Source organism: Procambarus clarkii, unplaced genomic scaffold (assembly GCF_040958095.1).
Source record: "Procambarus clarkii isolate CNS0578487 unplaced genomic scaffold, FALCON_Pclarkii_2.0 HiC_scaffold_219, whole genome shotgun sequence".
In the NCBI taxonomy this organism is placed as follows: domain Eukaryota; kingdom Metazoa; phylum Arthropoda; class Malacostraca; order Decapoda; family Cambaridae; genus Procambarus; species Procambarus clarkii.
The window spans coordinates 171,381-315,559 of NW_027189252.1; the positions used below are offsets into that span (position 1 = coordinate 171,381).

The 144,179-nt window shown below is 42.2% G+C and overlaps 1 pseudogene; it reads left to right on the top strand.

Annotated features, from left to right (window-relative positions):
• Nucleotides 1–29,454: 29,454 nt before the first annotated feature.
• LOC138361173 (voltage-dependent T-type calcium channel subunit alpha-1G-like) lies at nucleotides 29,455–91,760 on the top strand (annotated as a pseudogene).
• Nucleotides 91,761–144,179: the final 52,419 nt, after the last annotated feature.

Sequence of the window (144,179 nt, forward strand, 5' to 3'; positions counted from 1 at the left end):
TACCTCATCACTGTTAGTAACAGTGGCAGAACCGTTATTAGCACTGCACTCCATGACACGAGCATCACGTGCAGCATCTTCCATTCGACGAGCCATATCCAGTATCTTGGTAAGAGAACGGTTTGGTGCCTTCCTTTTGATAATTACTTACTTACTTGGTAAGAGAACTGTCATCATCAACAAGTTCTAGAGCTCTTCGACGAAGACGTGTAGATGTGCATGATTCAATTATTTGCTGTTTGATTTCTTTGTCAACATCAGCAAACTCACAATGGGCTGCTAAACCCTGCAGACGTGTGTGGTATTGATCCACAGTTTCATTAGAGAGTTGTTTTGCTCTCCTGAAATGCATAATTTCCATAGCAGTATTTTGCCTTGGTTTGAAATGCTCTGTTAGTTTGGCTTTGGCAGTGTCATAATCTTTGGCACCACCAGTGTCTTTCAGTGTGTCAAAGATGTCACAAACTCTATCACCTGCATAATGAAGTAGAAAGGCACGCTTTCTTTCAGCACTTTTGATGTCAGAAACTATCAACAAATTTTCAAACCTTTTAAGCCATTTGACCCACCTCTGTGACAGGTTTGTCTGGTCACAGTCAGAATCAAATGCAGGAAACTGAGGTATATTTGCCATTTTTACTGAATAAATGTAAACTTATCACTTAAAATGTTAATCAGAATATTAAACACTTACTGCACTGTATATGTTAGTTAGTTAGAAAGCCAAGCTTTCATGAATTAATTATTTTTCGACTACCTAACCTAACTTTCTCGGCTACCTAACCTAACCTAACCGATAATGATAGGTTAGGTTCGGTCATATATCTACGTTAATTTTGACTCCAATAACAAAAAATTGACCTCAAACATAATGAAATGGGTAGCTTTATCATTTCATAAGAAAAAAATTAAAGAAAATATATTAATTCAGGAAAACTTGGCTTATTAGGCAAATCGGGCCTTGCATAGTAGGCTGAGAAGTGCGTTCTGGCTATTAGGTACGACATATATATATATAATAATATATATATATATATAATATATATATATATATATATATATATATATATATATATATATATATATATATATATATATATATATAATGTCGTACCTAGTAGCCAGAACTCCCTTCTCAGCCTACTATGCAAGGCCTGATTTGCCTAATAAGCCAAGTTTTCATGAATTAATGTTTTTTCGTCTACCTAACCTACCTAACCTAACCTAACCTAGCTTTTTTTGGCTACCTAACCTGACCTTACCTATAAATATAGTTTAGGTTAGGTTAGGTAGGGTTGGTTAGGTTCGGTCATATATCTACGTTAATTTTAACTCCAATAAAAAAAATTGACCTCATACATAGAGAAAAGGGTTGCTTTATCATTTCATAAGAAACAAATTATAGTAAATATATTAATTCAGGAAAACTTGGCTTATTAGGCAAATCGGGCCTTGAATAGTAGGCTGAGAAGTGAGTTCTGGCTACTAGGTACGACATATATATATATATATATATATATATATATATATATATATATATATATATATATATATATAATATATATATTATATATATATAATATATATAATATATATATATATATATATTTATATATATATATATATATTGAGTATATGTACATGGGAGAGTGTGTCTTACAGGCACACTCTCCCATGTTACATCACCACAGTGTGTCTTACAGGCACACTCTCCCATGGTACATCACCACCATGTGTCTTACAGGCACACTCTCCCATGGTACATCACCACCATGTGTCTTACAGGCACACTTTCCATGGTACATCACCACAATGTGTCTTACAGGTACACTCTCCCATGGTACATCACCACAGTGTTTTACAGGGATACTCTCCCATTGTACATCACCACCATGTGTCTTACAGGCACATTCTCCCATGGTACTTCACCCCCATGTGTCTTACAGGCACACTCACCCATGGTAAATCACCACCAAGTGTCTTACAGGCACACTCTCCCATGGTACAACCCTCCATGTGTCTTACAGGCACACTCTCCCATGTTACATCACCACAGTGTGTCTTACAGGCACACTCTCCCATGTTACATCACCACAGTGTGTCTTACAGGCACACTCTCCCATGGTACATCACCACAGTGTGTCTTACAGGCACACTCTCCCATGGTACATCACCACCATGTGTCTTACAGGCACACTCTCCCATGGTAAATCACCACCAAGTGTCTTACAGGCACACTCTCCCATGGTATAACCCTCCATGTGTCTTACAGGCACACTCTCCCATGGTGCATACCACCATGTATCTTACAAGTACACTCTCCCATGGTACATCACCACCTTGTGCCTTACAGGCACACTCTCCCATGGTACATCATCACAATGTGTCTTACAGGCACACTCTCCCATGTTACATCACCACAGTGTGTCTTACAGCACACTCTCCCATGGTACATCACCACCATGTTGTCTTACAGGCACACTCTCCCATGGTACATCACCACCATGTGTCTTACAGGCACACTCTCCCATGGTACATCACCACAGTGTGTCTTACAGGCACACTCTCCCATGGTACATAGCCTCCATATATCTTGCAGGTATACCCCCTCCGTGGTGCCTCCTTGCCGTGGTGAGGGGCTCACGTATACCTCCCTGGGACCGGTGTGGGTAGCCTGTGCCCCCTCTCCTGCCCCCTCTTTGGGTGGTGGACGTGCTGAAGGGCACCATGTAGGGACCTTGTGAGCCATCGGACCACCCGCTGAAGGGGTCGCCTGTGAGATGCCGCCCTGAGTGGATGTTGGGTGTCCAGGCTGGGGCGATAGGGAGACTGGGGTCTTAGCACTAGTGTGGGAGAATGAACGAAGTAGTAGGACTCCCCTGTTGAAAAGGGGGGAGCACCCCTGGGGACGACACACCCTTCCTGCACTGGCCCGAGCTCGGCCTCCCTGGCTGCCCTGGTAGGTGGTATCCTTTCGTTCCAGGTCCCATCTCTTATGTTTGGTTTGCTGCATGGATGATAACTTGACTTCTCTTACCCAGGGCTCATGGGGTGGGTGACCAGGCCCCTGAATTGGACCGTCCTGGAAGACCAGGATCTGTAGCCCCCCGCTACAGGACCTGGTTTAGGCCCAGACCGGACTCTTCCTCCCTGCTCCCCTCCCTCCTCTGTGGTTGGGTCGAGCCCCAAGCCTGCTGTTGTGACTGCCTCGTCCTCTTGCATGGCTCCATCTCTTACTGTAACTACTGTGCCTTTTGACCCGTCTCTCTCTCGTATGCTCCCTTCCCATACTAATTTGTACTATGCTTTGTTTGGTCCTGCTACGTGGACTAAGTACTTTGACCTCCATTCTTTAGATTCCACTCCTGACAATTTTTCCCTTCATAGCCATCTTGTAGATTCCGTAGATGCCTCTCTTACCTTCAACCCCACCTGTCTTGGTACCTGTGTTGTTGCTGCTCCTCAGGATGCAGCCACCCGCTTGGCCACCTTATCCTGCCTTGGCGAGCGAGACCCCTGTTTGGGTCTCAAAGAACGCTCGGTTAAATGCCAGTGTTGGCATTGTTCTCCCGCACCATGTTGCGGCTGGTGTTAGGAATCTTAAAGACTGCCACGAGGATATCAAGCATATTTTCGAGGCCCAGGGTCAATCTGTCCTCCAGGTAGATACGTTTGCTCGTCCTCCTCGTGGTCATCGCCGTCTGCCCCTTCGGGTTGTGAAGATTACCTTTGATGGTAGGACCCTTCCGCCGTCTGTCATTCTTGCTGGTGCCGGATGCTCCGTTCAGGAGTATATTCCATCTCCTTGGCTCTGCAACAAGTGCTGGAGGTTTGGGCATGGTACCCTCAAATGCTCTAGTCCTGTCTCTCTGTTCCATGTGTGGAGGCGAGGGTCATTCTAAGTTGGAGTGCACTTCTCACCAGGTTCGCTGCCTCAATTGCGGTGAGGCCAACCCTACCTTCTCCTGCACGTGTATACATTACAAACTTGAGGGGGCCGTCCTCAACTTGAAGCACAGGGACCGTTTGTCTTTTCCTGAGGCTCGGCGCCAAGTTCATTGTCTTCCCTCTTTCGCTGGCATCTCCTATGCTCGCGTGGTGCGCTCTTCCTCTCCTCATCCTTCCCACCTTCCTCAGTCTCACAACCGTTTCCAAGCCTTAGACCCGGACACGCCCACCACCGTAATCCCCTGTTACCCTCCGTTCTGTCCCAGACAGTCTCCCTCCTGGTTCTCTGTCTAGGGTATCCCTTCTTTCTACCCAGTCTGGCATGTCTCCTGTGTCTTCTTTCTCCTCTCCCTCTGGTCCTCCTTCTCGTCATTCTCTTCCGTCTCTTGGCTCACCAACGCCGCCTGACTGTACAGGCCGATGTCCATCGCTCTCCTGGTGGTCATGTTGTTCGCTTGCACTCTTCTTCTTCTATCGAGATGCTGAAGTCTGTTGCCCTGTACATTGCTGCTGGGACACCTGTCTCTTTGAGTCAGAAGCGGAAACCTGGCTCCTCTCCTTCCTCCTCTCCGGTAGGTAAGAATTAAGGCTTCGCTTTCTTCTTCACCCCCCTATCTTTGATTTTACCCTTCCCCTCCCGCTTCGGTGGTGGAGCTCCCTGTTCCTACTGTGGTGGTTTCTTTAGCCCTGGTTCCATCTCGGTTACTGCCCTTGCTGAGGTGCGTTCTCCTCTTTCTGCCCCTCCTCCTCCTCTTCCTTCTCCTCCTCCAGACCCTGTTCGTCCACCTCTGGTCTGTCCTCCCACTTCTTTCCCTCCTTCTTTACTCCGTTTACCCATGCACCCTAACCCTGACTTTGCTGATCCTGACCCCGTGCTTTTTTCACGTGCTGTATTCCCTTTTCAACTTTGTTTCCTCTTTGATCTCTTTTGCTATCCTTTCTCTTTTTGCCCATGTCTATTCTTCAGTGGAACAGCCATGGATATTACGCCAATTTCCTTGACCTTCAACTTCTAATTTCACAGTTTTCGCCCCTTTGTGTCTGTCTCCAGGAGCAGATGCTTGGTGTTCATCCTGGTCGCTTCTGTGGCTATTCTTTTCTCTCACCCCCCCCCCCCCCCCCCAGCAACAGCTGGGGCCCATAACTCTTCTGCTCTCTTGATTTGCTCAGATGTTCCCTTAGTCCCCTTACTTTTTTCCTCGCCTCTCCACTGTTCTGCTCCCCGTGTCTTTGTGGGTAAATGGTACACGGTTTGTTCCATTTATCTCCCCCCCCCCCGACTGTCCCACTTTCTCTTCCCGATCTTAAACACCTCCTACACTCCTCGCCGGAGCCTGTGCTCCTCCTGGGTGATTTCAATTGTCGCCATGCCCTTTGGGGTGATGTGCTGACAAACACCAGGGGTCGCCTCCTTGAACCTTTCATCCTCTCTTCTTCCCTGCCCTTCTTAATTCTGGTGAGCCCACTCATTTGGACTGTCGGACTTGCTCCTTTTCCTGTCTCGATCTTTCTCTGTGCTTGTCATCCCTTTCCTTAGATTTCGGGTGGTGGGTCCTTGATGACTTCCATGGCAGTGACCATTTTCCTATCCTTATTACTTTTTTCTCTTTTCACCCTCTCTTTCCCTAGGAGGGCGGTTTGCTGAGGCTGACTGGCGCCTCAGTACTTGCTACTATTTCCGACCTCTCCATTCTGCCTCTCCCTCGTGCCCTCCTTCTTTTGTCTTTTGTCTCCTTCTTTTGACACTGTCTTTGTTGCTGCCCTCCACTCTATTCCTTGCTCTTCCTCTCGGGGGACCACAGAAGTGCGTTTTCTGGTGGAATGTGGACTGTGCTCGGACTGTCTGCTGTAAGCGTGCAGCCTGGAAGAGACATCGCCGCCGGCTGAAGGTTCAGTCTTTTCTTTTGTTTCGGAAGGCGAGTGCGGTGGCCCGTAGGACCATCCGTGCGGCTAAACGTGCTTGCTGGATGTCTTATGTCTCCACTGTTACGTCCAAAACTCCTCTACCACTGATCTGGAAGCGTATCCGCAAGATTGCGGGTAAGTTCATTCCCAATGTCTCGCCGGTCCTTCACCTCCGTGGTGTTCTTGTGGTGGACCCGTTGCAGGTCGCGACCGAACTGGGTTCCCACTTTTCATCTGTTAGTTCTGGTTCTCATCTTCCCTAATCCTTCCTTCTTCGTAAGCCTATTCTTGAATCTCGTCCTTTAAATTTCTGTACTCATCTTCGCCTTCCCTATAATGATCCCTTCTCTCTCTCTCTCTCTCTGAGCTTCAGTCTGCCCTAGCCCTCTGTGGTTCTACGGCAGCGGGATCCGATGGCATTCATTATAAAATGCTTCACCATCTCCCTCCGTGCACATCTCAGTATTTATAGAGGCTCTACAATCGGGTCTGGGAGTCGTCGTCAGTCCCTGAAGACTGGCTCGATGCTGTTGTCCTCCCTGTTCGGAAACCAGGGTCTCTGGGGTCATCCTCCAAGGACTTCAGCCCTATTGCCCTCACGAGTTGTATCTGCAAGCTCTTTGACCATATGGTTAACGTTCGTTTGATGTGGTTCTTAGAACACTATCACCACCTCTCCCCTTCTCAATTTGGTTTTCGCATGTACCGCAGCACAACGGATGTCCTGGTGAACTTGGAGGTCTATATTCGTACTGCTTTTGCTGCGAAGACACCCGTTGTTGCCATCCTTTTTGACCTGGAAAAGACTTACGACACTACCTGGCGGTAACATATTCTGTCTCAACTTCATTCTTTTGGCCTTCGTGGTCATCTTCCTCTCTTCCTCCAGAGTTTTCCTCTCTCGTCGTTCCTTTCGTGTGCGGCTTGGTACCACTCTCTCTGCCCCTCTTTGGCAGTATGAGGGTGTACCCCAGGGTAGTGTTCTGAGCACTACTCTTTTTCTAGTTGCCCCTCAACGGTCTTCTTTCCTTTCTTCCTTCTGGCATCTTCTCCGCTCTCTATGTTGGCGATCTTGCCCTCTGTTGTCAGGGTGATGATTCGCCTCAACTTCAACGGCGGCTTCAACTTGTGATTGATGCCGTGTCGTCTTGGGCCACTGACCATGTCTTCACGTTCTCTGCGTCTATGACTTGTGCTATGACTTTTACTCGGAAGCATATCGTTCTTCGTCCCTCTTTGTCGCTTTATGGTCATCACCTTGTGTACTGGGATTCCGCTAAGTTTTTGGGGTTAATCTTTGACACTCGTTTGTCTTGGTCAGCCCATATCTCGTACCTCTGAGTTGAATGCTCTAAGGCCCTTAACCTCCTTAAGGTTTTGTCCCATACTTCTTGGGAAGCAGATAGGCGCACGCCCCTCTATTTGCACTCCTTTCTCATTCTGTCTAATCTCGATTATGGTTGCCCTGCATACTCTTCTGCTTCTCCTTCTACTCTTCGCCGTCTTGATGCTTTGCACCATACTGGGTTGCGTCTCAGCTCTGCTGCCTTTCGTTTGACTCCTGCCCTCAGTTTGTATGTTGACACTGGCTTCCTATCTCTCCAGGACCACCGTGATCGCTACTGTCTTCACTATCTTGCGCGGTCCTTGCAACATCCTTCCTCTCGCCTCTGTCATGCTTTAACTTTTATCCCTTCTGTGGTTCCTGTTCTTCTTCATCGCCTCCCTTTTTCTTTCTGGTTATCTCGCTTACAGGATTCTCTTTCTGTTCATATTTCAAATGTTTCTCCTCGTATTGTTCCTTCCTTGCCTCCGTGGAGAGTTCCTCTTCCAAAGTTTTGTACGTCCTTGACTCGCGTCACTAAAGCTTTTACCCCTCCTACAGTTCTGAAACGCCTTTTCCTTGAGCACTTTTCTTTGCACTCCCGCTCTATTTCCGACTTCACCGACGGGGTAAGTCTGCGGACGGTGTGGACTACTCTATTGTTTTTTCTGACAGCACTTATATGTGTCGCCTCGCTACGAAGGCTAGCGTCTTCACAGCAGAACTTTATGCTATTCTCTATGCTCTCTGTCTTTTACTTTCTCATTGTCATTCCTCCTTTGTGATTGTAGTTGACTCTCGTAGTGCCCTCATGGCTCTAGGGTCCTTTAATCCTGTCCATCCGGTGGTCATTGAGATTTAACATTGGCTGTTTCTTATTTCTAGTAAATTTAAATCAGTAGAGTTTTGCTGGGTTCCCAGCCATATTGGTGTTTCTTTAAATGAGCGTACGGATGCTGTCGCTAGGGAAGCTATCCGTTCTTGTCCCATCTCCCGTAAAGGTATCCCTTATTCAAACTTTTATCCTGTTATTCATTCCTCCATCCTTGCCCGTTGGCAGGGTTGTTGGTCCTCTGTAGTTAGTAACAAGCTGCGTACTCTCAAACGTAGTGTGTCCCCATGGCCTTCCTCCTACCACCGTAATCAGTGGTGGGAAACTGCTGTGGCAAGACTGCAGATTGGCCATACTCGCTTAACTCACGGTCACTTAATGGAGCGCCGCCCTGCTCCTTAATGCCCAAATTGCGTTGTCCCTCTTACAGTTGTGCATATTCTTGATGAGTGTCCTGACTTCCAGGACGAGTGTGTGTCTTGCTTTCCGACCGTCCGTCGCGGTCACTTGTCCCTCGATAGAATTCTTGGTGAATCGCATACTTTTGATATGGTTTCCCTCATGCGTTTCTGTTCTCGTATTGGCATTCTTGGTGATATTTAGCGCCCTCTGATTATTTCACACTCTGATGGTGCTACATAGCCTTCCCGGTTTGGTGCCTTCTTTTGATAATTACCTTACCTTGCCCCTTTTAAGTACTGTGGTATATGTGTTGTTATTTGTAAGTAGGTATTTAGTAAGTAGGCAGGCAGGCAAGTAGGGGCTTGATGGCTGAGTGGACAGTGCTTCGGATTCGTAGTCCTGAGGTTCCGGGTTCGATCACCAGTGGAGACGGAAATAAATGGGCAGAGTTTCTTTCACCCTGGTGCATCTGTTACCTAGCAGTAAATAGGTACCTGGTAGTTAGACAGCTGCTACGGGCTGCCTCCTGAGGATGTGTAACAATAAGGAGACGTGGTCGAGGACCGGGCCGCGGGAACGCTAAGCCCGGAAATCATCTCATGATACGTACTGATATATCAAATCTTTGATCAATAATGGTTTTGCTTAACACTGTATCAAGCAATGGTAAATTATATATGACTAATTGTGCAGCCCATCCTTCTATTTTGGTAGTACTGATAGTAATGAGGAGGACCATAGTATATATACCAACGTACAGCAAAATTAGAAAGTCGAAATTTGAACTATTTAGCTGGACAAACTGGAATTTTTATATTTTTCTTGTGTTGCTTTGACAAACTGAACTAACCCAACCTTCATAGGCGTAATACACAATATCTGAGGCCTAATATAAATAAATAAATAAATGTTTATTCAGGTAAGGTACATACATGCAAGAGATTTTACAAAGAATGATGGATTTATAGATAGAGCTAGTACATACAATGCCTAAAGCCACTATTACGCAAAGCGTTTCGGGCAGGAAAAACATTAATGACTAAAACTTAATACTAATTGAGTATAAAGAATAAAATGTGTTGAGAACAAATAAAAATAAAAAGGGGGAACATGGCTGAAAAAGCAGCACAAATACAATTAGGTCGACAAACAGTGTTGTTTAAAAAAACAGACAAAAGAGGTTGTAAGTTGTTGACAATAGAGGGGCTAGGTAGGTTACAGGGAATATAGTACATGTGCGTGCTGTACTAGACCTAGGAATATGTAAGTTTGTTTTTTGCTTCATTTAAACTTAAAAGAATTCCTTACTAGTCAGTATACTACTATCTAAAAGCCAAGTACGTACGAATTCTGACTATTGACGATTTTCACAATAGTTACTATGTAAACAGGCGGATGGGTCGAGTGTTGACTAGTTATTTAACAAACTTCCTGGAGTAGTACAGTATTCTCAAGAGGCAGAGAAGGAGGGAATTAATAGGGGAAAGTGTCAAGCCATTACGACTATATAGCTCTTGGAAGAGTGGGGTCAGGATAAGGATTAGGGATAGAATGGGGGGGGGGAAGGAATGATGCCCAACCACTGGGGAAGTGGGGTCAGGATAAGGATTAGGGATGGGATGGGGGGAAGGAATGGTGGTCAACCACTGGGAAGTTGGTCAAGATAAGGATTAGTGATGGGACAGGTGAAGGAATGGTGCCCAATCACTGGGAAATGGTCAGGATAAGGATTTAGGGTTCTACAAATCTAAATTTGTGCAGTATGCACCTGGTGAGAGACAATGGATAATGTATCCCAACTTCGGATCAAACACCCTTGAAGTCGGGCAAAAAAATAAGAATGTAAAACCACAAACTAAACATAAAATGCAGTCAGGTCACACAACAAATGGGAAAAGCAATAATTCTGCAATATAAATGATTTGGGAGTAATTATGTTGGAAGGCCTCGCTTTAAAAGAACACAATATAGTGGCTGTTACAAATTGCAAGAAAAAGGAACACCGTATAACAAGAACATTACAAACAAATGCCACACCAATTATGGTACTTTTTAAGACACGTGTGTTAAGAGTGTCTTAATACTGTAGATTGAATATTGTTGCACACTAATGACTACTCTAAGCTGGAGAAGTTGCTGATCAGCTGAGAACTATTTTTGCCCGAATTTATACAATAAAATATCTAAATTATTGGGCCCACATAATATTTCTCAAACTGTGCTCAACAGAGTGTGGGCAAGAGAAAAAATTTTCACTTGGAAAATATTTGAGTGACTGGTTTCAAATCTGTACACGGAAATCATTCTTTACAAGACCAAAGGCTTGTCAGAAAGTGCAAGATATCCCTGTTGAATAATAGAGGAGCAATATGTACACTTAGCGACAAAGCAATCAGATATCATTTAATATAGATATCAAGGTTTGATATCGCTATCAAAGCTATCGGGCCAAAGACTTTTTCAGTGCTATGTGTTATACAGTGGTACCTCGAATAACGAATTTAATCCGTTCCGGCGCCGTGATCGTCATGTGAAATGGACGTCATACAAAACGAATGTCCCCGTTTGTCCCCATTTTTTGCCTTGTTTTCCTACAACCAGCCTTCTTATACAAACAGGTATAGACCCAAGAACTAAACCTCTTATCCACTATCTATGACAATCATCACTTTAATAAAACTCTACAAGGATGGGGATATACCGTCAACTGATTTAGAAATGGCAAATGAATTTAATAGTTTCTTTTCATCGGTTGGTGCTAATCTTGCCAGTAAAATCCCACAGACTCAGACACATATTAACACATATCTCTCAGGCAGCTATCCAAACTCTCTTCTCCTTTCACCAATCAGCCCGGCAGATGTTGTGTCCATCATACACTCTCTAAAAACCAAGGCAGGGAACACCAGTGAAATTCCGTCCATTGTGTACAAGAGAGCCTCCCATGCCCTTGCCCCACCCATAGCACTACTGTTCAACAAATCTATAGAGTGTCACACCTTCCCTGATATCCTCAAAAAAGCAAGAGTAACGCCAGTCCATAAAGGAGGCAATCCGGCGGACATAAACAATTATAGACCAATATCAAATCTACCCATTCTATCAAAAATATTTGAAAAAATTATTTACAAACAGCTCTATTCCTACCTCGTAAAATTCGACATACTCAGCCCCTGCCAGTTTGGCTTCCGGTCCCAAAAGAGTACCAATGATGCAATCATTAGTCTCCTTGACATTATCTACTCAGCCCTTGACAAAAATGAGTTTCCGATTGGACTCTTCATTGACCTAAGAAAAGCCTTTGATACTGTTAATCACAACTACCTCTTATTTAAACTCCAGCATTATGGAATCCGAGGCCTTGCCCTTGACTACATCCGATCCTATCTTAGTGACAGACACCAATATGTAACCATCAATGATACAACTTCTTCCACTCTACCAATTACCGTTGGAGTGCCACAGGGCAGCATCTTATGACCTCTTCTATTTCTTATATATATAAACGATCTGCCTAATGTCTCTAATATTCTCAAACCTATATTGTTTGCTGACGATACTACCCTTATCTACTCAAACCTCAACCCACATACACTAAATAATGTTGTGAATAATGAATTAAAAAAAGTCCACTTATGGATGTCAACGAACAAACTAACATTAAACATCGAAAAGACTTACTACATCTTATTTGGAAGCAAATCATCAAATGCAATTCAGCTACAGATAGACAACATTAACATCAGTAATAAAAATGATGGCAAGTTTCTTGGCCTATTCCTAGACAAGAGACTCAACTTCAGCACCCACATTCAACACATAACTAAGAAAGTCTCTAAGACAGTTGGTATACTCTCCAAAATCAGATATTATGTTCCTAACTCTGCTCTCCTCTCACTATATTATGCACTAATCTACCCCTATCTTAATTATGGTATCTGTGCATGGGGGTCTACCACTGCAAACCACCTTAAGCCCATCATCACACAGCAAAAATCTGCTATCAGAATAATAACTAACTCTGCTTTCAGACAACACTCAGCTCCCTTGTTTAAATCTCTAAACTTGCTAAATATTAACTCCCTCCACACATTCTCTTGTGTCAACTACATTTACAAAACCCTGTTCTTAAATGCAAACCATGCTCTGAAACTCTCCCTGGACAGATGTAATAGGACCCATTATCACCACACCAGAAATAAATATCTCTTTGATATCCCCAGGGTCAAACTTAATCTGTGTAAACACTCTATGCAAATTAAGGGACCTAGTCTATGGAACTCACTCCCTAGTGAATTGAAAAACTGTAAAACTTTTGCCTTATTTAAAAGCAAAACCAAAAAGTACCTAACTTCATCTATTTAGTTTCCTACACTGAGCTTTAAATTTGCTCTGTACCTAGTGGTACCCAATCTCCTAATTTCTATGTAATATCAAACAACCTTATCATTGTGTTCATTGCTGTCTTCTTTTATGTGCTAGCCATATGCTGTATTGTGACTACCAATTTTTGTCAACTACCATTCAAGCTGTCATTGCAATCAATCTTATATTGTTTCTGCTGTATTGTGCCTACCAATTTGTTGTCAACTACCATTTTAAGCTGTCATTGCAATCAATCATAGCTACCTATGTGCTTTAATATACTGTACCTATAATTTTCTCTCATCTTTTTTTTTTTCATTCCATGTAATCTGTTATCATTTTTTTGTCTATAAATTTTGCAAGTATTTACCTCCTTAAAATTTTCTTAGATTAAGGACCTGCCCGAAACGCTGCGCGTGCTAGTGGCTTTACAAGACTGTAATTACCATAATTGTATCCTCACATTCCTTATGTACATTCTTGTATATGCATAAATAAATAAATAAATAAATAAATGATCAAAATTGCAGATATTTTATAGCACATGATGTAAACAATGTATTAACACATAATCACAATATCTCTGTAATTAACTTGAATGTAAGATCTCTAAGCAAACACTTCGATGATGTTAGTGCCTTGATTGAAACTGTTGACAACAAATTCCATTTTATTATACTTACTGAAACGTGGTTAAAAGAAAAAATCTATTCCTATCTAAATTATGGTATCTGTGCATGGGGTTCAATCACTGCAAACCACCTCAGGCCCATCATCACCCAGCAAAAATCTGCTATCAGATTAATAACAAATTCTGCTTTCAGACAACACTCAGCCCCCTTATTTAACTCCCTAAACATGCTGAACATAATCTCACTCTATAATCAGTCCCTGAACCCATTATGTGTCTGTAACCCTTTTCACTACCGCCCACAAGATGGGTATGGGGTGCAAACAAGTAACTGATACAAGAAAAAATAACCCGTGGCTCACAAGTGGCATAATCAAATCAATCAACAAAAAACATGAATATGAAAAGAAATTTAGGATTGGACTAGTTACAAAGGAAGTAGTTAAGAGGTACTCATCAGTGCTTACCAGTATCATAAGAAAAGCTAAACTTTCATATTATGAGACTAGATTCAAAGAAGCAAAAGGCAACATGAAAAGCACTTGGAAAACAATCTCTAGTATCCTAGGAACTAAACAACACTCACATAACCAAATAAAACCCTACAAGGATGGAGATATACCGTCAACTGATTTAGAAATGGCAAATGAATTTAATAGTTTCTTTTCATCGGTTGGTGCTAATCTTGCCAGTAAAATCCCACAGACTCAGACACATATTAACACATATCTCTCTGGCAGCTATCCAAACTATCTTCTCCTTTCACCAATCAGCCCGGCAGATGTTGTGTCCATCATACACTCTCTAAAAACCAAGGCAGGGAACACCAGTGAAATTCCGTCCATTGTGTACAAGAGAGCCTCCCATGCCCTTGCCCCACCCATAGCACTACTGTTCAAGAAATCTATAGAGTGTCACACCTTCCCTCATATCCTCAAAAAAGCAAGAGTAACGCCAGTCCATAAAGGAGGCAATCCGGCGGACATAAACAATTATAGACCAATATCAAATCTACTCATTCTATCAAAAATATTTGAAAAAATTATTTACAAACAGCTCTATTCCTACCTCGTAAAATTCGACATACTCAGCCCCTGCCAGTTTGGCTTCCGGTCCCAAAAGAGCACCAACGATGCAATCATTAGTCTCCTTGAAGTTATCTACTCAGCCCTTGACAAAAATGAGTTTCTGATTGGACTCTTCATTGACCTAAGAAAAGCCTTTGATACTGTTAATCACAACTACCTTGTAGCGAGTAGATTATCCCAATAATATACTCGCTCCAAATGCATTGTTAATATTCCTGTCAACCTTTGGAGATGAATGAGGTGAGGCGTTGCCCGGGCAACACGGTGAGGTGTTGCCCGAGCATATAAGCAGCAGAATAGCAAACATTAACTAGTCTACTTTCAAGTGTGGTCTAGAGCAGACACTTGCGAGATACTGTACCGACTCTCAGTGCGCTCAACTCACACCAAAGTATCACCTGTGTACTTCTGTATATTCGACCAAATATATATATAGTATCTTAGTGTCTGTGTTTATTGTCACCATACTTTACGTAACAATAGAACTGTTACGGCCCTCTCGGGACGCAACGGGGTTCTTACTCTGATGTAGTTAGAGGAAGATATATATCCGGCCCCAAGCCAGTAGAGGCTATCAAGGGATGCGATCCGTGACGCAAGTAACTTAAAGGGAGTAGGGAAAGAAAGGCAAGAACTTAATATAATATAATATAACCATCACCATTTAAATATATAAAAGTAAAACGTACACAAGGGGGAGGGGTATTAACACTTTACAAAGGGGATCAACACTGTAGTCTTCTACTGGAGACTATGGATCCTCGAAGCTAGGTGCTGAGTCCGCGGTGCTTTCTTCGTGGCCTCAAGACGTGTCCTCGGAGAACGTAGAGCCTACCCTGGCCACAGGTCAGCCACAACTCAGGTCCACTGGGGGCACCGTCGTGGAGGCCGTCAACCACACGTCCAGCAGGTCTGCTGGCAGGTACAGAGCCACCAAGGCTGGTACGGCCACTCCACGAACGATATAAGGGGTACGCCCTAGACAGGAGTCTCGTGTGATATCACCAATCACCCTCCTGTCCTCAATACCCCAGTGGATTATCGTCTCCGACCGTCGGTCCCGGGTAAATCCTTCCACTGCCACTCCACTGGCAGGCTTAACACACCACAGTGTTCTTCCGGGGGGACGACGTCACGACAGCTGCAGCAAACTTCACTGTATGGAGACTGGCTGCCTCGGGTAGACTGACTACACCTTCAACACAGTGGTCCCAGGTCGGCTCTGTAAGCAGACACGTCATTAATAACCGGGACACTAATACACCACACTCACAGGCTCAGATACAAACGCCCGACATATCCACTCCATAGATGGCGCTGTCGTCGGAGCACCACCTCACCAGAGGTCAGGAGCGGCGGTGTTGAGCGCTGAACCAGACTGGAAACTGGTCCTCGAGGCCAGTACACGCTGTCCTCACTAGGTGTCGTCGTTCGTTTGGCGGGGGTTTCGGGAGCTGACCCACCGATGGCGTGTTTGTCACTGCTCCAGGCTCGGACGCTGAATCCGGGTCCGTAACAAGAACCTCTTACTTAAACTCCAGCATTATGGAATCCAAGGCCTTGCCCTTGACTACATCCGATCCTATCTTAGTGACAGACACTAATATGTAACCATCAATGATACAACTTCTTCCACTCTACCAATTACCATTGGAGTGCCACAGGGCAGTATCTTAGGACCTCTTCTATTTCTTATATATATAAACGATCTGCCTAATGTCTCTAATATTCTCAAACCTATATTGTTTACTGACGATACTACCCTTATCTATTCAGACCTCAACCCACATACACTAAATAATGTTGTTAATAATGAATTAAAAAAAGTTCACTTATGGATGTCAACTAACATTAAACATCGAAAAGACTTACTACATCTTATTTGGAAGCAAATCATCAAATGCAATTCAGCTACAGATAGACAACATTAACATCAGTAATAAAAATGATGGCAAGTTTCTTGGCCTATTCCTAGACAAGAGACTCAACTTCAGCACCCACATTCAACACATAACTAAGAAAGTCTCTAAGACAGTTGGTATACTCTCCAAAATCAGATATTATGTTCCTAACTCTGCTCTTCTCTCACTATATTATGCACTAATCTACCCCTATCTTAATTATGGTATCTGTGCATGGGGGTCTACCACTGCAAACCACCTTAAGCCCATCATCACACAGCAAAAATCTGCTATCAGAATAATAACTAACTCTGCTTTCAGACAACACTCAGCTCCCTTGTTTAAATCTCTAAACTTGCTAAATATTAACTCCCTCCACACATTCTCTTGTGTCAACTACATTTACAAAACCCTGTTCTTAAATGCAAACCATGCTCTGAAACTCTCCCTGGACAGATGTAATAGGACCCATTATCACCACACCAGAAATAAATATCTCTTTGATATCCCCAGGGTCAAACTTAATCTGTGTAAACACTCTATGCAAATTAAGGGACCTAGTCTATGGAACTCACTCCCTAGTGAATTGAAAAACTGTAAAACTTTTGCCTTATTTAAAAGCAAAACCAAAAAGTACCTAACTTCATCTATTTAGTTTCCTACACTGAGCTTTAAATTTGCTCTGTACCTAGTGGTACCCAATCTCCTAATTTTTATGTAATATCAAACAACCTTATCATTGTGTTCATTGCTGTCTTCTTTTATGTGCTAGCCATATGCTGTATTGTGACTACCAATTTTTTGTCAACTACCATTCAAGCTGTCATTGCAATCAATCTTATATTGTTTCTGCTGTATTGTGCCTACCAATTTGTTGTCAACTACCATTTTAAGCTGTCATTGCAATCAATCATAGCTACCTATGTGCTTTAATATACTGTACCTATAATTTTCTCTCATCTTTTTTTTTTTTTCATTTCATGTAATCTGTTATCATTTTTTTGTCTATAAATTTTGCAAGTATTTACCTCCTTAAAATTTTCTTAGATTAAGGACCTGCCCGAAACGCTGCGCGTGCTAGTGGCTTTACAAGACTGTAATTACCATAATTGTATCCTCACATTCCTTATGTACATTCTTGTATATGCATAAATAAATAAATAAATAAAACTAAGTACATGTCCAAAGAATTCAATTTTATGTTGATTGAACTCACACTTTGCTCGGCTTAACGTCAGATTCTTTTCTCGTAAGCGTTGCAATGTTGCACGAAGAGCTTTGTCGTGTTCAGCTTGGGTACGGCCATAAACAATGATGTCATCAGACATGTTGTCAGCATTAGGTATGTCTTGCAATACCTGGCTGATGATGTGCTGGAATACCTCGGCAACACTGTTGATGCCAAAACTCAGGCGCTTGTACCTATACAGACCTCGATGTGTCGTAAACGTTGTGATGAATCGACTCTCCTCATCAAGTTCAAGCTGATGATAGCCCTTGTTTAAATCTAACTTGCTGAATACAGTTGCACCATTCAAGCGGTAGATCATATCATCTACTGTCGGTGTAGGATGGCGTTCACGTATTATTGCCTTGTTGGGAACACGCATGTCCACACAAATGCGTATCTCATCTGGATTCTTCGGCTTTGGTGGAGTGACAATTGGGCTTATACCCATGGTGTTGGGCCTGTTACTGGTTCAATGATATCTAGTTCCATCAGCCTATCCAGTTCGGCATCGACTTTCTTGCGAGTATGGAATGGTTGTCGGCGATGTGGTTGGGCAACTGGAATTACATCTGGGTTGATATGCAGATGTACTTTGCTATCAGTATAACAACCTATGGATTTAAATCGATCAGAAAATTCAGCAACAATACCATCAACATTGTTTGCAGATTCCACTGCTACAGCATTAGAAAGCTGAAGTAGCCCCAATTTGGTTGAAGTCTTGTAACTGAGTAGAGACTCCTTTGCATTCCTAACAACATGGAATGTAGTAATGAGCATTGCATTCTTTGACTTAATCTCTGCAGTGAAAGTTCCAATCACTGGCAAGGCTACCTTCGAAGCATAGGCAGTGGCTTTACCATTGTATTTTTCTAGCTTTGAGAACTGTTTTCTAAATTTTTCATAGTGGCACTCAGCAATGGTGTCAATGTTTGATCCAGTGTCAATAAGAACTTTGAGACAAATACCAGCTATATATACTATAGTCTCTGGGTTGTTTGGAAGATCATTCCATTCTGTGATTGCTTGTACTCCATAAGTATAATCACATTCACTGTCATCTGAGACTGGTTGTAATGAAATGTTGTCTTGTACATTATTAACATTCTGGATATGAGGTGCAATATTGTGTTTACCACCTCAACCCCTATGACCTGATCCTCGTACAGTGCTTTTATTCATTGACTGTGGTTTCTTTAGTGCGGAACGACACATAGCACCAAAATGACCTAGTTTTCCACACTCATAGCACTTCTTACCTTGAGCAGGACAAACATTATCTTGGTGTGGGTAGTCTCCTCCACAATTGTAACATTTATTGTTGACACTCTCTGATGTGGGTCGTTGTGACTGCTTGAGTCTTGTTCCATGACTCCAGGTGTGATGTGGTTCTCGGCTCAATTTACTGTTAGGTTTGGCATGATATCTTCTTTGATTACGATGTCCTCCCTGAACCTTACGTACCTCATCACTGTTAGTAACAGTGGCAGAACCGTTATTAGCACTGCACTCCATGACACGAGCATCACGTGCAGCATCTTCCATTCGACGAGCCATATCCAGTATCTTGGTAAGAGAACGGTTTGGTGCCTTCTTTTGATAATTACTTACTTACTTGGTAAGAGAACTGTCATCATCAACAAGTTCTAGAGCTCTTCGACGAAGACGTGTAGATGTGCATGATTCAATTATTTGCTGTTTGATTTCTTTGTCAACATCAGCAAACTCACAATGGGCTGCTAAACCCTGCAGACGTGTGTGGTATTGATCCACAGTTTCATTAGAGAGTTGTTTTGCTCTCCTGAAATGCATAATTTCCATAGCAGTATTTTGCCTTGGTTTGAAATGCTCTGTTAGTTTGGCTTTGGCAGTGTCATAATCTTTGGCACCACCAGTGTCTTTCAGTGTGTCAAAGATGTCACAAACTCTATCACCTGCATAATGAAGTAGAAAGGCACGCTTTCTTTCAGCACTTTTGATGTCAGAAACTATCAACAAATTTTCAAACCTTTTAAGCCATTTGACCCACCTCTGTGACAGGTTTGTCTGGTCACAGTCAGAATCAAATGCAGGAAACTGAGGTATATTTGCCATTTTTACTGAATAAATGTAAACTTATCACTTAAAATGTTAATCAGAATATTAAACACTTACTGCACTGTATATGTTAGTTAGTTAGAAAGCCAAGCTTTCATGAATTAATTATTTTTCGACTACCTAACCTAACTTTCTCGGCTACCTAACCTAACCTAACCGATAATGATAGGTTAGGTTCGGTCATATATCTACGTTAATTTTGACTCCAATAACAAAAAATTGACCTCAAACATAATGAAATGGGTAGCTTTATCATTTCATAAGAAAAAAATTAAAGAAAATATATTAATTCAGGAAAACTTGGCTTATTAGGCAAATCGGGCCTTGCATAGTAGGCTGAGAAGTGCGTTCTGGCTATTAGGTACGACATATATATATATATATAATATATATATATATATAATATATATATATATATATATATATATATATATATATATATATATATATATATATATATATATATATATAATGTCGTACCTAGTAGCCAGAACTCCCTTCTCAGCCTACTATGCAAGGCCTGATTTGCCTAATAAGCCAAGTTTTCATGAATTAATGTTTTTTCGTCTACCTAACCTACCTAACCTAACCTAACCTAGCTTTTTTTGGCTACCTAACCTGACCTTACCTATAAATATAGTTTAGGTTAGGTTAGGTAGGGTTGGTTAGGTTCGGTCATATATCTACGTTAATTTTAACTCCAATAAAAAAAATTGACCTCATACATAGAGAAAAGGGTTGCTTTATCATTTCATAAGAAACAAATTATAGTAAATATATTAATTCAGGAAAACTTGGCTTATTAGGCAAATCGGGCCTTGAATAGTAGGCTGAGAAGTGAGTTCTGGCTACTAGGTACGACATATATATATATATATATATATATATATATATATATATATATATATATATATATATATATATATATATATATATATATATTTATATATATATATATATATATATATATATATATATATATATATTTATATATATATATATATATATTGAGTATATGTACATGGGAGAGTGTGTCTTACAGGCACACTCTCCCATGTTACATCACCACAGTGTGTCTTACAGGCACACTCTCCCATGGTACATCACCACCATGTGTCTTACAGGCACACTCTCCCATGGTACATCACCACCATGTGTCTTACAGGCACACTTTCCCATGGTACATCACCACAATGTGTCTTACAGGTACACTCTCCCATGGTACATCACCACAGTGTTTTACATTGATACTCTCCCATTGTACATCACCACCATGTGTCTTACAGGCACATTCTCCCATGGTACTTCACCCCCATGTGTCTTACAGGCACACTCACCCATGGTAAATCACCACCAAGTGTCTTACAGGCACACTCTCCCATGGTACAACCCTCCATGTGTCTTACAGGCACACTCTCCCATGTTACATCACCACAGTGTGTCTTACAGGCACACTCTCCCATGTTACATCACCACAGTGTGTCTTACAGGCACACTCTCCCATGGTACATCACCACAGTGTGTCTTACAGGCACACTCTCCCATGGTACATCACCACCATGTGTCTTACAGGCACACTCTCCCATGGTAAATCACCACCAAGTGTCTTACAGGCACACTCTCCCATGGTATAACCCTCCATGTGTCTTACAGGCACACTCTCCCATGGTGCATAACCACCATGTATCTTACAAGTACACTCTCCCATGGTACATCACCACCTTGTGCCTTACAGGCACACTCTCCCATGGTACATCATCACAATGTGTCTTACAGGCACACTCTCCCATGTTACATCACCACAGTGTGTCTTACAGGCACACTCTCCCATGGTACATCACCACCATGTGTCTTACAGGCACACTCTCCCATGGTACATCACCACCATGTGTCTTACAGGCACACTCTCCCATGGTACATCACCACAGTGTGTCTATCAGGCACACTCTCCCATGGTACATAGCCTCCATATATCTTGCAGGTATACCCCCTCCGTGGTGCCTCCTTGCCGTGGTGAGGGGCTCACGTATACCTCCCTGGGACCGGTGTGGGTAGCCTGTGCCCCCTCTCCTGCCCCCTCTTTGGGTGGTGGACGTGCTGAAGGGCACCATGTAGGGACCTTGTGAGCCATCGGACCACCCGCTGAAGGGGTCGCCTGTGAGATGCCGCCCTGAGTGGATGGTTGGGTGTCCAGGCTGGGGCGATAGGGAGACTGGGGTCTTAGCACTAGTGTGGGAGAATGAACGAAGTAGTAGGACTCCCCTGTTGAAAAGGGGGGAGCACCCCTGGGGACGACACATCCTTCCTGCACTGGCCCGAGCTCGGCCTCCCTGGCTGCCCTGGTAGGTGGTATCCTTTCGTTCCAGGTCCCATCTCTTATGTTTGGTTTGCTGCATGGATGATAACTTGACTTCTCTTACCCAGGCTCATGGGGTGGGTGACCAGGCCCCTGAATTGGACCGTCCTGGAAGACCAGGATCTGTAGCCCCCGCTACAGGACCTGGTTTAGGCCCAGACCGGACTCTTCCTCCCTGCTCCCCTCCCTCCTCTGTGGTTGGGTCGAGCCCCAAGCCTGCTGTTGTGACTGCCTCGTCCTCTTGCATGGCTCCATCTCTTACTGTAACTACTGTGCCTTTTGACCCGTCTCTCTCTCGTATGCTCCCTTCCCATACTAATTTGTACTATGCTTTGTTTGGTCCTGCTACGTGGACTAAGTACTTTGACCTCCATTCTTTAGATTCCACTCCTGACAATTTTTCCCTTCATAGCCATCTTGTAGATTCCGTAGATGCCTCTCTTACCTTCAACCCCACCTGTCTTGGTACCTGTGTTGTTGCTGCTCCTCAGGATGCAGCCACCCGCTTGGCCACCTTATCCTGCCTTGGCGAGCGAGACCCCTGTTTGGGTCTCAAAGAACGCTCGGTTAAATGCCAGTGTTGGCATTGTTCTCCCGCACCATGTTGCGGCTGGTGTTAGGAATCTTAAAGACTGCCACGAGGATATCAAGCATATTTTCGAGGCCCAGGGTCAATCTGTCCTCCAGGTAGATACGTTTGCTCGTCCTCCTCGTGGTCATCGCCGTCTGCCCCTTCGGGTTGTGAAGATTACCTTTGATGGTAGGACCCTTCCGCCCTCTGTCATTCTTGCTGGTGCCGGATGCTCCGTTCAGGAGTATATTCCATCTCCTTGGCTCTGCAACAAGTGCTGGAGGTTTGGGCATGGTACCCTCAAATGCTCTAGTCCTGTCTCTCTGTTCCATGTGTGGAGGCGAGGGTCATTCTAAGTTGGAGTGCACTTCTCACCAGGTTCGCTGCCTCAATTGCGGTGAGGCCAACCCTACCTTCTCCTGCACGTGTATACATTACAAACTTGAGGGGGCCGTCCTCAACTTGAAGCACAGGGACCGTTTGTCTTTTCCTGAGGCTCGGCGCCAAGTTCATTGTCTTCCCTCTTTCGCTGGCATCTCCTATGCTCGCGTGGTGCGCTCTTCCTCTCCTCATCCTTCCCACCTTCCTCAGTCTCACAACCGTTTCCAAGCCTTAGACCCGGACACGCCCACCACCGTAATCCCCTGTTACCCTCCGTTCTGTCCCAGACAGTCTCCCTCCTGGTTCTCTGTCTAGGGTATCCCTTCTTTCTACCCAGTCTGGCATGTCTCCTGTGTCTTCTTTCTCCTCTCCCTCTGGTCCTCCTTCTCGTCATTCTCTTCCGTCTCTTGGCTCACCACGCCGCCTGACTGTACAGGCCGATGTCCATCGCTCTCCTGGTGGTCATGTTGTTCGCTTGCACTCTTCTTCTTCTATCGAGATGCTGAAGTCTGTTGCCCTGTACATTGCTGCTGGGACACCTGTCTCTTTGAGTCAGAAGCGGAAACCTGGCTCCTCTCCTTCCTCCTCTCCGGTAGGTAAGAATTAAGGCTTCGCTTTCTTCTTCACCCCCCTATCTTTGATTTTACCCTTCCCCTCCCGCTTCGGTGGTGGAGCTCCCTGTTCCTACTGTGGTGGTTTCTTTAGCCCCTGGTTCCATCTCGGTTACTGCCCTTGCTGAGGTGCGTTCTCCTCTTTCTGCCCCTCCTCCTCCTCTTCCTTCTCCTCCTCCAGACCCTGTTCGTCCACCTCTGGTCTGTCCTCCCACTTCTTTCCCTCCTTCTTTACTCCGTTTACCCATGCACCCTAACCCTGACTTTGCTGATCCTGACCCCGTGCTTTTTTCACGTGCTGTATTCCCTTTTCAACTTTGTTTCCTCTTTGATCTCTTTTGCTATCCTTTCTCTTTTTGCCCATGTCTATTCTTCAGTGGAACAGCCATGGATATTACGCCAATTTCCTTGACCTTCAACTTCTAATTTCACAGTTTTCGCCCCTTTGTGTCTGTCTCCAGGAGCAGATGCTTGGTGTTCATCCTGGTCGCTTCTGTGGCTATTCTTTTCTCTCACCCCCCCCCCCCCCCCCCCAGCAACAGCTGGGGCCCATAACTCTTCTGCTCTCTTGATTTGCTCAGATGTTCCCTTAGTCCCCTTACTTTTTTCCTCGCCTCTCCACTGTTCTGCTCCCCGTGTCTTTGTGGGTAAATGGTACACGGTTTGTTCCATTTATCTCCCCCCCCCCCGACTGTCCCACTTTCTCTTCCCGATCTTAAACACCTCCTACACTCCTCGCCGGAGCCTGTGCTCCTCCTGGGTGATTTCAATTGTCGCCATGCCCTTTGGGGTGATGTGCTGACAAACACCAGGGGTCGCCTCCTTGAACCTTTCATCCTCTCTTCTTCCCTGCCCTTCTTAATTCTGGTGAGCCCACTCATTTGGACTGTCGGACTTGCTCCTTTTCCTGTCTCGATCTTTCTCTGTGCTTGTCATCCCTTTCCTTAGATTTCGGGTGGTGGGTCCTTGATGACTTCCATGGCAGTGACCATTTTCCTATCCTTATTACTTTTTTCTCTTTTCACCCTCTCTTTCCCTAGGAGGCGGTTTGCTGAGGCTGACTGGCGCCTCAGTACTTGCTACTATTTCCGACCTCTCCATTCTGCCTCTCCCTCGTGCCCTCCTTCTTTTGTCTTTTGTCTCCTTCTTTTGACACTGTCTTTGTTGCTGCCCTCCACTCTATTCCTTGCTCTTCCTCTCGGGGGACCACAGAAGTGCGTTTTCTGGTGGAATGTGGACTGTGCTCGGACTGTCTGCTGTAAGCGTGCAGCCTGGAAGAGACATCGCCGCCGGCTGAAGGTTCAGTCTTTTCTTTTGTTTCGGAAGGCGAGTGCGGTGGCCCGTAGGACCATCCGTGCGGCTAAACGTGCTTGCTGGATGTCTTATGTCTCCACTGTTACGTCCAAAACTCCTCTACCACTGATCTGGAAGCGTATCCGCAAGATTGCGGGTAAGTTCATTCCCAATGTCTCGCCGGTCCTTCACCTCCGTGGTGTTCTTGTGGTGGACCCGTTGCAGGTCGCGACCGAACTGGGTTCCCACTTTTCATCTGTTAGTTCTGGTTCTCATCTTCCCTAATCCTTCCTTCTTCGTAAGCCTATTCTTGAATCTCGTCCTTTAAATTTCTGTACTCATCTTCGCCTTCCCTATAATGATCCCTTCTCTCTCTCTCTCTCTCTGAGCTTCAGTCTGCCCTAGCCCTCTGTGGTTCTACGGCAGCGGGATCCGATGGCATTCATTATAAAATGCTTCACCATCTCCCTCCGTGCACATCTCAGTATTTATAGAGGCTCTACAATCGGGTCTGGGAGTCGTCGTCAGTCCCTGAAGACTGGCTCGATGCTGTTGTCCTCCCTGTTCGGAAACCAGGGTCTCTGGTCTCTGGACATCCTCCAAGGACTTCAGCCCTATTGCCCTCACGAGTTGTATCTGCAAGCTCTTTGACCATATGGTTAACGTTCGTTTGATGTGGTTCTTAGAACACTATCACCACCTCTCCCCTTCTCAATTTGGTTTTCGCATGTACCGCAGCACAACGGATGTCCTGGTGAACTTGGAGGTCTATATTCGTACTGCTTTTGCTGCGAAGACACCCGTTGTTGCCATCCTTTTTGACCTGGAAAAGACTTACGACACTACCTGGCGGTAACATATTCTGTCTCAACTTCATTCTTTTGGCCTTCGTGGTCATCTTCCTCTCTTCCTCCAGAGTTTCCTCTCTCGTCGTTCCTTTCGTGTGCGGCTTGGTACCACTCTCTCTGCCCCTCTTTGGCAGTATGAGGGTGTACCCCAGGGTAGTGTTCTGAGCACTACTCTTTTTCTAGTTGCCCCTCAACGGTCTTCTTTCCTTTCTTCCTTCTGGCATCTTCTCCGCTCTCTATGTTGGCGATCTTGCCCTCTGTTGTCAGGGTGATGATTCGCCTCAACTTCAACGGCGGCTTCAACTTGTGATTGATGCCGTGTCGTCTTGGGCCACTGACCATGTCTTCACGTTCTCTGCGTCTATGACTTGTGCTATGACTTTTACTCGGAAGCATATCGTTCTTCGTCCCTCTTTGTCGCTTTCTGGTCATCACCTTGTGTACTGGGATTCCGCTAAGTTTTTGGGGTTAATCTTTGACACTCGTTTGTCTTGGTCAGCCCATATCTCTTACCTCTGAGTTGAATGCTCTAAGGCCCTTAACCTCCTTAAGGTTTTGTCCCATACTTCTTGGGAAGCAGATAGGCGCACGCCCCTCTATTTGCACTCCTTTCTCATTCTGTCTAATCTCGATTATGGTTGCCCTGCATACTCTTCTGCTTCTCCTTCTACTCTTCGCCGTCTTGATGCTTTGCACCATACTGGGTTGCGTCTCAGCTCTGCTGCCTTTCGTTTGACTCCTGCCCTCAGTTTGTATGTTGACACTGGCTTCCTATCTCTCCAGGACCACCGTGATCGCTACTGTCTTCACTATCTTGCGCGGTCCTTGCAACATCCTTCCTCTCGCCTCTGTCATGCTTTAACTTTTATCCCTTCTGTGGTTCCTGTTCTTCTTCATCGCCTCCCTTTTTCTTTCTGGTTATCTCGCTTACAGGATTCTCTTTCTGTTCATATTTCAAATGTTTCTCCTCGTATTGTTCCTTCCTTGCCTCCGTGGAGAGTTCCTCTTCCAAAGTTTTGTACGTCCTTGACTCGCGTCACTAAAGCTTTTACCCCTCCTACAGTTCTGAAACGCCTTTTCCTTGAGCACTTTTCTTTGCACTCCCGCTCTATTTCCGACTTCACCGACGGGGTAAGTCTGCGGACGGTGTGGACTACTCTATTGTTTTTTCTGACAGCACTTATATGTGTCGCCTCGCTACGAAGGCTAGCGTCTTCACAGCAGAACTTTATGCTATTCTCTATGCTCTCTGTCTTTTACTTTCTCATTGTCATTCCTCCTTTGTGATTGTAGTTGACTCTCGTAGTGCCCTCATGGCTCTAGGGTCCTTTAATCCTGTCCATCCGGTGGTCATTGAGATTTAACATTGGCTGTTTCTTATTTCTAGTAAATTTAAATCAGTAGAGTTTTGCTGGGTTCCCAGCCATATTGGTGTTTCTTTAAATGAGCGTACGGATGCTGTCGCTAGGGAAGCTATCCGTTCTTGTCCCATCTCCCGTAAAGGTATCCCTTATTCAAACTTTTATCCTGTTATTCATTCCTCCATCCTTGCCCGTTGGCAGGGTTGTTGGTCCTCTGTAGTTAGTAACAAGCTGCGTACTCTCAAACGTAGTGTGTCCCCATGGCCTTCCTCCTACCACCGTAATCAGTGGTGGGAAACTGCTGTGGCAAGACTGCAGATTGGCCATACTCGCTTAACTCACGGTCACTTAATGGAGCGCCGCCCTGCTCCTTAATGCCCAAATTGCGTTGTCCCTCTTACAGTTGTGCATATTCTTGATGAGTGTCCTGACTTCCAGGACGAGTGTGTGTCTTGCTTTCCGACCGTCCGTCGCGGTCACTTGTCCCTCGATAGAATTCTTGGTGAATCGCATACTTTTGATATGGTTTCCCTCATGCGTTTCTGTTCTCGTATTGGCATTCTTGGTGATATTTAGCGCCCTCTGATTATTTCACACTCTGATGGTGCTACATAGCCTTCCCGGTTTGGTGCCTTCTTTTGATAATTACCTTACCTTGCCCCTTTTAAGTACTGTGGTATATGTGTTGTTATTTGTAAGTAGGTATTTAGTAAGTAGGCAGGCAGGCAAGTAGGGGCTTGATGGCTGAGTGGACAGTGCTTCGGATTCGTAGTCCTGAGGTTCCGGGTTCGATCACCAGTGGAGACGGAAATAAATGGGCAGAGTTTCTTTCACCCTGGTGCATCTGTTACCTAGCAGTAAATAGGTACCTGGTAGTTAGACAGCTGCTACGGGCTGCCTCCTGAGGATGTGTAACAATAAGGAGACGTGGTCGAGGACCGGGCCGCGGGAACGCTAAGCCCGGAAATCATCTCATGATACGTACTGATATATCAAATCTTTGATCAATAATGGTTTTGCTTAACACTGTATCAAGCAATGGTAAATTATATATGACTAATTGTGCAGCCCATCCTTCTATTTTGGTAGTACTGATAGTAATGAGGAGGACCATAGTATATATACCAACGTACAGCAAAATTAGAAAGTCGAAATTTGAACTATTTAGCTGGACAAACTGGAATTTTTATATTTTTCTTGTGTTGCTTTGACAAACTGAACTAACCCAACCTTCATAGGCGTAATACACAATATCTGAGGCCTAATATAAATAAATAAATAAATGTTTATTCAGGTAAGGTACATACATGCAAGAGATTTTACAAAGAATGATGGATTTATAGATAGAGCTAGTACATACAATGCCTAAAGCCACTATTACGCAAAGCGTTTCGGGCAGGAAAAACATTAATGACTAAAACTTAATACTAATTGAGTATAAAGAATAAAATGTGTTGAGAACAAATAAAAATAAAAAGGGGGAACATGGCTGAAAAAGCAGCACAAATACAATTAGGTCGACAAACAGTGTTGTTTAAAAAAACAGACAAAAGAGGTTGTAAGTTGTTGACAATAGAGGGGCTAGGTAGGTTACAGGGAATATAGTACATGTGCGTGCTGTACTAGACCTAGGAATATGTAAGTTTGTTTTTTGCTTCATTTAAACTTAAAAGAATTCCTTACTAGTCAGTATACTACTATCTAAAAGCCAAGTACGTACGAATTCTGACTATTGACGATTTTCACAATAGTTACTATGTAAACAGGCGGATGGGTCGAGTGTTGACTAGTTATTTAACAAACTTCCTGGAGTAGTACAGTATTCTCAAGAGGCAGAGAAGGAGGGAATTAATAGGGGAAAGTGTCAAGCCATTACGACTATATAGCTCTTGGAAGAGTGGGGTCAGGATAAGGATTAGGGATAGAATGGGGGGGGGGAAGGAATGATGCCCAACCACTGGGGAAGTGGGGTCAGGATAAGGATTAGGGATGGGATGGGGGGAAGGAATGGTGGTCAACCACTGGGAAGTTGGTCAAGATAAGGATTAGTGATGGGACAGGTGAAGGAATGGTGCCCAATCACTGGGAAATGGTCAGGATAAGGATTTAGGGTTCTACAAATCTAAATTTGTGCAGTATGCACCTGGTGAGAGACAATGGATAATGTATCCCAACTTCGGATCAAACACCCTTGAAGTCGGGCAAAAAAATAAGAATGTAAAACCACAAACTAAACATAAAATGCAGTCAGGTCACACAACAAATGGGAAAAGCAATAATTCTGCAATATAAATGATTTGGGAGTAATTATGTTGGAAGGCCTCGCTTTAAAAGAACACAATATAGTGGCTGTTACAAATTGCAAGAAAAAGGAACACCGTATAACAAGAACATTACAAACAAATGCCACACCAATTATGGTACTTTTTAAGACACGTGTGTTAAGAGTGTCTTAATACTGTAGATTGAATATTGTTGCACACTAATGACTACTCTAAGCTGGAGAAGTTGCTGATCAGCTGAGAACTATTTTTGCCCGAATTTATACAATAAAATATCTAAATTATTGGGCCCACATAATATTTCTCAAACTGTGCTCAACAGAGTGTGGGCAAGAGAAAAAAATTTCACTTGGAAAATATTTGAGTGACTGGTTTCAAATCTGTACACGGAAATCATTCTTTACAAGACCAAAGGCTTGTCAGAAAGTGCAAGATATCCCTGTTGAATAATAGAGGAGCAATATGTACACTTAGCGACAAAGCAATCAGATATCATTTAATATAGATATCAAGGTTTGATATCGCTATCAAAGCTATCGGGCCAAAGACTTTTTCAGTGCTATGTGTTATACAGTGGTACCTCGAATAACGAATTTAATCCGTTCCGGCGCCGTGATCGTCATGTGAAATGGACGTCATACAAAACGAATGTCCCCGTTTGTCCCCATTTTTTGCCTTGTTTTCCTACAACCAGCCTTCTTATACAAACAGGTATAGACCCAAGAACTAAACCTCTTATCCACTATCTATGACAATCATCACTTTAATAAAACTCTACAAGGATGGGGATATACCGTCAACTGATTTAGAAATGGCAAATGAATTTAATAGTTTCTTTTCATCGGTTGGTGCTAATCTTGCCAGTAAAATCCCACAGACTCAGACACATATTAACACATATCTCTCAGGCAGCTATCCAAACTCTCTTCCCCTTTCACCAATCAGCCCGGCAGATGTTGTGTCCATCATACACTCTCTAAAAACCAAGGCAGGGAACACCAGTGAAATTCCGTCCATTGTGTACAAGAGAGCCTCCCATGCCCTTGCCCCACCCATAGCACTACTGTTCAACAAATCTATAGAGTGTCACACCTTCCCTGATATCCTCAAAAAAGCAAGAGTAACGCCAGTCCATAAAGGAGGCAATCCGGCGGACATAAACAATTATAGACCAATATCAAATCTACCCATTCTATCAAAAATATTTGAAAAAATTATTTACAAACAGCTCTATTCCTACCTCGTAAAATTCGACATACTCAGCCCCTGCCAGTTTGGCTTCCGGTCCCAAAAGAGTACCAATGATGCAATCATTAGTCTCCTTGACATTATCTACTCAGCCCTTGACAAAAATGAGTTTCCGATTGGACTCTTCATTGACCTAAGAAAAGCCTTTGATACTGTTAATCACAACTACCTCTTATTTAAACTCCAGCATTATGGAATCCGAGGCCTTTCCCTTGACTACATCCGATCCTATCTTAGTGACAGACACCAATATGTAACCATCAATGATACAACTTCTTCCACTCTACCAATTACCGTTGGAGTGCCACAGGGCAGCATCTTATGACCTCTTCTATTTCTTATATATATAAACGATCTGCCTAATGTCTCTAATATTCTCAAACCTATATTGTTTGCTGACGATACTACCCTTATCTACTCAAACCTCAACCCACATACACTAAATAATGTTGTGAATAATGAATTAAAAAAAGTCCACTTATGGATGTCAACGAACAAACTAGCATTAAACATCGAAAAGACTTACTACATGTTATTTGGAAGCAAATCATCAAATGCAATTCAGCTACAGATAGACAACATTAACATCAGTAATAAAAATGATGGCAAGTTTCTTGGCCTATTCCTAGACAAGAGACTCAACTTCAGCACCCACATTCAACACATAACTAAGAAAGTCTCTAAGACAGTTGGTATACTCTCCAAAATCAGATATTATGTTCCTAACTCTGCTCTCCTCTCACTATATTATGCACTAATCTACCCCTATCTTAATTATGGTATCTGTGCATGGGGGTCTACCACTGCAAACCACCTTAAGCCCATCATCACACAGCAAAAATCTGCTATCAAAATAATAACTAACTCTGCTTTCAGACAACACTCAGCTCCCTTGTTTAAATCTCTAAACTTGCTAAATATTAACTCCCTCCACACATTCTCTTGTGTCAACTACATTTACAAAACCCTGTTCTTAAATGCAAACCATGCTCTGAAACTCTCCCTGGACAGATGTAATAGGACCCATTATCACCACACCAGAAATAAATATCTCTTTGATATCCCCAGGGTCAAACTTAATCTGTGTAAACACTCTATGCAAATTAAGGGACCTAGTCTATGGAACTCACTCCCTAGTGAATTGAAAAACTGTAAAACTTTTGCCTTATTTAAAAGCAAAACCAAAAAGTACCTAACTTCATCTATTTAGTTTCCTACACTGAGCTTTAAATTTGCTCTGTACCTAGTGGTACCCAATCTCCTAATTTCTATGTAATATCAAACAACCTTATCATTGTGTTCATTGCTGTCTTCTTTTATGTGCTAGCCATATGCTGTATTGTGACTACCAATTTTTGTCAACTACCATTCAAGCTGTCATTGCAATCAATCTTATATTGTTTCTGCTGTATTGTGCCTACCAATTTGTTGTCAACTACCATTTTAAGCTGTCATTGCAATCAATCATAGCTACCTATGTGCTTTAATATACTGTACCTATAATTTTCTCTCATCTTTTTTTTTTTCATTCCATGTAATCTGTTATCATTTTTTTGTCTATAAATTTTGCAAGTATTTACCTCCTTAAAATTTTCTTAGATTAAGGACCTGCCCGAAACGCTGCGCGTGCTAGTGGCTTTACAAGACTGTAATTACCATAATTGTATCCTCACATTCCTTATGTACATTCTTGTATATGCATAAATAAATAAATAAATAAATAAATGATCAAAATTGCAGATATTTTATAGCACATGATGTAAACAATGTATTAACACATAATCACAATATCTCTGTAATTAACTTGAATGTAAGATCTCTAAGCAAACACTTCGATGATGTTAGTGCCTTGATTGAAACTGTTGACAACAAATTCCATTTTATTATACTTACTGAAACGTGGTTAAAAGAAAAAATCTATTCCTATCTAAATTATGGTATCTGTGCATGGGGTTCAATCATTGCAAACCACCTCAGGCCCATCATCACCCAGCAAAAATCTGCTATCAGATTAATAACAAATTCTGCTTTCAGACAACACTCAGCCCCCTTATTTAACTCCCTAAACATGCTGAACATAATCTCACTCTATAATCAGTCCCTGAACCCATTATGTGTCTCTGTAACCCTTTTCACTACCGCCCACAAGATGGGTATGGGGTGCAAACAAGTAACTGATACAAGAAAAAATAACCCGTGGCTCACAAGTGGCATAATCAAATCAATCAACAAAAAACATGAATATGAAAAGAAATTTAGGATTGGACTAGTTACAAAGGAAGTAGTTAAGAGGTACTCATCAGTGCTTACCAGTATCATAAGAAAAGCTAAACTTTCATATTATGAGACTAGATTCAAAGAAGCAAAAGGCAACATGAAAAGCACTTGGAAAACAATCTCTAGTATCCTAGGAACTAAACAACACTCACATAACCAAATAAAACTCTACAAGGATGGAGATATACCGTCAACTGATTTAGAAATGGCAAATGAATTTAATAGTTTCTTTTCATCGGTTGGTGCTAATCTTGCCAGTAAAATCCCACAGACTCAGACACATATTAACACATATCTCTCTGGCAGCTATCCAAACTATCTTCTCCTTTCACCAATCAGCCCGGCAGATGTTGTGTCCATCATACACTCTCTAAAAACCAAGGCAGGGAACACCAGTGAAATTCCGTCCATTGTGTACAAGAGAGCCTCCCATGCCCTTGCCCCACCCATAGCACTACTGTTCAAGAAATCTATAGAGTGTCACACCTTCCCTCATATCCTCAAAAAAGCAAGAGTAACGCCAGTCCATAAAGGAGGCAATCCGGCGGACATAAACAATTATAGACCAATATCAAATCTACTCATTCTATCAAAAATATTTGAAAAAATTATTTACAAACAGCTCTATTCCTACCTCGTAAAATTCGACATACTCAGCCCCTGCCAGTTTGGCTTCCGGTCCCAAAAGAGCACCAACGATGCAATCATTAGTCTCCTTGAAGTTATCTACTCAGCCCTTGACAAAAATGAGTTTCTGATTGGACTCTTCATTGACCTAAGAAAAGCCTTTGATACTGTTAATCACAACTACCTTGTAGCGAGTAGATTATCCCAATAATATACTCGCTCCAAATGCATTGTTAATATTCCTGTCAACCTTTGGAGATGAATGAGGTGAGGCGTTGCCCGGGCAACACGGTGAGGTGTTGCCCGAGCATATAAGCAGCAGAATAGCAAACATTAACTAGTCTACTTTCAAGTGTGGTCTAGAGCAGACACTTGCGAGATACTGTACCGACTCTCAGTGCGCTCAACTCACACCAAAGTATCACCTGTGTACTTCTGTATATTCGACCAAATATATATATAGTATCTTAGTGTCTGTGTTTATTGTCACCATACTTTACGTAACAATAGAACCTCTTACTTAAACTCCAGCATTATGGAATCCAAGGCCTTGCCCTTGACTACATCCGATCCTATCTTAGTGACAGACACTAATATGTAACCATCAATGATACAACTTCTTCCACTCTACCAATTACCATTGGAGTGCCACAGGGCAGTATCTTAGGACCTCTTCTATTTCTTATATATATAAACGATCTGCCTAATGTCTCTAATATTCTCAAACCTATATTGTTTACTGACGATACTACCCTTATCTATTCAGACCTCAACCCACATACACTAAATAATGTTGTTAATAATGAATTAAAAAAAGTTCACTTATGGATGTCAACTAACATTAAACATCGAAAAGACTTACTACATCTTATTTGGAAGCAAATCATCAAATGCAATTCAGCTACAGATAGACAACATTAACATCAGTAATAAAAATGATGGCAAGTTTCTTGGCCTATTCCTAGACAAGAGACTCAACTTCAGCACCCACATTCAACACATAACTAAGAAAGTCTCTAAGACAGTTGGTATACTCTCCAAAATCAGATATTATGTTCCTAACTCTGCTCTTCTCTCACTATATTATGCACTAATCTACCCCTATCTTAATTATGGTATCTGTGCATGGGGGTCTACCACTGCAAACCACCTTAAGCCCATCATCACACAGCAAAAATCTGCTATCAGAATAATAACTAACTCTGCTTTCAGACAACACTCAGCTCCCTTGTTTAAATCTCTAAACTTGCTAAATATTAACTCCCTCCACACATTCTCTTGTGTCAACTACATTTACAAAACCCTGTTCTTAAATGCAAACCATGCTCTGAAACTCTCCCTGGACAGATGTAATAGGACCCATTATCACCACACCAGAAATAAATATCTCTTTGATATCCCCAGGGTCAAACTTAATCTGTGTAAACACTCTATGCAAATTAAGGGACCTAGTCTATGGAACTCACTCCCTAGTGAATTGAAAAACTGTAAAACTTTTGCCTTATTTAAAAGCAAAACCAAAAAGTACCTAACTTCATCTATTTAGTTTCCTACACTGAGCTTTAAATTTGCTCTGTACCTAGTGGTACCCAATCTCCTAATTTTTATGTAATATCAAACAACCTTATCATTGTGTTCATTGCTGTCTTCTTTTATGTGCTAGCCATATGCTGTATTGTGACTACCAATTTTTTGTCAACTACCATTCAAGCTGTCATTGCAATCAATCTTATATTGTTTCTGCTGTATTGTGCCTACCAATTTGTTGTCAACTACCATTTTAAGCTGTCATTGCAATCAATCATAGCTACCTATGTGCTTTAATATACTGTACCTATAATTTTCTCTCATCTTTTTTTTTTTTTTCATTTCATGTAATCTGTTATCATTTTTTTGTCTATAAATTTTGCAAGTATTTACCTCCTTAAAATTTTCTTAGATTAAGGACCTGCCCGAAACGCTGCGCGTGCTAGTGGCTTTACAAGACTGTAATTACCATAATTGTATCCTCACATTCCTTATGTACATTCTTGTATATGCATAAATAAATAAATAAATAAAACTAAGTACATGTCCAATGAATTCAATTTTATGTTGATTGAACTCACACTTTGCTCGGCTTAACGTCAGATTCTTTTCTCGTAAGCGTTGCAATGTTGCACGAAGAGCTTTGTCGTGTTCAGCTTGGGTACGGCCATAAACAATGATGTCATCAGACATGTTGTCAGCATTAGGTATGTCTTGCAATACCTGGCTGATGATGTGCTGGAATACCTCGGCAACACTGTTGATGCCAAAACTCAGGCGCTTGTACCTATACAGACCTCGATGTGTCGTAAACGTTGTGATGAATCGACTCTCCTCATCAAGTTCAAGCTGATGATAGCCCTTGTTTAAATCTAACTTGCTGAATACAGTTGCACCATTCAAGCGGTAGATCATATCATCTACTGTCGGTGTAGGATGGCGTTCACGTATTATTGCCTTGTTGGGAACACGCATGTCCACACAAATGCGTATCTCATCTGGATTCTTCGGCTTTGGTGGAGTGACAATTGGGCTTATACCCATGGTGTTGGGCCTGTTACTGGTTCAATGATATCTAGTTCCATCAGCCTATCCAGTTCGGCATCGACTTTCTTGCGAGTATGGAATGGTTGTCGGCGATGTGGTTGGGCAACTGGAATTACATCTGGGTTGATATGCAGATGTACTTTGCTATCAGTATAACAACCTATGGATTTAAATCGATCAGAAAATTCAGCAACAATACCATCAACATTGTTTGCAGATTCCACTGCTACAGCATTAGAAAGCTGAAGTAGCCCCAATTTGGTTGAAGTCTTGTAACTGAGTAGAGACTCCTTTGCATTCCTAACAACATGGAATGTAGTAATGAGCATTGCATTCTTTGACTTAATCTCTGCAGTGAAAGTTCCAATCACTGGCAAGGCTACCTTCGAAGCATAGGCAGTGGCTTTTAACCCAGATAATGACCAGTCAGTAGGGACCAGTGGGAATGGGAGTGTAGAGGATAGAACCTCTTCCGACACCACTGGGGACCGCTCAGGTAGCTCAACTGGCACCACAGGTGGGGCCAGTGGGACTGAAGCGACGAGTTCACGGGTTCTGCATGGGACTGGGCAGTCGAGGGTATCTTTCCATCCCTGGAGAGATACTATTATTGACATGAGTGGGGAGTCTTGCGAGGAGTCGTCCCATGAGTGGGGAGAGCCGTCTTGGGTTCCCCCACAAATAACATCGACGCCATGCCAGCAGGGTAGACAGGGGGCCTCAGTTAGTATGGCAGGACGTCCCACTTCGCTCGGTAGAGAACAGCAACCTGTTCAACGGGAACATGAACAACCACACCAACAGCAGGAACTACCCAACATAACACCAATACCACAGCACCCACAACACCTAGGTACACCTCATCCGTCATTACAACCACCCCAACCCCATCCTCAGTTCCCATACCAACCCTTCCCCCAACCTCAGGCCACTCCATACCCATTCCAACCCCAGGCCACCCCATACCCATACCCATTCCAACCCCAGGCCACCCCATACCCATACCCATTCCAACCCCAGGCCACCCCATACCCATTCCAACCCCAGGCCACCCCATACCCATACCCATACCCATTCCAACCCCAGGCCACCCCATACCCATTCCAACCCCAGGCCACCCCATACCCACCCCAACCTCAATCCACACCCCAACCCGAGGCCACCCACACCATACCTCAGCCTCAACCCCAACCTCAATCCACACCCCAACCCGAGGCCACCCACACCATACCTCAGCCTCAACCCCAACCTCAATCCACACCCCAACCCGAGGCCACCCACACCATACCTCAACCCCAACCTCAATCCACACCCCAACCCCAGGCCACCCACACCATACCTCAACCCCAACCCCAGGCCGCCACAGCCTTAGACAGGCAGATGCGCACGGAGACGCCGGGCACTCAGTTGTCGCCATACGTAGAGGCGTTAAGTAAAGGCGAGGGAGCCAAGCCGAGGAACTGTGGCGCGGGTTCATCAGGCGGGAAGCAGCCCTCAGCTGCAAGTTCGAGCCACCCTGCGCGGGGTAACAACAGAGATCCGCGGAGGTGTTACTCCTGCTGGAAGCGCGGGCATATACAGAGGGATTGCGAAGTCACTCCTACGAAAGCATGAAAGCAGGCTCCTAGTGATGGTAGGCCTACTTTTGAGGTGAAAGTGGAAGGTGTGAGATTGACAGCTTTTGTTGATACAGGAAGCCAGGCAACGGTAATTAAAAAGTCAGCCATCAGCAATTTTAAGTATGCACGTCTTCAACGTTGCGCAAAGACATTAACAGCGGTCAATGGGGAGAAGATTGAGATCATAGGTCAAGGTACAGTTAATTTTGAGATTGATGGGGCATTGCAGCCTCACACATGTACGATCGTAGAGAACCTTGATTTTCCTGGTCACATCTTAATGGGAACTGATTTTCTGTCGCGATTTAATTATTCCTTGTCTGCTCAAAAAGGGGCTAGGAACTGCAGGTTGCAGTTGGGACAGACTTCCTACCCAGTGGAGATGATCGACCATCCCCCAGTTGTAGCTTCAATTAAGAGGAAGCTGAAATATAATGCGCACTATCAAAAATTGATTTTTAAGTCTCTTCCAGACACAGTTAAGAGGTCATGCGCATTGCATGCATTGACCAAACAGAGTTGCCCACCACATTCTGTTAAATTTATTAAAGTAGCCGTGGGACGTCACATACAACCAGGTACCACCCTTCAGGTGGCTGGGAGATGTGATAGTTTATTAATTCCTCATCACTTAGTTGTAGTGCTCGATAAAGGTGCACTCATTCCAGTTGTCAATCTTTCACATAAGACTTTTCGCTTCAGGGCAGGTGATAGGGTATCTCAGGGAACCATGGTGGAGGACACAGAAATCTTTCACCATGAGTCAGCTGAGACGCCAGCCGTCACTGCACAATGTAGTGCACTGAATATGTTGAAAACTAAAACACCATCCAAAGTACAATACGAAACGAGAAATGTTGCACAGAATGTAGAGGAAGTAGAAAAATTAATTTCAGCACTTGATTTGCAACATGTTGCACAGGCGGATAGGAAGGCACTGAGAGGAGTTTTACGAAAATTCCCGAAATTGTTTGCGACAGAGGATGACCAGATTGGTCTCCTTGATAAGATCGAGCACACCATCCCAACTGGTGACCATTTGCCTGTGTACACAAGACAGTGGAGGTTGCCGGAACAGGCAAAGAACATTATCAGGGAGGAGTGCCAGAAAATGTTGAGACAGGGCGTGATAGAGCCTAGTACGTCACCATGGCTCTCTCCTGTTGTGCTAGTTCGGAAACCGGACGGTAGTTATCGTTTCTGTGTTGACTACCGGAAGGTGAACGAATTAACTAAGGGTGATGTGTATCCGTTGCCCCGAATACAGGAGATAATAGATCAATTTGGTGCTGCTAAGTATTTCTCAACTCTTGACGCAAAATCGGCGTATTGGGCGATTCCGGTGGCAGAACAAGATAGGGAAAAAACAGCATTCTCGGATGGTAGGCACACTTATCAATTCCGTAGGATGCCGTTTGGTTTGAAGACAGCGCCTTCGTCGTTTCAGAGGGCCATCAACTTTATCCTTAGTCCGGTACTGGGTAGGCATTCTTTAGCGTACCTGGATGATGTTGTGATATATTCCAGGACGTTTGAGGAACACCTACAGGACTTGACTGAGACTTTGAAATTGTTAGATCAGGCAGGTTTCAGGCTGAATGTTCAGAAGTGCACCTTGGCGGCTCAGAAATTCAAATTTCTGGGGTTCCAGGTGTGCCCAGACGGTATCCGACCTGACCCAGATTCTTGCCGCGCCATTGCTGACATGCCTACTCCAAGGACAGCAAAGGACGTGCGTAGGTTTTTGGGGGCGGCCGGATATTTTCGTCGTCACATTGAAGGTTTCGCTGGCATTTCAGCACCCCTGACTGATCTGACAAAGAAAAATGCGAAGTTTGTGTGGAAATCTGAACATGACGAGGCCTATCGCAAACTGAAAGACCAACTAATCACGACACCGGTATTGGCTATTCCTGATTTTGAGAAAGAGTGGGAAGTGCACACTGACGCCAGCGGTATTGCTATTGGCGGGTGCTTAATTCAGCGAGACGCAGATAATTTACCCCATCCAGTAGCCTATTTCAGTAGGAAGGTCAAAGGACCTGAAGTTCGTTATTCAGCTACGGATCGGGAGGCACTGGCAGTAGTAGAATCAGTTAGGTATTTCGAGCCTTACCTATTTCAGCGGCATTTTGTAATCTACACAGACCATCGAGCGTTAACACACATATTTAAGAAGCGAACAAAATGCCCACGAATGTCACGCTGGTCTCACGAACTTTCGGCCCACTCATTCCAGATCTTGTACAAGCCTGGTCCAGCACATGTTGTGCCAGATACGCTAAGTAGAAATATAGCGGCAATGCAGATTAATGAAAATATTGAAACCATTCCATCGGATAAAATGAGAGAATACCAGATGAACGAGCCGAGATGGAAAGAGATTATTGAGTATTTAGAGGGAGGAAAATACCCGAAAAAGAAAAAGAATTTACCTATACATGATTTTGAGATGAAACAGGGCGTCCTGTATTATGTTAATAGCCAGAATGATAGGGCAGTATTTCAGCTAGTTATTCCGGACGCGTTGCGGTCATCAGCGTTAAAGCTTGCGCATGCTTCAAAAATTGCAGGGCATCCGGGGATCTTTAAAACGCACTTAAAAGCAAAGTCTCTATTTTATTTTCCAGGATTACTTTCTGAGGTAATCAATTTCGTGAAGTCGTGCCCTCGTTGCCAGAGGAGGAAAGGTACCCTTAAGGTACAAGCCCCACTTCAGGAATTCCCTGAAATTCGTGAACCGTTAGATCGTGTGGGGGCCGATCTGATTGATTTACACCACAGTCATGCGGGTAACAGATACGTGTTGGTGCTAGTTGACCATCTGTCTAGATACACTACACTAGTTGCATTACCTCAGAAGGATTCTCGTACGGTTGCAGATGCGTTCTTGCGTAGGTTCGTTACTGTATTCGGACCTCCTAAAGTTTTAGTCTCTGACCGGGGTCAAGAATTCAATGGGAATATATTTAGAGAAGTTTGTAAGATTTTGGAGACAACTTCGGCTTTTACAACAGCCTACCACCCACAAGCAAACGGAATGACGGAACGGACTAATCGTTCAGTCAAGGATATGCTTGCAATCCTTGCTGAACATGATGCAAACACCTGGGATGAACACCTACCCTATGTTCAGTTCGCCTTGAATACTGCCATCCACCAATCAATTAACACCCAACCACTTCATTTGTTTACTGGTAATTCATGCAATTTCCCCTCAGGTCTGCTTAACAGACATAATGTTGCATACGGGGAGGACTATCCTTCAGAGGTCCTTGGAAAAATGAGAAATGCATGGAATATTGCAGCTGAAGCGTCCAAGAAGGCACGGACTCGGTATGCTCATTTTTATGACAAGAAAGTGCGCCCTCTTGAGTTGAAGGAAGGAAGCCTCGTATTGAGAGTGAATGAGGCTGCGCCCGCCAATCAGAGCAGGAAACTAGCTCCGAGGTGGCGAGGACCCTATAGAGTAATTAAAAGGGCGGGGCCGGTTAATCTTGTTATAAAAGGAGTGTTCGAGGACCAGGTGGAAAGGACAATTCACGTAAATAAATTGAAACAATATCATGCTAGAGAGGAATTAGAACTGCCTTCAGCGGGTCTAGTTCCTGACTCAGCAGTGCTGACTCATGGCTTCACCGACGAGTCAGAAGATGAGGATGACCCTCTGTCATCGCTCATCAGTAGTCAGGTGCAGTCTCGCCACCCTATGGTGACGAGATCTCGCGCTATACAGTAAAGTAACTTCCTTAGTTAGTATAATTTAGTATTGATTAGATTTTCCTGTAAAGGCAATGAGATGTACTATGTCTATACTTGACTCAGGTAGCAACTTTTACCGTGCTCTGGGGTTCCACCTCCACCAAACCCAGAGTATATCTATGCTTCCGCTGTGTTGTGTCTGTCTGTTCCCAGGTCTGATTGGTACACCGACCCAGTTGTTCCAGCCACACGTGAACCCTTGTCTGTAAAGACCGAGGGGGGAGGCACGTTACACAAGCCCTCCCCCCACTAGACCCAGTAACCCATACATCAGTTACTTTGGGGATGAGTGACTGTCCAAGAGTCACCCGGCCGACGCCTCACGTCACTAACGAGGTTGTCAGGGCCAGCGAGCTGTCCACATTATAGCAGTCACCGGAGGTGCCATACAACGCCGGGGTAGCTGTCTCGAGATCACCAATACCCACCTGCTGCGTCATCAAGACTGCAGTCATTCCAGCAGTGTTGGAGGAGAGGTCAAGAAATGGAAAGCACGTAGCAGTACTCAAGAATTTCGCCGGAAGATTAATGATTACGTCATCTGAAGTAACAAGAAAGCGGAAGTAAGGCGGTCACAGGTGGAAGGCACGGTTTCCCTACAGAGTACCGGGACTCGCCAATAGAAGGTCGCAAAATTGTCTCCTTTGGCCTAAAGTCGGCGGTACGAGGGTATACACAGTTGGTGTTTACGGCCTAGTAACCTGGTGACATCAAGAAACGCCTGAGATGACGTGAGCAATGATGGAAGACGAGATTCACCTGTTCTGCAAACAAGCAACCCGCCTCTACGACCTTCTGACACCACTCCTGCTAAGAGACACCGTTGGTACATCCAGTCCTGCTCTGCTGTGGTCATCTGCGACAAGTTTAACATCAAGACTACCGTGTGAACTGTGATTGATACGAAGGCGTGTGGACTGTCGAGAGCAAGATTAATGGCCGAAGTAACAGTATTCTACAGCTGTCACTTGGCACTCCGCTCTACTACACTCTGTCGTCATTCAGGAGTACCGGATGGGAGTACAAGAGGACCAGGTATTGATGTCTACACATGAGAAGAAGCAAGATCGACACCGTCATCGTCAGCGACTACATTCAGCATCCAGCAGCATCGATTTTTTTTTTTTTTTTTTTCGATTACTCAATATGAACAATTGATACAAAACAACAAAGTTGGCTCTGAACATCTGTGTAAAGAACATCTGGACACTTTTGTTTAAATGTTGAAAAACAGATTTAAAATAATAATTGGTATAATATATGAAAATTTAACTCTATAAATTGGTCGGTAATCAAAATCGAAGCCCCTGTGTAATTGTCTCAGCCCAGAACAAACGGTTATGGAAAATTATGTTGTGCTATTTTTTTTCAGAATGTTTGAACACAGGAGAGGCGGACCAATATAAACATTGACACTTCTAGTGAGTGAGAACACTTGGCTGTGCAGTCAGCTGAAACCTGTGATATAGTATAGGAATTTTTTTTATTTTTAGATACATGTAATAAACGTTAGGTGTGTTCCTTGATGGGGAGTGGTTAGTACACGGATGTGTACCTGATAGTTCCGTAGTACGCTCCCGGATGACTGAAAGTTCAGTCTGATGATATAACTTTAATGTTTGTTTGAGCACGGTGTGGCCGGCTCTAGAGGACACATGGACTTGGCTAGTGAAGAGCCAAGAGAGTTTAATAGCTAGTTTTTGATGGTAGAGTAGGGACATGTTATTTAGCTATGTCAGTAAGGATAGGATGTATGTTTCCGGATATTAGAGGATTGCTGTCAGTTGACAGCTGAGAAATTTATGAAATATGAACATGTTTATTATGATGTTGGACTATTATTTGTCAAATTTTATTAGTTAGGTTAGCTTTTGTTTGTGGCATGAGTTGAATTGTGGGTTTGGATACTAAACCTCGTGAATTTTAACAAATTAACAAGGTTTACTAAGTGCTTGTGCGGGGGGGTTGTAACAAACTAGGCTGTTGTAAGAATTATCCAGAGTGGTTTATCGACAAAAGAGAATGGGAAGCTGAGCCGCATGGTGACCTGACCCCCAGGGGAATTCGCGGTGGAAATAACCAACGCTTTGTTCATAGCTGCGTAAAATGAATCATCCTATAGTATTCAGTAATTTAGAGAAAATTAGCCTTTATTCATTTTGCATTAAAATTGTATTGTATAATAGTACTGGATACAATATCAAGAGTATTCTAATTATTGAGTTTAAGTCACCATCAGTGACGTCACGAATCAGATCTAACTTTTAAAGCGGAGTGACCGGCGGTCATAGGTCATCAGGGGTTGACAGGTCTAATATTTCTCAAAGTTTTAATAACCATTTTTGTGATCGGGAACAGCTTTGCCGTTAGATGTTTGTGTAATCTAATTCAGTAAAATAATTCAACCAGTCTGGATCAATTAAGTACAACAGAGGATAATTGTTATAACTTAACCTTGCTAAAGTAACTGGGTAAGCGATGCGGAAGGATACAATACCCTGTCTGGGGTAGTCCAGACAAGGAAAAAATTAGTGGGGTCACGGAAGCAGCTGGGAGAGGTCAAACATCTTACCTCTCCCCAAGACATCTAGCTGGTCGCCCAAGGTATAGTTGCTATTGTTAATTATAGAGATAGTCTTCTCATTTGCCATTCAGGTCAAGTAGGGAGTGTTAAAGTGATAGGGAGTGAACACATTTAGATTTTGTTTTAGTTTTCTTTTAATAAATTAAATTTGTTATTAATTTGCATTTTATTGTTTCCATTTGGTTATGTGTAAACTTGTCCTGGTCACGTGGTCCACACGAGGCAGAGTTGTATTGGGCGCCGATTCTAACATCGAATCGGAATCATCATTACCGTGTAATTTATTCCACACTCAAGGTCATCGTTTATAGTGGGGATCAAGCCCCTAGGTTGATTATTTAGCGTGATCGATCCAGACCTCGATCATTGCTCTTGTATTACTGGTCTGGTGGTGGCAGCAGAGGTGACTCTAGGGTTTTGTTCAGAGCTTAGGTCACGTCATACTGGGTGTAGAATCCTAAGTCGGTCAATCGTCTTAGGACCACATGGCGTGGAGTTGGCTTTGTTAAAAGTTTTGGAGTCCCTTGGTTTAGAAATAAAAGTAAGAATACGGGTAGAGGGAGTAGAAGGAAGTAAAGAGAGAGGAACCCAAACCCGTGTTACAGTAGGCTGAGAAGTGCGTTCTGGCTATTAGGTACGACATATATATATATATATAATATATATATATATATATATATATATATATATATATATATATATATATATATATATATATATATATATATATATATATATATATATATATATATATATAATGTCGTACCTAGTAGCCAGAACTCCCTTCTCAGCCTACTATGCAAGGCCTGATTTGCCTAATAAGCCAAGTTTTCATGAATTAATATATTTTCTCTAATTTTTTTCTTATGAAATGATAAAGCTACCCCATTTCATTATGTATGAGGTCAATTTTTTTATTGCAGTTAAAATTAACGTAGTTATATGACCGAACCTAACCAACCCTACCTAACCTAACCTAATCTATCTTTATAGGTTAGGTTAGGTTAGGTAGCCGAAAAAGTTAGGTTAGGTTAGGTTAGGTAGGTTAGGCAGTCGAAAAACAATTAATTCATGAAAACTTGGCTTATTAGGCAAATTGGGCCTTGAATAGTAGGCTGAGAAGTGCGTTCTGGCTACTAGGTACGACATATATATATATATATATATATATATATATATATATATATATATATATATATATATATATATATATATATATATATATATATATATATATATATTTATATATATATATATATATATATATATATATATATATATATATATATATATATATATTTATATATATATATATATATATATATATATATATATATATATATATATATATATATATATATATATATATATATATATATATTGAGTATATGTACATGGGAGAGTGTGTCTTACAGGCACACTCTCCCATGGTACATCACCACCATGTGTCTTACAGGCACACTCTCCCATGGTACATCACCACCATGTGTCTTACAGGCACACTCTCCCATGGTACACCAACACCATGTGTCTTACAGGCACACACTCCCATGGTACATCACCACCATGTGTCTTACAGGCACACTCTCCCATGGTACATCACCACCATGTGTCTTACAGGCACACTCTCCCATGGTACACCACCACCATTTATCTTACAGGCACACTCTCCCATGGTACATCACCACCATGTGTCTTACAGGCACACTCTCCCATGGTACATCACCACCATGTGTCTTACAGGCACACTCTCCCATGGTACATCACCACCATGTGTCTTACAGGCACACTCTCCCATGGTACATCACCACCATGTGTCTTACAGGCACACTCTCCCATGGTACATCACCACCATGTGTCTTACAGGCACACTCTCCCATGGTACATCACCACCATGTGTCTTACAGGCACACTCTCCCATGGTACATCACCACCATGTGTCTTACAGGCACACTCTCCCAGGGTACATCACCACCATGTGTCCTACAGGCACACTCTCCCAGGGTACATCACCACCATGTGTCTTACAGGCACACTCTCCCATGGTACATCACCACCATGTGTCTTACAGGCACACTCTCCCATGGTACATCACCACCATGTGTCTTACAGGCACACTCTCCCATGGTACATCACCACCATGTGTCTTACAGGCACACTCTCCCAGGGTACATCACCACCATGTGTCCTACAGGCACACTCTCCCATGGTACATCACCACCATGTGTCTTACAGGCACACTCTCCCAGGGTACATCACCACCATGTGTCCTACAGGCACACTCTCCCAGGGTACATCACCACCATGTGTCTTACAGGCACACTCTCCCATGGTACATCACCACCATGTGTCTTACAGGCACACTCTCCCAGGGTACATCACCACCATGTGTCCTACAGGCACACTCTCCCATGGTACATCACCACCATGTGTCTTACAGGCACACTCTCCCAGGGTACATCACCACCATGTGTCCTACAGGCACACTCTCCCAGGGTACATCACCACCATGTGTCTTACAGGCACACTCTCCCAGGGTACATCACCACCATGTGTCCTACAGGCACACTCTCCCAGGGTACATCACCACCATGTGTCTTACAGGCACACTCTCCCATGGTACATCACCACCATGTGTCTTGACCTTGTCAAACACAAGGCGAAGCTTGAAAAATTTCAGAGGTATGACACTAGACTAGTCCCAGAATTAGGAGGCATGAGTTACGAGGAAAGGCTGCGTGAAATACATCTCACGACACTGGAAGACAGAAGAGTAAGGGGAGGCATGATCACTACCTACAAAATTCTCAGAGGAATTGACAGGGTTGATAAAGATTAACTGTTTAACACTGGTGGTACGCGAACAAGGGGACACAGGTGGAAACCTGAGTATCCAAATGAGCCACAGGGACGTCAGAAAGAACTTTTTCAGTGTTAAGAGTAGTTAACAGGTGGAATGCATTAGGCAGTGATGTGGTGGAGGCTGACTCCATACACAGTTTTAAATGTAGATATGATAGAGCCCAGTAGGCTCAGGAATCTGTACACCAGTTGATTGACAGTTGAAAGGCGGAACCAAAGAGCCAGAGCTCAACCCCTGCAGGCACACACACACACACAGGGGGCCGGTGGCTGAGTGAACAGCATGCTGAACGCGTAATCCTGTGGTCCCACGTTTGATTCCCGGCGCTGGCGAGAAACAATGGGCAAAGTTTCTTTCACCCTGATGCTCCTGTTACCTAGCAGTAAATAGGTACCTGGGAGTTAGACAGCTGTTATGGGCTGCTTCTTGGGTGTATGGGTGGGGGGGGGGGGATTAGAAGTTAGTTACAGTTGAGAGGCGGGCCTAAAGAGCAGAGCTCAACCCCCGCAAGAACATGTAGGTGAATACCCACAAATCAAATCAAATCAAATGTTTATTCAGGTAAAGTACATACATACAAGGTGAGATACACAACGTTGATGGATTTATAGATATAGCTAGTACATACAATGCCTAAAGCCACTATTACGCAAAGCGTTTCGGGCAGGAAAAACACTAAGACTAAAACTTAATACTAATTGTGATTAAAGTATAAATTGTGTTGAGAAAATAAAAAAAAATAAAAAAGGGGGGAACATGGCAGAAAAATACCAAATATACAATTTGGTCAACAAACAGCATTGTTTAAAATAGTAGACTATGGGTTGACATTTAGGGGTGAGGTAGGTTACAGGGAGTTAATTAGGCAGTACTTAGTTTTTATCTTAAACTGGTTGGGAGAGGTACAGTCTTTAACATTGTTGGGAAGGTCATTCCACATTCTGGGTCCCTTGATTTGTAGAGCATTTCTAGTTTAATTAAGTCGCACTCTTGGAATATCAAATAGGTATTTGTTTCTAGCGTGGTGCCCATAGGTTCTGTTACAACCTTCTAGGAAGCTTTAAGGTCAGGAATGATATTACAGTTTAGCGTTTTACATATATGAAATACACATGAGAGAATGTGCAGTGACCTAATATCTAATATATTCAGAGATTTGAGTAGGAGTACCGAGTGATGTTTGGGGCCAGAGTTAGATATTGTCCTAATAGCAGCTTTGTGTTGAGTAATTTATTTATTTATTTATATATATACAAGAAGGAACATTGGCATTGTGAGGACGCATAGCATAGTAATTACAGCCCGAAACGCATTGCGTAATAGTGGCTTTAGGCATTGTATGTACTAGCTCAATCTATAAATCGATCAATTTATGTAAAATCACTTGTATGTATGTACCTTACCTGAATAAGCATATTTATTTTATATTTATTTATTTATTTACATTCTAAACTAAACTACACTCACATAACCAAATAAAACTCTACAAGGATGGGGATATACCGCCAACTGATTTAGAAATGGCAAATGAATTTAATAGTTTCTTTTCATCGGTTGGTGCTAATCTTGCCAGTAAAATCCCACAGACTCAGACACATATTAACACATATCTCTCAGGCAGCTATCCAAACTCTCTTCTCCTTTCACCAATCAGCCCGGCAGATGTTGTGTCCATCATACACTCTCTAAAAACCAAGGCAGGGAACACCAGTGAAATTCCGTCCATTGTGTACAAGAGAGCCTCCCATGCCCTTGCCCCACCCATAGCACTACTGTTCAACAAATCTATAGAGTGTCACACCTTCCCTGATATCCTCAAAAAAGCAAGAGTAACGCCAGTCCATAAAGGAGGCAATCCGGCGGACATAAACAATTATAGACCAATATCAAATCTACCCATTCTATCAAAAATATTTGAAAAAATTATTTACAAACAGCTCTATTCCTACCTCGTAAAATTCGACATACTCAGCCCCTGCCAGTTTGGCTTCCGGTCCCAAAAGAGTACCAATGATGCAATCATTAGTCTCCTTGACATTATCTACTCAGCCCTTGACAAAAATGAGTTTCCGATTGGACTCTTCATTGACCTAAGAAAAGCCTTTGATACTGTTAATCACAACTACCTCTTACTTAAACTCCAGCATTATGGAATCCGAGGCCTTGCCCTTGACTACATCCGATCCTATCTTAGTGACAGACACCAATATGTAACCATCAATGATACAACTTCTTCCACACTACCAATTACCGTTGGAGTGCCACAGGGCAGCATCTTATGACCTCTTCTATTTCTTATATATATAAACGATCTGCCTAATGTCTCTAATATTCTCAAACCTATATTGTTTGCTGACGATACTACCCTTATCTACTCAAACCTCAACCCACATACACTAAATAATGTTGTGAATAATGAATTAAAAAAAGTCCACTTATGGATGTCAACGAACAAACTAACATTAAACATCGAAAAGACTTACTACATCTTATTTGGAAGCAAATCATCAAATGCAATTCAGCTACAGATAGACAACATTAACATCAGTAATAAAAATGATGGCAAGTTTCTTGGCCTATTCCTAGACAAGAGCCTCAACTTCAGCACCCACATTCAACACATAACTAAGAAAGTCTCTAAGACAGTTGGTATACTCTCCAAAATCAGATATTATGTTCCTAACTCTGCTCTCCTCTCACTATATTATGCACTAATCTACCCCTATCTTAATTATGGTATCTGTGCATGGGGGTCTACCACTGCAAACCACCTTAAGCCCATCATCACACAGCAAAAATCTGCTATCAGAATAATAACTAACTCTGCTTTCAGACAACACTCAGCTCCCTTGTTTAAATCTCTAAACTTGCTAAATATTAACTCCCTCCACACATTCTCTTGTGTCAACTACATTTACAAAACCCTGTTCTTAAATGCAAACCATGCTCTGAAACTCTCCCTGGACAGATGTAATAGGACCCATTATCACCACACCAGAAATAAATATCTCTTTGATATCCCCAGGGTCAAACTTAATCTGTGTAAACACTCTATGCAAATTAAGGGACCTAGTCTATGGAACTCACTCCCTAGTGAATTGAAAAACTGTAAAACTTTTGCCTTATTTAAAAGCAAAACCAAAAAGTACCTAACTTCATCTATTTAGTTTCCTACACTGAGCTTTAAATTTGCTCTGTACCTAGTGTTACCCAATCTCCTAATTTTTATGTAATATCAAACAACCTTATCATTGTGTTCATTGCTGTCTTCTTTTATGTGCTAGCCATATGCTGTATTGTGACTACCAATTTTTGTCAACTACCATTCAAGCTGTCATTGCAATCAATCTTATATTGTTTCTGCTGTATTGTGCCTACCAATTTGTTGTCAACTACCATTTTAAGCTGTCATTGCAATCAATCATAGCTACCTATGTGCTTTAATATACTGTACCTATAATTTTCTCTCATCTTTTTTTTTTCATTCCATGTAATGTTATCATTTTTTTGTCTATAAATTTTGCAAGTATTTACCTCCTTAAAATTTTCCTAGATTAAGGACCTGCCCGAAACGCTGCGCGTGCTAGTGGCTTTACAAGACTGTAATTACCATAATTGTATCCTCACATTCCTTATGTACATTCTTGTATATGCATAAATAAATAAATAAATAAATAAATTCTTGTAAAGTCGCTAGTACGCGCAGCATTTCGGGCAGGTCCTTAATCTAAGAAGCTTATAAGTAGGTAAATACTTGCAAAATTTATAAAAAGGATAACAGTTACATAGCATGAAAAAAAATAAAAGATGAGAGAAAAATTGTAGGTATATTAAGGCACATAGGTAGCTCAGAATGACTGCAATGACAGCTTGAATGGTAGTTTAACAAAACTTAGCAGGCACAATACAGCATATGGCTAGCACATAAAAGAAGACAACAATGAACACAATGATAAAGTTGTTTGGATTAAGTACATAAAGATTGGGAGATTGGGTAAGGGAACGATTGGGTAATTAGAGGACGTACACATGCGCACACGCGCGCGCCTCATATCTATCATTACTAAGAGGGTTAATATTCCCCCCCCCCCCCCCCCACCCCTCCAACGAGGCAGCGGAAAGCTGACTGGTAATCCGGATATCCGTTGTCTCTCGGGCCAAGGTTGAGACACATTAGAGATATTGATTCTCTTTCACGCCAGTTTACCCTATTAGTGAAGCCTCCATTCTCTAAATTATAGAGAACGGAAATCGGAGAACTGTACAGATGGTAAACTATACCATTCCGGTCCTTCCCGGAGATCTTGGAAAGTAAGTCTCACCACGTCATGGTCAGGAATTCCAGCTGGCAGCTGATTGACAGTAAAAAACTGATTTTTAATTTTAATTTCTGTCTATCTTTAATTCTGTCGGCCTCTGTCTGTCTCTCTCTCTCTCTCTACCCAGCCACTTGGGGTTGACGGTAGAGAGACGGTCTGGCTTCATGCAGGTTGGCGTTCAATCCCTGAACGTCCACAAGAGGTTGGGCACCATTCCTTTCCCTCCATCCCATCCCTAGTTCTTATCCTTACCTCTTCCCAGTGGTTGGACACCATTCCTTAATCCCCCCGTCCCATCCCTATCCTTATCCTGACTCCTTCCCAGTGGTTGGAAACCATTCCTTTCCCCCGTCCCATCCCTATCCTTATCCCGACCCCTTCCAAGTGGTTGGGAACCATCACCAGCGATGGACCAGTGATGACAGACCAATGATGGACCATTGATGGAGCAGTAATGACAGACCAGTGATGGACCAGTGACGAACCAGTGATTGACCAGTGATTGACCAGTGATGGACCAGGGATGATGGACCAGTGATGGACCAGTACTCACCTAGTTGTACATACCTAGTTGTGCTTGCTGGGGGTGTGGGAAAACTTGACTTATGTAAATCATGTAAAACTCATGTAAATCTGCCCGAAACGCTACGCTTACTAGTGGCTGTACAAGAATGTAACAACTCTTGTATATATCTAAAAAAAAAAATCATTTAAATTAATAATATTTTCGATAGCTATGAAGGACATCCACTTTTTGTGAAAAGTGGAAAACTGGTTGGAGCAAGTGGTTTGATATTAATTCCATGAAGTATTGTCCCATGGATGTTCTTAATTAATAATACATTGAATATTAAAGGGACTGTATTATGAGTAAAACTAACTCACCCAAAATGGGGGTTACATGTGAAATGACTAATATATCCCAAGCATGATTTCAGTGCTGGTTCTTCACTCAAGTAATTGAATATGGTTAAAATTGGTTATATAATAATAATTAGAAGTAAATGTACTTCAATATACTACAGTAATATAAATAGTTTATGATGAATCAATGGGTTAGTAAAATTGATCTCAATATGAGATCATTAATATACTGTAGGGTTATTTATCTACAGACAAACATTAACAGCGTAACTGTAAAATAAGAGTTGTGAAATCGGTTGCCACACTCCACTGACGACGTGTTGCGTCGAGGAAATTGTTGCAGGTGAAGGTGGTGGTGGGATAGCCTAGCTCCTTGTGTGGTGGGGACTCGGGTGGTGGTGGGATAGCCTAGCTCCTTGTGTGGTGGGGACGCGGGTGGTGGTGGGATAGCCTAGCTCCTTGTGTGGCGGGGACCCGGGTGGTGGTGGGATAGCCTAGCTCCTTGTGTGGCGGGGACCAGGGTGGTGGTGGGATAGTCTAGCTCCTTGTGTGGCGGGGACCCGGGTGGTGGTGGGATAGACTAGCTCCTTGTGTGGCGGGGACCTGGGTGGTGGTGGGATAGTCTAGCTCCTTGTGTGGCGGGGACCCGGGTGGTGGTGGGATAGCCTAGCTCCTTGTGTGGCGGGGACTCGGGTGGTGGTGGGATAGTCTAGCTCCTTGTGTGGCGGGGACCCGGGTGGTGGTGGGATAGCCTAGCTCCTTGTGTGGCGGGGACCCGGGTGGTGGTGGGATAGCCTTGCTCCTTGTGTGGCAGGGACTCGGGTGGTGGTGGTGGGATAGTCTAGCTCCTTGTGTGGCGGGGACCAGGGTGGTGGTGGGATAGTCTAGCTCCTTGTGTGGCGGGGACCAGGGTGGTGGTGGGATAGCCTAGCTCCTTGTGTGGCGGGGACTCGGGTGGTGGTGGGATAGTCTAGCTCCTTGTGTGGCGGGGACTCGGGTGGTGGTGGGATAGTCTAGCTCCTTGTGTGGCAGGGACCCGGGTGGTGGTGGGATAACCTAGCTCCTTGTGTGGTGGGGACTCGGGTGGTGGTGGGATAGCCTAGCTCCTTGTGTGGTGGGGACCCGGGTGGTGGTGGGATAGCCTAGCTTCTTGTGTGGTGGGGACTCGGGTGGTTGTGGGATAGCCTAGCTCCTTGTGTGGCGGGGACCCGGGTGGTGGTGGGATAGCCTAGCTCCTTGTGTGAGTTGATAAAAACTCATTTTTATCAAGAGCTGTATGAATCAAGTTAAGCATACTAATAAGTGCATCGTTAGTGCTTTTTTGGGCCTGAAGCCATATTGGCAAGGGCTAAGTATATTGAGTTTGGCTAGATATGAGTAAAGCTGCTTATAGATTAGTTTTTCAAAAAATTTTGACAAGTTTGATATAGGTCTGTAGTTGTTAACATCTGTGAGATCACCACATTTGTGGACAGGCGTTACTCTCGCTTTTTTTAGAATATCTGGAAAGGTTTGGAGTTCAAGTGACTTGTTGAAGAGCAAAGCAATAGCAGGGGCTAAAGATCTGGAGGCTTTTTTGTAGATTAAAGTTGGTATCTCCTCAAGGGCACCAGACTTGGTTTTAAGGGAAAGGATTATCTCATTGACGTCGATGGAATTAATAGGCTTTAGGTACAGAGACTGGGGATAGTCCTGTAAGATAGTCCTTAATGTCAGTACTGGAAGATGGAATATCATTAGCAAGGGATGAACCAATGGAAGAGAAGAACCTATTGAACTCAATAGCAGAATCAGAGGCTGAAAGCTGACCATCGTTATTAGACAGGAGAGTCGGTTTGTTATTTAAAGACTTCTTTGATCCCAATATTTGTGAAATTGTTCTCCAAGTTTGTTTAATGTTGCTCTTTATTTGGGTAAATTAATCTTCGTAGTATTTAGTTTTGGCTCGTCTAATTATCTTAGATAGCAATAATGAGTAATTCTTTGAGAATTCTTTGGAGACAATTCCTAACCTATACTTCTCAAGGTCATGTTTTTTATTAATAGATTTAAGTATTCCCTTTGTAAGCCATTGATTGTTAAGCCTTTTGGTTGTGACTTGTTTTGTAAGCATAGGACAGTGGGTATTATAAAGGCTAAGAGTTTTTTGAAGAAAAGATTGAACTGCTAGGTTGATGTCCTCTATGTTACCTAACTCGGACTCCCAGTTGACATTATCAGTAGCAGTTATAAAATTGTCTATAGCAGTTTCATTGTGTAGTCTAAAACGTATCTCTCTTGACTCAAGAGGTGGTTTGCTAATGTTAGTTAAGAGAAATGTAGGGTAATGGTCTGTAGTGCTATCGGTGATTATACCTGAAGTAAGCGGAGAGGTTATGTTTGTCCAGATGTGATCTAGAGTCGTGGCAGTGCTATCAGTGATTCTAGTAGGTCTAGTGATTAAGGGTATGAGGAAGCAGGAATTCATACAGTTGAGGAAGCTAACAGCAGTAGGGTGTTCTGGCTCGCAGAGGTCAATATTAAAGTCCCCTGCGATAATTAGGTGGTTTTTGTTCAGTCTGTTATCAAGTATTAGATTTTTAAGGTTTGAGTTGAATTCGGACACATCAGTGTTAGGAATTCTATAAACTGCACCCACAGACAGGATAGACTCGGCACCCTTGACTCTGAAGCTGGCGAAGATATACTCCCCATAGCAGTCTCTGGTTCTAATTTCTTTTAAGCATGTTAGTTCTTGGTGGTAGTAAAGAGCAGTGCCACCACCTCTCTGAAGTTGACGACAGTTGTGGATTGCTGAGTAGTTAGGCATGTTAAAGAGTTGAGTAGTATCCTCTTTCAACCATGTTTCAGTAAGTATAATAAAAGAGAATTTGTTGTCAATAGCTTCAATCAAGGCACTAACATCATCGAAGTGTTTACCTAGGGATCTAACGTTCAAATTGATTACAGAGATATTGTGATTATGAGTTAATACATTGTTTACATCATGTGCTGCAAAATATCTGCAATTTAGATCATTAAAGTGATTATTGTCATAGATAGTGGATAAAAGGTTAAGTTCTGGGTCTATACTTGACTGCATAAAAAAAGCTGATTGCAGGAAAAACAAGAGAAAAAAAAAGAAAAAAATGTACACAATGTCATGTTCACAGAAAATGGTACCATCCGTTTTCAAATTGTATTGTATTGTTGTATTGTATTGTATTATTCCAACCTGGCATACTACTTCTTTAATTGGTTATAAGATAAATGCTCTCTTCCCCTGCACTATCTAGCACTGAAACGACTGATGTGAAAAAGTCCTTGAGATTGTTCTGATGCAAATTGCACTGAATAATATTGCAAGCAATTGCATCACTTGTTATTTGAGTATTGGTTAAGCAGGCATTTAAACTTATCCAGGTCAGCAAGAGTGGCCTTCCTACGTTTAGGTGTGTTCTAGGGAGGTTTATGTTATCTTTGGCAGCAGCAACTTGTGAGTGAGGTATATTGGAGGTGGCCATGGCAGGATGATACCAGGACAGGTTGTCATCACTGACAGCCTTATACTTAAAGGTGAGACCAGTTATATCATCAATAAGAAAATGATCAATATGAGACCTTCCATTCCTATCTCATGACATAAAGCTATAGTAATAGTAAATAAATCATTAATTGCAGGATTATGTAAATTTTCAGCATCCATGAATTCATTAAACAAATTTAAGTATACATCTTAGCGGGTAAAATCAGTGTTAAAAATCACCTACCACCCCATGAGTTCAGTATTATGATACAAATTAGTCAATTGATATATTTCTGATCATATATTTCCATACTCATCTACACAGTTGATATTGCTTGTGGAAACCATGCATATACACACACACATAATCAAATACTGCTGAGCACCTTTCAGGCCCCTGAGCAAAGGGGTCTGACATCTGAGTGGACAGCACATCGGATTCGTAGTCCTGAGGTTCCGGGTTCGATCCTTGGTGGAGACGAAAACAAATGGGCAGAGTTTTTTTCATCCTGATGAGTCTGTTCGCCTAGCAGTAAATATGTACCTGAGAGATAGACAGCAGCTGCAGGCTGCTTCCTTGGGATTGTGTAACAAAAAGGAGGCCTGGTCGAGGACCGGGCCGTGGGGACGATAAGCCCCGAAATCATCTCCAGATGATTTCATCTCATCATCATTTCACGAAATCATCTCCAGATAACTATAGGACACAAGTATAGCAGGAGTGAGCCCTGATACAATATTGACAACTTCAACTTTACATTGCATATTGTTATGCCCAGGATAGCAGCTGCACCATAGGGTCTTCCAGGACCTGACCAGTCAATAGACATGTCAATACTGGCAGTGGAAAAAGAACTATCAATAAATTTGAAGTGGTTTTGATATTCATAAGATGTAAGCCAGTGTTCTTGCAAAACAAGAATATTTTGCACATACCAAAATGCTTTTAACGTTCATATATTCAGGGTTTGTTATTTCTCTAATTACCTTAATAACCGGGAATTATAACTTTACAAATACTGAAGCATTGTCATGGGGGTAAATAAACCATATTATGTGAAGATCATTTATGTGCTAATTAAAACAACACTTATAGTAAGAGGACAGTAAATTGGAATGTTGAGACAATTGTCAAGTAATAATAATATAATAATTAACAGGTTTTAAGAGCAATCTATTGCACATTATTCTATCTATAAATAATCTGAACTAATAATAGAGCCTAAATAAATAATAATTAAACATCATTCACATCCATCAAGACAAGAAATTAAACGACCAATCAAAACCATATAGGTTACTCCTACACCTCATAATACAGGCCAATAATGATCATAAATATACTTATCAATTAAACAATATTCAAACTAAGGACTTTACATCAAATTTTGTAAATCACTAATTTAAAAGCAGACATCCTTTTATATTAATAAATTGTCAGATTAAGGCGTTTGTAAACAAATGAAATAAATATTAGTAATTAAGCCTTCGATGAAATACTCTGCATTATAATACAAATTCTGGAGTCACTCATATAAATGCAAAGTTTTGGTTTATAAAATACCAGATATAGGATAATACAAATATCAGAATCAGGCTAATATTATTGCCAGATTCATATACAGTACTGTATATATATATAGAATTGCTTGCTACTTATATATAGAGAATTGCTTGCTACTTATATATATATATATAATTGCCAGATTCATATATACATATATCGAATTGCTAGATCCATATAAATATAAAACTGCCCGATTCAAGATAATGTAATTAACATATTTATGCTATTATATATATATATATATATATATATATATATATATATATATATATATATATATATATATATATATATATGAGTTTTATAATTGCCAGTCTTAGGATAATATAACTGCCAGATTCAGGTTAATATAATTGACAGTCAGGCTTTGATACTGTAAGCCATACCTACCTTTTACTTAAACTTAATCATTACGGAATCTGAGGCCTTCCTGATAACTATATTCTATCATATCTTAATGATAGACACCAATATGTAGCCATTAATGACATAACCCCCCCCCCCCCCCCCACATCTCTACTGTTAACCATAGGAGTGCCACAGGGCAGCATCTTAGAACCTTTCCTATTGCTTATATACATCAATGATTTACCAAATGTCTCTAACATCCTTAAACCAATACTATTTGCTGGCGATACTGCCTTCATCTATTCAAACTCCAATGCAACACACAATAAGTAATATTGTAAACAACAAATTGAAACAAACTGGATGTGGTTGGATGTCAACCAACAAACTAAATATAGAGAATACCTATTACATTGTATTTGGAAGTAAATTATGAAATGAAATTCACCTTCAAATAGATAATGTCAACATTACCATTAAAAAGATGAAAAAGTTCCTTGGCCTATACATAAACAAGAGACTAAATTTGAACACACATACAGTACACAGGCAAAGTCTCAAACTGTTGGTATATTCTCAAAAATCACATATTATATTCCCCACTCTTCTATCCTTTCACTATACTATTCCCTAAGCTATTCCTGTTTAACATAATGATAATGCTAAAGATGATAATGTTTTTTTGAGAAACGTACATAGAAAATGGGTTACAAGCACAATGTTGGATATCTAGATAAAGCAAGAATATACTATGCCTAACGCCACTAATATGCACAGTGTTTCAGACATGCTGTGGATAAACACTTAAAATTAATTGCTAAAAATAATTGAGATGAAAAGCAAATGTTGAACAAAAGTAGAAAAAATAAAAAGAATGACAATAATTACATGTTGAACGGAACAGCAAAACTGCAACAGAACAGCCGATGGTAATTTTAACCAAATAAACATAGTAACTTTTTTTGTTTACTTGGCATATAGCAGTATTACAAGTTCAGTCATTATTCATTATTGTTTAATAATAGCAAGACATAGGTTGACAATCAGTAGGTAAGGTAGGTTACATGGCATTTATTAGGTAGTACTTAGTTTCTCTCTTAAACTGGTTGAGAGAGGGACAGTCTTTGATGTTATTGGGAAGAACATTTTACATTTTGGGACTCTTGATTTGTGGAATATTTCCACTTTGGCTAAGTCGCACTCTTGGAATATCAAATAAATATTTGTTTCTAGTGTGGATTTAAAAGATTCTGTTACAGCCCCCTACCATGTATTTAAATACAGGTTTAGCATTGCAATTCAGTGTTTCATATATATATATATATATATATATATATATATATATATATATATATATATATATTTATATATATATATATATATATATATATATATATATATATATATATATATAAAATATATATATATATATATATATATATATATATATATATATATATATATATATAATATATATATATATATATATATATATATATATATATATATATATATATATATATATATATATATATATATATTATATATATATATGTCGTACCTAGTAGCCAGAATGCAATTCTCAGCCTACTATGCAAGGCCCGATTTGCCTAATAAGCCAAGTTTTCATGAATTAATTGTTTTTCGACTACCTAACCTAGCTTTTTCGGCTACCTAACCTAACCTAACCTATAGAGATAGGTTAGGTTAGGTAGGGTTGGTTAGGTTCGGTCATATATCTACGTTAATTTTAACTCCAATAAAAAACAATTGACCTCATACATAATGAAATGGGTAGCTTTATCATTTCATAAGAAAAAAATTAGAGAAAATATATTAATTCAGGAAAACTTGGCTTATTAGGCAAATTGGGCCTTGCATAGTAGGCTGAGAAGTGCGTTCTGGCTACTAGGTACGACATTATATATATATATATATATATATATATATATATATATATATATATATATATATATATATATATATATATATATATATATATATATATATAGTGCACTTGATAGGGTGTGAAGTGACTTAGACTTAATATCTAAAATATTCAATGATTTAGATTTAAGAAAGGGGAAGGGACGGAATGCTGTCTGTGACTTCAGTTTGTTATTGTTCTAATTGATGATTTGTCTTGAGTAATTAGGGATCATAGATAATTTAGGGAGAACCCCAGGCAATGATACCAAAATTGTGATAAGGACAGACGAGAGGCCAATAAAGCTTAACCAAAGTAGAGGGTGACGTACATAATATCTGATTTAGAAAAGAATGCCAGGTGATTTTAAAATATTTTTTAGCTATAATTTGTATGTGACACTGGTATTTCAGCTTTTTATCAATGAGAACATCATGGAATTTACCATCTACTTTATTACCAATCTGGATATTGCCAATTCTTAGGATTGGAGAAAATGAGGGTTGTGTAAACAGCAAATAAAACTGGCTTGAGGTATTGAGAGGCATTCGGAATGTCATTAATGTAGATGAGAAAGAGTAGGCAAGTAATTATCAAAAGAGGGCACCAAGCCCGGAAGGCTATGAAGCACCATCAACTGTGTGGGATATAAAAAAAATGGTAAATATCACTAAGGATGCCAATTCGAAAACAAAAGTGCATAAGGCAGACAATATCAAAGGTATCTGATTCCTCAAGGATTCTATCGAGGAACAAGTGACCACGAGGGACAGTCAGGAAACAAGACACACACGCCTCCTGGAAATCAGGACATTCAACAAGGATATGCATGACCGTAAGAGGGACAATGCAGTTTGGAAAATAAAGAGCAGGACGGCGCTCCATTAAGTGCCTATGAATTAAACATTTATGGCTTATACGTAATCTCATCAGAGCCATTTCTCACCACCAATTATATAATAATAATAATAATAATCTTTATTTAGGTAAGGTACATACATAAAGAGATTTACAAAGTTTGTTGGCTTTATAGATAGAGCTAGTACATACAATGCCTAAAGCCACTATTACGCAAAGCGTTTCGGGCAGGAAAAACATTAATGACTACAGCTTAAAACTAATGGGTAAAAAGAAAAGATGTGATGAGTACATATAAAAAATAGAGGTAAAAGAGGGGGGAACATTGTTGAAAAAGCAGCACAAATACAATTACAAATTATTACAGAAAATTACATTCAAACAGCGTTGATTTGAAAAACAAAAAAACAAAAAATATACATGGGTTGACAACAGGGGGGTAAGGTGGGTTACATGGAATTTATTAGGTATAGCTTCGTTTTTAACTTAAACTGGTTGAGAGAGGTACAGTCTTTAACATGGTTGGGAAGGTCATTCCACATTCTGGGCCCCTTGATTTGTAGAGCATTTCTGGTTTGATTTAGTCGTACTCTAGGAATATTAAAACTGTATTTATTTCTGGTGTGGTGCTCATGGGTTCTGTTACAACCTTCTATGAAGCTTTTGAGATCAGGATTGGCATTATAGTTTAGCGTTTTATATATGTATAATACACATGAGAGAATGTGCAGTGACTTAATGTCTAACATATTCAGAGATTTGAGTAGGGGTACCGAGTGATGTCTGGGGCCAGAATTGGATATTGTCCTAATAGCAGCTTTGTGTTGAGTAATTAGAGAACGTAAGTGATTTTGGGTAGTAGAGCCCCAAGCACAAATACCATAGTTGAGATATGGATAGATAAGGGAGTAATAGAGAGTCACCAGGGCAGGGCGTGGTACATAATATCTGATCTTAGAAAGAATGCCCACAGTTTTTGAAACTTTTTTTGATATGTTTAGAATGTGTCCCTGGAAATTCAGCTTGTGGTCAATGAGAATGCTAAGGTATTTGCCATCTAATTTGTTACAAATTTGGGTATTGTTTATTTTGAGATTTATTTGATTAGAGGATTTATTGCCAAACAGAATATAGAAAGTTTTGTCAATGTTAAGGGTGAGTTTGTTGGCAGTTAGCCACAGATGGACTTTATTAAGCTCAGTATTTACTGTGGCATTTAGAGCAAGGGGATCAGGACTGGAGTAAATGAAGGTTGTGTCATCAGCAAATAGAATTGGTTTGAGGTGTTGGGAGGCATTTGGAAGGTCATTAATGTAGATGAGAAAGAGGAGAGGGCCAAGTATGCTGCCCTGGGGAACACCAATGTTGATGGGTAGTGTGGGAGAAATTGTATTATTCACAGAAACACATTGGAGCCTGTCAGTAAGGTAGGATTTGAGGTATTGTAGGGAGTGTCCTCTGACACCATAATGATGTAATTTAAGAAGAAGGTTTTGGTGGTTGACAGTATCGAAAGCTTTATGCAGGTCCACAAATAACCCAACAGGGAACTCATTTTGATCAAGAGCTGTATGAATCGAGTTAAGCATACTAATAAGTGCATCGTTAGTGCTTTTTTTGGGCCTGAAGCCATATTGGCAAGGGCTAAGTATATTGAGTTTGGCTAGATATGAGTAAAGCTGCTTATAGATTAGTTTTTCAAAAAATTTTGACAAGTTTGGCAGGATTGATATAGGTCTGTAGTTGTTAACATCTGTGAGATCACCACATTTGTGGACAGGCGTTACTCTCGCTTTTTTTAGAATATCTGGAAAGGTTTGGAGTTCAAGTGACTTGTTGAAGAGCAAAGCAATAGCAGGGGCTAAAGATCTGGAGGCTTTTTTGTAGATTAAAGTTGGTATCTCCTCAAGGGCACCAGACTTGGTTTTAAGGGAAAGGATTATCTCATTGACGTCAGTGGAATTAATAGGCTTTAGGTACAGAGACTGTGGATAGTTACCTGTAAGATAGTCCTTAATGTCAGTACTGGAAGATGGAATATCATTTGCAAGGGATGAACCAATGGAAGAGAAGAACCTATTGAACTCAATAGCAGAATCAGAGGCTGAAAGCTGACCATCGTTATTAGACAGGAGTGTTGGTTTGTTAATTATAGACTTCTTTGATCCCAATATTTGTGAAATTGTTCTCCAAGTTTGTTTAATGTTGCTCTTTATTTGGGTAAATTTATCTTCGTAGTATTTAGTTTTGGCTCGTCTAATTATCTTAGATAGCAATAATGAGTAATTCTTTGAGAATTCTTTGGAGACAATTCCTAACCTATACTTCTTCTCAAGGTCATGTTTTTTATTAATAGATTTAAGTATTCCCTTTGTAAGCCAGGGATTGTTAAGCCTTTTGGTTGTGACTTGTTTTGTAAGCATAGGACAGTGGGTATTATAAAGGCTAAGAGTTTTTTGAAGAAAAGATTGAACTGCTAGGTTGATGTCCTCTATGTTACCTAACTCGGACTCCCAGTTGACATTATCAGTAGCAGTTATAAAATTGTCTATAGCAGTTTCATTGTGTAGTCTAAAACGTATCTCTCTTGACTCAAGAGGTGGTTTGCTAATGTTAGTTAAGAGAAATGTGGGGTAATGGTCTGTAGTGCTATCAGTGATTATACCTGAAGTAAGCGGAGAGGTTATGTTTGTCCAGATGTGATCTAGAGTCGTGGCAGTGCTATCAGTGATTCTAGTAGGTCTAGTGATTAAGAGTATGAGGAAGCAGGAGTTCATACAGTTGAGGAAGCTAACAGCAGTAGGGTGTTCTGGCTCGCAGAGGTCAATATTAAAGTCCCCTGCAATAATTAGGTGGTTTTTGTTCAGTCTGTTATCAAGTATTAGATTTCTAAGGTTTGAGTTGAATTCGGACACATCAGTGTTAGGAATTCTATAAACTGCACCCACAGACAGGACAGACTCGGCACCCTTGACTCTGAAGCTGGCGAAGATATACTCCCCATAGCAGTCTCTAGTTCTAATTTCTTTTAAGCATGTTAGTTCTTGGTGGTAGTAAAGAGCAGTGCCACCACCTCTCTGAAGTTGACGACAGTTGTGAATTGCTGAGTAGTTAGGCATGTTAAAGAGCTGAGTAGTATCCTCTTTCAACCATGTTTCAGTAAGTATAATAAAAGAGAATTTGTTGTCAATAGCTTCAATCAAGGCACTAACATCATCGAAGTGTTTACCTAGGGATCTAACATTCAAATTGATTACAGAGATATTGTGATTATGAGTTACTACATTGTTTACATCATGTGCTGCAAAATATCTGCAATTTAGATCATTAAAGTGATTATTGTCATAGATAGTGGATAAGAGATTAAGTTCTGGGTCTATACTTGACTGCATTAAAAAAGCTGAATGCAGGAAAAACAAGGAAAGAAAGGCAGATTACAAGGTAGAAATAAGCTATAAAATAGGGAAAAAAAAAAATGTACACAATACTGTACAAAACAAACACAAAAGGGGCTTACAGGGGTACAATGGAGTAAGGGAGTATGGCTAGGCTAGGCAACCTAGGTAATAAATGAGATTAAAGAAAAAACATATAAACATGGACTATACAAAACACAAGATATAGATATACAAAACAAAAATATAAACAAGACTAAGCAATACAAAAACAAATTGATCAAAAATGAAAAATGAGGTAGATTGCTTACAAGTGCTCTCAGGTACACTGTAAGTAACAATAGATAGATAATATATATCAATATAGATAAGAATGTCACGATACAATAAGATGAGCAGTTACAGGAACAGATGAAAACAAATCTGCTGTAAAATAGAAAGTAATTATAGCAAAACACAACAATATAATAATATAACAATACAATAAGAGCTTACAAAGTATTGAGTCTGCTAAATTAGAGAATAATTATGGCAAAACACAACAATAAATGCAAGTAAACAAAAGAATTGAAACAATTAGAGGTAGAATTAAGGTCACTAGATAGCCATGGAGGATACACAAGTTTGGTGGAGAGAACAAAAAATCAGTAGAGACTGACAAGATGAATGTATAAAAAAATTTGACAAATGATAATTGTAAAGTAAAATAATCTTAAAGATAATAAATTTTATTTAGCTTAGTTTTAACCTATAATTAGTATGAACTTAATTAAAAGAACAAAAATGAGATCAATAATTGATTTCAATAAATGATATAGATCAATACAAATAAATTTAAAATATAATTGGAATAGGGTAAGATTAGATTTAAGAGTAAAATTTTACAATGAAACTGAGGTAGATGCTTGCATAAGTGCATGGAGACTTGATGGATTATTTAGGAAATTATATGAATGAGAGAACATTAGGTAAAGGGTAAAATTAGGTGAAATTAGGTGAACATTAGGTAAAATGAGGTGATAGCCGAGGCTATTTGAACCACCCCACCGCCGGCACTCGGATAGTAATCTTGGGCATAGCATTTTACCAAATCACCTCATTCTTTGGGGCACACGTGAGGAACACAAATGCGAACAAGCCTGAATGGTCCCCAGGACAATATGCAACTGAAAACTCACACCCCAGAAGTGACTCGAACCCATACTCCCAGAAGCAACGCAAGTGGTATGTACAAGACGCCTTAATCCACTTGACCATCACTACCGGACAAAATGAGGTGATAGCGGAGGCTATTTGAACCACCCCACCATTGTGTTCCTAACGTGTGCCCCAAAGAATGAGGTGATTTGGTAAAATGCATACATTCTGAAGGAGAAAGGCCAAGTGCTACATTACCAATTACTATTACAAGATTATTAGTAAAGTATTGTACTGCAAAAAGCAAATAAAATGGGGTAAACTAAACTTTGAAAACAAATAATAATTAAAACAGGTAAATTAGTAAAATAACAAAGGCTTAAGCAGACATGACATTGCTTAAGCCATGTAAAGCAGACAGATAAGATAGCAATATATAAGGGGAAAAAATTAAAAAGCTAGGATATAAAACTAATTGAGATCAAAAGCATAAATTACTAAAGTAGGGGAAAAAATAACAAATGACTTCATAAAAAAATTATCCAATTGCCAACAGCAACTTGGTAGTACGAGTCTAAGTCTAAGAAACAAAAAAAATTTAAATGCTGTTATCTGCAATGAAACAATACATACTATTGCACGTACCGAAACATTGATGAATGTAAAAAATAGAGAACTATTTGCTGAATGTCCCATAAATGGATTTAAACTATTTTACACAAAGAGGGGGGAGAAGCCATGTATGTTAGGGAATATTTGAAATGTAGTCTCGAAAAGTACACAACTGTGATAGGAAAATTAGGTCACATGGAGGAGTGGGTCTGTATACTATGGAAGACCTTGTATGCTCGGAGCTCCTTAACATTACAAATGAGGTGGTAGAGGTATTGGGATTAAAAATAGAGAAAATAAATTTAGTGATTATTCTAATATACAAACCGCCAGATGCAACGGCCGAGGAATTCACAGAACAGATAAACAAAATGGAGAACTCGATACCTCATATTATCTTCCTAGGTGACTTCAACTTGCCTAGTCTAAGATGGAGAATAGCAAACAATAATATTATACCAGGAAATTTATCGAGACCTAACCACTCAGCTTCCTGGCAATACGTTAGTAATGAATAAATATGATATATTTACTCATTATAATGTTGGTGCTGAATGTACAACACGAAAAAACATAATTTTAATCTGAAAAAGTATCTTTTTATAAAGAAATTAGACGAAAATAAAGAGCTGGTGACGCCAAATCAAGTCGACGATCCAAGCGTCGGTTAGGTTAAGTTAGGTCAACCTAACCTAACATATCATATTTATTCATTACTAACGTATTGCCAGGAAGCTTTGTGAAGCTTGTGTAGCTTGTGGTAGCTTGTGGTAATTAGACGGACCCTCATTTTAACAGAAACTTGGCTAAGTAAAGACTATACCCAACTCTACAACTTAGCTGGTTATAAAGGCATTCATAATTGCAGGCCTAGTAAAAAAGGAGGTGTTATACCAAAACAGATGCAGAACTAGGAAACAGGATTTCTTCAACAGAAATTTTGAAATTGTTCACAATTTTTTTTACACCAAAGTTGGAGTATGCAGCAGTTGTATGGTGCCCATATCTTAGAAAGCATATCAACAAACTGGAAACGGTGTAGAGACATGCCACTAAGTGGCATTAACTAAATGCCATTAAATATGCCAAATATACTACATAAATATACATACTACACATGCACAATAATTGTCCTGGGTCCAATGTCCTGGGACCTCTGATATTCATAATATATATATATATATATATATATATATATATATATATATATATATATATATATATATATATATATATATATATATATATATATATATATATATATATATATATATATATATATATATATATATATATATATATATGTCGTACCTAGTAGCCAGAACGCACTTCTCAGCCTACTATGCAAGGCCCGATTTGCCTAATAAGCCAAGTTTTCATGAATTAATATATTTTCTCAAATTTTTTTCTTATGAAATGATAAAGCTACCTATTTCATTATGTATGAGGTAAATTTTTTGTTATTGGAGTTAAAATTAACATAGATATATGACCGAACCTAACCAACCCTACCTAACCTAACCTAACCTTTTCCTAATAGGTTAGGTTAGGTTAGGTGGCCGAAAAAGGTAGGTTAGGTTAGGTTAGGTAGGTTAGGTAGTCGAAAAACAATTAATTCATGAAAACTTGGCTAATTAGGCAAATCAGGCCTTGCATAGTAGGCTGAGAAGTGCGTTCTGGCTACTAGGTACGACATATATATATATATATATATATATATATATATATATATATATATATATATATATATATATATATATATATATATATATATATATATATATATATATATATATATATGGCCATCAACACACCTCCAGCTAGGGCCACCAACACACCTCCAGGGCCATCAACACACCACCACCATCAACACACCTCCAGCCAGGGCCACCAACACACCTCCAGCCAGGGCCACCAACACACCTCCAGGGCCACCAACACACCTCCAGGGCCACCAACACACCTCCCGGGCCACCAACACACCTCCAGGGCCACCAACACACCTCCAGGGCCACCAACACACCTCCAGAGCCATCAACATGCCTCCAGGGCCATCAACACAACACCACCATCAACACACCTCCAGCCAGGGCCACCAACACACCTCCAGGGCCACCAACACACATCCAGGGCCACCAACACACCTCCAGGGCCACCAACACACCTCCAGGGCCACCAACACACCTCCAGGGCCACCAACACACCTCCAGGGCCATCAACACACCTCCAGGGCCACCAACACACCTCCAGGGCCATCAACACACCTCCAGGGCCACCAACACACCTCCAGGGCCATCAACACACCTCCAGGGCCACCAACACACCTCCAGGGCCATCAACACACCTCCAGGGCCACCATCACACCTCCAGGGCCATCAACACACCTCCAGGGCCACCAACACACCTCCAGGGCCACCAACACACCTCCAGAGCCATCAACACGCATCCAGGGCCATCAACACAACACCACCATCAACACACCTCCAGCCAGGGCCACCAACACACCTCCAGGGCCACCAACACACCTCCAGGGCCACCAACACACCTCCAGGGCCATCAACATGCCTCCAGAGCCATCAACACAACACCACCATCAACACACCTCCAGCCAGGGCCACCAACACACCTCCAGGGCCACCAACACACCTCCAGGGCCACCAACACACCTCCAGGGCCATCAACACACCTCCAGGGCCACCAACACACCTCCAGGGCCATCAACACACCTCCAGGGCCACCAACACACCTCCAGGGCCATCAACACACCTCCAGGGCCACCAACACACCTCCAGAGCCATCAACACGCCTCCAGGGCCATCAACACAACACCACCATCAACACACCTCCAGCCAGGGCCACCAACACACCTCCAGGGCCACCAACACACCTCCAGGGCCACCAACACACCTCCAGGGCCACCAACACACCTCCAGGGCCACCAACACACCTCCAGGGCCATCAACACACCTCCAGGGCCACCAACACACCTCCAGGGCCATCAACACACCTCCAGGGCCACCAACACACCTCCAGGGCCATCAACACACCTCCAGGGCCACCAACACACCTCCAGGGCCATCAACACACCTCCAGGGCCACCATCACACCTCCAGGGCCATCAACACACCTCCAGGGCCACCAACACACCTCCAGGGCCACCAACACACCTCCAGAGCCATCAACACAACACCACCATCAACACACCTCCAGCCAGGGCCACCAACACACCTCCAGGGCCACCAACACACCTCCAGGGCCACCAACACACCTCCAGGGCCATCAACATGCCTCCAGAGCCATCAACACAACACCACCATCAACACACCTCCAGCCAGGGCCACCAACACACCTCCAGCCAGGGCCACCAACACACCTCCAGGGCCACCAACACACCTCCAGGGCCACCAACACACCTCCAGGGCCATCAACACACCTCCAGGGCCACCAACACACCTCCAGGGCCACCAACACATCTCCAGGGCCACCAACACACCTCCAGAGCCATCAACACGCCTCCAGGGCCATCAACACAACACCACCATCAACACACCTCCAGCCAGGGCCACCAACACACCTCCAGCCAGGGCCACCAACACACCTCCAGGGCCACCAACACACCTCCAGGGCCATCAACACACCTCCACGCCATCAACACACCTCCAGGGCCACCAACACACCTCCAGGGCCACCAACACACCTCCAGGGCCATCAACACACCTCCAGCCAGGGCCACCAACACACCTCCAGCAGGGGCCACCAACACACCTCCAGGGCCACCAACACACCTCCAGGGCCATCAACACACCTCCAGGGCCATCAACACAACACCACCATCAACACACCTCCAGCCAGGGCCACCAACACAACACCACCATCAGCACACCATCCAGCCTACCACCACAAGCTTATATATATACTACACATGTCTAAGAGCAAATAAAAGAAAACAGTTACCTTAACTATTGAAGATGCAGCAGGATTTTGTGGATAAGCCAGCAGCAGTCCCTCTCCACACGGTTTTAAAATGGCGGCGACTACCACAACATGCAACGAGCCTAAAGAATGTCCAGCGCTAGCATTATCTAAACGCTATTATATATTATCAAGCAATACGGAAATCTAAAATAAAAAAAATGATACAAATAATGGTATTAAATATTTATTTGCAATTACAATACCTCGGGAATATATTTTTGCGTTAGCAAAACATATTAAGTTCGTATTTAGTTTAATTCATTTAAATTCTTTACAAATAATAACCTGATTTTACCTGATGGCCACTAACATTAATGTTTTATGTTGATACATTTCATACCCTTATTATTTCAATTTCTTTCTTTATTATGCACCCCATACCCATCCCGTGGGCGGTGGTGTAAAGGATTACAGAGGCACATAATGGGTTCAGGAACTGAACTCTCTAGTTTGTTTAGCTAAGCAAATAACAATTTTTGACGCTAGTTACAAAATTATTAATGTTATATATACATGTACACACTCTCATACATACATGTACATATATATATATATATATATATATATATATATATATATATATATATATATATATATATATATATATATATATATATATATATATATATATGTATACATATATACATACACAACATACATATTTAAATTCACCCACACAAATACACACATCAATAATCTCTGTGTCACTTATTTTATACATGTTCTTGTAGAACATTCTATTGCGAACACATTGGCCGCTGCCCAATAAACTCGCCCCTCGGGGCAAAATTATTTTTTTTTTTTAATCTTGGTGGAACATAAAATGGCCGCCTGTGTTTATGCTGTCGTCAGATGGCGCTGTGACGTCACAGATGAGGGAAGCACGTACTGCGCATTAATGCCTCGATCCCTCGTTATTTATTTATTTTATTTATTTATATATATACAAGAACGTACATTGGGGGTTAAGAGACAACATAGAGCTTAAGTTAGAATTATAATCTTGTAAAACCACTAGCTTGCATATAGAGTTTCGGGCAAGTCCTTAAACTAATCTTTGAGCAAATTCTTAAACAGAGTTTTAGAGAAATAATTATATGTAAAATTGATAAAAAGTGTTTAACAGGTACATTACAGCTTTACTTTACAAGTACAGATGATTTTAAGTAGGATAATTACAGTAAAATTGTCAAAAAATTGTTTACAGGTACGATGCAAGAATTTTCGACACAAAAGCAGATCAGAACAATACACAATAATGAACAAGGAATCCTAAGTACAATTAAGAAAACATCTCAGGGTTATACATTGGATTACTGAAGCACAATATGAGGATCATTACAAATAGTAATGCAGTAGAATATGCACTCATATTCTATTATTAAGTTAATATTAAGTTCCTTCCTCATGTTAAGTATCTTTGTGGTACTAGGGACATCCAAGGATTATCTTCAAGGCTTCGTTCTGCAAGTTTTCAAGCCCTTTAAGCTTTCTTTCAGTCATCAAGGCAAGCAGAGATGCAACATAATCCACTACCTCCTTTATGAACTGGCGTTACTCTTGCGTTTTTAAGGATATCAGGGAAGGTATGACACTCAAGGGATTTGTTGAACAGCAGAGCTATAGGTGGTGCAAGGGCATATGGGAGGCGCTCTTGTATACAATGGATGGGATTTCACTGATGTTCCCAGCTTTGGTTTTTAGTGAATGTATGATGGACACAACATCTGACGGGCTGACTGGTGAGAGGAGAAGAGAGTTTGGATAGCTGCCTGAGAGATATGTGTTGATATGTGTCTGACTCTGTGGGATTTTACTTGCAAGGTTAGCACCAATCGATGAAAAGAAGCTATTAAATTCATTCGCCATTTCTAAGTCAGATGACAGTGTAAGGCCATCCTTAGAGAGTGTTATCTGGTTGTGGGAGTGTTGTTTAGTTCCCAGGATGTTAGAGATGGTATTCCATGTGCTTTTCATGTTGCCTTTTGCTTCTTTGAATCTAGTCTCATAGTATGAAAGTTTTGCTTTTCTTATGATACTGGTAAGCACTGACGAGTACCTTTTAACTACTTCCATTGGAATTAGGCCACTCCTAAATTTCTTTTCGTATTCATGTTTTTTGTTGATTGATTTAATTATGCCACTTGTGAGCCACGGGTTATTTTTTCTTTTATCAGTTACTTGTTTGGTAAGGAGGGGACAGTGAGTGTTGTAGAGGCTTAGAGTTTTGGAGAGAAAGAGGTTAGTTGATGAGTTTATATCCTGTGAATTATTAAATTCAGATTCCCAGTTAATATTGTGAAGTGCATTAGAGAGATTGCCTAAAGCTGATTCACTATGTAGCCTGAATGAAAGTTTTTTGGTTTCTGGTGGTGATGTGTCAATGTTTGCTATGAGGAAAGTAGGATAGTACGTGGTCAGTTGTTCTGTCATAAATTACCCCAGATGTAAGGGGAGCTGTTATATTAGTCCAAAGGTGATCCAGGGTAGTGGCAGATGTTTGAGTGACTCGGGTGGGCTTGGTGATTGTGGGGATTAACATACAGGAGTGCATGCTGTTACGGAAATAGTCAACTTGAGGGTTGTTTTCAACATTCAATAAAGAAATTCTGGAGGGCTTCTGTGCAAGGGTTAGGATGAGCTAGCCTAAGCATTTTTATACCAATTTGACAGTTATTTTCAGTAACACGATAAACAACGCTCGGAATATTAAGTTCCTTTCTCATATTAAGTATCTTTGTGGTACGAGGGCACCCAAGGATTATCCTCACGGCTTCGTTCTGCAATTTTTCAAGCCCTCCAAGCTTTCTTTCAGGATGCCTTAAAGTTAGTTTAGTTCATTTATTATGCACCCCATACCCATCTTGTGGGCAGTAGTGGAAAGGGTTGCAGAGGCACATAATGGGCTCAGGGACTGAACCCCACAATTCATTTAGCTAAGCAAGTTACAATCTTGATGAGCTAGTTACAAAATTCAGTATAAGTCGTCACATCAACAATGGGTTCGAGATCGATCACAAGTACAGTTTCTAAATTAAGCAACTGACATATGTGGAGAGCTAGTGTCACAATTGATATGTTTATCCTACACAGGTTACAATCACTTTGTTACTACTTACAGTTAGCAAACTGGGGATATTTGGCTAAAATTTCTGGTACCAGATAATTTTGAATGAAATATTGACACATCGTTGGTACATTGGTTATAAAATTGTCTCTGAATTCACTATCACATAGTGACGGAGGGTGTGCGAATAATTTTGTTGACAGTTAACATTTGGTCAGGTCTACATCGGCAGATAATGAGAATTCCCAGAAATACTTGTAACCGAGTCTAAGCCGAGCAGTAGTAACATCTAGAAGTCTGCTGATTTTATTGGATGAACCATAGATGTGTCGCTCCTCTTGCATAATAGTATTGAACGAAAGTTAATCTCCCCAAACACTTTCGCGTTTTGGGCAAGTTACCCCTCCACTCTCTCCATTTTTTTTTTGACATTCCCTGGTAGTGTGCGGAAATACTGAAAAGTGTATACTCTTTTCAACTTTGTCACCTTAATTCTCGTCCTATGTCTTTCATTTTGGTATCAATGCGTTCGCAATAGAATTCCCAACAGAACTATGTGCATATAATGTCAAAGACAGCAGCACGCTCCACCCGCCGACAAGATGAATGTAGGCCAAGGGTACCAGAAAAAGAAAGCTGAGCCACCCTCAGGCAACTCTCATTACATTAGAGAGCGTGATAATACTGAAAAGTGTATACCCTTTTCAACTTTGTTACCTCAATTCTCATCCTAGGTTTTTCAATTTGGCATCAATGTGTTCGCAATAGAATTCTCATTACGGCCTTTGTGGATTTGTTCATTAAATGTATCATGATATTGTGATTTCTGTATCACAAGTGATGTTCTTTTCCTTAAGAATGTATTCCATGATTTGTATACAGATAAAGGTTTGATTGATAACAGTTGTGTACCTCAACTTGTCTTGATAATAAACAATAAAAGTATATTTGAGTTTAAAAACTTATTATTGCTGTCAAGTTTCATAATTTCTGGAGTACAAGACGACTGGTATTGCCCCTTTTAACCCCTCCGTGGTGCCTCTTTGCCGTGGTGAGGGGCTCACGTACACCTCCCTGTGACCGGTGTAGGTTGCCTTTGCCCCCTCTCCTGCCCCTTTTTGGGTGGTGGACGTGCTGAAGGGCACCACGTAGGGGCCTTATGAGCCATCGGACCACCCGCTGGAGGGGTCGCCTGTGAGGGGCAGCCCAGAGTGGATGGTTGGGTGTCCAGGCTGGGGCGATAGGGGGAATGGGGTCTTAGCACCAGTGTGGGAGAATGGATGATGTAGTAGGACTCCCCTGTTGAAAAGGGGGAGCACCGCTGGGGACAACGCACCCTTCCTGCATTGGCCCGCGCTCAGTCTCCCTGGCTGCCCTGGTAGGTGGTACCTGGTAGCTGCCCTTGGTTCCAGGTCCCAAACTTTTGATATTGTTTGCTGCATGGATGACGACACGACTTCTCTTACCCAGGCTCATGGGGTGGGTGACCAGGCCCCTGAGTCGGACCATCCTGGAAGACCAGGATCTGTAGCCCCCGCTACAGGGCCTGGTTTATGCCCAGACTGGATTCTTCCTACCTGCTCCCCTCCCTCCTCTGTGGTTGGGTCGAGCCCCAAGCCTGCTGTGGTGACCGCCTCGTCCCCTTGTATGGCTCCATCTTATTGTGACTAATGCACCTTTTGACCCATCTCTCTCTAAAGGTTCTCATCGCCGTCCCCGCCACGGCTACTCTCGTATGCTCCCTTCCCATACTAATTCGTACCATGCTTTGTTTGGTCCTGCTTCATGGACTAAATACTTTGACCTCCATCCTTTACATTCAACTCCTGACAATTTTTCCCTTCATAGGCATCTTGTAGATTCCGTAGATGCCTCAGTTACCTTCAACCCTACCCGTCTTGGTACCCGTGTCGTTGCTGTTCCTCAGGATGCAGCCACCCGCTTGGCCACCTTATCCTGCCTCGGCGAGACCCCTATTCGGGTCTCAAAGAACGCTCGGGTAAATGTCAGTGTTGGCACTGTTCTCCTCCCACACCATGTTGCGACAGTTGTTAGGAATCTAATCTAAAAGACTGAAAAGACCACGAGGATATGAAGCATATCCTCAAGGCCCAGGGTCATTCTGTCCTCCAGGTGGATACGTTTACTCAAACCCCCTCATGGTCATCGCCGTCTGCCCCTTCGGGTTGTGAAGATTACCTTTGATGGTAGGACCCTTCCGCCCTCTGTCATTCTTGCTGGTGCCAGATGCTCCGTTCAGGAGTATATTCCATCTCCTGGGCTCTGCAATAAGTGCTGGAGGTTTGGGCATGGTGCCCTCAAATGCTCTAGTCCTGTCTCTCTGTGTCCCATGTGTGGAGGCGAGGGTCACTATAAGCTGGAGTGCACTTCTCCCTAGGTCCGCTGCCTCAATTCCAGTGAGGCCAACCCTACCTTCTCCCGCACGTGTATACGTTACAAACTTGAGACGGCTGTCCTCAACTTGAAGCACCGGGACCATTTGTCTTTTCCTGAGGTTCGGCGCTAAGTTCATTGTCTCCCCTCTTTCGCTGGTGTATCTTATGCTCGTGTGGTGCGCTCCTCCTCTCCTTGTCCTTCCCACCTTACTCAGTCTCCAACCCGGTTCGTCCACCTGAGGTCTGTCCTCCAACTTCTTTACCTCCTTCTTTACTCAGTTAACCCATGCTCCCTAACCCTGACTTCGCTGATCCTGACCCTGTGCTTATTTCACGTGCTGTATTCCCTTTTCACCTTTGTTTCTTCTTTGATCTCTGTTGCTATCCTTTCTCTTTTTGCCAATGTCTATTCTTCTGTGGAACATCCGTGGTTAATACGCCAATTTCCTTGACCTCCAACTTCTAATTTCATAGTTTTCGCCCCCCCTTTTGGGTCTGTCTCCAGGAGCCGATGCTTGGTGCTCGTCCTGGTCGCTTCCGTGGCAATTCTTTTCTCTCACCCCACCCCCCAGCTGTTGCTGGGGCCCATAACTCTAGAGCGGGTCACCAGTGTAACACCTTTATTGGCACAGGTTAATTTAAGGATTTCTCCCTTAAGACTGAAGAGATATACAATAAAATTTATATATTCAATATAATTCTCAATAATATATAACTTACAGATGGTCAATATATCACTATTAAAGCAAAATCACAAGTAATGTCTCTCATAAAATATAAGTATTATGGCAAGTAACTGATAAAGTTAGGCTAGAGTAATATAAATTTCTGGTAAATTTAGAGTGATGTAAATTTCTAGAGTAATATAAATTTAAATTTCATATCAACATGACTGACAGTTATAAATGCCAATCTGCCTTCAATAAACTCTTCGGTGAAATATTTATAATCAAGAGTATTATTCATAAATATGCCTAAACAAAAAATATAAAATAGACATCAGTTTGCATATGAATCTGATGAGAAAATTCCCTGATTAACCTACATTTCCCTATCAATCAAATGGTCTCATCTTAAGTACGTCTCAGACTGTCTTCTTCACCAGCACCAATGCTAAATAATATTACAACAATAATGTCCATAACTTAGCTACAGAGTATATTACATTTTAAATATATTTTCACAGAGAACAAAAACAGAAAGCACATTATTATTTACATAAATATGAAGAAAAACATTTACAGCTTTGATTTATCTTTGTTAAACTAAAGAGATATTTCTATACTTATAGGCAATTTTGAATTTTCCTATAGTGACAGCTTCTCTAGTTCTTGCTTGGTCATCTAACTTTCATAAAAGAACAATATAATAAAATATCTTGATCTTTACCTTTCATGGTGATGTGTATTTCTCAAACAAAATAGAATTACCTTTGAAGAACATCCAACTGACATTGTGATAGCACACACACTGTTAGATTAAAGTTAAGTTAATATACCTGTATGTGCCTCATTATCCTTCAACATTCTCTTAATTACCTTCCACACTCTAAGTGTTTAGCCTATTATCTGCATGTATCATTTTGTGCCTCTTCATATTACCAAGATGACTGAATCTCTTCCCACACTCTGGACACTCGTGAGGCTTGTCACCTGAATGCACTAACATGTGAGTCTTCATACTTCCACCTTGACTGAATCTCTTCCCACACTCTGGACATTCATGAGGTTTGTCACCTGAATGCACTAACATGTGGCTTATTATAGTTCCACGTTCTCTAAATTTTTTGCCACACTCGGCACATTGAAAAGGTCTCTCATCCGCATGCACCATCCTGTGAGTCTTCATATGTCCACGCTCACTGAATCTCTTCCCACACTCTGGACACTCGTAAGGCTTGTCACCTGAATGCACTAACATGTGAGTCTTCATATGTCCATGCTGACTGAATTTCTTTCCACACTCTGGACATTCATGAGGTTTCTCACCTGAATGCACTAACATGTGAGTCTTCATACTTCCACCTTGACTGAATCTCTTCCCACACTCTGGACATTCATGAGGTTTGTCACCTGAATGCACTAACATGTGCCTTATTATAGTTCCACGTTGTCTAAATTTTTTGCCACACTCGGCACATTGAAAAGGTCTCTCATCCGCATGCACCATCCTGTGAGTCTTCATATTTCCAAGCAGACTGAATCTCTTACCACACTCTGGACACTCATAAGGTTTGTCACCTGAATGCACTAACATGTGAGACTTCACATGTGAAGGACTGGGGAATACCTTCTGACACTGTGGACACTGGTGAGTCTTCATCTTCTTTATGATAGGTGCAGTTTGTGTCGAGGTTTTCCCTTAATGCTCGTGCTGGATATCGACGAAGATTAATGAATGACGAAGATTAAGCCACCTAAAAGGTGGCACGGGAATGAATAGCCCGTAAGTGGAGACCTTTCTGAGCAATTACCAGTATCAATAGATGATACTGGAGATCTGTGGAGGTGCGACTGCACCCTGCGTGACTGCTGGATATCACCGGCTGGTGCTGCTTATATGGAGGAGGTCGCACACCCCTCTTCACCTAAGCGTTCCAATGTTTTTGTCTGGGTCCACATTTCATTTTTCCTGTTTCTTATTTTTGTTTATAACTAGTAATTTACTATTAACACTTGTATTTATCTTCATGTTTTTCAATCAGAGAATGTACTTGGAATTGTTTCTTTAAACATAATGCCACACGATTATACTTTTAAAAGGAAACAGCTCTCCCATAGTGGATGCACTACTGGGCATAGAGCTGACAAGTGTGAGTTTCATTTTCACTTTTATTTTATTTATTTATTTATTTATTTATATATTTATTTATTTACTTATTTATTTATTTACTTATTTATTTATTTATTTATTTATTTATTTATTTATTTATTTATTTATTTATTTATAAGATGGTACATTGGATTAGTGAAAGTGCATCCCCCTCGTTAAACAACAATTCCTCTCCCTGAGCAAAAGCAGCAGTACACCGAGAACTTCAATAAGATCTTGTAGGTCTGAAGTTAAGAACATAAGAACAAGGTAACTGCAGTAGGCCTATTGGCCCATACGAGGCAGCTCCTATCTATAACCACCCAATCCCACTCATAAACATAATAATAATAATAATAATAATTTTTATTTAGGTAAGGTACATACATAAAGAGATTTTTTTACAAAGTTTGTTGGCTTTATAGATAGAGCTAGTACATACAATGCCTAAAGCCACTATTACGCAAAGCGTTTCGGGCAGGAAAAACATTAATGACTAAAGCTTAAAACTAATGGGTAAAAAGAATAAGATGTGCTGAATACAAATAAAAATAGAGGTAAAAGAGGCGGGAACATTGTTGAAAAAGCAGCACAAATACAATTACAAATTATTACAGAAAATTACATTCAAACAGCGTTGATTTGAAAAAAAAAAAAAAAAAAAACATACATGGGTTGACAACAGAGGGGTAAGGTGGGTTACAGGGAATTTATTAGGTATAGCTTCGTTTTTAACTTAAATTGGTTGAGAGATGTACAGTCTTTAACATGGTTGGGAAGGTCATTCCACATTCTGGGCCCCTTGATTTGTAGAGCATTTCTGGTTTGATTAAGTCGTACTCTAGGAATATCAAAACTGTATTTATTTATTGTAGGTCTTGGAGCGAGACATGAACCCAGCGATAGGTGACTTAAATGGGGATTTCGATGTGGATTCAATATATAACTTATTTAAGAATATTCTAAACAAAGCACAGGAACGTAGTATACCATACAAATTGAATAGATCGTATACTAATGACCCAAAGTGGATAACAAAGAATTTGAATAACCTTATAGGTAAAAAGAGAGCTTGGTACAAAAGGATTAAAAATGGGGAGGTCACTTTAGAACAGGAATTCGTACAACTGGTTAGAAATGTTAAAAAAGAGATAAGGAAAGCAAAAAGAAACTATGAAGTTCGCATAGCAGGGCAAGCAAAGACAAATCCTAAAGGGTTTTTTCAGTTATATCGTACTAAGACTAGGGAAAGGATAGGTCCATTAAAAACTGAGACAGGTCAAATAACAGATAGTGATGAAGAGATGAGTAGTATTTTTAATAAATATTTTGTATCTGTATTTACTAAAGAGGAACTTAACAATATGCCTTCAGCCGAACAAGTCTATGTGGGTGGGGACGAGGACAGGTTGACGAGTTTAGCAGTTACCAGGGAGGATGTTCTTAAACAAATAGTAAAACTCAAACCAAACAAATCCCCAGGGCCGGATGAAGTGTTTGCTAGGGTGCTTAAAGAATGCAAAGAGGAGCTTTGTGACCCACTGTCAACCATATTTAATAAATCAATAGAGTCAGGCAGAGTGCCAGAGTTTTGGAAAGTTGCTAATGTGATACCAGTTTTTAAGAAAGGAGATAGATCACTTGCGTCTAACTATCGACCAATTAGCCTAACGTCTATTGTGGGAAAGTTACTCGAATCTATAATAGCAAATAAAATTCGTCTTCATCTTGAAAAACATAAATTAATAATTGAGTCGCAACATGGTTTTATAAATGGCCGTTCATGTTTAACAAATTTGTTATCTTTTTATTCTAGCATTGTTGAGGCAGTTGATAGTGGTAAGGATTGCGATGTTGTATACCTTGACTTTAGCAAAGCTTTTGATACAGTGCCACATGAAAGACTGATTAAAAAAATAGAGTCTCATGGTATTGGGGGTGCTATATTAAGCTGGATTAGGGCATGGCTATACCAAAGGAAACAGAGAGTTAGTATAAATGGAATCAAGTCAGAGTGGGAAAATGTTGTAAGTGGAGTGCCTCAAGGCTCTGTCCTGGGACCTCTGTTGTTTATAATATATATAAATGATTTAGATTCAGGTTTGAGTAGCAACATTTGCAAATTTGCCGATGATACGAAAATCGGTAGGGAAATTAATTCGGAGGAGGACTCACTATCACTTCAAGTTGATCTAGATAGGGTTTTGAAATGGTCAAAGGATTGGCAGATGCAGTTTAATGCTGATAAATGTAAAGTTCTGAGGTTAGGTAATGATGATAGAGTTACAAGATACGAGCTAGATGGTGTTGTGATTGCGAAGTTGGATTGCGAAAGGGATCTGGGAGTTATGATTAGTAAGAATTTAAAACAAAAGGATCAATGCATAAATGTTCGTAATAAGGCAAATCGGACACTTGGATTTATTAATCGCAGCGTTAGTAACAAGACACCTGGTGTGGTTCTCAAGCTATATCTTGCTCTAGTTAGGCCCCATTTAGATTATGCAGTTCAGTTTTGGTCGCCATATTATAGAATGGATATAAATTCACTTGAACGTGTCCAGCGTAGGATGACTAAGTTAATTCCCCAAATTAGAAATCTTTCATATGAAGAAAGATTAACAAAGCTTAAGTTGCATTCACTGGAAAGGCGAAGAGTTAGGGGTGACATGATAGAGGTTTACAAGTGGATGAATGGACATAACCGGGGGGATATTAATAGGGTATTAAAAGTATCAACACAGGACAGAACACGAAACAATGGATATAAATTGGATAAGTTTAGATTTAGGAAAGACTTGGGTAAATACTGGTTCAGTAACAGGGTTGTTGATTTGTGGAACCAATTGCCGCGTAACATTGTGGAGGTGGGGTCCCTCGATTGTTTCAAGCACGGGTTGGACAAGTATATGAGTGGGATTGGGTGGTTATAGAATAGGAGCTGCCTCGTATGGGCCAATAGGCCTTCTGCAGTTACCTTTGTTCTTATGTTCTTATGTTCTTATTTCTGGTGTGGTGCTCATGGGTTCTGTTACAACCTTCTATGAAGCTTTTGAGATCAGGATTACATAAGAACATAAGGACAAAGGTAACTGCAGAAGGCCTATTGGCCCATACGAGGCAGCTCCTATTCTATAACCACCCAATCCCACTCATATACTTGTCCAACCCGTGCTTGAAACAATCGAGGGACCCCACCTCCACAATGTTACGCGGCAATTGGTTCCACAAATCAACAACCCTGTTACTGAACCAGTATTTACCCAAGTCTTTCCTAAATCTAAACTTATCCAATTTATATCCATTGTTTCGTGTTCTGTCCTGTGTTGATACTTTTAGGATTGGCATTATAGTTTAGCGTTTTATATATGTACAATACACATGAGAGAATGTGCAGTGACTTAATGTCTAACATATTCAGAGATTTGAGTAGGGGTACCGAGTGATGTCTGGGGCCAGAATTGGATATTGTCATAATAGCAGCTTTGTGTTGAGTAATTAGTGGACGTAAGTGATTTTGGGTAGTAGAGCCCCAAGCACAAATACCATAGTTGAGATATGGATAGATAAGGGAGTAATAGAGAGTCACCAGGTTGGACATGTCCAACCCACGCTTGAAACAATGGAGGGACCCCACCTCCACCACGTTACGCGGTAATTGGTTCCACAAATCAACAACCCTGTTACCGAACCCCTATTTACCTAAGTCTTTCCTAAATCTAAACTTATCCATTTTATACCCATTGTTTCGTGTTCTGTCTTGTGTTGACACATTTATATCCCCCTTTGTTATGTCCATTCATCCACTTGTAAACCTATATCATGTCACCCCTAACTCTTCGCCTTTCCAGTGAATGCACCTCCAAAGGATACCTGATCAACCAGGCTGTGACTCATACGTCAGGCTGCGAGCAGCCGCGTCCAACAGCCTAGCTGGTTGATCAGTCCAGCAACCAGGAGGCCTGGTCGACGACCGGGCCGCGGGGACGCTAAGCCTCGGAAGCACCTCAAGGAAACCTCAAGGTAATGCAATTTAAGCTTTGTTAGTAACAAGACACCTGGTGTGGTTCTTAAGCTATATCTTGCTCTGGTTAGGCCCCATTTAGATTATGCAGTTCAGTTTTGATCGCCATATTATAGAATGGATATAAATTCACTTGAACGTGTCCAACGTAGGATGACTAAGTTAATTCCCCAAATTAGAAATCTTTCATATGAAGAAAGGTTAACAAAGCTTAAGTTGCATTCACTGGAAAGGCGAAGAGTTAAGGGTGACGTGATAGAGGTTTACAAGTGGATGAATGGACGTAACAGGGGGGATATTAATAGGGTATTATAAATATCAACACATAAGAACAAAGGTAACTGCAGAAGGCCTATTGGCCCATACGAGGCAGCTCCTATCTATAACCACCCAATCCCACTCATTGTCCACTACTTGTCCAACCGGCGCTTGAAACAATCGAGGGACCCCACCTCCACCACGTTACGCGGTAATTGGTTTCACAAATCAACAACTCTGTTACCAAACCAGTATTTACCGAAGTCTTTCCTAAATCTAAACTTATCCAATTTATACCCATTGTTTCGATGTTCTGTCTTGTGTTGATACTTTTAATACCCTATTAATATCTTATTTGTTATGTCCATTCATCCACTTGTAAACCTCTATCATGTCACCCCTAACTCTTCGCCTTTCCAGTGAATGCAATTTAAGCTTTGCTAATTTTTCTTCATATGAAAGATTTCTAATTTGGGGAATTAACTTAGTCATCCTACGCTGGACACGTTCAAGTGAATTTATATCCATTCTATAGTATGGCGACCAAAACTGAACTGCATAATCTAAATGGGGCCTAACCAGAGCAAGATATAGCTTAAGAACCACACCAGGTGTCTTGTTACTAACGCTTCGATTAATAAATCCCAGTGTCCTATTTGCCTTATTACGAACATTCATGCATTGATTTTGTTTTAAATTCTTACTTATCATAACTCCCAGATCCCTTTCGCAATTCGACTTTGCAATCTCAACACCATCTAGCTCGTATCTTGTAACCCTATCATCATTACCTAACCTCAAAACTTTACATTTATCAGCATTAAACTGCATCTCGTTTGTCAAATATTAGGGGGACTCCCGGTTTGCCTCCTGCCAATCCTTTGACCATTTCAAAACCCTATTTAGATAACACTACTATTACCACTTATAACACTACTATTACTACTTATAACACTACTATTACTACTTTTAACACTACTTTTACCACTTATATAACATACCACTTATAACACTACTATTACTACTTATAACACTACTATTACTACTTTTAACACTACTTTTACCACTTATATAACACTACTATTACCACTTATAACACTACTATTACTACTTTTAACACTACTATTACTACTTTTAACACTTATAACACTACTATTACCACTTTTAACTACTATTACCAATTTTAACTACTATTACTACTTTTAACACTTCTATTACCACTTATATAACTCCCAGATATATAACTTATATAACACTACTATTACCACTTTTAACACTACTATTACCACTTTTAACTACTATTACCACTTATAACACTACTATTACCACTTTTAACACTACTATTACCACTTATAACACTACTATTACCACTTATAACACTACTATTACCACTTTTAACACTACTATTACCACTTATAACACTACTATTACCTCTTATAACAATACTATTACCACTTATAACACTACTATTACCACTTATACATAAGAACATAAGAACAAAGGCAACTGCAGAAGGCCTATTGGCCCATACGAGGCAGCTCCTATCTATAACCACCCAATCCCACTCATATACATGTCCAACCCGCGCTTGAAACAATCGAGGGACCCCACCTCCACCACGTTACGCGGTAATTGGTTCCACAAATCAACAACCCGGTTACTGAACCAGTATTTACCCAAGTCTTTCCTAAATCTAAACTTATCCAATTTATACCCATTGTTTCGTGTTCTGTCTTGTGTTGATACTTTTAATACCCTATTAATATCCCCTTTGTTATGTCCATTCACCCACTTGTAAACCTCTATCATGTCACCCCTAACTCTTCGCCTTTCCAGTGAATGCAACTTAACACAAGACAGAACACGAAACAATGGGTATAAATTGGATAAGTTTAGATTTAGGAAAGACTTGGGTAAATACTGGTTCAGTAACAGGGTTGTTGATTTGTGAAACCAATTGCCGTGTAACGTGGTGGAGGTTGGGTCCCTCGATTGTTTCAAGTGCGGGTTGGACAAGTATATGAGTGGGATTGGGCGGGTATAGATAGAAGCTGCCTCGTATGGGCCAATAGGCCTTCTGCAGATACCTTTGTTCTTATGTTCTTCTTATGTTAAATCAACACAAAGCTGCTATTAGGACAATATCCAACTCTGGCCCCAGACATCACTCGGTAGCCCTACTCAAATCTCTGAATATGTTAGAAATTAAGTCACTGCACATTCTCTCATGTGTATTATACATATATAAAACGCTGAACTGTAATGCCAATCCTGACCTCAAAAGCTTCATAGAAGGTTGTAACAGAACCCACACCAGAAATAAATACAGTTTTGATATTCCAAGCGTACGATTTAATCAAACTAGAAATGCTCTACAAATCAAGGGGCCCAGAATGTGGAATGACCTTCCCAACCATGTTAAAGACTGTACATCTCTCAACCAATTTAAGATAAAAACGAAGCTATACCTAATAATTTCCCTGTAACCTACCTTACCCCTCTATTGTCAACCCATGTCTGTTTTTTTTTAACGACGCTGTTTGTCGACCTAATTGTATTTGTGCTGCTTTTTCAGCCATGTTCCCCCCTTTTTATCTTTTTTTTTATTTGTTCTTAACTCATTTTATTCTTTATGCTCAATTAGTATTAAGCTTTAGTCATTTAAGTTTTTCATGCCCGAAACGCTTTGCGTAATAGTGGCTTTAGGCATTGTATGTACTAGCTCTATCTATAAATCCATCATTCTTTGTAAAATCTCTTTTATGTACCTTACCTAAATAAACATTTATTTATTTATTTATTATTTATATATATTATAAACAACAGAGGTCCCAGGACAGAGCCCTGAGGTACTCGATCCACTAACAACATTTTCCCACTCTGACTTGACTCCATTTATACTAACTCTCTGTTTCCTTTGGTATAGCCATGCTCTAATCCAGCTTAATATAGCTCCCCCAATACATAAGAAGAACATAAGAACAAAGGTAACTGCAGAAGGCCTATTGGCCCATACGAGGCAGCTCCTATTTATAACCACCAAATCCCACTCATATACATGTCCAACCCTCGCTTGAAACAATCGAGGGATCACACCTCCACCACGTTCCTTGTGGGAGGAAATGATGTTGGTCGAGTTAGGAGTGAAGTTGATTGATTGATAAAGATTAAGCCACCCAAGAGGTGGCACGGGCATGAATAGCCCGTAAGTGGTATTTTTTTTTTTCTCAGTATTCTAAGGTTGCATTTAACCATCAAGCTGTTATCGCGGGGGAGGATACTGCTTCACAGTCTTTGTTGACCAGGAGAGTGCCTGTGTTGATGGCTTCAGGGTGGCCACTGCATGATTCTGGAACTCTTAAAGCTCTTCTAAGGTCATTGGTTGCTTCACATTCCAGAAGATAGTGAAGTAATGGCTTTTCTGTGACAGTTTGGCAGAAGATGCACTCTCTCTGTCGGGGTTCACCAATCTCCCAGTTGCATCTGTAACCTAGACGTAGTCTATATAACCTAACTGCTATTTCCCTGTGGATTCCTTTTGGGATATTTAACCTTTCTAATTTGGTTGCCTGAAGATACCATGTTGCAGATGACGAACCTTCAGCTATTCTCTGGTGCAGGTAGGCTTTGTTGAGATGTGAGAGTTTTTTGGTGATGATATTTTTTATGTTCTCTAGGCTGGGTTGAATTGTTTTATGTATCACTGGATGACGAGTTGCCAATTTAGCAATTTCATCAGCTTTTTCATTTAATGGGATTCCAATATGGGATGGGATCCAGTTTAAAGTTATGCCTTTAGCGACTGCTCCAAGATACAAAATGGTGGTAATTATTTCCACATTATCTTTCCACTGTTTTTGTCCTAGTATTTAAAGTGCAGCTTTTGAGTCTGTGTGTATGATTGCATTTTGAGTGTTTTGTGCAATCACATATGCGAATGCCTGTTGTATGGCAAACAGCTCAGTTTGGGTCGATGATACTAGTCCTCCCAGTCTCCAATATGCCTGTACGCTGGTCGTGCAAAGAGCAGCGCCAGCACTCTCATTTTCTGTGTCCACCGATCCGTCTGTGAAGATGTGGGTGGCTACTGCTATACGTTTGCTCTTCTATTATGCGCCTTAGGATTGTCGGATCATAGGAAGCCTTTTTCATTGGGAGACTTTCTATTACTATTTTGAAAGTAGGCTCTTCCCACGGCGCGGAAGGAGTGTAATTTGGGTGTGGATGATCACCCTCTCTATCAATAATCATGTTTTTTAAATGTAGTCTGCTTAGGACTTTTCCTGCTCTTGCAACCCAAGAGTTCCCATTGTTTTGGCCTAGTCCAACCACCAAGGCCTGCCGTACTGGGATTGGATCAGAAGAAATAATTATCTTACTGATAATTGTAGCTGTCCTTTGTGATATTCTTTCTTGTAGAGAGGGCAAAACCCGTCTCCAGTCTAAGAGTTTCAAGCCTGGTCCACATGGGGGCTCCCAGTGCAGCTCTCATAGCATTGTTTTGGGCAACTTCAAGCTTTTTCCACTGTTGGTGTGATAGATTTGTGAGTGCAGGTGCGGCATAATCGATCACTGATCTGACTGCCTGTACATAGTATGTGCGAAGGACTTGCAGATTGGCTCCTCCAGAAAGGGAGGTTAGCGACCTGAGGATTGCCGTTCGGGCCGCAGTTCGCTCTCTCAAGTAAGTGACCTCAGCATTAAAATTCATGTGTGTGTCCAGGATGATTCCTAGATACTGATAGGTGTCGACCCCTTCTATTGGTTGACCCTGTACAGTGAGTTGGATGTTGGGCTTCGCTATTTTTATGGGCATGGCCTTTGACTTTGAGGGGTTGAGTTTGAGAATCTGTTTTGCCTCTTTACTGATGCAGTCTAAGCATTTGGGTGCAAGGCGCGCCGCATCCCTTCCTTTTATGATGATGACAAAGTCGTCCGCGTAGTTTAGCAGCCTGCAGTGATGTGGGAGTTTCAACCTCATTATTCTTTCCATTAAACAGTTGAAGAGAAGAGGGCTGAGAATACCTCCTTGCGGTGTACCATTTTCATGTCTTTTGTACTCAGAGACTGTGCCATGAAGTTTTACTCTTGCTTCTCTGTTTATGAGACAGTTTTTGGTCCAGGAGAGCAGGTTGCCTCTGACCTCTTTGTCAATGAGGCAGCAGAGAATAGCTGGGGCGCTAGCCAGTTCAAAGGCTTTTTCGAGGTCCAGGAATATCAGCATTCCTGGTCTGTCATTCAAGTGGGCAAACAGAGTTGTAATACATTCCACTGTGCCAACCCCTCTTCTATAGGCATACATATCATGGTGCAGTTTAGGCATTTTCCACTCCAGTCTGTTGAGTGCCATTCTGTCAGCCGTCTTGGCTGCACAGCTTTGGAGAGAGATGGGCCTGGGATTAGCTGGATCTTTGGGTTTTGGGATCGGCACTATGTCTGCTCTATTCCAAGCAGAAGGTCTAGTTTGAGAAGTCCAGGCTAAATTAATTATCCTTAGGTATGCAGCGTCTCCCTCTGGGCCGAGGTTTCTAATCATTTTATAGGTTATTTTGTCGGCTCCAGGGAGCCGACAAAAAGAGGAGTATCCTTGGAGTTTTTCTTAGCCCTATTGAGTTCATCCAGTGTGAAGGGGGCATTAGTGTCAGAGACTTCTTCACATGCTGTAAGGATTCTGTGCCACCTTTCTTCCTCTAGTCCGGTCTGTACTGCTAATACATCTGGTGGAAGTTGATTGCTGGCTGCTCTCTCTGCAAACCTGGTTGCCAGTACTTCGGCTTCCTGTTGAGGATCCTTGGGGTGTGGAGCTTTAGGTGTTTTATTCCTTTTGGCCCGGTGAATTTGCTGCCACATCTCTCCAAGAGAGGTGTGTTCATTCAGGTGTGAACACCATTCCAGCCACTTTTGTTCTTTTATTTGTCTGGTCTCTCGATGTACATGATCCTTGACCTCACAAAGTAATATCCTGTTGCGGTCACTTGGCTGCTTTTTGTATAGCTTTCTTGTTCTATTGAGTCTATGGTTGAGTTCTTTGACACGTTCGCAATAGTACCAATGATCTCTATGGTGTCCGGTGGACTGTTTTTTCAGTGGGATTGAGTAGTTGGCTGCACTTTGAATCATAAGAACATAAGAACAAAGGCAACTGCAGAAGGCCTGTTGGCCCATACGAGGCAGCTCCTATTTATAACCACCCAATCCCACTCATATATATGTCCAACCCATGCTTGAAACAATCGAGAGACCCCACCTCCACAATGTTACGCGGCAATTGGTTCCACAAATCAACAACCCTGTTACTGAACCAGTATTTACCCAAGTCTTTCCTAAATCTAAACTTATCCAATTTATACCCATTGTTTCGTGTTCTGTCTTGTGTTGATACTTTTAATACCCTATTAATATCTCATTTGTTATGTCCATTCATCCACTTGTAAACCTCTATCATGTCACCCCTAACTCTTCGCCTTTCCAGTGAATGCAACTTGAGCATTGTTAATCTTTCTTCATATGAAAGATTTCTAATTTGGGGAATTAACTTAGTCATCCTACGCTGGACACGTTCAAGTGAATTTATATCCATTCTATAATATGGCGACCAAAACTGAACTGCATAATCTAAATGGGGCCTAACTAGAGCAAGATATAGCTTGAGAACCACACCAGGTGTCTTGTTACTAACGGTGCGATTAATAAATCCAAGTGTCCGATTTGCCTTATTACGAACATTTATGCATTGATTCTTTTGTTTTAAATTCTTACTAATCATAACTCCCAGATCCCTTTCGCAATTCGACTTCGCAATCTCAACACCATCTAGCTCGTATCTTGTAACCCTATCATCATTACCTAACCTCAGAACTTTACATTTATCAGCATTAAACTGCATCTGCCAATCCTTCGACCATTTCAAAACCCTATCTAGATCAACTTGAAGTGATTGTGAGTCCTCCTCCGAATTAATTTCCCCACCGATTTTCGTATCATCGGCAAATTTGCAAATGTTGCTACTCAAACCTGAATCTAAATCATTTATATATATTATAAACAACAGAGGGCCCAGGACAGAGCCCTGAGGCACCCCGCTTACAACATTTTCCCACTCTGACTTGACTCCATTTATACTAACTCTCTGTTTCCTTTGGTATAGCCATGCCCTAATCCAGCTTAATATAGCACCCCCAATACCATGAGATTCTATCTTTTTAATCAGTCTTTCATGTGGCACTGTATCAAAAGCTTTGCTAAAGTCAAGGTACACAACATCGCAATCCTTACCACTATCAACTGCCTCAACAATGCTAGAATAAAAAGATAACAAATTTGTTAAACATGAACGGCCATTTATAAAACCATGTTGCGACTCAATTATTAATTTATGTTTTTCAAGATGAAGACGAATTTTATTTGCTATTATAGATTCGGATAACTTTCCTACAATAGACGTTAGGCTAATTGGTCGATAGTTAGACGCAAGTGATCTATCTCCTTTCTTAAAAACTGGTATCATATTAGCAACTTTCCAAAGCTCTGGCACTCTGCCTGACTCTATTGATTTATTAAATATGGTTGCCAGTGGGTCACAAAGCTCCTCTTTGCTTTCTTTAAGCACCCTGGCAAACACTTCATCCGGCCCTGGGGATTTGTTTGGTTTGAGTTTTACTATTTGTTTAAGAACACCCTCCCTGGTAACTGCTAAACTCGTCAACCTGTCCTCGTCCCCACCCACATAGACTTGTTCGGCTGAAGGCATATTGTTAAGTTCCTCTTTAGTAAATACAGATACAAAATATTTAAATATTTATTAAAAATACTACTCATCTCTTCATCACTATCTGTTATTTGACCTGTCTCAGTTTTTAATGGACCTATCCTTTCCCTAGTCTTAGTACGATATAACTGAAAAAACCCTTTAGGATTTGTGGTCATAGCTTGCTCTGCTATGCGAACTTCATAGTTTCTTTTTGCTTTCCTTATCTCTTTTTTAACATTTCTAACCAGTTGTACGAATTCCTGTTCTAAAGTGACCTCCCCATTTTTAATCCTTTTGTACCAAACTCTCTTTTTACCTATAAGGTTCTTCAAATTCTTTGTTATCGACTTTGGGTCATTAGTATTCGATCTATTCAATTTGTATGGTATACTCACCCCTTTTGGGACTGGATATATTTTGTGCTACTAATTGTGATTGGGTCATTCTTCATGATCAACTTGTGCCTGGTTGTTATTGCTACTCAGTTTTCAGAGACTAAGAAGCGAGAAATGGGGCGAATGAAAATGGAGCGTGCCAGGTTTCAGTCAACTAGTACACTTGCATCTGGTTCCACTTCGGAACCAAATTCATGCTATGCAGAAATTATAAAATATATTGCTCACTTATGGAGACGAGGAAAGAGAAAATTTTACATTCGGTACAAACAGTTTCGCCGGAGAAACAAGTCTGATCATCCTCATCAGCTGAGCCTCAAGAAGCAGCGTCGTCGTCGACAATATGAGGCAGCACAGAGTGCCATTATCAGTCGGGAAGGTGGAGCATCTGGAGTGCCAAGCACTGTAGTAGCCATGGCTCCTACTGTTGGTGGCATTGGACCTGGTGGAGCCTTAACTGTGATGAATAACATAAGCTCAACATCTCCACAGCTTTTGTCACCTCCAGAAGTACACGAAGTTCCAGACGACTCGAGAAACAATAATGCTCCCCGCATTAGCCCAGAATTTTCTGACATAGATCCTCAAGCCTCCACACATCGTCCTGTTCTCCTCAAAATCTCAAGCGGTACAAGTGGGGATGGCAGCAATGAGCTCTTGCCACCATCACCAGGTGGTTAGGGCACCTGTACCCCACAACAGCATCGACGCAGTTCTGTCACGTTCAGTGATGTAGTGCTTCTCCATGGCCATGCTGGGGAGACAGCAACAAAAAATGTCTGTCACAGTGAGAAGACTACGCAAACTGACGATGATCCTCTAGATCCATCATATTTCCGTGAGCCCTTACCCCATCACCTCACACACCAGGACCACCTTCTCTTATGCCCCCTGCTCTACTACCCCCAGCCCTCCTACCCCTTAACAAGAATAAATCTTCCTTGCGTTCTGTCTCGCGAACACCCTCAAATAATGGTTCAGGGGGAAAAGGTTCTCTCACTTGTGGAGAACTACTGGCACTTAGTGGGGCTCTTTCTGCTGCTTTGCCCACACACTTGGGCATTGACTCCCGTTCCGTCCACACACTTTATTCTTCATTGGCCAAAGGAGTTAAACACTTTTCAGCACCAACTTTATTCTTTTCTGCTGATCAAGCCCCTGCAGGTTTCACAAATTACTATTCAGAGTCTGATTCCTGTGACTCAGAGTCTGACTGGAGTGATGAAGATTGGAAGGATGAGGGGACAAAACAGCCTTCTTTAGCCCACAGATTTTGTTCACAAATTCGTGTGTATATCCACACGGATCCACCAGCTTCTTCGTATGAAGAAGCTGGTGGATCACCGATACTTTCCACGGGGCATTCTTATTGTTATCCTCATCAACACCCTCAGCATGGGCATCGAGTACCATAACCAGCCAATGATGTTGACAATTATTGTGGAACTGAGCAAATTCGTCTTCTCAGCCGTGTTTGCCGTCGAAATGTTGCTAAAGATTATTGCCGAGGGACCCTTTGGTTACATAAGCAATGGTTTCAATGTTTTTGATGGCATCATTGTCATCCTCAGGTAATGTGATAATAAATTTGAGAAAGTTGTTTGTAAGCTAATTTTAATTTTATGCAAATTTTTTTGCATTATTAGATTTAAGATTGTATTTTTTGACATGTCAAAAATAATTCCAGATACAGTAAATGGAAATTGGTTGGTACAAAGTTGTTATATTGTTAGAAAAATGCTAAGTTGATTTTTGAAGCACAAAAACAGTAATTTTATTACTACATATATGTAGTATTCAACACGAATATACAAACATCACTAACAACTTGAAATAATAATAAGATAAGAATAAAGGACACTACAGAAAGCATAAGTATACTTAGCTCCATACCCATTGAATTTTCATGTCATCTTCCACCCAAGGTGAGCATTGGATTAACAAGTGGATAATCTGGGAACATACAAACCAAACCCTCAAAAAAACATGCTAAAACCTCTCTTAACTACAACTCTCCTCTCAAAACCTCTCTCTCAACAACAACGGCGAGAAACAATGGGCAGAGTTTCTTTCACCCAATGCCCCTGTTACCTAGCAGTAAAATAGGTACCTGGGTGTTAGTCAGCTATCACGGGCTGCTTCCTGGGGGTTGAGGCCTGGTCGAGGACCGGGCCGCGGGAACACTAAAAAGCCCCGAAGTCATCTCAAGATAACCTCAAGAAGATCCTACATCACTACACATAAGGGGCATAACTGGCCGACCCCTCACAGTGTTCAAGAGAGAACTGGATAAGCACCTCCAAAGGATACCTGATCAACCAGGCTGTGACTCATACGTAAGTCTGCGAGCAGCCGCGTCCAACAGCCTGGTTGATCAGGTCGGCAACCAGGAGGCCTGGTCGACGACCGGGCCGCGGGGGACGTTAAGCCCCGGAAGCACCTCAAGGTAACCTTAAGGTATCCTACGCTGGACAGGTTCAAGTGAATTTATATCCATTCTATAGTACGGCGACCAAAACTGAATTGCATAATCTAAATGGGGCCTAACCAGAGCAAGATATAGCTGAGGAACCACACCAGGTGTCTTGTTACTAACACATCGATTATTAAATCCCAGTGTCCTATTTGCCTTATTACGAACATTCATGCATTGATCCTTTTGTTTTAAATTCTTACTAATCATAACTCCCAGATCCCTTTCGCAATCCGACTTCGCAATCTCAACACCATCAAGCTCGTATCTTGTAACTCTGCAAATCATCACTACCTAGCCTCAGAACTTTACATTTATTAGCATTAAACTGCATCTGCCAATCCCTTGACCATTTCAAAACCCTATCTAGATCAACTTGAAGTGATAGTGAGTCTTCTTTCGTGCCAATTCCCCCACCGATCTTCGTATCATCTGCAAATTTGCAGATGTTGCAACTCAAACCTGAATCTAAATCATTTATATATATTATAAACAACAGAGGTCCCAGGACAGAGCCTTGAGGCACTCCACTAACATGAACCCAGCGATAGGTGACGTAAAAAAGGATTTCGATGTGGATTTAATATATAACTTATTTAAGAATATTCTAAACAAAGCACAGGAACATTGTATACTATACAAATTGAATAGATCGAATACTAATGACCCAAAGTGGATAACAAATAATTTGAAGAACCTTATAGGTAAAAAGAGAGTTTGGTACAAAAGGATTAAGAATGGGGAAGTCAGTTTAGAACAGGAATTCATACAACTAGTTAGAAATGTTAAAAAAGAGATTAGGAAAGCAAAAAGAAACTATGAAGTTCGCATAGCAGAGCAAGCAAAGTCAAATCCTAAGGTTTTTTTCAGTTATATCGAACTAAGACTAGGGAAAGGATAGGTCCATTAAAAACTGAGACAGGTCAGGCGCAGACAGTCTCAGAGTCAGGCGCAGACAGTCTCAGTGAGAGGGTGTGTTAGCCGGAGCTCCTGAGTGTTGTTATATTATCATTGCAATATGGAAGTTGTAGTGAAGGACCTGGTGACTCTAGTGGGAGCCCTGAGGACAGAGTTGGACTCTCTGCGGGAGGAGGTGCGTCAGCTGAAAGAACAACGAGAAGTAACGAAGGAGGAGACCAGTAGTAAAGGGACCTCGTCTTGGAGAGTTGTGAAGGACAGGGGCCTTAAGAAGACTTTGATAAAGCCGCCTTCAAACGCCATAGCAACTTCTAATTCATTTGACGTATTGGAGGACGAGTGCTGTGGTGAGACTGCGGATCGCGCAAAAGGGAAAGCAAGGAAGCACAGACCCCTCAGAGAGTAAAGGAAGTAGCTAAGCAAACCATAGTTGTGGGAGATTCCCAGATAAGGTATTTGGATAGAACGTTTTGTGCCAGAGATAGGGGGAACAGGTTAAGGGTTTGCTATCCCGGAGCTGGTATTGGTGATATCATAAACAACATGAATGATATTATGGCTGGAAATGGGAACAATCCCGTTATTTGCATTAGCGTGGGAGGAAATGATGTTGGTCGAGTTAGGAGTGAGGTACTGATTAAAAGGTATAAAACAGCCATAAAATTAGTTAGGAGCAAGGGAGGAATCCCGATCATATGTGGCATTCTTCCAAGAAAGGGAGTGGGAAATGAATGGATATCGAGGGCACTTGGTGTCAATTGCCGGCTGGAAAGATATTGCAAATCAAATGCAATATCTTTCATAGACAACTTCTATGGAAGAAATGAAATGTATGCTCGGGATGGGGTGCATCTATCGAGAGCTGGGGTTGTTGCTGTTGCGAACTCGTTGGAAGAAGTGGTTAGAGGTGTTTGTTTGGGTTTAAACTGTTAGTAGATAGAGGTATGGGAATTGATTTGGAGGAAGGAGGTAATAAAAGTATGTGTTTGTGGGAGAAAGGAATTGGCAAAACGATCAGGGAAAGAGAAGGGCCGCAAAATAACAATTCACTTAGGGTAGAGAACTATTAGCTGAATATCAAATATATGGATTTAAACTATTTCACACAGATATATTAGACGAGGAGGTGGAGTAGCCATATGTGTTAGGGACAATTTGAAATGTAGTCTCAAAGAGGGAATCAAAACAGAGCCACACACAGAAACTATTTGGATAGAATTAAACGAAAAAGCTAATAATATTATAATAGGAGTAATATATAGGCCACCAAATTTAGACAGAATGGAAGCAAAGCACCTATGGGATGAAATATCTAGAGCATCTAGATCTAACAGTATTTATGTCATGGGTGACTTTAATTTTAGCAGAATAAACTGGTTGAACAAAACAGGGAATAGTGAAGCAGAAGATTTTCTAGAATTAATTGACGATTGCTTTCTTACGCAACACATTAAGGATCCAACGCGGGAAAATAATATTTTAGATTTAGTGTTAACTAACAGGGAAACGCAAATCAATGACATCGAAATAGGGAGTGAGCTAGGGAGCAGTGATCACAAAGAAATCAGATTTAGCATAGAATGGAATAGACCAGTAGGAGAAAATTCTGTTAAAGTGCCAGATTTTCGAAAAGCTGATTTTAATAGCCTAAGAAATTTTTTGGGTCAAATTGATTGGAAAGTCTTGGGTATGGGGTGTGGGCCGGTCTTGGAGCGAGACATGAACCCAGCGATAAGTGACTTAAATGGGGATTTCGATGTGGATTCAATATATAACTTATTTAAGAATATTCTAAACAAAGCACAGGAACGTAGTATACCATACAAATTGAATAGATCGAATACTAATGACCCAAAGTGGATAACAAAGAATTTGAAGAATCTTATAGGTAAAAAGAGAGCTTGGTACAAAAGGATTAAAAATGGGGAGGTCACTTTAGAACAGGAATTCGTACAACTGGTTAGAAATGTTAAAAAAGAGATAAGGAAAGCAAAAAGAAACTATGAAGTTCGCATAGCAGGGCAAGCAAAGACAAATCCTAAAGGGTTTTTTCAGTTATATTGTACTAAGACTAGGGAAAGGATAGGTCCATTAAAAACTGAGACAGGTCAAATAACAGATAGTGATGAAGAGATGAGTAGTATTTTTAATAAATATTTTGTATCTGTATTTACTAAAGAGGAACTTAACAATATGCCTTCAGCCGAACAAGTCTATGTGGGTGGGGACGAGGACAGGTTGACGAGTTTAGCAGTTACCAGGGAGGATGTTCTTAAACAAATAGTAAAACTCAAACCAAACAAATCCCCAGGGCCGGATGAAGTGTTTGCCAGGGTGCTTAAAGAATGCAAAGAGGAGCTTTGTGACCCACTGTCAACCATATTTAATAAATCAATAGAGTCAGGCAGAGTGCCAGAGTTTTGGAAAGTTGCTAATGTGATACCAGTTTTTAAGAAAGGAGATAGATCACTTGCGTCTAACTATCGACCAATTAGCCTAACGTCTATTGTGGGAAAGTTACTCGAATCCATAATAGCAAATAAAATTCGTCTTCATCTTGAAAAACATAAATTAATAATTGAGTCGCAACATGGTTTTATAAATGGCCGTTCATGTTTAACAAATTTGTTATATTTTTATTCTAGCATTGTTGAGGCAGTTGATAGTGGTAAGGATTGCGATGTTGTATACCTTGACTTTAGCAAAGCTTTTGATACAGTGCCACATGAAAGACTGATTAAAAAGATAGAGTCTCATGGTATTGGGGGTGCTATATTAAGCTGGATTAGGGCATGGCTATACCAAAGGAAACAGAGAGTTAGTATAAGTGGAATCAAGTCAGAGTGGGAAAATGTTGTAAGTGGAGTGCCTCAAGGCTCTGTCCTGGGACCTCTGTTGTTTATAATATATATAAATGATTTAGATTCAGGTTTGAGTAGCAACATTTGCAAATTTGCCGATGATACGAAAATCGGTAGGGAAATTAATTCGGAGGAGGACTCACTATCACTTCAAGTTGATCTAGATAGGGTTTTGAAATGGTCAAAGGATTGGCAGATGCAGTTTAATGCTGATAAATGTAAAGTTCTGAGGTTAAGAACATAAGAACATAAGAACAAAGGTAACTGCAGAAGGCCTATTGGCCCATACGAGGCAGCTCCTATTCTATAACCACCCAATCCCACTCATATACTTGTCCAACCCGTGCTTGAAACAATCGAGGGACCCCACCTCCACAATGTTACGCGGCAATTGGTTCCACAAATCAACAACCCTGTTACTGAACCAGTATTTACCCAAGTCTTTCCTAAATCTAAACTTATCCAATTTATATCCATTGTTTCGTGTTCTGTCCTGTGTTGATACTTTTAATACCCTATTAATATCCCCCCGGTTATGTCCATTCATCCACTTGTAAACCTCTATCATGTCACCCCTAACTCTTCGCCTTTCCAGTGAATGCAACTTAAGCTTTGTTAATCTTTCTTCATATGAAAGATTTCTAATTTGGGGAATTAACTTAGTCATCCTACGCTGGACACGTTCAAGTGAATTTATATCCATTCTATAATATGGCGACCAAAACTGAACTGCATAATCTAAATGGGGCCTAACTAGAGCAAGATATAGCTTGAGAACCACACCAGGTGTCTTGTTACTAACGCTGCGATTAATAAATCCAAGTGTCCGATTTGCCTTATTACGAACATTTATGCATTGATCCTTTTGTTTTAAATTCTTACTAATCATAACTCCCAGATCCCTTTCGCAATCCGACTTCGCAATCACAACACCATCTAGCTCGTATCTTGTAACTCTATCATCATTACCTAACCTCAGAACTTTACATTTATCAGCATTAAACTGCATCTGCCAATCCTTTGACCATTTCAAAACCCTATCTAGATCAACTTGAAGTGATAGTGAGTCCTCCTCCGAATTAATTTCCCTACCGATTTTCGTATCATCGGCAAATTTGCAAATGTTGCTACTCAAACCTGAATCTAAATCATTTATATATATTATAAACAACAGAGGTCCCAGGACAGAGCCTTGAGGCACTCCACTTACAACATTTTCCCACTCTGACTTGATTCCATTTATACTAACTCTCTGTTTCCTTTGGTATAGCCATGCCCTAATCCAGCTTAATATAGCACCCCCAATACCATGAGACTCTATTTTTTTAATCAGTCTTTCATGTGGCACTGTATCAAAAGCTTTGCTAAAGTCAAGGTATACAACATCGCAATCCTTACCACTATCAACTGCCTCAACAATGCTAGAATAAAAAGATAACAAATTTGTTAAACATGAACGGCCATTTATAAAACCATGTTGCGACTCAATTATTAATTTATGTTTTTCAAGATGAAGACGAATTTTATTTGCTATTATAGATTCGAGTAACTTTCCCACAATAGACGTTAGGCTAATTGGTCGATAGTTAGACGCAAGTGATCTATCTCCTTTCTTAAAAACTGGTATCACATTAGCAACTTTCCAAAACTCTGGCACTCTGCCTGACTCTATTGATTTATTAAATATGGTTGACAGTGGGTCACAAAGCTCCTCTTTGCATTCTTTAAGCACCCTAGCAAACACTTCATCCGGCCCTGGGGATTTGTTTGGTTTGAGTTTTACTATTTGTTTAAGAACATCCTCCCTGGTAACTGCTAAACTCGTCAACCTGTCCTCGTCCCCACCCACATAGACTTGTTCGGCTGAAGGCATATTGTTAAGTTCCTCTTTAGTAAATACAGATACAAAATATTTATTAAAAATACTACTCATCTCTTCATCACTATCTGTTATTTGACCTGTCTCAGTTTTTAATGGACCTATCCTTTCCCTAGTCTTAGTACGATATAACTGAAAAAACCCTTTAGGATTTGTCTTTGCTTGCCCTGCTATGCGAACTTCATAGTTCCTTTTTGCTTTCCTTATCTCTTTTTTAACATTTCTAACCAGTTGTACGAATTCCTGTTCTAAAGTGACCTCCCCATTTTTAATCCTTTTGTACCAAGCTCTCTTTTTACCTATAAGGTTCTTCAAATTCTTTGTTATCCACTTTGGGTCATTAGTATGCGATCTATTCAATTTGTATGGTATACTACGTTCCTGTGCTTTGTTTAGAATATTCTTAAATAAGTTATATATTGAATCCACATCGAAATCCCCATTTAAGTCACCTAACGCTGGGTTCATGTCTCGCTCCAAGACCGGCCCACACCCCATACCCAAGCCTTTCCAATCAATTTGACCCAAAAAATTTCTTAGGCTATTAAAATCAGCTTTTCGAAAATCTGGCACTTTAACAGAATTTTCTCCTACTGGTCTATTCCATTCTATGCTAAATCTGATTTCTTTGTGATCACTGCTCCCTAGCTCACTCCCTATTTCGATGTCATTAATTTGCGTTTCCCTGTTAGTTAACACTAAATCTAAAATATTATTTTCCCGTGTTGGTTCCTTAATGTGTTGCGTAAGAAAGCAATCGTCAATTAATTCTAGAAAATCTTCTGCTTCACTATTCCCTGTTTTGTTCAACCAGTTTATTCCGCTAAAATTAAAGTCACCCATGACATAAATACTGTTAGATCTAGATGCTCTAGATATTTCATCCCATAGATGCTTTGCTTCCATTCTGTCTAAATTTGGTGGCCTATATATTACTCCTATTATAATATTATTAGCTTTTTCGTTTAATTCAATCCAAATAGTTTCTGTGTGTGGCTCTGTTTTGATTCCCTCTTTGAGACTACATTTCAAATTGTCCCTAACATATATGGCTACTCCACCTCCTCGTCTAATATATCTATCTGTGTGAAATAGTTTAAATCCATATATTTGATATTCAGCTAATAGTTCTCTATTTTCTACATTCATCCACGTTTCGGTAAGTGCAATAATATCTATTTTTTCTGTGCAGACAAGAGCATTTAATTCGTTAATTTTATTTCTTAGACTTCTACTGTTAGTGTAATATACCCTAAGTGAATTGTTATTTTGCGGACCTTCTCTTTCCCTGATCGTTTTGCCAATTCCTTTCTCCCACAAACACATACTTTTATTACCTCCTTCCTCCAAATCAATTCCCATACCTCTATCTACTAACAGTTTAAACCCAAACAAACACCTCTAACCACTTCTTCTAGCGAGTTCGCAACAGCAACAACCCCAGCTCTCGATAGATGCACCCCATCACGAGCATACATTTCATTTCTTCCATAGAAGTGTTCCCAGTTGTCTATGTAAGATATTGCATTTGATTTGCAATATCTTTCCAGCCGGCAATTGACACCAAGTGCCCTCGATATCCATTCATTTCCCACTCCCTTTCTTGGAAGAATGCCACATATGATCGGGATTCCTCCCTTGCTCCTAACTAACTCTATGGCTGTTTTATACCTCTGAATCAGTTCCTCACTCCTGACTCGACCAACATCATTTCCTCCCACGCTAATGCAAATAATGGGATTGTTCCCATTACCAGCCATAATATCATTCATGTTGTTTATAATATCACCAATGCCAGCTCCGGGATAGCAAACCCTTAACCTGTTCCCCCTATCTCTAGCACAAAACGTTCTATCCAAATACCTTATCTGGGAATCTCCCACAACTAATGTTTGCTTAGGTACTTCCTTTACTTTCTGAGGGGCCTGCGCTTCCTTTCTCTTCGTTGCTTTCCCTTTTGCGCGATCCACAGTCTCTCCACAGCACTCGTCCTCCAAAACGTCAAATGAATTTGAAGTTGCTATGGCGTTTGAAGGCGGTTTTATCAAAGTCTTCTTAAGGCCCCTGTCTTTCGCAACTCTCCAAGACGAGGTCCCTTTACTGCTGGTCTCCTCCTTCGTTACTTCTCGTTGTTTTTTAAGCTGACGCACCTCCTCCCGCAGAGAGTCCAACTCTGTCCTCAGGGCTCCCACTAGAGTCACCAGGTCCTTCACTACAACTTCCATATTGCTATGATAATATTACAACACTCAGGAGCTCCGGTTAACACAACCTCTCACTGTGACTTCACCTGACCGACTGATAGGTAATGATGATAGAGTTACAAGATACGAGCTAGATGGTGTTGAGATTGCGAAGTCGGTTTGCGAAAGCTGCCTCGTATGGGCCAATAGGCCTTCTGCAGTTGCCTTTGTTCTTATGTTCTTATGTTCTCTTACGCCTTCCCCTGCTCTTCCCCTTCCTTCTCTTACCCCTCCCCCTGCTCTTCCCCTTCCTTCTCTTACCCCTCCCCCTACTCTGCCCCTTCCTTCTCTTACCCCTCCCCCTGCTCTTCCCCTTCCTTCTCTAACCCCTCCCCCTGCTCAGCCCCTTCCTTCTTTTACGCCTCCCCCTGCTCTTCCCCTTCCTTCTCTTACCCCTCCCTCTTCTCAGCCCCTGCCTTCTCTTACCTCTCTCCCTTCTTTCTGTCACCCCTCCCCTTGCTCTTCCCCTTCCTTTTCTTACCCCTCCCCCTGCTCTTCCCCTTCCTTCTCTTACCCCTCCCCCTGCTCAGCCCCTTCCTTCTCTTACCCCTCCCCCTGCTCTTCCCCTTCCTTCTCTTACCCCTCCCCCTGCTCTACCCCTTCCTTCTCTTACCCCTTCCTCCTCATCCCCCCCTTCTCTTCCTTCTACCCACTCCCCCTCCTTCTCGTCCCCCTTTTCTTACTTCTCTCCTCTTCCCCCTCCCCCCTCTTACCTGTACTACTCCTACCACTGCTATTCTTCCCCCTCCTCTTCTCCTCCTTATCTAATTCCCCCCCAGACGTCCTGCTCCTTCCCCCCTCCTCCTTTCCTCTCCCCCTTCTTCCTCCTTCCTCTTAGACCTACTCCTTCCTCTTTTTCATCCTCCTTCCTCCTCTGCCTCGACCTCCTCCTCCTCCTTGATCTCCTCCTTCCTCCTCGATCTCCTCCTTCCTCCTCGCCCTCCTCCTCCTTCCTCCTCGCCCTCCTCCGCCTCCTTCCTCCTCGCAATCTTTCTCCTTCCTCCTTGCTCTCCTCCTCGCCCTCCTCCTCCTCCTTCCTCCTCACTCTCCTTCTCCTCCTTCCTCCTCGCTCTCCTTCTCCTCCTTCCTCCTCGCTCTCCTCCTCCTCCTTCCTCCCCGCCCTCCTCCTCGCCCTCCTGCTCCTCACTCTCTTCCTTGCCCTCCTCCTTCCTCACTCTCCTCCATTTTTTCACCATGCCGGTCTATGGCCCCTGGGTTTTACGAACTTTTTTTTCCAAGCCGGTCTATAGCCCGTGTTTTTTTCGATACCCCAGTGGTCCATGCACAGGCCCGTTCAAGGGGATTAAATAGCCGGTCATTGGCCCCAGGTTTTCTCAAATTTTCTTTCATAGCCGGTCTTTGGCCCCATGTTTTTTCGTTACCCCGCTGACCCATGCACGGGCATTGCTAATAGTCAATGACGTCATCAACTTACATGGGGATTAAAAGGCCGGCTCCTGGCCCCATCATATTTCGTTACCTCAGCGACCCCGCACAGGCATTGCTAATAGTCACCCCTTATTCTTCTTCCCTGAATTAGTCCGTTTTCTGTTATAGTGTGTTTATCCCATTTTTAATGTTTATAGCAAAGGGGGATTCAAATGCTGCCTTCTGTCAAGCCTGATGTGCAATGGCGTTAATCATTATAAGCTCGTTTTTTTCTCAATAAGGTATTGCCGTACTGTTTCCTATTGTCTAAGATCATTTTATAGCTAAGATTACATAATAATAACATAAGAAATGAGTTCAAACCCTGTTACAGAACCAGTATTTACCCCAGGTCTTTTTCCGAAATCTAAAACTTATTCCAATTTATGTCCATTGTTTCATGTTCTGTCTAGTGTTGATAATTTTAATAGTCTATTAATATTCCCCCTTTATCATGTCCATTCATTCACAGCTCTATCATGTCACCTCTATTTCTTTGCCTTTCTAGAGAATGAAATTTAAGCTTTGTCAATCTTTCTTCAGAGATTGCTTATTGAGCATAGGGCAAAATAAAAATGAAAACTTACTATCTTTCATTTGTATGAAAACAGTCCCCTGCCAGGCGTGGTGACTTCAGTGCGATTTCAGTACTAATCCAATATTACTGTATAAACTAACAGTCCCCTGCCAGGCATGGTGACTTTAATGCGATTTCAGTAGTAATCCAATATTACTGCATAAACGCATATATATATATATATATATATATATATATATATATATATATATATATATATATATATATATATATATATATATATATATATATATATATATATATATATATATATATATATTAGTATATTTTGGTAGCAGTCTTTCCTGTAGACATATATTATTAAATATGACCGAAAAAGTAAGATTAATAATTCTAACACGAATTTTCTCAATCTTTCGTACATTTCGTTTCACTGTTGGAGGTAAATCAAAAATCAATTCTCCAAAATTCATTTTTATTTCTAGTCTGACGCGACACGAGCGCGTTTCGTAAAACTTATTACATTTTCAAAGACTTTAGTTCACAAATACACAACTGAATAGAACTTACGCATCTCCGATTTTATATCTACATTTGAGTGAGGTGGAAGGGGTGATGTGGCATTAACACAAGACAGAACAAGATGTGGTATTAATAGGGTATTAATTTCATCAACACAAGACAGAACAAGAGTATTAATAGGGTATTAATTTCATCAACACAAGACAGAACACGAAACAATGGATATTGAATAGAAGAGTTTGAAGAAAGCCAATTGGTCCATATTTCTTGATGCTTCTATATTGGAGCGGAGTCTTGAGGTGGGTAGAATATAGTTGTGCAATAATTGGCTGTTGATTGCTGGTGTTGACTTCTTGATGTGTAGTGCCTCGCAAACGTCAAGCCGCCTGCTATCGCTGTATCTATCGATGATTTCTGTGTTGTTTACTAGGATTTCTCTGGCGATGGTTTGGTTGTGGGAAGAGATTATATGTTCCTTAATGGAGCCCTGTTGCTTATGCATCGTTAAACGCCTAGAAAGAGATGTTGTTGTCTTGCCTATATACTGGGTTTTTTGGAGCTTACAGTCCCCAAGAGGGCATTTAAAGGCATAGACAACGTTAGTCTCTTTTAAAGCGTTCTTTTGTGTCTGGAGAGTTTCTCATGAGTAGGCTGGCCGTTTTTCTGGTTTTATAGTAAATCGTCAGTTGTATCCTCTGATTTTTGTCTGTAGGGATAACGTTTCTATTAACAATATCTTTCAGGACCCTTTCCTCCGTTTTATGAGCTGTGGAAAAGAAGTTCCTGTAAAATAGTCTAATAGGGGGTATAGGTGTTGTGTTAGTTGTCTCTTCAGAGGTTGCATGGCTTTTCACTTTCCTTCTTATGATGTCTTCGACGAAACCATTGGAGAAGCCGTTATTGACTAGGACCTGCCTTACCCTACAGAGTTCTTCGTCGACTTGCTTCCATTCTGAGCTGTGGCTGAGAGCACGGTCGACATATGCGTTAACAACACTCCTCTTGTACCTGTCTGGGCAGTCGCTGTTGGCATTTAGGCACATTCCTATGTTTGTTTCCTTAGTGTAGACTGCAGTGTGGAAACCTCCGCCCTTTTCCATGACTGTTACATCTAGAAAGGGCAGCTTCCCATCCTTTTCCATCTCGTAAGTGAAACGCAGCACGGAACTCTGCTCAAATGCCTCCTTCAGCTCCTGCAGATGTCTGACATCAGGTACCTGTGTAAAAATCCCAGCAAACATTTTCATGTTTTTAAAACATCCTAAAAACGACATTTCATTGTTTTCAGCACGTTTATAATTACGTTTAGAAAAGGTTTTTTGAGAACTTTTATATACAACCTTAGAACGTAAATAATTAACATTTCTAAAAACTTTTTTATAATCTTTTAATTACCTACATTAAAACGTTTAGGGTAAATTAGGGTATAATAATTTTTTAATTCATATCTGAAATAGAAAGGGAGAGAAAGAAAGAAGACATATCTGAGAAAGAAATGGACATCCTATATATGTATGTGCAAATTACAAATAAATAGGGTACAAAAAGAGAATTAAAATATTATATTTATTTAATTAAGAATGAGTAATACAACAAAATATATGTAATAGCTCGAAATATATAGACTATATCTATAACAGAATATAAAAGTAAAAATTTAAAAATCTATAAAAATCTATATATGCAATATGTGAACACAATAGATTTTGTGATCAAGCAGCCTGTGATTCATGTCATGCTGAGATCAGTCTGACGTTACAAGCAGTTATTGTTACTTAAAACTAAAACAAGTAAAATTTTCCGAGTATACATATAACACTATAGTTTTTCTATGACTAATAATAAAAATCTATTAATCAAAAGTTTAGGACTAATTAACTAAAAATAAAAATCTACAAGTGAATGTAAACACAGTCAAGTATAATATTCATGTAGAAAGAGAAAGAAAAAGAGAGAAGGAAAGAAAGAGAAAGAAAGAAAGGGAGAAAGAGAGAGAGAAAGAAAAGAAAAAACAGTCATGTATAATATTCATATTAGCACCATGCAATATAACTTAGATTAAGTAAAAATCTCAGACATTTTTAGATCAAATGAAATATGAGAGCCAGAGAGAGAGAGAGAGCGCCACAGAGCCAGAGAAAGAGAGAGCCAGAGAGAGAGCGTGGGCCAGAGCCAGAGAGAGAGAGAGCCAGAGAGAGAGAGAGAGCCAGAGAGAGAGAGAGAGCCAGAGAGAGAGAGAGAGCCAGAGAGAGAGAGAGCCAGAGAGAGAGAGAGCCAGAGAGAGAGAGCGTGAGCCAGAGCCAGAGAGAGAGAGAGTCAGAGCTAGAGATATAGTCAGAGCCAGAGAGAGAGAGAGCCAGAGCCAGAGAGACAGAGAGCCAGAGAGAGAGAGAGAGTCAGAGCTAGAGAGAGAGTCAGAGCCAGAGAGAGAGAGAGAGTCAGAGAGAGAGAGAGCCAGAGAGAGAGAGAGAGCCAGAGAGAGAGAGAGAGAGAGCGAGAGCCAGAGACAGCGAGAGCCCGAGAGAGCCAGAGAGAGAGAGAGAGAGAGCCAGAGCCAGAGAGAGAGAGAGCCAGAGAGAAAGAGAGAGCCAGAGAGAGAGAGCCAGAGAGAGAGAGAGAGCCAGAGAGAGAGAGAGCACCAGAGAGAGAGAGCGAGAGCCAGAGAGAGAGAGCGAGAGCCAGAGAGAGAGAGAGAGAGCCAGAGCCAGAGAGAGCCAGAGCCAGAGAGAGAGAGAGCCAGAGAGAGAGAGCCAGAGCCAGAGAGAGCCAGAGTTAGAGAGAGAGAGAGCCAGAGAGAGAGAGCGTGAGCAAGAGAGAGAGAGAGAGCCAGAGAGAGAGAGAGCCAGAGAGAGAGAGCCAGAGAGAGAGAGCCAGAGAGAGCGAGAGCCAGAGACAGCGAGAGCCAGAGAGAGCGAGAGAGCCAGAGAAAGAGAGAGAGCGAGAGAGCCAGAGAAAGAGAGAGAGAGAGAGCCAGAGCCAGAGAGAGAGAGAGAGAGCCAGAGCCAGAGAGAGAGAGAGAGAGCCAGAGAGAAAGAGAGAGCCAGAGAGAGAGAGAGAGCCAGAGCCAGAGAGAGAGAGCTAAGTCAGCCAGTTCTATTAGCAGCAGAGAACAATTATGCCCAACCTCTATTAAATGAAACAATCTTAAGTGCAAGTGATAGAAATATAATCATTTATGCTTGGGAAAATATTATGGAATGGTTCCAAATATGAAAAATATTAAGTTTTTTGGTTAAATTTTTTTAACTTAAAATTTAAATTTTTAAGTGAATTTTAAACTTTAACAAAATTATTTAATTTTTTGGTTACTTACTTAAAATAACATTATATAGTTCTTGTTTTTGTAGAAATGCCAATTTCTTCTTTTGCCCTTCCAGACTGTATAGTGACCACAGGCCGTTTGTTCATATCTTCATTATTCTTCGAACCGTGGTTGCACAATCAGACCCACGTACACTGGTTAAAAGCATCACCTAAAAGCAACAACAAAAATGTAGTACACTGACGAATTTTGAATGAATAAATAAATAAATATATATATATATATATATATATATATATATATATATATATATATATATATATATATATATATATATGCAAACAAGCCTGAATGGTCCCCAGGACTATATACAACTGAAAACTCACACCCCAGAAGTGACTCGAACCCATACTCCCACAACTGGTATGTACAGGGACGCCTTAATCCGCTTGACCATCACGACCGGACATAAGGAAGTGATAGCCGAGGCTATATGAACCACTTCCCCGCCGGCACTCGGATGGTAATCTTGGGCATAGCATTTTATCAAATCACCTCATTCTTTGGGGCACACGTGAGGAACACAAATGCAAACAAGCCTGAATGGTCCCCAGGACTATATACAACTGAAAACTCACACCCCAGAAGTGACTCGAACCCATACTCCCACAACTGGTATGTACAGGGACGCCTTAATCCGCTTGACCATCACGACCGGACATAAGGAAGTGATAGCCGAGGCTATATGAACCACTTCCCCGCCGGCACTCGGATGGTAATCTTGGGCATAGCATTTTATCAAATCACCTCATTCTTTGGGGCACACGTGAGGAACACAAATGCAAACAAGCCTGAATGGTCCCCAGGACTATATACAACTGAAAACTCACACCCCAGAAGTGACTCGAACCCATACTCCCACAACTGGTATGTACAGGGACGCCTTAATCCGCTTGACCATCACGACCGGACATAAGGAAGTGATAGCCGAGGCTATATGAACCACTTCCCCGCCGGCACTCGGATGGTAATCTTGGGCATAGCATTTTATCAAATCACCTCATTCTTTGGGGCACACGTGAGGAACACAAATGCAAACAAGCCTGAATGGTCCCCAGGACTATATACAACTGAAAACTCACACCCCAGAAGTGACTCGAACCCATACTCCCACAACTGGTATGTACAGGGACGCCTTAATCCGCTTGACCATCACGACCGGACATAAGGAAGTGATAGCCGAGGCTATATGAACCACTTCCCCGCCGGCACTCGGATGGTAATCTTGGGCATAGCATTTTATCAAATCACCTCATTCTTTGGGGCACACGTGAGGAACACAAATGCAAACAAGCCTGAATGGTCCCCAGGACTATATACAACTGAAAACTCACACCCCAGAAGTGACTCGAACCCATACTCCCACAACTGGTATGTACAGGGACGCCTTAATCCGCTTGACCATCACGACCGGACATAAGGAAGTGATAGCCGAGGCTATATGAACCACTTCCCCGCCGGCACTCGGATGGTAATCTTGGGCATAGCATTTTATCAAATCACCTCATTCTTTGGGGCACACGTGAGGAACACAAATGCAAACAAGCCTGAATGGTCCCCAGGACTATATACAACTGAAAACTCACACCCCAGAAGTGACTCGAACCCATACTCCCACAACTGGTATGTACAGGGACGCCTTAATCCGCTTGACCATCACGACCGGACATAAGGAAGTGATAGCCGAGGCTATATGAACCACTTCCCCGCCGGCACTCGGATGGTAATCTTGGGCATAGCATTTTATCAAATCACCTCATTCTTTGGGGCACACGTGAGGAACACAAATGCAAACAAGCCTGAATGGTCCCCAGGACTATATACAACTGAAAACTCACACCCCAGAAGTGACTCGAACCCATACTCCCACAACTGGTATGTACAGGGACGCCTTAATCCGCTTGACCATCACGACCGGACATAAGGAAGTGATAGCCGAGGCTATATGAACCACTTCCCCGCCGGCACTCGGATGGTAATCTTGGGCATAGCATTTTATCAAATCACCTCATTCTTTGGGGCACACGTGAGGAACACAAATGCAAACAAGCCTGAATGGTCCCCAGGACTATATACAACTGAAAACTCACACCCCAGAAGTGACTCGAACCCATACTCCCACAACTGGTATGTACAGGGACGCCTTAATCCGCTTGACCATCACGACCGGACATAAGGAAGTGATAGCCGAGGCTATATGAACCACTTCCCCGCCGGCACTCGGATGGTAATCTTGGGCATAGCATTTTATCAAATCACCTCATTCTTTGGGGCACACGTGAGGAACACAAATGCAAACAAGCCTGAATGGTCCCCAGGACTATATACAACTGAAAACTCACACCCCAGAAGTGACTCGAACCCATACTCCCACAACTGGTATGTACAGGGACGCCTTAATCCGCTTGACCATCACGACCGGACATAAGGAAGTGATAGCCGAGGCTATATGAACCACTTCCCCGCCGGCACTCGGATGGTAATCTTGGGCATAGCATTTTATCAAATCACCTCATTCTTTGGGGCACACGTGAGGAACACAAATGCAAACAAGCCTGAATGGTCCCCAGGACTATATACAACTGAAAACTCACACCCCAGAAGTGACTCGAACCCATACTCCCACAACTGGTATGTACAGGGACGCCTTAATCCGCTTGACCATCACGACCGGACATAAGGAAGTGATAGCCGAGGCTATATGAACCACTTCCCCGCCGGCACTCGGATGGTAATCTTGGGCATAGCATTTTATCAAATCACCTCATTCTTTGGGGCACACGTGAGGAACACAAATGCAAACAAGCCTGAATGGTCCCCAGGACTATATACAACTGAAAACTCACACCCCAGAAGTGACTCGAACCCATACTCCCACAACTGGTATGTACAGGGACGCCTTAATCCGCTTGACCATCACGACCGGACATAAGGAAGTGATAGCCGAGGCTATATGAACCACTTCCCCGCCGGCACTCGGATGGTAATCTTGGGCATAGCATTTTATCAAATCACCTCATTCTTTGGGGCACACGTGAGGAACACAAATGCAAACAAGCCTGAATGGTCCCCAGGACTATATACAACTGAAAACTCACACCCCAGAAGTGACTCGAACCCATACTCCCACAACTGGTATGTACAGGGACGCCTTAATCCGCTTGACCATCACGACCGGACATAAGGAAGTGATAGCCGAGGCTATATGAACCACTTCCCCGCCGGCACTCGGATGGTAATCTTGGGCATAGCATTTTATCAAATCACCTCATTCTTTGGGGCACACGTGAGGAACACAAATGCAAACAAGCCTGAATGGTCCCCAGGACTATATACAACTGAAAACTCACACCCCAGAAGTGACTCGAACCCATACTCCCACAACTGGTATGTACAGGGACGCCTTAATCCGCTTGACCATCACGACCGGACATAAGGAAGTGATAGCCGAGGCTATATGAACCACTTCCCCGCCGGCACTCGGATGGTAATCTTGGGCATAGCATTTTATCAAATCACCTCATTCTTTGGGGCACACGTGAGGAACACAAATGCAAACAAGCCTGAATGGTCCCCAGGACTATATACAACTGAAAACTCACACCCCAGAAGTGACTCGAACCCATACTCCCACAACTGGTATGTACAGGGACGCCTTAATCCGCTTGACCATCACGACCGGACATAAGGAAGTGATAGCCGAGGCTATATGAACCACTTCCCCGCCGGCACTCGGATGGTAATCTTGGGCATAGCATTTTATCAAATCACCTCATTCTTTGGGGCACACGTGAGGAACACAAATGCAAACAAGCCTGAATGGTCCCCAGGACTATATACAACTGAAAACTCACACCCCAGAAGTGACTCGAACCCATACTCCCACAACTGGTATGTACAGGGACGCCTTAATCCGCTTGACCATCACGACCGGACATAAGGAAGTGATAGCCGAGGCTATATGAACCACTTCCCCGCCGGCACTCGGATGGTAATCTTGGGCATAGCATTTTATCAAATCACCTCATTCTTTGGGGCACACGTGAGGAACACAAATGCAAACAAGCCTGAATGGTCCCCAGGACTATATGCAACTGAAAACTCACACCCCAGAAGTGACTCGAACCCATACTCCCACAACTGGTATGTACAGGGACGCCTTAATCCGCTTGACCATCACGACCGGACATAAGGAAGTGATAGCCGAGGCTATATGAACCACTTCCCCGCCGGCACTCGGATGGTAATCTTGGGCATAGCATTTTATCAAATCACCTCATTCTTTGGGGCACACGTGAGGAACACAAATGCAAACAAGCCTGAATGGTCCCCAGGACTATATACAACTGAAAACTCACACCCCAGAAGTGACTCGAACCCATACTCCCACAACTGGTATGTACAGGGACGCCTTAATCCGCTTGACCATCACGACCGGACATAAGGAAGTGATAGCCGAGGCTATATGAACCACTTCCCCGCCGGCACTCGGATGGTAATCTTGGGCATAGCATTTTATCAAATCACCTCATTCTTTGGGGCACACGTGAGGAACACAAATGCAAACAAGCCTGAATGGTCCCCAGGACTATATACAACTGAAAACTCACACCCCAGAAGTGACTCGAACCCATACTCCCACAACTGGTATGTACAGGGACGCCTTAATCCGCTTGACCATCACGACCGGACATAAGGAAGTGATAGCCGAGGCTATATGAACCACTTCCCCGCCGGCACTCGGATGGTAATCTTGGGCATAGCATTTTATCAAATCACCTCATTCTTTGGGGCACACGTGAGGAACACAAATGCAAACAAGCCTGAATGGTCCCCAGGACTATATACAACTGAAAACTCACACCCCAGAAGTGACTCGAACCCATACTCCCACAACTGGTATGTACAGGGACGCCTTAATCCGCTTGACCATCACGACCGGACATAAGGAAGTGATAGCCGAGGCTATATGAACCACTTCCCCGCCGGCACTCGGATGGTAATCTTGGGCATAGCATTTTATCAAATCACCTCATTCTTTGGGGCACACGTGAGGAACACAAATGCAAACAAGCCTGAATGGTCCCCAGGACTATATACAACTGAAAACTCACACCCCAGAAGTGACTCGAACCCATACTCCCACAACTGGTATGTACAGGGACGCCTTAATCCGCTTGACCATCACGACCGGACATAAGGAAGTGATAGCCGAGGCTATATGAACCACTTCCCCGCCGGCACTCGGATGGTAATCTTGGGCATAGCATTTTATCAAATCACCTCATTCTTTGGGGCACACGTGAGGAACACAAATGCAAACAAGCCTGAATGGTCCCCAGGACTATATACAACTGAAAACTCACACCCCAGAAGTGACTCGAACCCATACTCCCACAACTGGTATGTACAGGGACGCCTTAATCCGCTTGACCATCACGACCGGACATAAGGAAGTGATAGCCGAGGCTATATGAACCACTTCCCCGCCGGCACTCGGATGGTAATCTTGGGCATAGCATTTTATCAAATCACCTCATTCTTTGGGGCACACGTGAGGAACACAAATGCAAACAAGCCTGAATGGTCCCCAGGACTATATACAACTGAAAACTCACACCCCAGAAGTGACTCGAACCCATACTCCCACAACTGGTATGTACAGGGACGCCTTAATCCGCTTGACCATCACGACCGGACATAAGGAAGTGATAGCCGAGGCTATATGAACCACTTCCCCGCCGGCACTCGGATGGTAATCTTGGGCATAGCATTTTATCAAATCACCTCATTCTTTGGGGCACACGTGAGGAACACAAATGCAAACAAGCCTGAATGGTCCCCAGGACTATATACAACTGAAAACTCACACCCCAGAAGTGACTCGAACCCATACTCCCACAACTGGTATGTACAGGGACGCCTTAATCCGCTTGACCATCACGACCGGACATAAGGAAGTGATAGCCGAGGCTATATGAACCACTTCCCCGCCGGCACTCGGATGGTAATCTTGGGCATAGCATTTTATCAAATCACCTCATTCTTTGGGGCACACGTGAGGAACACAAATGCAAACAAGCCTGAATGGTCCCCAGGACTATATACAACTGAAAACTCACACCCCAGAAGTGACTCGAACCCATACTCCCACAACTGGTATGTACAGGGACGCCTTAATCCGCTTGACCATCACGACCGGACATAAGGAAGTGATAGCCGAGGCTATATGAACCACTTCCCCGCCGGCACTCGGATGGTAATCTTGGGCATAGCATTTTATCAAATCACCTCATTCTTTGGGGCACACGTGAGGAACACAAATGCAAACAAGCCTGAATGGTCCCCAGGACTATATACAACTGAAAACTCACACCCCAGAAGTGACTCGAACCCATACTCCCACAACTGGTATGTACAGGGACGCCTTAATCCGCTTGACCATCACGACCGGACATAAGGAAGTGATAGCCGAGGCTATATGAACCACTTCCCCGCCGGCACTCGGATGGTAATCTTGGGCATAGCATTTTATCAAATCACCTCATTCTTTGGGGCACATGTGAGGAACACAAATGCAAACAAGCCTGAATGGTCCCCAGGACTATATACAACTGAAAACTCACACCCCAGAAGTGACTCGAACCCATACTCCCACAACTGGTATGTACAGGGACGCCTTAATCCGCTTGACCATCACGACCGGACATAAGGAAGTGATAGCCGAGGCTATATGAACCACTTCCCCGCCGGCACTCGGATGGTAATCTTGGGCATAGCATTTTATCAAATCACCTCATTCTTTGGGGCACACGTGAGGAACACAAATGCAAACAAGCCTGAATGGTCCCCAGGACTATATACAACTGAAAACTCACACCCCAGAAGTGACTCGAACCCATACTCCCACAACTGGTATGTACAGGGACGCCTTAATCCGCTTGACCATCACGACCGGACATAAGGAAGTGATAGCCGAGGCTATATGAACCACTTCCCCGCCGGCACTCGGATGGTAATCTTGGGCATAGCATTTTATCAAATCACCTCATTCTTTGGGGCACACGTGAGGAACACAAATGCAAACAAGCCTGAATGGTCCCCAGGACTATATACAACTGAAAACTCACACCCCAGAAGTGACTCGAACCCATACTCCCACAACTGGTATGTACAGGGACGCCTTAATCCGCTTGACCATCACGACCGGACATAAGGAAGTGATAGCCGAGGCTATATGAACCACTTCCCCGCCGGCACTCGGATGGTAATCTTGGGCATAGCATTTTATCAAATCACCTCATTCTTTGGGGCACACGTGAGGAACACAAATGCAAACAAGCCTGAATGGTCCCCAGGACTATATACAACTGAAAACTCACACCCCAGAAGTGACTCGAACCCATACTCCCACAACTGGTATGTACAGGGACGCCTTAATCCGCTTGACCATCACGACCGGACATAAGGAAGTGATAGCCGAGGCTATATGAACCACTTCCCCGCCGGCACTCGGATGGTAATCTTGGGCATAGCATTTTATCAAATCACCTCATTCTTTGGGGCACACGTGAGGAACACAAATGCAAACAAGCCTGAATGGTCCCCAGGACTATATACAACTGAAAACTCACACCCCAGAAGTGACTCGAACCCATACTCCCACAACTGGTATGTACAGGGACGCCTTAATCCGCTTGACCATCACGACCGGACATAAGGAAGTGATAGCCGAGGCTATATGAACCACTTCCCCGCCGGCACTCGGATGGTAATCTTGGGCATAGCATTTTATCAAATCACCTCATTCTTTGGGGCACACGTGAGGAACACAAATGCAAACAAGCCTGAATGGTCCCCAGGACTATATACAACTGAAAACTCACACCCCAGAAGTGACTCGAACCCATACTCCCACAACTGGTATGTACAGGGACGCCTTAATCCGCTTGACCATCACGACCGGACATAAGGAAGTGATAGCCGAGGCTATATGAACCACTTCCCCGCCGGCACTCGGATGGTAATCTTGGGCATAGCATTTTATCAAATCACCTCATTCTTTGGGGCACACGTGAGGAACACAAATGCAAACAAGCCTGAATGGTCCCCAGGACTATATACAACTGAAAACTCACACCCCAGAAGTGACTCGAACCCATACTCCCACAACTGGTATGTACAGGGACGCCTTAATCCGCTTGACCATCACGACCGGACATAAGGAAGTGATAGCCGAGGCTATATGACCACTTCCCCGCCGGCACTCGGATGGTAATCTTGGGCATAGCATTTTATCAAATCACCTCATTCTTTGGGGCACACGTGAGGAACACAAATGCAAACAAGCCTGAATGGTCCCCAGGACTATATACAACTGAAAACTCACACCCCAGAAGTGACTCGAACCCATACTCCCACAAACTGGTATGTACAGGGACGCCTTAATCCGCTTGACCATCACGACCGGACATAAGGAAGTGATAGCCGAGGCTATATGAACCACTTCCCCGCCGGCACTCGGATGGTAATCTTGGGCATAGCATTTTATCAAATCACCTCATTCTTTGGGGCACACGTGAGGAACACAAATGCAAACAGCCTGAATGGTCCCCAGGACTATATACAACTGAAAACTCACACCCCAGAAGTGACTCGAACCCATACTCCCACAACTGGTATGTACAGGGACGCCTTAATCCGCTTGACCATCACGACCGGACATAAGGAAGTGATAGCCGAGGCTATATGAACCACTTCCCCGCCGGCACTCGGATGGTAATCTTGGCATAGCATTTTATCAAATCACCTCATTCTTTGGGGCACACGTGAGGAACACAAATGCAAACAAGCCTGAATGGTCCCCAGGACTATATACAACTGAAAACTCACACCCCAGAAGTGACTCGAACCCATACTCCCACAACTGGTATGTACAGGGACGCCTTAATCCGCTTGACCATCACGACCGGACATAAGGAAGTGATAGCCGAGGCTATATGAACCACTTCCCCGCCGGCACTCGGATGGTAATCTTGGGCATAGCATTTTATCAAATCACCTCATTCTTTGGGGCACACGTGAGGAACACAAATGCAAACAAGCCTGAATGGTCCCCAGGACTATATACAACTGAAAACTCACACCCCAGAAGTGACTCGAACCATACTCCCACAACTGGTATGTACAGGGACGCCTTAATCCGCTTGACCATCACGACCGGACATAAGGAAGTGATAGCCGAGGCTATATGAACCACTTCCCCGCCGGCACTCGGATGGTAATCTTGGGCATAGCATTTTATCAAATCACCTCATTCTTTGGGGCACACGTGAGGAACACAAATGCAAACAAGCCTGAATGGTCCCCAGGACTATATACAACTGAAAACTCACACCCCAGAAGTGACTCGAACCCATACTCCCACAACTGGTATGTACAGGGACGCCTTAATCCGCTTGACCATCACGACCGGACATAAGGAAGTGATAGCCGAGGCTATATGAACCACTTCCCCGCCGGCACTCGGATGGTAATCTTGGGCATAGCATTTTATCAAATCACCTCATTCTTTGGGGCACACGTGAGGAACACAAATGCAAACAAGCCTGAATGGTCCCCAGGACTATATACAACTGAAAACTCACACCCCAGAAGTGACTCGAACCCATACTCCCACAACTGGTATGTACAGGGACGCCTTAATCCGCTTGACCATCACGACCGGACATAAGGAAGTGATAGCCGAGGCTATATGAACCACTTCCCCGCCGGCACTCGGATGGTAATCTTGGGCATAGCATTTTATCAAATCACCTCATTCTTTGGGGCACACGTGAGGAACACAAATGCAAACAAGCCTGAATGGTCCCCAGGACTATATACAACTGAAAACTCACACCCAGAAGTGACTCGAACCCATACTCCCACAACTGGTATGTACAGGACGCCTTAATCCGCTTGACCATCACGACCGGACATAAGAAGTGATAGCCGAGGCTATATGAACCACTTCCCCGCCGGCACTCGGATGGTAATCTTGGGCATAGCATTTTATCAAATCACCTCATTCTTTGGGGCACACGTGAGGAACACAAATGCAAACAAGCCTGAATGGTCCCCAGGACTATATACAACTGAAACTCACACCCCAGAAGTGACTCGAACCCATACTCCCACAACTGGTATGTACAGGGACGCCTTAATCCGCTTGACCATCACGACCGGACATAAGGAAGTGATAGCCGAGGCTATATGAACCACTTCCCCGCCGGCACTCGGATGGTAATCTTGGGCATAGCATTTTATCAAATCACCTCATTCTTTGGGGCACACGTGAGGAACACAAATGCAAACAAGCCTGAATGGTCCCCAGGACTATATACAACTGAAAACTCACACCCCAGAAGTGACTCGAACCCATACTCCCACAACTGGTATGTACAGGGACGCCTTAATCCGCTTGACCATCACGACCGGACATAAGGAAGTGATAGCCGAGGCTATATGAACCACTTCCCCGCCGGCACTCGGATGGTAATCTTGGGCATAGCATTTTATCAAATCACCTCATTCTTTGGGGCACACGTGAGGAACACAAATGCAAACAAGCCTGAATGGTCCCCAGGACTATATACAACTGAAAACTCACACCCCAGAAGTGACTCGAACCCATACTCCCACAACTGGTATGTACAGGGACGCCTTAATCCGCTTGAACCATCACGACCGGACATAAGGAAGTGATAGCCGAGGCTATATGAACCACTTCCCGCCGGCACTCGGATGGTAATCTTGGGCATAGCATTTTATCAAATCACCTCATTCTTTGGGCACACGTGAGGAACACAAATGCAAACAAGCCTGAATGGTCCCCAGGACTATATACAACTGAAAACTCACACCCCAGAAGTGACTCGAACCCATACTCCCACAACTGGTATGTACAGGGACGCCTTAATCCGCTTGACCATCACGACCGGACATAAGGAAGTGATAGCCGAGGCTATATGAACCACTTCCCCGCCGGCACTCGGATGGTAATCTTGGGCATAGCATTTTATCAAATCACCTCATTCTTTGGGGCACACGTGAGGAACACAAATGCAAACAAGCCTGAATGGTCCCCAGGACTATATACAACTGAAAACTCACACCCCAGAAGTGACTCGAACCCATACTCCCACAACTGGTATGTACAGGGACGCCTTAATCCGCTTGACCATCACGACCGGACATAAGAAGTGATAGCCGAGGCTATATGAACCACTTCCCGCCGGCACTCGGATGGTAATCTTGGGCATTGCATTTGTGTTCCTCACGTGTGCCCCAAAGAATGAGGTGATTTGATAAAATGCTATGCCCAAGATTACCATCCGAGTGCCGGCGGGGAAGTGGTTCATATAGCCTCGGCTATCACTTCCTTATGTCCGGTCGTGATGGTCAAGCGGATTAAGGCGTCCCTGTACATACCAGTTGTGGGAGTATGGGTTCGAGTCACTTCTGGGGTGTGAGTTTTCAGTTGTATATAGTCCTGGGGACCATTCAGGCTTGTTTGCATTTGTGTTCCTCACGTGTGCCCCAAAGAATGAGGTGATTTGATAAAATGCTATGCCCAAGATTACCATCCGAGTGCCGGCGGGGAAGTGGTTCATATAGCCTCGGCTATCACTTCCTTATGTCCGGTCGTGATGGTCAAGCGGATTAAGGCGTCCCTGTACATACCAGTTGTGGGAGTATGGGTTCGAGTCACTTCTGGGGTGTGAGTTTTCAGTTGTATATAGTCCTGGGGACCATTCAGGCTTGTTTGCATTTGTGTTCCTCACGTGTGCCCCAAAGAATGAGGTGATTTGATAAAATGCTATGCCCAAGATTACCATCCGAGTGCCGGCGGGGAAGTGGTTCATATAGCCTCGGCTATCACTTCCTTATGTCCGGTCGTGATGGTCAAGCGGATTAAGGCGTCCCTGTACATACCAGTTGTGGGAGTATGGGTTCGAGTCACTTCTGGGGTGTGAGTTTTCAGTTGTATATAGTCCTGGGGACCATTCAGGCTTGTTTGCATTTGTGTTCCTCACGTGTGCCCCAAAGAATGAGGTGATTTGATAAAATGCTATGCCCAAGATTACCATCCGAGTGCCGGCGGGGAAGTGGTTCATATAGCCTCGGCTATCACTTCCTTATGTCCGGTCGTGATGGTCAAGCGGATTAAGGCGTCCCTGTACATACCAGTTGTGGGAGTATGGGTTCGAGTCACTTCTGGGGTGTGAGTTTTCAGTTGTATATAGTCCTGGGGACCATTCAGGCTTGTTTGCATTTGTGTTCCTCACGTGTGCCCCAAAGAATGAGGTGATTTGATAAAATGCTATGCCCAAGATTACCATCCGAGTGCCGGCGGGGAAGTGGTTCATATAGCCTCGGCTATCACTTCCTTATGTCCGGTCGTGATGGTCAAGCGGATTAAGGCGTCCCTGTACATACCAGTTGTGGGAGTATGGGTTCGAGTCACTTCTGGGTGTGAGTTTTCAGTTGTATATAGTCCTGGGGACCATTCAGGCTTGTTTGCATTTGTGTTCCTCACGTGTGCCCCAAAGAATGAGGTGATTTGATAAAATGCTATGCCCAAGATTACCATCCGAGTGCCGGCGGGGAAGTGGTTCATATAGCCTCGGCTATCACTTCCTTATGTCCGGTCGTGATGGTCAAGCGGATTAAGGCGTCCCTGTACATACCAGTTGTGGGAGTATGGGTTCGAGTCACTTCTGGGGTGTGAGTTTTCAGTTGTATATAGTCCTGGGGACCATTCAGGCTTGTTTGCATTTGTGTTCCTCACGTGTGCCCCAAAGAATGAGGTGATTTGATAAAATGCTATGCCCAAGATTACCATCCGAGTGCCGGCGGGGAAGTGGTTCATATAGCCTCGGCTATCACTTCCTTATGTCCGGTCGTGATGGTCAAGCGGATTAAGGCGTCCCTGTACATACCAGTTGTGGGAGTATGGGTTCGAGTCACTTCTGGGGTGTGAGTTTTCAGTTGTATATAGTCCTGGGGACCATTCAGGCTTGTTTGCATTTGTGTTCCTCACGTGTGCCCCAAAGAATGAGGTGATTTGATAAAATGCTATGCCCAAGATTACCATCCGAGTGCCGGCGGGGAAGTGGTTCATATAGCCTCGGCTATCACTTCCTTATGTCCGGTCGTGATGGTCAAGCGGATTAAGGCGTCCCTGTACATACCAGTTGTGGGAGTATGGGTTCGAGTCACTTCTGGGGTGTGAGTTTTCAGTTGTATATAGTCCTGGGGACCATTCAGGCTTGTTTGCATTTGTGTTCCTCACGTGTGCCCCAAAGAATGAGGTGATTTGATAAAATGCTATGCCCAAGATTACCATCCGAGTGCCGGCGGGGAAGTGGTTCATATAGCCTCGGCTATCACTTCCTTATGTCCGGTCGTGATGGTCAAGCGGATTAAGGCGTCCCTGTACATACCAGTTGTGGGAGTATGGGTTCGAGTCACTTCTGGGGTGTGAGTTTTCAGTTGTATATAGTCCTGGGGACCATTCAGGCTTGTTTGCATTTGTGTTCCTCACGTGTGCCCCAAAGAATGAGGTGATTTGATAAAATGCTATGCCCAAGATTACCATCCGAGTGCCGGCGGGGAAGTGGTTCATATAGCCTCGGCTATCACTTCCTTATGTCCGGTCGTGATGGTCAAGCGGATTAAGGCGTCCCTGTACATACCAGTTGTGGGAGTATGGGTTCGAGTCACTTCTGGGGTGTGAGTTTTCAGTTGTATATAGTCCTGGGGACCATTCAGGCTTGTTTGCATTTGTGTTCCTCACGTGTGCCCCAAAGAATGAGGTGATTTGATAAAATGCTATGCCCAAGATTACCATCCGAGTGCCGGCGGGGAAGTGGTTCATATAGCCTCGGCTATCACTTCCTTATGTCCGGTCGTGATGGTCAAGCGGATTAAGGCGTCCCTGTACATACCAGTTGTGGGAGTATGGGTTCGAGTCACTTCTGGGGTGTGAGTTTTCAGTTGTATATAGTCCTGGGGACCATTCAGGCTTGTTTGCATTTGTGTTCCTCACGTGTGCCCCAAAGAATGAGGTGATTTGATAAAATGCTATGCCCAAGATTACCATCCGAGTGCCGGCGGGGAAGTGGTTCATATAGCCTCGGCTATCACTTCCTTATGTCCGGTCGTGATGGTCAAGCGGATTAAGGCGTCCCTGTACATACCAGTTGTGGGAGTATGGGTTCGAGTCACTTCTGGGGTGTGAGTTTTCAGTTGTATATAGTCCTGGGGACCATTCAGGCTTGTTTGCATTTGTGTTCCTCACGTGTGCCCCAAAGAATGAGGTGATTTGATAAAATGCTATGCCCAAGATTACCATCCGAGTGCCGGCGGGGAAGTGGTTCATATAGCCTCGGCTATCACTTCCTTATGTCCGGTCGTGATGGTCAAGCGGATTAAGGCGTCCCTGTACATACCAGTTGTGGGAGTATGGGTTCGAGTCACTTCTGGGGTGTGAGTTTTCAGTTGTATATAGTCCTGGGGACCATTCAGGCTTGTTTGCATTTGTGTTCCTCACGTGTGCCCCAAAGAATGAGGTGATTTGATAAAATGCTATGCCCAAGATTACCATCCGAGTGCCGGCGGGGAAGTGGTTCATATAGCCTCGGCTATCACTTCCTTATGTCCGGTCGTGATGGTCAAGCGGATTAAGGCGTCCCTGTACATACCAGTTGTGGGAGTATGGGTTCGAGTCACTTCTGGGGTGTGAGTTTTCAGTTGTATATAGTCCTGGGGACCATTCAGGCTTGTTTGCATTTGTGTTCCTCACGTGTGCCCCAAAGAATGAGGTGATTTGATAAAATGCTATGCCCAAGATTACCATCCGAGTGCCGGCGGGGAAGTGGTTCATATAGCCTCGGCTATCACTTCCTTATGTCCGGTCGTGATGGTCAAGCGGATTAAGGCGTCCCTGTACATACCAGTTGTGGGAGTATGGGTTCGAGTCACTTCTGGGGTGTGAGTTTTCAGTTGTATATAGTCCTGGGGACCATTCAGGCTTGTTTGCATTTGTGTTCCTCACGTGTGCCCCAAAGAATGAGGTGATTTGATAAAATGCTATGCCCAAGATTACCATCCGAGTGCCGGCGGGGAAGTGGTTCATATAGCCTCGGCTATCACTTCCTTATGTCCGGTCGTGATGGTCAAGCGGATTAAGGCGTCCCTGTACATACCAGTTGTGGGAGTATGGGTTCGAGTCACTTCTGGGGTGTGAGTTTTCAGTTGTATATAGTCCTGGGGACCATTCAGGCTTGTTTGCATTTGTGTTCCTCACGTGTGCCCCAAAGAATGAGGTGATTTGATAAAATGCTATGCCCAAGATTACCATCCGAGTGCCGGCGGGGAAGTGGTTCATATAGCCTCGGCTATCACTTCCTTATGTCCGGTCGTGATGGTCAAGCGGATTAAGGCGTCCCTGTACATACCAGTTGTGGGAGTATGGGTTCGAGTCACTTCTGGGGTGTGAGTTTTCAGTTGTATATAGTCCTGGGGACCATTCAGGCTTGTTTGCATTTGTGTTCCTCACGTGTGCCCCAAAGAATGAGGTGATTTGATAAAATGCTATGCCCAAGATTACCATCCGAGTGCCGGCGGGGAAGTGGTTCATATAGCCTCGGCTATCACTTCCTTATGTCCGGTCGTGATGGTCAAGCGGATTAAGGCGTCCCTGTACATACCAGTTGTGGGAGTATGGGTTCGAGTCACTTCTGGGGTGTGAGTTTTCAGTTGTATATAGTCCTGGGGACCATTCAGGCTTGTTTGCATTTGTGTTCCTCACGTGTGCCCCAAAGAATGAGGTGATTTGATAAAATGCTATGCCCAAGATTACCATCCGAGTGCCGGCGGGGAAGTGGTTCATATAGCCTCGGCTATCACTTCCTTATGTCCGGTCGTGATGGTCAAGCGGATTAAGGCGTCCCTGTACATACCAGTTGTGGGAGTATGGGTTCGAGTCACTTCTGGGGTGTGAGTTTTCAGTTGTATATAGTCCTGGGGACCATTCAGGCTTGTTTGCATTTGTGTTCCTCACGTGTGCCCCAAAGAATGAGGTGATTTGATAAAATGCTATGCCCAAGATTACCATCCGAGTGCCGGCGGGGAAGTGGTTCATATAGCCTCGGCTATCACTTCCTTATGTCCGGTCGTGATGGTCAAGCGGATTAAGGCGTCCCTGTACATACCAGTTGTGGGAGTATGGGTTCGAGTCACTTCTGGGGTGTGAGTTTTCAGTTGTATATAGTCCTGGGGACCATTCAGGCTTGTTTGCATTTGTGTTCCTCACGTGTGCCCCAAAGAATGAGGTGATTTGATAAAATGCTATGCCCAAGATTACCATCCGAGTGCCGGCGGGGAAGTGGTTCATATAGCCTCGGCTATCACTTCCTTATGTCCGGTCGTGATGGTCAAGCGGATTAAGGCGTCCCTGTACATACCAGTTGTGGGAGTATGGGTTCGAGTCACTTCTGGGGTGTGAGTTTTCAGTTGTATATAGTCCTGGGGACCATTCAGGCTTGTTTGCATTTGTGTTCCTCACGTGTGCCCCAAAGAATGAGGTGATTTGATAAAATGCTATGCCCAAGATTACCATCCGAGTGCCGGCGGGGAAGTGGTTCATATAGCCTCGGCTATCACTTCCTTATGTCCGGTCGTGATGGTCAAGCGGATTAAGGCGTCCCTGTACATACCAGTTGTGGGAGTATGGGTTCGAGTCACTTCTGGGGTGTGAGTTTTCAGTTGTATATAGTCCTGGGGACCATTCAGGCTTGTTTGCATTTGTGTTCCTCACGTGTGCCCCAAAGAATGAGGTGATTTGATAAAATGCTATGCCCAAGATTACCATCCGAGTGCCGGCGGGGAAGTGGTTCATATAGCCTCGGCTATCACTTCCTTATGTCCGGTCGTGATGGTCAAGCGGATTAAGGCGTCCCTGTACATACCAGTTGTGGGAGTATGGGTTCGAGTCACTTCTGGGGTGTGAGTTTTCAGTTGTATATAGTCCTGGGGACCATTCAGGCTTGTTTGCATTTGTGTTCCTCACGTGTGCCCCAAAGAATGAGGTGATTTGATAAAATGCTATGCCCAAGATTACCATCCGAGTGCCGGCGGGGAAGTGGTTCATATAGCCTCGGCTATCACTTCCTTATGTCCGGTCGTGATGGTCAAGCGGATTAAGGCGTCCCTGTACATACCAGTTGTGGGAGTATGGGTTCGAGTCACTTCTGGGGTGTGAGTTTTCAGTTGTATATAGTCCTGGGGACCATTCAGGCTTGTTTGCATTTGTGTTCCTCACGTGTGCCCCAAAGAATGAGGTGATTTGATAAAATGCTATGCCCAAGATTACCATCCGAGTGCCGGCGGGGAAGTGGTTCATATAGCCTCGGCTATCACTTCCTTATGTCCGGTCGTGATGGTCAAGCGGATTAAGGCGTCCCTGTACATACCAGTTGTGGGAGTATGGGTTCGAGTCACTTCTGGGGTGTGAGTTTTCAGTTGTATATAGTCCTGGGGACCATTCAGGCTTGTTTGCATTTGTGTTCCTCACGTGTGCCCCAAAGAATGAGGTGATTTGATAAAATGCTATGCCCAAGATTACCATCCGAGTGCCGGCGGGGAAGTGGTTCATATAGCCTCGGCTATCACTTCCTTATGTCCGGTCGTGATGGTCAAGCGGATTAAGGCGTCCCTGTACATACCAGTTGTGGGAGTATGGGTTCGAGTCACTTCTGGGGTGTGAGTTTTCAGTTGTATATAGTCCTGGGGACCATTCAGGCTTGTTTGCATTTGTGTTCCTCACGTGTGCCCCAAAGAATGAGGTGATTTGATAAAATGCTATGCCCAAGATTACCATCCGAGTGCCGGCGGGGAAGTGGTTCATATAGCCTCGGCTATCACTTCCTTATGTCCGGTCGTGATGGTCAAGCGGATTAAGGCGTCCCTGTACATACCAGTTGTGGGAGTATGGGTTCGAGTCACTTCTGGGGTGTGAGTTTTCAGTTGTATATAGTCCTGGGGACCATTCAGGCTTGTTTGCATTTGTGTTCCTCACGTGTGCCCCAAAGAATGAGGTGATTTGATAAAATGCTATGCCCAAGATTACCATCCGAGTGCCGGCGGGGAAGTGGTTCATATAGCCTCGGCTATCACTTCCTTATGTCCGGTCGTGATGGTCAAGCGGATTAAGGCGTCCCTGTACATACCAGTTGTGGGAGTATGGGTTCGAGTCACTTCTGGGGTGTGAGTTTTCAGTTGTATATAGTCCTGGGGACCATTCAGGCTTGTTTGCATTTGTGTTCCTCACGTGTGCCCCAAAGAATGAGGTGATTTGATAAAATGCTATGCCCAAGATTACCATCCGAGTGCCGGCGGGGAAGTGGTTCATATAGCCTCGGCTATCACTTCCTTATGTCCGGTCGTGATGGTCAAGCGGATTAAGGCGTCCCTGTACATACCAGTTGTGGGAGTATGGGTTCGAGTCACTTCTGGGGTGTGAGTTTTCAGTTGTATATAGTCCTGGGGACCATTCAGGCTTGTTTGCATTTGTGTTCCTCACGTGTGCCCCAAAGAATGAGGTGATTTGATAAAATGCTATGCCCAAGATTACCATCCGAGTGCCGGCGGGGAAGTGGTTCATATAGCCTCGGCTATCACTTCCTTATGTCCGGTCGTGATGGTCAAGCGGATTAAGGCGTCCCTGTACATACCAGTTGTGGGAGTATGGGTTCGAGTCACTTCTGGGGTGTGAGTTTTCAGTTGTATATAGTCCTGGGGACCATTCAGGCTTGTTTGCATTTGTGTTCCTCACGTGTGCCCCAAAGAATGAGGTGATTTGATAAAATGCTATGCCCAAGATTACCATCCGAGTGCCGGCGGGGAAGTGGTTCATATAGCCTCGGCTATCACTTCCTTATGTCCGGTCGTGATGGTCAAGCGGATTAAGGCGTCCCTGTACATACCAGTTGTGGGAGTATGGGTTCGAGTCACTTCTGGGGTGTGAGTTTTCAGTTGTATATAGTCCTGGGGACCATTCAGGCTTGTTTGCATTTGTGTTCCTCACGTGTGCCCCAAAGAATGAGGTGATTTGATAAAATGCTATGCCCAAGATTACCATCCGAGTGCCGGCGGGGAAGTGGTTCATATAGCCTCGGCTATCACTTCCTTATGTCCGGTCGTGATGGTCAAGCGGATTAAGGCGTCCCTGTACATACCAGTTGTGGGAGTATGGGTTCGAGTCACTTCTGGGGTGTGAGTTTTCAGTTGTATATAGTCCTGGGGACCATTCAGGCTTGTTTGCATTTGTGTTCCTCACGTGTGCCCCAAAGAATGAGGTGATTTGATAAAATGCTATGCCCAAGATTACCATCCGAGTGCCGGCGGGGAAGTGGTTCATATAGCCTCGGCTATCACTTCCTTATGTCCGGTCGTGATGGTCAAGCGGATTAAGGCGTCCCTGTACATACCAGTTGTGGGAGTATGGGTTCGAGTCACTTCTGGGGTGTGAGTTTTCAGTTGTATATAGTCCTGGGGACCATTCAGGCTTGTTTGCATTTGTGTTCCTCACGTGTGCCCCAAAGAATGAGGTGATTTGATAAAATGCTATGCCCAAGATTACCATCCGAGTGCCGGCGGGGAAGTGGTTCATATAGCCTCGGCTATCACTTCCTTATGTCCGGTCGTGATGGTCAAGCGGATTAAGGCGTCCCTGTACATACCAGTTGTGGGAGTATGGGTTCGAGTCACTTCTGGGGTGTGAGTTTTCAGTTGTATATAGTCCTGGGGACCATTCAGGCTTGTTTGCATTTGTGTTCCTCACGTGTGCCCCAAAGAATGAGGTGATTTGATAAAATGCTATGCCCAAGATTACCATCCGAGTGCCGGCGGGGAAGTGGTTCATATAGCCTCGGCTATCACTTCCTTATGTCCGGTCGTGATGGTCAAGCGGATTAAGGCGTCCCTGTACATACCAGTTGTGGGAGTATGGGTTCGAGTCACTTCTGGGGTGTGAGTTTTCAGTTGTATATAGTCCTGGGGACCATTCAGGCTTGTTTGCATTTGTGTTCCTCACGTGTGCCCCAAAGAATGAGGTGATTTGATAAAATGCTATGCCCAAGATTACCATCCGAGTGCCGGCGGGGAAGTGGTTCATATAGCCTCGGCTATCACTTCCTTATGTCCGGTCGTGATGGTCAAGCGGATTAAGGCGTCCCTGTACATACCAGTTGTGGGAGTATGGGTTCGAGTCACTTCTGGGGTGTGAGTTTTCAGTTGTATATAGTCCTGGGGACCATTCAGGCTTGTTTGCATTTGTGTTCCTCACGTGTGCCCCAAAGAATGAGGTGATTTGATAAAATGCTATGCCCAAGATTACCATCCGAGTGCCGGCGGGGAAGTGGTTCATATAGCCTCGGCTATCACTTCCTTATGTCCGGTCGTGATGGTCAAGCGGATTAAGGCGTCCCTGTACATACCAGTTGTGGGAGTATGGGTTCGAGTCACTTCTGGGGTGTGAGTTTTCAGTTGTATATAGTCCTGGGGACCATTCAGGCTTGTTTGCATTTGTGTTCCTCACGTGTGCCCCAAAGAATGAGGTGATTTGATAAAATGCTATGCCCAAGATTACCATCCGAGTGCCGGCGGGGAAGTGGTTCATATAGCCTCGGCTATCACTTCCTTATGTCCGGTCGTGATGGTCAAGCGGATTAAGGCGTCCCTGTACATACCAGTTGTGGGAGTATGGGTTCGAGTCACTTCTGGGGTGTGAGTTTTCAGTTGTATATAGTCCTGGGGACCATTCAGGCTTGTTTGCATTTGTGTTCCTCACGTGTGCCCCAAAGAATGAGGTGATTTGATAAAATGCTATGCCCAAGATTACCATCCGAGTGCCGGCGGGGAAGTGGTTCATATAGCCTCGGCTATCACTTCCTTATGTCCGGTCGTGATGGTCAAGCGGATTAAGGCGTCCCTGTACATACCAGTTGTGGGAGTATGGGTTCGAGTCACTTCTGGGGTGTGAGTTTTCAGTTGTATATAGTCCTGGGGACCATTCAGGCTTGTTTGCATTTGTGTTCCTCACGTGTGCCCCAAAGAATGAGGTGATTTGATAAAATGCTATGCCCAAGATTACCATCCGAGTGCCGGCGGGGAAGTGGTTCATATAGCCTCGGCTATCACTTCCTTATGTCCGGTCGTGATGGTCAAGCGGATTAAGGCGTCCCTGTACATACCAGTTGTGGGAGTATGGGTTCGAGTCACTTCTGGGGTGTGAGTTTTCAGTTGTATATAGTCCTGGGGACCATTCAGGCTTGTTTGCATTTGTGTTCCTCACGTGTGCCCCAAAGAATGAGGTGATTTGATAAAATGCTATGCCCAAGATTACCATCCGAGTGCCGGCGGGGAAGTGGTTCATATAGCCTCGGCTATCACTTCCTTATGTCCGGTCGTGATGGTCAAGCGGATTAAGGCGTCCCTGTACATACCAGTTGTGGGAGTATGGGTTCGAGTCACTTCTGGGGTGTGAGTTTTCAGTTGTATATAGTCCTGGGGACCATTCAGGCTTGTTTGCATTTGTGTTCCTCACGTGTGCCCCAAAGAATGAGGTGATTTGATAAAATGCTATGCCCAAGATTACCATCCGAGTGCCGGCGGGGAAGTGGTTCATATAGCCTCGGCTATCACTTCCTTATGTCCGGTCGTGATGGTCAAGCGGATTAAGGCGTCCCTGTACATACCAGTTGTGGGAGTATGGGTTCGAGTCACTTCTGGGGTGTGAGTTTTCAGTTGTATATAGTCCTGGGGACCATTCAGGCTTGTTTGCATTTGTGTTCCTCACGTGTGCCCCAAAGAATGAGGTGATTTGATAAAATGCTATGCCCAAGATTACCATCCGAGTGCCGGCGGGGAAGTGGTTCATATAGCCTCGGCTATCACTTCCTTATGTCCGGTCGTGATGGTCAAGCGGATTAAGGCGTCCCTGTACATACCAGTTGTGGGAGTATGGGTTCGAGTCACTTCTGGGGTGTGAGTTTTCAGTTGTATATAGTCCTGGGGACCATTCAGGCTTGTTTGCATTTGTGTTCCTCACGTGTGCCCCAAAGAATGAGGTGATTTGATAAAATGCTATGCCCAAGATTACCATCCGAGTGCCGGCGGGGAAGTGGTTCATATAGCCTCGGCTATCACTTCCTTATGTCCGGTCGTGATGGTCAAGCGGATTAAGGCGTCCCTGTACATACCAGTTGTGGGAGTATGGGTTCGAGTCACTTCTGGGGTGTGAGTTTTCAGTTGTATATAGTCCTGGGGACCATTCAGGCTTGTTTGCATTTGTGTTCCTCACGTGTGCCCCAAAGAATGAGGTGATTTGATAAAATGCTATGCCCAAGATTACCATCCGAGTGCCGGCGGGGAAGTGGTTCATATAGCCTCGGCTATCACTTCCTTATGTCCGGTCGTGATGGTCAAGCGGATTAAGGCGTCCCTGTACATACCAGTTGTGGGAGTATGGGTTCGAGTCACTTCTGGGGTGTGAGTTTTCAGTTGTATATAGTCCTGGGGACCATTCAGGCTTGTTTGCATTTGTGTTCCTCACGTGTGCCCCAAAGAATGAGGTGATTTGATAAAATGCTATGCCCAAGATTACCATCCGAGTGCCGGCGGGGAAGTGGTTCATATAGCCTCGGCTATCACTTCCTTATGTCCGGTCGTGATGGTCAAGCGGATTAAGGCGTCCCTGTACATACCAGTTGTGGGAGTATGGGTTCGAGTCACTTCTGGGGTGTGAGTTTTCAGATATATATATATATATATATATATATATATATATATATATATATATATATATATATATATATATATATATATATATATATATATATATATATATATATATATATGTATGCCATATACATATATATGCTATGTTGTATGCTACAACTTGGCTGATAATAAAGCCATTCACAACTGCAGGCCTAATAAAAAAAGGAGGTGGCATAGCAATATCTTACAAAGATAACTTCATCTGCAATAGTGTCATTAGTAATAGAGACGACTATTGTGAATATACCTTTGCCAAGTTCTCCAGTAAATCCCTTAAATCCTCCTTGAACAAGAGGGTTTTTACTTGATCGAACCATATTCTTAACCTGCTGCAGGTAATTTTCAAATGGAAATGCTGAACATCTGTCCAAACTACCAAACTCTTTGGCATCAGAGGATATGTGTGTTAGGCAGTGTACATTGTACACTAAAAAATCCTTACCATACAGCTCACGAGCCTTTAACACAAAGTACAGCAAAAGATCATGTGCATATTGGCTGTAATTTAACTGAATCAATTTAGGTGATACAAGAATAGAAATGGCTACACTCAAGAGTCAGGAAATGGTCATACAATTCTTTGGGTAAGATTCCCTTCAGTACAATCTTACCGGTGTAGAGAAGGAGTTGCCTGTATTCAGTCACTTTCCATCTATCAACCTCTGAAAGACTTCGAGGTTTACCTGTTCTTTTAGGCGTCGCTTTTTGGCCCGTGACATACGCTGCCATCTTGTGTGGTATTCTCTTCTTCTTTCTATAATGTGTGCATACATTCTGAAGGAGAAAGGCCAAGTGCTACATTACCAATTACTATTACAAGATTATTAGTAAAGTATTGTACTGCAAAAAGCAAATAAAATGGGGTAAACTAAACTTTGAAAACAAATAATAATTAAAACAGGTAAATTAGTAAAATAACAAAGGCTTAAGCAGACATGACTCTGCTTAAGCCATGTAAAGCAGACAGATAAGATAGCAATATATAAGGGGAAAAAATTAAAAAGCTAGGATATAAAACTAATTGAGATCAAAAGCATAAATTACTAAAGTAGGGGAAAAAATAACAAATGACTTCATAAAAAAATTATCCAATTGCCAACAGCAACTTGGTAGTACGAGTCTAAGTCTAAGAAACAAACAAAATTTAAATGCTGTTATCTGCAATGAAACAATACATACTATTGCACGTACCGAAACATTGATGAATGTAAAAAATAGAGAACTATTTGCTGAATGTCCCATAAATGGATTTAAACTATTTTACACAAAGAGGGGGGAGAAGCCATGTATGTTAGGGAATATTTGAAATGTAGTCTCGAAAAGTACACAACTGTGATAGGAAAATTAGGTCACATGGAGGAGTGGGTCTGTATACTATGGAAGACCTTGTATGCTCGGAGCTCCTTAACATTACAAATGAGGTGGTAGAGGTATTGGGATTAAAAATAGAGAAAATAAATTTAGTGATTATTCTAATATACAAACCGCCAGATGCAACGGCTGAGGAATTCACAGAACAGATAAACAAAATGGAGAACTCGATACCTCATATTATCTTCCTAGGTGACTTCAACTTGCCTAGTCTAAGATGGAGAATAGCAAACAATAATATTATACCAGGAAATTTATCGAGACCTAGCCACTCAGCTTCCTGGCAATACGTTAGTAATGAATAAATATGATATATTTACTCATTATAATATTGGTGCTGAATGTACAACACGAAAAAACATAATTTTAATCTGAAAAAGTATCTTTTTATAAAGAAATTAGACGAAAATAAAGAGCTGGTGACGCCAAATTAAGTCGACGATCCAAGCGTCGGTTAGGTTAAGTTAGGTCAACCTAACCTAACATATTATATTTATTCATTACTAACGTATTGCCAGGAAGCTTTGTGAAGCTTGTGTAGCTTGTGGTAGCTTGTGGTAATTGGACGGACCCTCATTTTAACAGAAACTTGGCTAAGTAAAGACTATACCCAACTCTACAACTTAGCTGGTTATAAAGGCATTCATAATTGCAGGCCTAATAAAAAAGGAGGTGTTATACCAAAACAGATGCAGAACTAGGAAACAGGATTTCTTCAACAGAAATTTTGAAATTGTTCACAATTTTTGTTAGACCAAAGTTGGAGTATGCAGCAGTTGTATGGTGCCCATATCTTAGAAAGCATATCAACAAACTGGAAACGGTGCAGAGACATGCCACTAAGTGGCATTAACTAAATGCCATTAAATATGCCAAATATACTACATAAATATACATACTACACATGCACAATAATTGTCCAGGGCCATCAACACACCTCCAGGGCCACCAACACACCTCCAGGGCCACCAACACACCTCCAGGGCCATCAACACACCTCCAGCTAGGGCCACCAACACACCTCCAGGGCCATCAACACGCCTCCAGGGCCATCAACACAACACCACCATCAACACACCTCCAGCCAGGGCCACCAACACACCTCCAGGGCCACCAACACACCTCCAGGGCCATCAACACACCTCCAGCTAGGGCCACCAACACACCTCCAGGGCCATCAACACGCCTCCAGAGCCATCAACACAACACCACCATCAACACACCTCCAGCCAGTGCCACCAACACACCTCCAGGGCCATCAACACGCCTCCAGGGCCATCAACACAACACCACCATCAACACACCTCCAGCCAGGGCCACCAACACACCTCCAGGGCCATCAACACACCTCCAGGGCCATCAACACCTCCAGCCAGGGCCACCAACACACCTCCAGGGCCACCAACACGCCTCCAGGGCCATCAACACAACACCACCATCAACACACCTCCAGCCAGGGCCACCAACACACCTCCAGGGCCATCAACACACCTCCAGCTAGGGCCACCAACACACCTCCAGGGCCATCAACACGCCTCCAGGGCCATCAACACAACACCACCATCAACACACCTCCAGCCAGGGCCACCAACACACCTCCAGGGCCACCAACACACCTCCAGGGCCACCAACACACCTCCAGGGCCATCAACACACCTCCAGCTAGGGCCACCAACACACCTCCAGGGCCATCAACACGCCTCCAGGGCCATCAACACAACACCACCATCAACACACCTCCAGCCAGGGCCACCAACACACCTCCAGGGCCACCAACACGCCTCCAGGGCCACCAACACACCTCCAGGGCCACCAACACGCCTCCAGGGCCATCAACACAACACCACCATCAACACACCTCCAGCCAGGGCCATCAACACAACACCACCATCAACACACCTCCAGCCAGGGCCATCAACACAACACCACCATCAACACACCATCCAGCCTACCACCACAAGCTTATATATATACTACACATGTCTAAGAGCAAATAAAAGAAAACAGTTACCTTAACTATTGAAGATGCAGCAGGATTTTGTGGATAAGCCAGCAGCAGTCCCTCTCCACACGGTTTTAAAATGGTGGCGACTACCACAACATGCAACGAGCCTAAAGAATGTCCAGCGCTAGCATTATCTAAACACTATTATATATTATCAAGCAATACGGAAATCTAAAATAAAAAAAATGATACAAATAATTGTATTAAATATTTATTTGCAATTACAATACCTCGGGAATATATTTTTGCGTTAGCAAAACATATTAAGTTTGTATTTAGTTTAATTCATTTAAATTCTTTACAAATAATAACCTGATTTTACCTGATGGCCACTAACATTAATGTTTTATGTTGATACATTTCATACCCTTATTATTTCAATTTCTTTCTTTATTATGCACCCCATACCCATCCCGTGGGCGGCGGTGTAAAGGATTACAGAAGCACATAATGGGTTCAGGAACTGAACTCTCTAGTTTGTTTAGCTAAGCAAATAACAATTTTTGATGCTAGTTACAAAATTATTAATGTTATATATACATGTACACACTCTCATACATACATGTACATATATATATATACGTATACATATATACATACACATACATATTTATAATCACCCACACAAATACACACATCAATAATCTCTGTGTCACTTATTTTATACATGTTCTTGTAGAACATTCTATTGCGAACACATTGGACGCTGCCCAATAAACTCGCCCCTCGGGGCAAAATTATTTTTTTTTTTTTAATCTTGGTGGAACATAAAATGGCCGCCTGTGTTTATGCTGTCGTCAGATGGCGCTGTGACGTCACAGATGAGGGAAGCACGTACTGCGCATTAATGCCTCGATCCCTCGTTATTTATTTATTTTATTTATTTATATATATACAAGAACGTACATTGGGGGTTAAGAGACAACATAGAGCTTAAGTTAGAATTATAATCTTGTAAAACCACTAGCTTGCATATAGCGTTTCGGGCAAGTCCTTAAACTAATCTTTGAGCAAATTCTTAAACAAAGTTTTAGAGAAATAATTAAATGTAAAATTGATAAAAAGTGTTTAACAGGTACATTACAGCTTTACTTTACAAGTACAGATGATTTTAAGTAGGATAATTACAGTAAAATTGTCAAAAAATTGTTTACAGGTACGATGCAAGAATTTTCGACACAAAAGCAGATCAGAACAATACACAATAATGAACAAGGAATCCTAAGTACAATTAGGAAAACATCTCAGGGTTATACATTGGATTACTGAAGCACAATATGAGGATCATTACAAATAGTAATGCAGTAGAATATGCACTCATATTCTATTATTAAGTTAATATTAAGTTCCTTCCTCATGTTAAGTATCTTTGTGGTACTAGGGACATCCAAGGATTATCTTCAAGGCTTCGTTCTGCAAGTTTTCAAGCCCTTTAAGCTTTCTTTCAGTCATCAAGGCAAGCAGAGGTGCAGCATAATCCACTAAAGATCTGATGTATGCAAGGTACATCATTTTGACAATTGTGACATTGGCACCATAGCCTGAGTGATAACTTGCAACATCTCCAAGAGGGCTTATGGAGCCTCTCTTTATACTGACGACAGAGTTTGAATACAACAGGACAATACAAGGCCAAGGTATTTGAATCTGTTAACATAGTCAAGCTGGGAGCCATCATACAGTTGCATCTTGCGAACAGCTCCTCCCTGCCTGGGTGGACACCCGTTTAGTATCTTTGTTTCCTCTGCTGAGATATGACTAAACCTAAATCCTGACATATAAGACTAATACAGTTAAGAGTGTTCTGCATGTTAGCATAACAAGTAGCAAGAGGTAATCGTGATTAACAGTATCAAAGGCCTTTCTCAGGTCAATGAAGAGTCCAATTGGAAACTCATTTTTGTCAAGGGCAGAGTAAATTATATCAAGGAGACTAACAATTGCATCGTTGGTACTCTTTTGAGAGCGAAAGCCAAACTGACAGGGGCTAAGAATGTCGAATTTTACGAGATAGGAGTAGAGCTGTTTGTAGATAATTTTTTCAAATATTTTTGATAGTATGGGTAGGTTCGATATTGGTCTGTAGTTGTTTATGTCTGACGGATTACCTCGTTTATGAACTGGCGTTACTCTTGCGTTTTTAAGGATATCAGGGAAGGTATGACACTCAAGGGATTTGTTGAACAGCAGAGCTATAGGTGGTGCAAGGGCATGGGAGGCGCTCTTGTATACAATGGATGGGATTTCACTGATGTTCCCAGCTTTGTTTTTTAGTGAGTGTATGATGGACACAACATTTGACGGGCTGACTGGTGAGAGGAGAAGAGAGTTTGGATAGCTGCCTGAGAGATATGTGTTGATATGTATCTGAGTCTGTGGGATTTTACTTGCAAGGTTAGCACCAATCGATGAAAAGAAGCTATTAAATTCATTCGCCATTTCAAAGTCAGATGACAGTGTAAGGCCATCCTTAGAGAGTGTTATCTGGTTGTGGGAGTGTTGTTTAGTTCCCAGGATGTTAGAGATGGTATTCCATGTGCTTTTCATGTTGCCTTTTGCTTCTTTGAATCTAGTCTCATAGTATGAAAGTTTTGCTTTTCTTATGACACTGGTAAGCACTGATGAGTACCTTTTAACTACTTCCATTGGAATTAGGCCACTCCTAAATTTCTTTTCGTATTCATGTTTTTTGTTGATTGATTTAATTATGCCACTTGTGAGCCACGGGTTATTTTTTCTTTTATCAGTTACTTGTTTGGTAAGGAGGGGACAGTGAGTGTTGTAGAGGCTTAGAGTTTTGGAGAGAAAGAGGTTAGTTGATGAGTTTATATCCTGTGAATTATTAAATTCAGATTCCCAGTTAATATTGTGAAGTGCATTAGAGAGATTGCCTAAAGCTGATTCACTATGTAGCCTGAATGAAAGTTTTTTGGTTTCTGGTGGTGATGTGTCAATGTTTGCTATGAGGAAAGTAGGATAGTGGTCAGTTGTTCTGTCATAAATTACCCCAGATGTAAGGGGAGCTGTTATATTAGTCCAAAGGTGATCCAGGGTAGTGGCAGATGTTTGAGTGACTCGGGTGGGCTTGGTGATTGTGGGGATTAGCATATAGGAGTGCATGCTGTTACGGATATAGTCAACTTGAGGGTTGTTTTCAACATTCAATAAAGAAATTCTGGAGGGCTTCTGTGCAAGGGTTAGGATGAGCTAGCCTAAGCATTTTTATACCAATTTGACAGTTATTTTCAGTAACACGATAAACAACGCTTGGAATATTAAGTTCCTTTCTCATATTAAGTATCTTTGTGGTACGAGGGCACCCAAGGATTATCCTCAAGGCTTCGTTCTGCAATTTTTCAAGCCCTCCAAGCTTTCTTTCAGGATGCCTTAAAGTTAGTTTAGTTCATTTATTATGCACCCCATACCCATCTTGTGGGCGGTAGTGGAAAGGGTTGCAGAGGCACATAATGGGCTCAGGGACTGAACCCCACAATTCATTTAGCTAAGCAAGTTACAATCTTGATGAGCTAGTTACAAAATTCAGTATAAGTCGTCACATCAACAATGGGTTCGAGATCGATCACAAGTACAGTTTCTAAATTAAGCAACTGTGGAGAGCTAGTGTCACAATTGATATGTTTGTCCTGCACACCGCCCCCCATCCAGTGGGCAGCGTGGATAGGTTACAATCACTTTGTTACTACTTACAGTTAGCAAACTGGGGATATTTGGCTAAAATTTCTGGTACCAGATCATTTTGAATGAAATATTGACACATCGTTGGTACATTGGTTATAAAATTGTCTCTGAATTCACTATCACATAGTGACGGAGGGTGTGCGAATAATTTTGTTGACAGTTAACATTTGGTCAGGTCTACATCGGCAGATAATGAGAATTCCCAGAAATACTTGTAACCGAGTCTAAGCCGAGCAGTAGTAATATCTAGAAGTCTGCTGATTTTATTGGATGAACCATAGATGTGTCGCTCCTCTTGCATAATAGTATTGAACGAAAGTTAATCTCCCCAAACACTTTCGCGTTTTGGGCAAGTTACCCCTCTACTCTCTCCATTTTTTTTTTGACATTCCCTGGTAGTGTGCGGAAATACTGAAAAGTGTATACTCTTTTCAACTTTGTCACCTTAATTCTCGTCCTATGTCTTTCATTTTGGTATCAATGCGTTCGCAATAGAATTCCCAACAGAACTATGTTCATATAATGTCAAAGACAGCAGCGCGCTCCACCCGCCGACAAGATGAATGTAGGCCAAGGGTACCAGAAAAAGAAAGCTGAGCCACCCTCAGGCAACTCTCATTACATTAGAGAGCGTGGTAATACTGAAAAGTGTATACCCTTTTCAAATTTGTTACCTCAATTCTCATCCTAGGTTTTTCAATTTAGCATCAATGTGTTCGCAATAGAGTTCTCTACAGGACTAAAGGCATATAAACTCCAAAAGCCCGGCTTACCATCCGCAACAAACAGAGAAAGTGAGAGCGTGTTACCAGGGAGCGCACAAGAGCGATAAAACGTATACACTCTTTTCATTCTGGTCACCTCAATTGTCATCCTAGGTCTTTCATTTTGGTATCAATGTGTTCGCAATAGAATTTCCAACCGGAATATATGCATGAAATGTCAAAAACAGCAGCGTGCTCCACCCGCTGACGTGATGAAAGCACGGCGGACCATCCGCACAAAACAGAGAAAGTGAGAGAAAGTAACCCGGGAGCACTCTAGTGCAATGTAATGTGAACACTCTTTTCACTTTGGTTACCTCAATTCTCGTCATATGTCTTTCATTTTGGTATCAATGTGTTCACAATTGTATCTGCTGGCATTTTACCCTTTGCTTGGATCTGAAGGGTTTTAGGCTCACCACGATGCAATCTGATAGTACCACACGTGTATATACCTATCTTCAAGCAGCAATTCACTCATTCAAACCGACTTATAATAGTTATCCATATATAAATGGTAATCTTTGTTCTACCTGTTAACCTGTCATATGAAGAAAGATTGTCAAAGCTTATATTACATTCTCTAGAAAAGCAAAGAATTAGGAGTGACATATGGTAGAGGTGCACAATGGGATGAATGGACATAACAAAGGGGACATTAATGGGGTATTAAAAGTAGCAACACAAGACAGAACTCGAAACAAAGTGTAAAAATTGGAAAAATTTAGATTTAGAAAAGAACTGCATGGGTAAATACACTGGGTTTGTACCTTAAGGTTCATGTATGCAATATTACAGAGTTCCAATTAACTCCCATGCATGCTGTTAATTTATGTTATGTTCATGTTTTTTATGTTAAAATGTTTTTGTTGATTTGTTTGTATATTTTCATAAGTAAAGCATGCTTACCGTCTTATTCCAAGTTTTATGATAACTTTACAAGGTTTAAAACATAAAGTTCAATATATGTTCTGGTTTTCACACAGGAATTATACGTTAATATAACATCATAATAACGTAATGATGTCGTGTAAATAACGTTATACTGACGTCATATAAATGTTATATTTATGTTATAAGAACGTAAATTGGATAGCTTTACAGAAAGTAAACAAAAAAAACTAAATGTTGACTGAAAATTATTTATTCTTAAATATAAAGCATAAAAACATTATAATACCATAGCATTCACTATTATTTTTAAATTTTTACATAAATCTTAAAAAACTGTGTCTCAAGAATAAATGTTTTTAGTTATATCCTTTGGTTTTAAGAATGTCAGATATACGTATTTATGTCAAAAGTTACAGTATTACCTTTGTGGCACCATTTAAAAACGTCCACAAACGTTCTGTGTTTGCTGGGAAGCACATCTCAGGTCTGAAGGCTCGTGTATTATATGCATACCATTCTTGTATCCAGTTCAACTATTTTTCTCAATAATGCTGCCGGCATTCCACTCTTCCACAACCCTATTTCCAGACTAGTTTCCTATGTGCCTCTTAAAACTTAATTTCCTCAGGACATTTGGGTATACATTCTTCCCAGTAGGCTGTACATCGTACATGACGGAAGGTTATCAGTTGGAGACCCAAACATTGGAGATGGGATGCTCTCGGGACCTGACGAGGATGACAAGGAGATTATAATGTTGATTTATAAAGGCCTCAACTCACCTCAACGTGTCTTCCTCAACTTGCCTATTTGTGCCTGCAGAACCGAGCTCTGGCCCTTGGACCTCGCTTTTCTAGCAGTTGGTTGTCTAATGCTCCTGGCCTATTTCTCTATCATACCTGCTTATAAAGTTATAAAAACAAAGGCAGAAGTCCTTTTGGCCCATACGAGGCAGCTCCTATTTATAACCACCCAATCCCACTCATATACATGTCCAACCCACGCTTGAAACAATAGAGGGACCCCACCTCTACCATGTTACGCGGCAATTGGTTTCACAAATCAATAACCCTGTTACCGAACCAGTATTTACCCAAGTATATTTTATTTTATTTTATTTTATTTTATTTATATATATATACAAGAAGGTACATTGGGTTTGTGAGAATACATTGGATAGTACAGTATTTACATTCTTGTAAAGCCACTAGTACGCACAGCGTTTCGGGCAGGTCCTTAATCTAGCAGATAATTTTAAGTAGGTAATTTCAATCATAATTGATAAATGGTAAAGATACATTACAAGAGAAAAATGAGATGAGAGAGATAAGTATGTATATTAAAGCATATTGTTATATTAAAGCTCTGATTGATTACATTGACAGCTTGATTAGTAATTTAAACAAGGTTAATAGACACCATACAGCAGATTGACAGCACATATAAGACAGCAATGATCACAATGGTAAAGATGTTCAGATTGGGTACATAAAGATTGGGAGACTGGGTAGCAAAAGATACAGATAAACAAGATTTATAAACACCATACAACAGATTGGCAGCACATATGAGAAAACAGCAATGATCACAATGGTAAAGATGTTCAAATTGGGAACAAAAAGGTTGGGAGATTGGGTAGCAATTGATACAGTGCAATTTTAAGGCAAAAAGTGAAAAAATATAAAGATGAAATTAGGTACTTTTTAATATTGATTTTGAATGATGTAAAAGTTGGACAGCTTTTCAATTCAGTAGGGAGTGAGTTCCATAAACTAGGTCCCTTTATTTGCATAGAGTGTTTACGCAGATTAAGTTTAACTCTGGGGATATCAAAGAGATATTTATTTCTGGTGTGGTGATAATGGGTTCTATTACATCTGTCCAAGAAGAGTTTCAGACAAGGATTTGCATTTAAGAACAGGGTTTTGTAAATGTAGTTGACAAAAGAGAATTTGTGGAGTGAGATTATGTTTAGCATGTTTAGGGAGTTAAACAAGGGGGCTGTGTGTTGTCTGAAAGCAGAATTTGATATTATTCTGATAGCAGATTTTTGCTGGGTGATGATGGACTTGAGGTGGTTTGCAGTGGTTGAACCCCATGCACAGATACCATAGTTGAGATAGGGATAGATTAGTGCATAATATAGAGAGATGAGAGCAGAGTTAGGAACATAATATCTGATTTTGGAGAGTATACCAACTGTTTTAGAGACTTTCTTAGTTATGTGTTGTATGTGGGTACTGAAGTTGAGTCTCTTGTCTAGGAATATGCCAAGAAACTTTCCATCATTTTTATTGCTAATGTTTACATTGTCAATCTGAAGTTGAATTGCATTTGTAGATTTGCTTCCGAATAGGATGTAGTAGGTCTTTTCTATGTTAAGTGTTAGTTTGTTGGTTGACATCCATAAGTGGACTTTTTTTAGTTCATTATTAACAACACCATTTAGTGTATGTGGGTTGGGGTTGGAGTAGATGAGGGTAGTATCATCAGCAAACAAAATAGGTTTCAGAATGTTAGAGACATTAGGCAGATCATTAATGTATATAAGAAAAAGAAGAGGTCCCAAGATGCTGCCCTGTGGCACTCCAACAGTTATTGGTAGAATGGGAGAGATTATATTATTAATGGCTACACATTGGTGTCTATCACTAAGATAGGATTGGATATAGTCCAGAGCATGGCCTCGGATTCCATAATGATGGAGTTTACTTAAGAGCTAATCGTGATTAACAGTATCAATGACCTTTCTCAGGTCAATGAAGAGTCCAATTGGAAACTCATTTTTGTCAAGAGCTGAGTAAATTATATCAAGGAGACTAATAATTGCATCGTTGGTACTCTTTTGAGAGCGGAAGCCAAACTGACAGGGGCTAAGAATGTCGAATTTTACGAGATAGGAGTAGAGCTGTTTGTAGATAATTTTTTCAAATATTTTTGATAGTATGGGTAGGTTCGATATTGGTCTATAGTTGTTTATGTCTGACGGATTACCTCCTTTATGAACTGGCGTTACTCTTGCTTTTTTAAGGATATCAGGGAAGGTATGACACTCAAGGGATTTGTTGAACAGCAGAGCTATAGGTGGCGCAAGGGCATGGGAGGCGCTCTTGTATACAATGGATGGGATTTCACTGATGTTCCCAGCTTTGGTTTTTAGTGAGTGTATGATGGACACAACATCTGACGGGCTGACTGGTGAGAGGATAAGAGAGTTTGGATAGCTGCCTGAGAGATATGTGTTGATATGTGTCTGAGTCTGTGGGATTTTACTTGCAAGGTTAGCACCAATCGATGAAAAGAAGCTATTAAATTCATTCGCCATTTCTAAGTCAGATGACAGTGTAAGGCCATCCTTAGAGAGTGTTATCTGGTTGTGGGAGTGTTGTTTAGTTCCCAGGATGTTAGAGATGGTATTCCATGTGCTTTTCATGTTGCCTTTTGCTTCTTTGAATCTAGTCTCATAATATGAAAGTTTTGCTTTTCTTATGATACTGGTAAGCACTGACGAGTACCTTTTAACTACTTCCACTGAAACTAGGCCACTCCTAAATTTCTTTTCGTATTCATGTTTTTTGTTGATTGATTTAATTATGCCACTTGTGAGCCACGGGTTATTTTTTCTTTTATCAGTTACTTGTTTGGTAAGGAGGGGACAGTGAGTGTTGTAGAGGCTTAGAGTTTTGGAGAGAAAGAGGTTAGTTGATGAGTTTATATCCTGTGAATTATTAAATTCAGATTCCCAGTTAATATTGTGGAGTGCATTAGAGAGATTGTCTAAAGCTGATTCACTATGTAGCCTGAATGAAAGTTTTTTGGTTTCTGGTGGTGATGTGTCAATGTTTGCTATGAGGAAAGTAGGATAGTGGTCAGTTGTTCTGTCATAAATTACCCCAGATGTAAGGGGAGCTGTTATATTAGTCCATAGGTGATCCAGGGTAGTGGCAGATGTTTGAGTGACTGGGGTGGGCTTGGTGATTGTGGGGATTAACATACAGGAGTGCATGCTGTTACGGAAATAGTCAACTTGAGGGTTGTTTTGAAGACCCAGGTCAATATTGAAATCACCTCCCAGAATGATGTGATTTTTGTTGAGATTGTTATTTATGATAAGATTCCTTAAATTGTCTGCGAATAAAGCTATGTTGGTATTAGGAAATCTATAGATGGAACCGATAGTCAGGGAGGATTTAAGGGATTTACTGGAGAACTTGGCAAAGGTATATTCACAATAGTCTATTGTGAATATACCTTATATAATAATAACACTATTACAAATGAAGGTATCTTTGTAATATATTGCTGTACCACCACCTTTTTTATTAGGCCTGCAGTTATGAATGGCTTTATAACCAGCTAAATTGTAGAGTTGAGTATAGTCATTACTTAGCCAAGTTTCTGTTAAAATGATGAATGATAATTTAGTACCTAGTGCTGTGAGTAGTGCATTTATATCATCAAAATGTTTACCAAGTGACCTAACATTTTGGTTGTAAACTGATAAGCAGGTGCTATTTAGGAGTTTGTTTTTTGAAAGATTTGCTGTGTAATACCTGCAATAATGATGATCAATGTGCTGATTTGTGTGGGTATGAGACAGAAGTCTCATAGAGACTTCAACCTTCTGAGACAGAAGTTTACAGTCTCCGTGGTGTAGTGGTAAGACACTCGCCTGGCGTTCCGCGAGCGTTATGTCATGGGTTCGTATCCTGGCCGGGGAGGATTTACTGGGCGCAATTCCTTAACTGTAGCCTCTGTTTAACGCAACAGTAAAATGTGTACTTGGATGGAAAAACGATTATTCGCGGCGGGGATCGTATTCCAGGGACCATAGGATTAAGGACTTGCCCGAAACGCTACGCGTACTAGTGGCTGTACAAGAATGGAACAACTCTTGTATATATCTCAAAAAAAAAAATGATTTTGATCAGGATCAATATCAATAAGCATATAGATACAATAATGTCACGATACAATAAGATAAGCAATTACAGGAACAGTTAAGTACTAAAACTGCTGTAAATAGAAAGTAATTGTAGCAAAACACAACAATAAACGTAGATACACAAAAAATAGAAATAATTAGAAGTAGAGCAAAGATTCCCTTAGATAACCAGGAAGGATGATCTATTGGATGAAATATCTAGGGATCATCTATCATCATCATCTAGGGATCATCTAGGGATATCTAGGATATCTAGGATATCTATCTATCTAGGATATCTAGGATATCTAGGGATCATCTATCATCATTATCTATCATCATCATCTGGGATCATCTATGGGATGAAATATCTAGAACATCTAGATCTAACAGTATTTATGTCATGGGTGACTTTAATTTTAGTGGAATAAACTGGGTAAACAAAACAGGGAATAATGAAGCAGAAGATTTTCTAGAATTAATTGATGATTGCTTTCTTACGCAAAATACTAAGGAACCAACGCGGGGAAATAATATTTTAAATTTAGTGTTAACTAACAGGGAAATACAAATTAAGGACATGGACCTAGATTCAGGAAGCTCTGTGTATTTCTTCGTAAGTGGGTTTGCTACGAAGGTTCCTAAGTGTGCCCTAAGAAGATGCTTAGGTGCAATTCAATAACGTCCACTTAGGAAGAAATTTGTTGGTTCACCTGCGTGCCGATAGAGGTCACTACTGTGTTTCGTTTGGCCAATCAGAGAGCAGCAACATTCTTCATATTGAAGATTTAGCGCTGGCTTATCGGAGCTCTACTGCCTCTATTTACGTCGAATTTTCTTATAAAATTAGTATATTTCGAAGTAAAACAATGTTTTTTCAACTTCTACAGCCAGCACCGACATTGTAGTAAACAAATATGTTACATTTGTTGTTTATCTACGTAATTCTAAGAGATACTGTGTAGCTGTCCTTGTTGCTCGGAAGATGCGCTGACAATTATTGTATATATTTACTGAATTTACCCAAGGGCCACTAACTATCTAGTGGCCTCGAAGAGGACAGAATGCCGGCGGCTTGTTAAAGGGCCCGCCAATTGTCTTAATGATATTTTTTAGCTGGAATTTGGCATTTACGGCTTCAGCGGGTAGGCGGTTCCATGGGTTTATAGCCCTCTTGGTGGAAAAAAACATCTGTTTTCAGTCCTACTTGAGAGAACATACTCTCCAACACTATATCTGTGATTGCCCTGTTATCAGTGACT